This window comes from Oryza brachyantha, chromosome 2 (genome assembly GCF_000231095.2).
Source record: "Oryza brachyantha chromosome 2, ObraRS2, whole genome shotgun sequence".
Taxonomy (NCBI): Eukaryota; Viridiplantae; Streptophyta; class Magnoliopsida; order Poales; family Poaceae; genus Oryza; species Oryza brachyantha.
Window position 1 is genome coordinate 10,765,879 of NC_023164.2, and position 144,179 is coordinate 10,910,057.

Sequence of the window (144,179 nt, forward strand, 5' to 3'; positions counted from 1 at the left end):
GAATGCTCCTCCACCGACAGCTCAGCCTCCTCCAGCCAGGAAGGATACAGGTGCTAAACCTGGGGTGTGCTACAACTGTGGTGACCCAGGTCACTTCGCCGACAAGTGCCCGAAGCCGAAGCGCAGCGGGCAGAGGTTTGTGCAAGCTCGTGTGAACCACGCCACTGCAGAAGAAGCACAAGCAGCGCCAGAAGTGATACTGGGTATGTTTCCTGTCAACTACGTACCTGCTACAGTACTTTTTGATTCAGGAGCTACGCATTCTTTTATTTCCAGCAAGTTTGTGGGAATGCTTGGGTTAAGAAGGGAAGAGTTAAGAAACCCGATGCGGGTTAGTACTCCAGGGCATAGTACGATTTCAGACCTTTATAGCCCTAATGTGCCCATAAAAATCCAAGGGGCACCGTTTCTAGGCAATCTCATCCTTCTCGAATCCGAAGGCCTAGATGTCATTTTGGGAATGGACTGGCTTACCAAGCATCAAGGAGTGATTGATTGTGCCAAGCGTACCGTCATTTTGACCAGTGAAGGTGGTGAAGTTGTGACTTATCAGTCACCGGAGTCAGTGATAATTGGGACAAGTTTGAATTAGATGGAAGCAAAAGAGCAACCATCAGAAGCAGTCAGAGATCCGAAGAAGTTGGAAGACATACCAGTGATTTGTGAGTACCCGGAGGTGTTTCCTGATGATCTCATGACGATGCCGCCCGAAAGAGAGATTGAGTTCCGTATCGACTTGGTACCAGGAACTGCACAGATTTATAAGAGACCCTACAGAATGGCAGCCAATGAGATGGCAGAAGTTAAGAAGCAAGTGGATGAACAGCTTCAGAAAGGTTACATCTGACTGAGTACCTCACCTTGGGGTGCCCTGGTTATCTTTGTTGAGAAGAAGGATAAAACTAAGAGAATGTGCGTGGACTATCGTGCTTTGAATGATGTCACCATCAAGAATAAATATCCTCTGCCAAGGATTAATGATATGTTTGATCAGTTGAAGGGAGCCAAGGTTTTCTCCAAGATTGACCTATGATCAAGATATCACCAGTTGAGGATTCGGGAAGAAGATATCCCCAAGACAACATTCACTACTCGCTACGGCTTGTATGAATGTACAGTAATGTCATTTGGACTTACCAATGCCCTGGCATTTGTCACGCCCGGAGTTTTATCCCAAGCCTAAATCGTAAAAAGAAATTCATAAATAACAATTGGCTTAATTAACTCAGGAAAAATCCATCTAAAAGGAATTAATACAATTAAATCGAGGCTCGCAAATCAACTAACAGGATTTAAATTTAAATTGCAGAAGTATAAAATTTGGCCAAACAAAATAATTTAAAATTCGGCAAAAGTGGGGTTTTCCTTTTTCCCTCCTTTTTCCTTTCTTTTTCCCTTCCTTCTCAAATTGGGCCTAAGTCCAATTTTCCCCCCTTCCTTTTCTTTTTCCTTTTTCTTTTTCCTCTCCTCCTTCCCGGGCCGGCCCAGCCGAGCCGGCTCACCTTTCCCCGCCCGGCCGGCCCAGCCGAGCCGGCCTTCCGCTCCGTCCCCGCGCACGCGCGCGCCTCCTCCCGGCCGGGCCGCCTCGGCCTAGCTCACCCGCTCGCGCGTCCGCGCCCGCGCCGCGCCGCGCCAGCCGACTCCGCCTCCGCCCGACTCCTCCGGACGCCGCGCCGCCGCTGCAACCACCGCCGCAACCGCCGCCGCCGAGTTCGCCGCGTCGTCGACTCGGTCTCCACTGGCCACTCCGCCCTAGCCGGCGCCGCCACCCTATAAAATCCCCGCGCCTCCGCCCCGCCGCCACTTTCCCCTCTCCGCCTGAAGCTCCCCTCCGTCGCCGTCAGCCGTCGATTTCCTCGTCGGTCGTCAGACGTCGCCGCCCACCCACGTCATCACCTCCGCCTCGCCGTCGCCGGTGAGCCTCTCCGCTCCCCTCCTCCCCTCATTTTCCTCTCCGTAGGATGCAGCCGAGGCCGCCGCCGCCGCCGCCGTGCGCGCGCGTGCCTTGGGCGTTGCCATCGCCCCTCCGCTTGCCGCCCGTTCCCGCCATTCGCCGCACCGCCGCGCTCGTCGCGCCATCGTTGCCTCCCCGAGCTGCCCGGCGTCCCCGTCGTGCCGCTGCGACGCATCTGCTGCCGGCCGCCGGCCTCCGTCCCGCGCCGTTGCCGCCGTCGGCCATGTGCCTTCTCTCTTCCTCGGCCCCCGCCTAACCGCCGATCCTTAGCACCGCCCCTCGCCGCGCCGTCGGTCGTCGCCGCCGTCCGCTGCCGTCGCGCCGACGTCGCCGACCACCGTTCGCCCGGCCGCCTGCCGCCTAACCGCGCCACCTCCTCCCACACGCAAAGATCGCTCTGCTTTCCCGCCGTCGCGCCGTCGATCGCAACGGTCGCCGCCGATCCCGCCGCTCCGCTTGCGCTGGCCCAACAGCCGCCCGCTTGTCGCCGCCCGACGTCGTCGCCGACACCGTCGTTGCTGCGCCGTCGCCGCCTCCCCGGCTGAACGCCGCATCCCCTCCCCCTCTCCCTCGCGACGCCGTCGCTGAGCTCCTCCGCCCGCCGCGCTGCTGGCTGACTCACCGCCGCGCCGCCCCGATCCCTCTCCCTCTCGGCCGTGTCTCCACGCCACCGTTCCCCACTTCGTCGCAATCGTCATTTTTGCGTCGCCGTCGCACCTCCGCCCTTCGTCACTATCGTCGCACGGTCGCCAAGCCCCGTTGCCGGCATCCGTCACCGTCTTTCCCTCCCACCGCCCGTCGATCTCCGCCGCCACCGCCGATCTCCCGCTTCCGCCCGCGTCACCACCTCCGCCTCGGTCTCGCCGACCCGCCCACGCTCTCGCCGCCGCCGATGAGCACCCGCATCCTCCTCCCCTCTCTCTCCCCCCCCGGCCGACCGCTGCCGAGTCGCGCGCCGTCGCCGGACGAGTGCGAAGCTCGCCCCTCCCGCCGGCCGCCGTGGTCGTCGTCGCCCCCGCGTCGCCGACGTCTGGCCGCCGTCGCTTGCGCCCGCGCGTGCCGCGTCGCCCGCCGCTCCCGCCGGTCGCCGTCGCCGCTGTTCTGCCGGGTTGCGCCCGTGCGTCGCCGCCCCGGCCGTCGTCGCCGTCGCGCCGTTGCCGCTCGCCGGTCGTCGCCGTCGCACCGTCGCCGTCGCGCCGCCGTCGCCGTCGCGCCGCCGTCGCCGTGCGCCGCCGCCGCCGCGTCGCCCGCCGCTCCCGCCGGTCGCCGCCGTCCGCCCGAGCCCGCGCGCTCCCCTCCTCTCTGTTCCCCTCTCGCTGACGAGTGGGCCCCACCCGTCAGTCGTCCCCGCGCCCGCCTCCTCTCTCTCCTCCCCGGGCCCGCGTGTCAGCCGCCCACTTCCCCTCTCTCCCACTGACAGGTGGTCCCCACCTGTCAGCCGTCAGCTCCTCTCTCCTCGCTGACGTCAGCAGCCCCATTAATTGCGCAATAATTGATTTAGGACTTTTCTGTTTAGTTAAAAAACCCAGAAATCTTCTAAAATTCATAAGTAATTCATCTAGTCTCCGTTTAGGTCCATTCAAGTTTCATTAAATCCAGAAAAATACCAAGAATCCATTAAAAATGGTTTCTTTCTCTGTTTCAGTAGTTTTTTAGCCTGTTTTTCTTGTTTTGCCTTGTTTGTCGTAGGTTTTGACCCCGTCGCAGCGCCGTTCGTTCTCGAAGTCGTCGCCAAAGTTCCTCGTGGGTCTAAGCAAGGCAAGTGGCACCCTTCTTTGATCATATTGAACCTATGTTTATAAAATCCCCCGCTTTTACTTTCAAACATGCATTGTATCCAAATGTATTTACTTTATTTATCTATTGGGCATTTACCTTTATATCCGTTGATCCCCACTCATTATTATTGTCATCCCAGGGTTAATTTGACTAGAATTAGGGTTAGTCAATGCTTAGCCATGCTTAGTTCAACTAGCTCACCAATTATTATTTAATTACTGTTACACTTTGATAGACCTTTAATGGTTGAAATCATTATTCATTTCCCGAGGTGGATTAATACAACTAAAATATTGCTTATGGTGGGCTGTGGGTGCATGGTTTTGAGAGTCGTGCCCATGGCAATTAAGGACCGGTTCTCAGGAAACCCTGAAGGTCTTACACGTACTAACCACAAGCCAGAATGGGCAACGGTGAGACTCGTAATCTAGCTTGTCCCTATTCGACGTACGCAGGCAAGGGTAGGCGTGATGGAGTATGGACGGGCAATCGTGGTGTAACGAAAGCCTCTGCTGCTTCTGGATCTACCAAGGCACAAGAGGGGACTGCTCGACTTGGTGTAAAGGAGGGGGTGAAACCTGAAGTGTGGTGCGATTGTCTAGGGAGGGCTAGGTGAAAGGTCTTATCATGGTTTCCGTACTGAGGTATCGTGGTGATACGTTGGGGCATGGTAACATGCTTGGCAGCCATGTCTTGTGGGTAAAGTTGTACACCTCTGCAGAGTAAAACTATTCGAATAGCCGTGCCCGCGGTTATTGGGCGAACTGACAGATTCACTGGGATTAGTTGAACCCCTTTAATAATTTTATTAATCTTGGAACTGGTTTGACCCTGCGCAACGTGGTGTAACGTTGGCAGTTGTTTGGGTCTGTCGCAACGTGGTTTAACGTTGGGCAGAGGGTTGACCCTGTCGCTACGTGGTGTAACGTTCGACAGTGGTTTGGGCCTGTTGCAACGTGGTGTAACGTTGGACAGTGGATGATTATTTTAATTGTTACTTTACTTTTATTTCAGTCTATTTTATCCACTGTTTTGCTAAATTACTGCAGCTTTGTGCAATTTAACCTTAGCCTATCCTTGATACCCTATTGCATTCATTATTCTCCCTCTCTTGGGTGTTACTTGTTGAGTACGGTGGTTTGTACTCAGCCTTGCTTACTTTTTCCCCCACCAGAGCAAGTGCCAGAGCCTGTGTCAGAAGAAGGTTGTTCCGAAGGTTGAAGTAAGGTTCAGTCCACCATCGAGAGTGCCTGTGGTGTGGAGCCGTCATCGCTAACTGAAGCGGAAGATTAGTTGGTCTAGTCTTGTTTTCCTTTTCCGCTGCATTTCGATAGATAATTGTTTTTATTTGTTTTTAAGTCGTGGAATTGTGTATTAGTTTGTCATAGTGTGTACTCGGGCTGATGCCTGGACCGAGATTTAATACATGCTATTGTTCAAAAATTTGGTGTAAATTTCTGGGCGTGACAGCATTTTTCATGAATCTCATGAATAAGGTGTTCATGGAATACTTGGATAAGTTTGTGGTTGTCTTCATTGATGACATTCTCATCTACTCCAAGTCAGAAGAAGAGCACGAGCAACATTTGCGAATAGTGCTAGAGAAACTGAGAGAGCATCAGCTGTACGCCAAGCTCAGTAAGTGTGATTTCTGGCTTCGTGAAGTGAAGTTCTTAGGTCATGTGATCAATGCTCAAGGAGTAGAGTGGACCCCAGCAATGTGGAGTCAGTGCCAAAATGGACACCGCCTAAAACGGTCTCACAAATCAGAAGTTTCTTAGGACATGCGGGTTATTACTATTGGTTCATTAAGAATTTCTCGAAGATTGCTAAGCCAATGACACAGTTGTTGAAAAAGGAAGAGAAATTCAGATGGTCTATCGAGTGCGACAAGAGTTTTGAAGAGCTCAAGCGATGGTTGGTGTTAGCCCCAGTGTTGATTTTGCTAGATCAGGCGAAAGACTTCAAGGTTTACTGCGATGCATCTAGGTCTGGGCTTGGATGTGTGCTAATGCATGAAGGAAAGATGGTTACTTATGCCTCCCGTTAGTTGAGTCCGCATGAGGGTAACTACCCGACTCATGATTTGGAACTAGCAGCCGTAGTGCATGCCTTAAAAATCTAGCGACACTACCTAATTGGTAAAAAGTGTGAAGTGTATACGGATCACAAGAGTCTAAAGTACATCTTTACAAAGCTGGATTTGAACCTCCGCCAGCGAAGATGGTTGGAATTGATCAAGGATTATGATCTAAGTATTCATTATCATCCAGCCAGAGCAAATGTGGTTGCAGATGCTTTAAGCCGGAAGATTTACTGCAATGCCGCTGTATCAATGGAAGTTTGTGAGCAGTTGCGGCAGAAGTTTGAACAACTAAATTTGGGTTTAGTCGAAGAAGGTTTTGTGGTAGCCCTACAGGGGCAACCAACATTGGTGGACCAAGTTCGTCAGGCCAAAGAAAATGATCCAGAGATAGCAGAACTGAAGAAGAATATGCGAGTTGGTAAAACTCGAGACTTTTCAGAAGATGAACAGGGAACAATCTGGATGGGAAATAGGTTGTGTGTACCTGATAGCAAGGAGCTAAAGGAGTTGATACTTCAAGAAGCTCATCAAACTCAGTACTCTATTCATCCCGGGAGCACGAAAATGTATCAAGATCTGAAAGAAAAGTTTTGGTGGGTTAGTATGAAGAGGGAAATTACAGAATATGTCGCCTTGTGTGATGTCTGTCAATGAGTCAAAGCCGAACACCAAAGGCCAGCAGGACTGTTGTAGCCTCTTCAGATTCCAGAATGGAAATGGGAAGAAATCGGGATGGACTTCATCACTGGTTTGCAGAGGACCTCTGCCGGTCATGACTTGATTTGGGTAATCGTGGATCGATTGACGAAAGTCGCTCATTTCATACCAGTTCACACCACCTACTCAGGGAAGAAACTAGCTGAGGTTTACTTGGCTAGGATCATGTGTCTACATGGGGTGCCTAAAAAGATTGTCTCTAATCGAGGGAAGTTGTAGGAAGAATTGGGAACCCGTCAGAATTTTAGTACAACTTATCATCCGCAGATAGATGGTCAAACAGAAAGTGTAAATCAGATTCTTGAAGACATGCTCAGAGCGTGCGCTCCTGACTTTGGTGGAGCATGGGATAAGAATTTACTGTATGCGGAGTGCTCATACAACAACAATTATCAAGCCAGTTTGCAGATTGCACCGTTTGAAGCTTTGCATGGTCGTAAGTGTCGTACACCCCTCTTTTGGGATCAGATAGGAGAACGTCAAGTTTTTGGGACTGAAGTTTTGAGTCAGGCGGAAGAAAAAGTTAGAATCGTCTGCGAAAGGTTGAAAACAGCTCAAACCAGGCAGAAGAGCTATGCAGACAACCGTCGAAGAGATCTAGCCTTCGAAGCAGGAGACTATGTGTATCTTCGTGTCACACCTCCGCGAGGAGTGCACCGGCTTCAGACCAAAGGAAAGTTGGCACCACGGTTCCTGGGACCATACAGAATAATGGAACACAGGAGAGAAGTTGCATATCAGTTAGAACTCCCCGCTGACATGGCCAGAATCCATGATGTGTTCCATGTGTCACAGCTCAAAAAGTGTCTACGTGTGCCTGAAGAACAAACCAACTCTGAGCACATCGATCTACAAGAAGATCTGACCTATGTGGAGAAGCCAGCACGGATTCTGGAACCGAGTGAAAGAAAGACTCAGAACCGTGTGATTAGATTCTGCAGAGTTCAGTGGAGTCACCACTCAGAAGAAGAAGCGACATGGGAAAGAGAAGATGAGCTCAAGGCTGCCCATCCGCACCTCTTCGCCAGCACCCGGAGTTAGGTTTGTCACACCCGGAGTTTTATCCTAAGCCTAAATTCATAAAAGAAATTCATAAATATTAATTGGCTTAAATAACTCAGGAAAAATCCCTCTAAAGAAACTAATTTAAATAAATCGAGGTTTGCAAATTAATTAACTGGAAGTAAACTCAAATTACATAGTATAAAAGTTTGCCATAAATTTTAATTTAAAATTCGGCGAAAGTGTGGATTTCCTTTTTCATTCTTTTTCCCTTCCTACTCAAATTTGGCCGAAGTCCAATTTTTCTGCCTATTTTCTTTTTCCTTTTCCTTCCCTCCTTTTTCCTCTCCCTCCTCCTTCTGGGTCGGCCCAGTCGACCGGCCCATCTCCTCCGTCGTCGCTCAGCCTAGTGCCTCCCCTCTCCCCGTGCGCCCTCCGCTCTCCGCCTGGGTTGCCTCGGCCTAGCGTGTCTTGCCCGTCGAGCCAGCTGGCCCAGCGTCCGCGCCCGCACCCAAAGTCCACTCCCCCTCCCCGCGCCGGAACCGAGCCGGACACCGCCACCGCCGCAACCGCCGCGCCCACAACGGCCGCCGGGGCCGACTCGGTCCTTAACCGCCGTCCGCCTCCCTCCCCTATAAAACCCCCTCGCTCGAGCGACGCCGCCGCCCTTTTCCTCATGCCCGAGTCGCCGCGACGCCCAAGCCATGCCGCCGCAATCGATCTCGCCACTGGACGCCGGTCGTGCCGCCCGACCACATCACCACCTCCGCCTTGACCTCGCCGACCCTCCATCGCCTTTGCCGCCACCGGTGGGCATCCCCAGCGCCCTCGCCTCCTCTTCCGCCCCTTTGCCGCCGCGCGCCGTCGTCCACGCTCCGGACGTCGTCGCCACCCCTCTGCTCGCTGTCACCCATCCCGCCTCCTCGCCGACTCGCCGCCACCTCTGTCGCCGCCGGTGAGCTCTCCCCTCTCCTCTCCCTCTCTTTTTCCGCCGCCGCCACCGGGCCTCCTCCTACCCCGCCATCGCCGAGCGTTGTGGGCCACCAGCCGACGCACCCGTGCCACTGCCGGTCTTCGCCATCGTCACGCCGTCGTTGTGCCAACCCCGCCTTCCCGTGTGACCGCTTCCTCCCGTCGAACACCGTCGCCACACCGTTCACCGTCGCCACCGTGCGCCCCGGTCGGCCGCCACCCCTCGCGCCACTAACGCTCCCGCTCTGCCGGCCGTCGTCACCGTGCGCCGCCTCCCCGTCGCCGTCACCGTCGGGCGCCTATCGCCGCCGTCGCCGTCCATCTCGTCGTCGGCCGAACCATCCTCCCTCTCCTCTGTTCCGGGCCGCTGACGAGCAGGGCCCACTCATCAGCCGCCGACCGCCCTCTCTCCCCTCTCCTCCCCTCGGGCCCACCTGTCAGCTTGCCGACAGCCTACCCTCTCCTCTCTCCACCCCTCGGGCCCACTGGTCAGCCCCTCATTCTCCCCCATCTCCCACTGACAGGTGGCCCCCACCTATTGGCGCCACCTCACTGTCACGCCCAGAAATTCATCACACGAATTTCTGAACTTAATTGTGTATTAAAATCCCTGTCCAGGACCAGCCAGGGTACACAAAAAGACAATGTTGATTACATAACCATCGTTCTTAGAAACAACTGAAAATAACACTTATTCTAACAAAAATGCAGCGGAAAGGAAGGTAGACTAGCTCCAGCGGGTACGGCTCCAGTCCACAGGCAAAGCTTCGACGGCAGACCCGCTCACTCCTGAGAGTCACCTCCATCGGACTCAACTTCTAGCTCCGGTAGGGGAAATTGAGCAAGGCTGACTATAAACCACCGTACTCAACAAGTAACACAGAAAAGAGGATAATACATGATGCATAAGGATCATCAAGGACAGGCATATGGTTAGTTGCAGTAAAGCAGCACTTTAAATAAATAACAAAGAATAAACCGAATAAAGGTAATTAAATACATTAAAGGATAAGTAAATAACAGTTGTAAAATACCACAACACTGTCCAACGTTACACCATGTTGCAACAGGCCCAACCACTACTCAACGTTACACCACATTGCAGTAGTCCCAAGTGAAAACCAGTTTACCCAAGTTATTAAAGGTTGACTAATCACAGTGAAGCTGGGAGTTCGCCCTTAACAGTGGGCATGGCTATTCGAATAGGTTATACTCTAATCAGAGGTGTACTACTGTACCCTCAAGACACGACTCCACTACACTTGAACGTGCACCGACATACCACCACGGCATACCGGAAAGGAGACCGTGATAGGACCCGTCGCACAACCCTCCCTATTTAATCGCACTACACTTCAGGTTTCACCCCCTCCTTTACACCAAGTCGGGCAGTCCCCTCTTGTGCCTTGGTAGATCCGGAACCAGCAGAGGCTTTCGTTACACCACGATTGCCCGTCCATACTCCATCATGCCTACCTTGCCATGGTACGTCAAATAGTTCGAAGCCATGCTTCAAATCCCACCTTACCCATTTCGGCATGTGGTTAGCACTAAATTACTTCCAGGGTTTCCCGTGAACCGGTCCTTAATTGCCATGGGTGCGACTCTCAAAACCATGCACCCACAGCCCACCATTAGCAATATTTCAGTTGACATTAGCCCGAACCGGGTAATGAATCATTATTACAGCTATTCAGAACTGAGCATGATTAAATGCGATCCCATGAGCTACTTGTTCTAAGCATGGCTAAGCATTAACCTAGGCCTAACTCTAATCAAGTTACCCTTGGTCTAGCAAGAATAAAGTTGGATAATCAACGGCATAATAATAAGGATTACCCGAAAAATAAATACAGTAAATACTTTAATTAAAACAATGCATATTTGAATAAATAAAGTGGGGAATTTGCAATAATGGGTTAAATATGATCAAAGATGAGTGCCACTTGCCTTGCTCTGGCCCCTAGGGTACTTCGGAGACGATCTCGAAGTAAACCGGCTCTTCGGTGGGGTCCGAATCTAAGCGACAAAGCACAAAAATAAATAAAACAAGCACAAACTCTACTGAAACAGTAAAAGAAATTATTTTTAATGGATTCTTGACAATTTTATGAATTTAATGAAATTTGAATGGGCCTAAACGGAGACCAAATGAATTACTTATGAATTTTAGAAGTTTTCTGGGTTTTTAACTAAACAGGAAAGTCCTAAATCAATTATTGCGTAATTAATGGGGCTGCTGACGTCAGCGGAGGAGAGAGGGGCTGACAGCTGACAGGTGGGGTCCACCTATCGGCGGGTGAGGGAGGAGAAGGGGACTGACAGCTGGGCCCGAGGAGAGAGAGAGGAGAGGGGGAAAAACCGGGCTGACGTCTCGGACCCGCCTGTCGGCGGCCTTGGAACAGGGAGGACGGGGAGCGGAGTTCGGCCGGGAGAGGAGGGAAGCAGCGGCCGGCCGAGCGGGCGGCGGTGGGTGGCGACGGCGGGAACAAGCGGCGCCGGCGGAGAGCGGCGACGGCGACGACCCGATGAGCGGCGGTGCGACAGCCGGTGACGGAGACGCTGACTGCGCCGAGAGGAGGGCAGCTTGGGAAGGGCGATGTCGGCGGCGCGACAGGAGGGCGGCGGTGCTCCGACAACGATGGGGTTGCGTCGGCGACGGTGAGGCGGGGGCGACGGCAAGCGGAGGGGCGACGGCAACGTCCAAGGCGAGCACGTGCACGGCGGCAGCGGCGGCCTCGGCGGCATCCCGCGGAGAGGAAAAGAGGGAAGGAGGGGAGCGGAGAGGCTCACCAGCGATGGGAACGACGGCGACGGCTCGGCGAGGTGGCGGGACAGGTGGCAACGTCCGACGGCGCGGACGGCGACGACCGAGCGATGGGATCGGGGGTGGCGGTGGTGAGACCAGGTGCGGCGGCGAACGGGTGGCGAGAGGAAGCGAGGGCGCTGGGGATGCCTGTCACGCCCGGAGTTTCATCCCAAGCCTAAAATCGTAAAAAGAAATTCGTAAATAACCATTGGTTTATTTAATTAAATCGAGGCTCGCAAATCGATTAACTGGATATAAATTCAAATTGCAGAACAATAAAATTTGTCCAAACAAATTAATTTAAAACTCGGCAAAAATGGGGTTTTCCTTTTTTCCCTCCTTTTTCCTTTCTTTTTCCGTTCCTTCTCAAATTGGGCCGAAGTCCAATTTGCCTCCCTCTCTCTTTTTCTTTTTCTTTTTCCTCTCCTCCTTCCCGGGCCGGCCCAGCCGAGCCGGCCCACCACCACTTCCCCTCGGCCGGCCCAGCCGACCGGCTCCGGCCTCCGGCCTCCTCCCGCGCGCGCTCCGCCTGGGCTGTCGCCCAGCCCAGCTCGCCAGCTCGCGCGCCGCGCTCGCTCACAAGTCTGCGCCGCCTCCCTCCTCCCTCGCGCCACTGACAGGTGGGTCCCACCTGTCAGCGACCGAAACCCCGCCGCCGCGCCGCCGCTGCAACCACCGCCGTAACCGCCGCCGCCGAGTCCGCCGCGTCGTCGACTCGGTCTCCACCGGCCGCTCCGCCCTAGCCGGCGCTGCCATCTATAAAATCCCCGCGCCGCCGCCCCGCCGCCACTTTCCCCTCTCCGCCCGAAGCTCCCCTCCGTCGCCGTCAGCCGCCGATCCCCTCGTCGGCCGTCGGACGTCGCCGCCCACCCGCGTCGCCACCGCCGCCTCGTCCTCGCCGACCTTCCGCCGGCCTTCGTCGCCGTCGGTGGTCGCCGAGCTTCCTCGCCGCCTCCTCGTCCTCTTCGCCGTCGTGCCGACTTCGTCGTCCGCGCGTCGCCGTCCGCGCTCGCGACGTCGCCGCCCCGCTCCGTTCGCCATCGTCCGTTCCTCCTCCTCGCCGAGGTGTTGCCGTCACCACCGGTCCTCTCTCCTCGCCGACTTGCTGCCGCCGTCCTCGTCGCCGGTAAGCCGTTGCTGTCCTCTCTATCCCTCTCTTTTCCTCTCCACCCATGGCCGCCGGAGCTGACGCCGCCGCCGCATACTTGCACGCTTCGGCCGTCTCCGTCGCCCGTCCGCCAGCCGCCACCCTCGCCTTGCTGTCGCCGACGTGACCCTGCCACCGTCGAAGCACCACCGCGCTCGTCGCTCTCCTCGAGCTGCCACTGCCCTGTTGCCGAGCCATCGCCGGCCGTCGCTGCCCCCGCGCCGCGGTCGAGGCCGCCTCTCCTCTCCTCTGTCGCTGCCGCTTGGCCGCTCCGCTCGACTCCGCCGTCGCTCAGCTGCCCTCTCCCTCCTCCGCTCCGGCCGAAGCCGTCGCCGTGCCGCCGTGCCGTCGTCGTCGTGCGCCGCGCTTGGGCGCCGCTGCTCGCGCCGCCGACGTCCTCGCTTCCCGGTCGCCGTCGCCAATCGCCGCCGCCCGCCGGTTCGCGCCGCTCGTCGCCGGGCGCCGTCCTCCGCCGGCCGCCGTCCACCGCCGCCCGGGCGTTGCTGCAACTCTCCCTCTCCCGGCCGGACCCCGTTCCCCTCCTCTCTGTTCCACGGTCACCGACCGACGGGTCCCACCCGTCAGCCGCCGCCGCGCCCTCCCTCCTCTCTTTCCTCCCCGGGCCCGCGTGTCAGCCGCCTACTTCCCCCTCTCTCTCACCGACAGGTGGTCCCCACCTGTCAGCCGTCAGCCTCCTCTCCCCTCGCTGACGTCAGCAGCCCCATTAATTGCGCAATAATTGATTTAGGACTTTTCTGTTTAGCTAAAAAACCCAGAAAACTTCTAAAATTCATAAGTAATTCATCTAGTCTCCGTTTAGGTCCATTCAAGTTTCATTAAATTCATAAAATTGCCAAGAATCCATTAAAAATAGTTTCTTTCTCTGTTTCAGTACTTTTTAGCCTGTTTTTCTTGTTTTGCCTTGCTTGTCGTAGGTTTTGACCCCGTCGCAGCGCCGTTCGTTCTCGAAGTCGTCGCCGAAGTTCCCCGTGGGTCTAAGCAAGGCAAGTGGCACCCTTCTTTGATCATATTGAACCTATGATTATAAAATCCCACCGCTTTTACATTCAAACATGCATTGTTTTATGCAAATCTATTTACTTTATTTATCTATTGGGCAATTACCTCTATACCCGTTGATCCCCATTCACCATTATTGTCATCCCAGGGTTAATTTGACTAGAATTAGGGTTAGTCAATGCTTAGCCATGCTTAGTTCAACTAGCTCACCAATTCTTATTTGATTATTGATTAAACTTTGATAGACCTTTAATGGTTTTGATCATTATTAATCTCCCGATGTGGATTAATACAACTAAAATATTGCTTATGGTGGGCTGTGGGTGCATGGTTTTGAGAGTCGCACCCATGGAATTTACGGACCGGTTCTCAGGAAACCCTGAAAGTCTTACACGTACTAACCACAAGCCAAAATGGGCAACGGTGAGACTCGTAATCTAGCTTGTCCCTATTCGACGTACGCAGGCAAGGGTAGGCGTGATGGAGTATGGACGGGCAATCGTGGTGTAACGAAAGCTTCTCCTGCTTCCGGATCTACCAAGGCACAAGAGGGGACTGCCCGACTTGGTGTAAAGGAGGGGGTGAAACCTGAAGTGTGGTGCGATTGTCTAGGGAGGGTTAGGTGAAAGGTCTTATCATGGTTTCCGTACTGAGGTATCGTGGTGATATGTTGGGGCATGGTAACATGCTTGGGAGCCATGTCTTGTGGGTAAAGTTGTACACCTCTGCAGAGTAAAACTATTCGAATAGCCGTGCCCGCGGTTATTGGGCGAACTGACAGATTCACTGCAATTAGTTGAACCTCTTTAATAATTTTATTAATCTTGGAACTGGTTTGACCCTGCGCAATGTGGTGTAACGTTGGCAGTGGTTTGGGTCTGTCGCAACATGGTTTAACGTTGGACAGAGGGTTGACCCTGTCGCTACGTGGTGTAACGTTCGACAGCGGTCTGGGCCTGTTGCAACGTGGTGTAACGTTGGACAGTGGATGATTATTTTAAATGTTTACTTTACTTTTATTTCAGTCTATTTTATTTACTGTTTTGCTAAATTACTGCAGCTTTATGCAATTTAACCTTAGCCTATCCTTGATACCCCATTGCATTCATTATTCTCCCTCTCTTGGGTGTTACTTGTTGAGTACGGTGGTTTGTACTCAGCCTTGCTTAATTTTTCCCCCACCAGAGCAAGTGCCAAAGCCGGTGTCAGAAGAAGGTTGTTCCGAAGGTTGAAGTGAGGTTTAGTCCGCCGTCGAGAATGCCTGTGGTGTGGAGCCGTCTTCGCTAGCTGAAGCTGAAGATTAGATGGTTTAGTTTGTTTCCTTTTCCGCTGCATTTCGATAGATACTTGTTTTTATTTATTTTTAAGACGTGAAACTGTGTATTAATTTGTCATAGTGTGTACTCGGGCTGATGCCTGGACCGAGATTTAATACATGCTATTATTCAGAAATTTGGTGTAAATTTCTGGGCGTGACAATGCCCGCCGGCGACGATAGGGGCGGCAGCAAGTCGGCGACGGCGAGGCGGAGGTGGTGACGGCGCTCCGCGGTGGCCACCGGCGGCGACACGCGAGATTGGACGCGACGGCGACGGAGGGTGGGGGCGGCGGCGGAACGGGAACGAGTGCGGCGGCACGCGGCTAGGGCGGAGGCGGTGGTTGGAGACCGAGTCGGCCCCGGCAGCAGACTCGGCGGCGGCCGTTGCGGCGGCGGCGCGGCGTCCGGAGGTGTCGGGGCGGAGGCGGACTCAGCGGCGCCCGGGCTCAGTCGCTGACAGGCGGGGCCCGCCTGTCAGCGGCGCAAGGGAGGGGGGAGGTGGCGGCGGACTTCGCAGGTGGGCGCGGGCGCGCTGGGCCGGCCAGCTGGGCCGAGCGGCAGGCGGCCCAGGCGGAGGGGAGGGCGCGCGTAGGTGAGGCCGGCTCGGCTGGGCCGGCCTGCAGGGAGAGGTGGGCCGGCCCGATGAGGAAGAGGGGAAAAAGAAAAAATGGAAAAGGAAAAAGAGAGAGAAGGAAAATTGGACTTCGGCCCAATTTCATAAGGAAGGAAAAAGAAAGGAAAAAGGTGGGGAAAAAGGAAAGCCCCACTTTTTCCGAGTTTTAAATTAATTTGCTTGGCCAAATTTTATACTTCTTCAATTTGAGTTAAAATCCAGTTAATCGATTTGCGAACCTCGATTTAATTAAATTAATTTCTTTTAGAAGGATTTTTCCTGAGTTAATTAAGCCAATTATTATTTCAATTTCCTATTACGATTTTAGGCTTAGGATAAAACTCCGGGTGTGACACTCACCCATGCGCTGACGTCATCGCCCCATTAATTGCACAATAAATCAATTTAGGACTTTTCTGTTTAGCTAAAAAATAGAGAACTTCTAAAATTCATAACTAATTCGTTTGGTCTCCGTTTAAGTCCATTCAAATTTCATTAAATTCATAAAATTGTCAAGAATCCATTAAAAACACTTTCTTTTACTGTTTCAGTAGAGTTTGTGCCTGTTTTATTTATTTCAGTGCTTTGTCGCTTAGATTCGGATCCAGCTGAAGCGCCGGTTTATTTCGAGATCGTCGCCGAAGTACCCCATGGACTAGAGCAAGGCAAGTGGCACTCATCTTTGATCATATTGAACCTATTATTGCAAATTCTCTTCTTTATTTATTCAAATATGCATTGTTTTTATTAAAGTATTTATTGTATTTATGTTACGGGTGACCTACTATTATTATGCCGTTGTTTATCCAACTTTATTCATGCTAGACCAGGGGTAACTTGAGTAGAGTTAGGCCTAGGTTAATTCTTAGCCATCCTTAGAACAAGTAGCTCATGGGATCACTCATTAATCATGTTTACTTCTGAATAGCTGTTAATAATGATTCATTACCCGGTTCGGGTAAATGCCAACTAAAATATTGACAATGGTGGGCTGTGGGTGCATGGTTTTGAGAGTCGCACCCATGGCACTTATGGACCGGTTCACGGGAAACCCTGGAAGTAATTTAGTGCTAACCACATGTCGAAGTGGGTAAGGTGGGATTTGAAGCATGGCTTCGAACTATTTGACGTACCAAGGCAAGGGTAGACGTGATGGAGTATGGACGTGCAACCGTGGTGCAACGAAAGCCTCTGCTGCTTCCGGATCTTCCAAGGCACATGAGGGCATGTCACACCCGGAGTTTTGTCCTGAGCCTTAAATCGTAAAAAGGAATTCGTAAATAACAATTGGCTTAATTAAGTCAGGAAAAATCCCTCTAAAGAAATTAACTCAGTTAAATCGAGGCTCGCAAATCGACTAACTGGATTTAAATTCAAATTGCAGAAGTATAAAATTTGGCCAAATAATTAATTTAAAACTCGGCAAAAGTGGGGTTTTCCTTTTTCCCTCCTTTTTCCTTCCTTTTTCCCTTCCTTCTCAAATTGGGCCGAAGTCCAATTTTCCTCCCTCTCTCTTTTTCTTTTTCTTTTTCTTTTCCTTCCCGGGCAGGCCCAGCCGAGCCAGCCCACAGCCAGCCTCCTCCTCGGCCGGCCCAGCCGACCGGCCGCTCCCCCTTCGCGCGCGCCCCGCCTGGGCCGCGGCTTCGGCCCAGCTCCCGCGCTCGCCCGCTCGCCCGCGCCGCGAGTCCGCGCCGCCTCCCTCCTCTCTCTCGCGCCACTGACAGGTGGGGCCCACCTGTCAGTGACCGTTTCGCCAGCCCGCGCCCGCGCCGGCCGAGTCCGAGTCCGTCGCCGCGCCGCAACCGCCGTCGCCGCAACGGCCGCCGCCGAGACCGCGTTGTCCCCAACTCGGTCTCCAACCTCCGCCCGCCCTAGCCGGTGCCGCCACCCTATAAATCCCGAGCCGCCGCACGCCGTCGCCCACTTTCCGCCGTCACTCGTGTCGCCGCCGCGCTGCCGCCTCTCGCCGCCGCCGTGCAATCTTGCCGTCGGACGCCTCTCGCCAACGCTTTGTTGCGTCACCACCTCCGTCCCGCTGTCGCCGATCAGTTGCCACCCTCGTCGTCGCCGGTGAGCGTCCCCGCGCCGCGCATTCCTCCGTCGCGCCGTCGCCGTCGCGCCCGGTCGCCCCACCGCCGCCAATCGATCTCCGCCGCCACCGCCGATCTTCCGCTCTCACCCGCGTCACCACCACCGCCTCGATCTTGCCGACCCGCCCGCGCTCTCGCCGCCGCCTGTGAGCACCCGCATCCTCCTCCCCACTCTCTCCCCCCTTCCGGCCGACCGCCGCCGAGTCGCGCGCCGTTGCCGGACGAGTGCGAAGCTCGCCCCTCCCACCGGCCGCCGTGGTCGTCGTCGCCTCCGCGTCGCCGACGTCTGGCCGCCGTCGCTTGCGCCCGCGCGTGCCGCGCCGTCGCCGCTCGCCAGTCGCCGTCGCCGCTGTTCTGCCGGGTTGCGCCCGTGCGTCGCCGCCCCGACCGTCGTCGCCGTCGCGCCGTCGCCGCTCGCCGGTCGTCGCCGTCGCGCCGCCGCCGCCGTGTCGCCCGCCGCTCCCGCCGGTCGCCGCCGTCCGCCCGAGCCCGCGCGCTCCCCTCCTCTCTGTTCCCCTCTCGCTGACGAGTGGGCCCCACCCGTCAGTCGTCCCCGCGCCCGCCTCCTCTCTCTCTCCTCCCCGGGCCCGCGTGTCAGTCTCTCCCTCTCCCTCTCTCTCACCGACAGGTGGTTCCCACCTGTCAGCCGTCAGCTTCCTCTCTCCTCGCTGACGTCAGCAGCCCCATTAATTGTGCAATAATTGATTTAGGACTTTTCTGTTTAGCTAAAAAACCCAGAAAACTTCTAAAATTCATAAGTAATTCATCTAGTCTCCGTTTAGGTCCATTCAAATTTCATTAAATTCATAAAATTGTCAAGAATCCATTAAAAATATTTTCTTTTGCTGTTTTAGTAGAGTTTGTGCCTGATTTATTTATTTTTGTGCTTTGTCGCTTAGATTCGGACCCCGCCGAAGAGCCGGTTTACTTCGAGATCGTCGCCGAAGTTCCCCAAGGGTTAGAGCAAGGCAAGTGACACTCATCCTTGAACATATTGAACCCATTATTGCAAATTCCCTGCTTTATTATTTCAAATATGCATTGTTTTAATTAAAGTATTTACTTTATGTTAACTTTCGGGTAAACCTTATTATTATACCGTTGTTTATCCAACTTTATTCATTGCTGGACCAGGGGTAACTTGACTAGAGATAGGCCTAGGTTAATGCTTAGCCATGCTTAGAACAAATAGCTCATGGAATCACATTTAATCATGCTTAGTTCTGTTTAGCTAAGATACTGATTCACTACTCGGTTCGGGTTAATGTCAACTAAAATATTGATAATGGTGGGCTGTGGGTGCATGGTTTTGAGAGTCGCACCCATGGCAATTAAGGACCGGTTCACGGGAAACCCTAGAAGTAAATAAGTGCTAACCACATGCCGAAATGGGTAAGGTGGGATTTGAAGCATGACTTCGAACTATTTGACGTACCCAGGCAAGGGTAGGCGTGATGGAGTATGGACGGGCAATCGTGGTGTAACGAAAGCTTCTCCTGCTTCCGGATCTACCAAGGCACAAGAGGGGACTGCCCGACTTGGTGTAAAGGAGGGGGTGAAACCTGAAATGTGGTACGATTAAATAGGGAGGGTTGTGTAACGGGTCCTATCACGGTCTCCTTTCCGGTATGCCGTGGTGGTATGTCGGTGCACGTTCAAGTGTAGTGGAGTCGTGTCTTGTGGGTACAGTAGTACACCTCTGATCAGAGTATAAACTATTCGAATAGCCGTGCCCACGGTTAAGGGCGAGCTCCCAGCTTCACTGTGATTAGTGAACCTTAATAATTTGAGTAATTGGTTGTCACTCGGGACTACTGCAACGTGGTGTAACGTTGAGTAGTGGTTGGGCCTGTTGCAACGTGGTGTAACGTTGGACAGTGTTGTGGTATTTTACGACTGTTATTTACTTATGCTTTACTGTAGTTAATTACCTTTGTTCTTTTAATCTCTGTTATTTGTTTAAACTGCCGCTTTATTGCAACTAACCTTAGCCTGTCCTTGTTAATCCCTATGCATCATTTATTTCCCCCTTGTCCGTGTTACTTGTTGAGTACGGTGGTTTGTACTCAGCCTTGCTTAACTTTCCCACCCAGAGCTAGAAGTCGAGTCCGATGGAGGTGCCTCTCAGGAGTGAGCTGTTCCGCCGTCGAAGTGTTGCCTATGGACTAGAGCCGTACCCGCTGGAGCTAGTCTACCCCTTTGTTTTTCTTTCCGCTGCATTTCCGCTAGAATAAGTGTAATTTTCAGTTGTTTCTAAGGACGATGGTTATGTAATCAACATTGTCTTTTTGTGTACCCTGGCTGGTCCTGGACAGGGATTTAATACACAATTAAGTTCAGAAATTCGTGTGAGGAATTTCTGGGCGTGACAGGGCACTGCCCGACTTGGTGTAAAGGAGGGAGTGAAACCTGAAGTGCGGTGCGATTAAATAGGGAGGGTTATGTGACGGGTCCTATCACGGTCTCCTTTCCGGTATACCATGGTAGTATGTCGGTGCACGTTCAAGTGCAGTAGAGTCGTGTCTTGTGGGTATAGTAGTACACCTTTGATCAGAGTATAATCTATTCGAATAGTCATGCCCACAGCTACGGGCGGACTCCCAGCTTCACTGTGATTAGTTAAACCTTTAATGACCTGGGTAAACTGGCTTTCACTTGGGACTACTGCAACATGGTGTAAAGTTGAGTAGTGGTTGGGCCTGTCGCAACATGGTGTAACGTTGGATAGTGTTGTGGCACTTTGCAACTGTCATTTGTTTATTTACTCTTTATTTACTTAATTACTTTTATTCAATTTAATCTCTGTTATTTATTTAAATGTTGCTTTATTGCAACTAACCCTAGCTTGTCCTTGTTGATCCTTATGCATCATTTACTGCTCTCTTTTCCGTGCTGCTTGTTGAGTACGGTGGTTTGAACTCAGCCTTGCTCAATTTCCCCCTCCAGAGTTAGAAGTTGAATTCGATAGAGGTGAGTCTCAGGAGTGAGCGGTTCCGCCGTCAAAGCGGTGCCTGTGGACTGGAGTCGTACCCGCTGGAGCTAGTCTACCTACATTTCCGCTGCATTTTCGTTAGAATAAGTGTTATTTTCAGTTGTTTCTAAGAACGATGGTTATGTACTCAATATTGTCTTTTTGTGTACCCTGGCTGGTCCTGGACATGGATTTTAATACACAATTAAGTTCAGAATTTCGTGTGAGGAATTTCTGGGCGTGACAAACCCCGACCAAGTATTAAATCATCATCAACAGCTATTCATAACTAGCAATAATTATTGTGTGATCACATGCGCTACTTGTTCTAAGCAAAGCTAAGGATGGCCTAGGCCTAACTCTACTCAAATTACCCTTGATATAACGTAAATAAAGTTGGATAAACAATGACATAATAATAGGTTACCCGGAAAATAAATACAATAATAAATACATTGAATAACATAATGTAGGTTTGAATGAATAAAGCAGGAATATTATAATAATAGGAGCAATATGATCGATGATGAATGCCACTTGCCTTGTTCTGTCCCCTGAGGTACCTCTGCGACAAGCTCAAAATGAATCTAAGTGACAAAGCACAAAAAGAAATAAAATAGGTACAGACTCTATTGAAACAGCACATGATTATGTTTTTAATTGATTCTTGACATTTTTCTAAATTTAATGACATTTGAATGGACTAAAACAGAGACCGGATGGATCAGTTATGAATTTTAGAAGTTAATTGTTATTTTTAAACTAAATAGAAAACTTTAATGAGTTAATTGTGCAATTAATGAGGCCGTTGACATTAGCGAGGAGAGAAGAGGTGGCAGCAAGTGGGGTCCACCTTTCGGAGAGAGGGGAGAGAGGCGAGAGAATGCACTTCATCTTCAAATATTACCCATCGTGTAAGAATTATGGAACTGTTAAAGCTGTCTTTCCCGCGTGATAGGCTTGGCGCTTACTGCCTGATAGATAACCACCAGCACAGGCCCTTTTACATGCAAGACTGCCATGTGGCACGAATTTAACGGCAGGTACAATCCTGATAAGTTTGCAGCAGTTGAGTCATGCCTTTGTAAACAAACCTTTCCCACCTTTAACAAACCGATCCAAAAGATCTGTCGACCATCTATGACTGGGAAGGAAGTCCCTAACTTGAGAACCCATCTTTGCCGATAAAACTATGTAAAAGATCTGCTCCCTTGAAATAGAAATCCTTTACATACAAGTCTTCTGTAGCTGCCATGCTCTTGAATTCGCTCGCATTCTCTCGAAGATTGGAATGAAACAATCCGCTATTGGAATAGAAGCTCTCCGGGAAGAGTAGCGGGTGCCATCAAACCCTGCTTGTGACATAGACTTGCTTCTTTTCTGGTCAATCAAGATCTCCGCCACTCATACCCTGCTTGTGTAGCCTATATCAAAAGCTCGATCGACTTTTGGTGCGTGTGGCTTTATAGGTCTTGGCTTATACCTTTGCTTCTCTTCTCTAGGGATCTATACTTGAATATGCAACTTTATGTAGTCAGACAGTCACCCTCGTATTGGCTGGATATATATAGATCAGTGGTCGTAACTAGTTATGATTAAGGAACTGTAACAACAAAAAATGGTTCTTCGTTTTTCAACTAGAAAAATACTCTAATGCGAATTAAAAAAAATAAAGAAGAGTTCTGTCAGGCGTCGTATTAGCTTTGTTTGTTCAGAGCTATGTACCATGATCTTCCCTTCTCCTGGCCACACATTACATAGGGTCATACCTTGATTACGCTGCTACACAGCGAAAAGGGGCACAATCTCTGAAAAAATGTAAAAGCTTTCTACTTTTTCCGGCCCCATTCTACGACAGAATCCGACATCTTTCTTTTTTTCAATCTCTGTTTCTTATATCAGATATAGTGAAGTTTCTTTTACATCTCGTCGAAGTTGGAGGGCTCTACTCTCCTCTCCGAACCAAACGAGATATTAGGTATTCACAAATCAAAGCGAGCTAGCTCCATGCTGAAACGAAGTGATTCTGTACTGCTCTCTTCTTCACTTTCTCTATCCAACCTGAGCTCTATCGCCCATGGCTGAACTCTTCTCTGCAGCCTCATCGCCAACAAAAGGTCCACATCCTTCAATCGGCATGTACTATGGGATGGCTTTAATGTTTCTATATCCGGAAGTAGGGAATCTCGTGCTTGCATATCTAATTCTAAGTTTTGAGACAGACCTTTCATGGGTTCTAAGAAAAGAAGAGTATGAGTGGGTGATGTGATTGACTAATAGGAAAGTGATAGGAGTTGTGATTGGGTTTCTTTCTTTTTTGCCAAGGATATTCTTATTCACTGGTCAGAGAAAATGAAAAAAAAAACAAAAGCCAAGCAAGAACAGTCACTCAGCACTGATCAGGCTGGAAGCTGACAGTAAGCTAAGAATACTGGAAGAAGGTGGTTGCTCAGCCAATGCCCAGACCACAGAGCCCCTGCGAAGGCAACAATCTAGAACGGGGAATGAGTGGAGGCGAGCCCGGATCCAGAGATAGATGGATGAATGGTGTCGATTCAAGGGTTTTTTCTATTAATTGAGAATTGAAATGAAAGTAAGTAAATAGTCGAGTGCTTCCTTATTGGCATTGTTGAGTGGCGGTCTTCCCATTTTGAAATCAACTCATAGATTGTTTTATTGCTTTATTTCTTCCTTTTCTCGAATAGTAGTTGTTAGCCTGTCTCAATCATGTTGGTTTGCTTCTAGCATGTAGTAGAATAAGTTGCATTAGCAAGTTCATCATTTGAAAGTGCTTTTTGACTGACTATTAGACTGCTCCTTTATTATGATTTCCCATTGAAAGAATGTTTTGTTCCTGTTGTTTCTCTTGGATTCCTCTCGAAGAAGAATAATGGGCAGCTCTCCCTACAGATGAGAAGGCTTGTTCTTACGGTGTGTGCTCCCTTCTTTTCCAATGCATAACTTTCGAAGATTCCTCATTCTGGCTGGTTTTATAGGGCTCGTTCATCACTAGGTTGAAGGAAAGCGGAAGGGTAAAGATAGGCAGGAGCTGCAGACCATGGTGGTCAACCAAGAGGAGCAGCGCTTTTAGCTCCTAGTTAAGATTAACTAACTGACTGGAGTAAGGGGCTTTTTCATTGACTTACTTTGACTGATATTTTTTCTTTGAATGAATAGATGAGTTGCCTTTTCTTTTATTTGTGTTCATTTTAGCCTGACTGAATGAAAGAATTGTTTCGCATTTCAAAGTCGGTAGTTGAGTAGTGAGTGGACTCGCATTTCCGGGTGTAGCTCCTTCGCTTTGTGTGAGTACTCTATTTCAGTCTACTAATTAGAGATAGTAGATTTATGAGAGGAGGCACGAGCGACGTGACGTTCCGAGGAGAAGAAGGAATGGTTGTATGCATGCGCCGGACGCCAATAAAAAAGTAAAACAAACCATGATACTGAACCGAATCTATGGCATTCCCCAATATCTACCCAAATAAGTAGTCCTCGTGACCACCTTATACATTTCCCAGCAAGCCCAGCACAGGTTAAGAAGGAATAAGAAGAGTGCACAAGAGAAGGAAGACTGACTTAATTAAGTAATATTAGCTTCCAATCCTCTGGATCACAACTCAAAATAGGTGCTGTGCATCAAACCAACCCGGTGGACTCAACCTTAGCTGTAAATCCATTTTCTTTAAAAGCATAAATTGCATGTCCTCGCTAGCAAGCCAAATTGGTAGCAATATGAGGTTGACACTTATCTATAAAGCGCTTATAGGCCTGATACCAAGGAGCGCAAAAACCCTGATTCATTCTTCAAAATAACTCAGTTAGAGGGAAGATGTCATGACAAACCTAATAGTATAGTGAAGTTCGATGACTATGCTCATAAAACTCTTCAAGCCAAGCGTCCCTTTGGTAACCCTGTGAACCACGTTAGTGGCTACATCCGGGGGTCGAATGACCTGGATTATTCTGAGCACTTCACACTTCAGAAAATCGTATAAAAATGTGTGGTGGAGAATGCGCTAATGCGCAACGGCTTTCGTGCTAGTTGCTCAAAAAATCATATAAAAATAGAGCAATTAAAAGGTTCGGGCAGGGCAGTGGGCGTGGGACTGTAAACCTCTTTCGTTCACTGGGCCTGGGCCCTTTGCACACTAAATCCAAATGGGGTGAGTGGTTCGAACCCCACTCAAAGAATGGTTCGGATACAACTACTTCCCGTGAGTTAGGGGCAGGGAATTCCTCACCGTAAGCGCTGGGGTACCCGGCTAGCTCCTTGCTCTGGATCAAGCCAGCTCCGGAGAGGTCAGAGAGGTTCTGGTCTCAGATTATGGAGGGCTGCCATGCGTGCAGCGGCAGCGTCTTCCCTGAATCCGCTGGGGAAGCCATTTGGGGCTCTCTTCGGTAGGATTGAAGGGAAGCATGAGTGTGGTGAGCGGAGAAGAGGCTGGAGGTCTGGGTGTGGAGGCTAGGGTTTCGGTGAGCACGGGTCACTGGAGCAAATTGGGGCTACAGTAACCAGCGCGGCGAAGAAGAAGATGAATAGACAGGGTAACGGGAGGCTTAAATGGGCTGCCACTGGGCCTAACGGCTAGAAAATTCCGTTACTGGGCAAAAGTATTGTTATGTTCCCATGCAGGCAGGGCGGACCGAAATTTTCGGTGCTGGCATTACGGATACCATGCCATTTTTAAGGAACATTGCGAGTTTTGTCATGGTAATATGAAATTCGTAATTTCCTTCAAATCGGGAATCGACGGTACGCCTATGTTTTGGGCCTATGATCGCACTCGGGCAGGCGTCAGTCGATATCGCCCATGGCACTTAACTGCGCTTCTTAGCCTATGCCTAAACTTTGAGTAAAGCCGAATATACTCGGTACTAACTACTCGGCTCTAACGGTTATGCCAGCCGGCGCAACCTATCCCATGGGCAGAACATAGCTGAAGGCTGTATGTCTAGGGAAACACAACACAAAATCATTTCCAAATCACTCGGGCCCAGAAGCATTTGGAGCAGTGCGGCTCGAGTCAAAAAAAAACCTGCTAGGTAACAGTCCATAGATGACTCTATGTTTAATTGTTATGCATTTAAGCATAGAGTTGGGGGTACACCTATTCGATGCACCTAATGTCTTCTTCCATTCAGAGCCTTCCACAGCCTCTACAATCATCACAGAGTACTCGGGATCACTCGGGAAGCACTCGGGGAACGGCTGAAAAGCACTCGGATAGTGTCAAGCATATAGTGCCGGAAAACGCCTGAGGATCAATAATCCGCACGGATGACTATCGCTGCTATGACGACTTCGGGGGCTGCTGTGGGATACCTATACCGGGGGTATTCGGAGACTATACCAATACGTACAGACAATGGGGTACCGAATAGGAAGGAGATTATATCTGTATGGTGTCCGCTAAGAGTCTGGGATGTACCGGATTGCATGCCGTGTACTTCGGACTCAGGGCGCAACCGAGTTGGGATAGATCTTACTCTTAGTAGATTAGGACTCTATCATATCTGTAACCCTTCCCTCACTATATAAGGGGTACGGGGTGCCCCCCTTGAGGGCAACGGAGATCCATTTGTGCATTACAATCGCCAAGCAGGAGTAAGGTATTATCTTGCCACGTCGAGAGCTTGAACCTGGGTAAATCGTCTCCCTCTTCATCTTAACCATCGAATTATGAGCTCGGTAGCCACCCTGTAAGTTTATTGTCGACATCAATCGTCGAGACATGCATATGTTGTCAGTGAAGATTTTGTGTGAGGCCTTGGAGACGGCGTACCTGGGGCTGGGGTGAGCTGAGGGGGGACAGAGTAAGTGAGCGAATGTGTGTAAGCCTAGTCAAAGATTCCTATTCTAGGCGGGGTGGGCCATCAACCTTCCAATGGTGTTGGTCCTACGGACCGTGAACGGATTCGCCTCTAGCCTCTGGGCATGTCGGAACCACATGAGTTCACATTCTTGTTAACCGATGTAATCAGTCCAAAGGGGCAATTTCACGCTAGCAAGTATGAGGGATAACTGAATGTCTTAAATTTTGTTCAAATTTTTCAATGTACCTATTTAATTGTCATTTATTGTGATGGAAGAGTTGATTGATTGTATATATTTGTTGTTACATCGTACATTAATGTTTGTGTGTTGCTAATTGCTTGCTTACCGTAATATTTGGCATGATGTTTTAAATTTGAATCATACTGATTTGTTGCACATATTACTGGATTATTGCTTGTTTACAGAGGGCATGGTTGGCATTACCAGAGGCCAGTCGAATTTATATTTTATTTTTTTTTAATAAATAGATATCCGTAACAGGTATAAACAATTAGCCGTGACAGATGGGAGAGTATCGGTCACGGTTCTAGATGTACAGACCGTTGCAGGTACTCTCCTATTGGTAACGGTCCGTAATCTACAACAGTAACAGATAGGAGAGTATCTGTCATAGTTCTAGATGTACAGACCGTGACAGATACTCTCCTATCGGTCACGGTTCTAAATTTTGGGCCGTTACAGCTAACTATCGGTCACGGGTATTTTTCGCATACCATGGTGTCCTATATCATTATTGGTCACGGTTCAAATTGACGAACCATTACGGGAATTATTTATCCGTAACGGTCCGTTGACCCGTGAGTGAAACATTTGGGTTTCAGTAACCTTTTGTCCGTCACGGCCCACATACCCATGAGTGAAACCTGTTGCTGCCCGTTACGGATAGAGGGTTCCGTAGTAGTGGGAAGTGGTTCATATTATGGTTGTTTGGGCACTTCTGTAAGCCTTGCACCTCTATTGAGTACTGCCTGAGTCGCAGCATCAAGGTCTGACCCAAATTGAGTGAAGGCGGCCACTTCGTGACATTGTGCCAATTCCAATTTTGAACTACTGCAGACTTGTTTCATAGCTTTCAACTGAGCAGCAGACCTGACGCGATTGACGGATAAGCCAACGTTAATAGCAGGTCTAATTCCGCGATAAAAGAGCTCTATTTCCAAACAGATTTGTCCATCTGTAATGGACATCACATTGGTGGGGACATAGGCCGATACATCTCCAGCTTGTGTTTCAATCATGGGTAACGCAGTCAAGCTACCTGCACCTGTCTGGTCCGATCGTTTAGCGGCTCTTTCTAAAAGGCGTGAATGTAAATTGAAAACATCCCCTGGGAAAGCCTCACGACCTGGTGGTCGGCGTAACAATAATGACATTTGTCGATATGCCACCGCCTGTTTACTTCGATCATCATATATAATTAATGCGTGCATTCCGTTATCGCAGAAATATTCCCCCATGGCACACCCTGAAAATGGGGCCAGAAATTGCAGAGGAGCAGGATCCGAAGCAGTGGCTGCTACAAGAATGGAATATTCCAAAGCATTCGCTTCTGAAAGAATTAGAACTAATTGTGCCACAGTCGAGCGTTTTTGTCCAATCGCAACATAGACACAATACAATGTCTCACTCTCATTTTTGCCCCTTGAGTTCATTTGCTTTTGGTTTAATATAGTATCGATAGCTATTGCAGTTTTTCCAGTTTGTCTATCCCCAATTATAAGTTCTCGTTGACCACGGCCTATAGGAACCAGGCTATCCACTGCTTTTAAGCCTGTTTGCATGGGTTCATGCACAGATTTACGTTCAATAATCCCTGGGGCTTTCACTTCGACACGTCTTCGTTCGTGATCGCTTAGAGCCCCTTTTCCATCAATAGGTACTCCCAAGGCGTCGACCACACGGCCTAACATGGCCTTTCCCGCAGGAACATCCACAATAGATTGCGCTTGACAAGATCTCCTTCTTTAATAGCGGTATCACTATCAAAGACAATAATACCTACATTCTCATTCTCAAGATTCAAGGCTATTCCTTTCACACCGCTGGCAAATTCCACCATTTCTCCAGCTTGAATCTCGTTCAATCCATAAACACATGCAATCCCATCTCCAACTGAGACCACTCGACCGATCTCATCCACTTTCAAATTCGTGTAAAAGTTGGTCATTCTACTTTCTAATAGAGTTATGAGTTCTGCAGCTCTGGGTGAGAATTCCATACTTTAACAAAGACGATGGATGAGAGAAGGGGGAATTCCGCTTTTTAAAAAGAAAAACTACCTTAGACTGAACACCACAATCACTCACTCCACTAGATCATAAATGCCATTATCGAATGGGGCAGACACTCCCATGAGCTATTTCAACCACTTACTAACACAGGGTTTTCCTATAGAAAGAAAAGAATCTCATACAGCTCTGATTATGCCCACCATCTAATCATCTTTCATGAGAAACTCACCAGTGATAACGCTTCTATTTTATCGCGTGGTAACGCTTCTATTTTAAATATTGCTCCCAAGTATTTGGAAACTCTTCCAACCTCTTTTGCAAAAGGGTTTTATAATAACAACTTTCTATGCCCTTCCTAACTAAGCTTTTGCTTATTAGTTCAAGATAACTCCGTTTATACTCGGCCCTTGAAAGGGTGGTGAGAATATCATCAGCACCAGTCGTATTGAAAAGGAGGGGGCCATTTTCCTCCCCTGCTAAAAGAGCCAGTTCATTCATGTCACACCCGGAGTTTCGTCCTAAGCCTAAATCGTAAAAAGAAATCCGTAAACAACAATTGGCTTAATTAACTCAGGAAGAATCCCTCTAAAAAAACCTAATTCAACTAAATCGAGGCTCGCAAATCGACTAACTGGATTTAAATTCAAATTGCAGAAGTATAAAATTTGGCCAAACAAATTAATTTAAAACTCGGCAAAAGTGGGGTTTTCCTTTTTCCCTCCTTTTTCCTTCCTTTTTCCCTTCCTTCTCAAATTGGGCCGAAGTCCAATTTTCCTCCCTCTTTCTTTTTCCTTTTCCTTTTCTTTTTCTTTTCCTTCCCGGGCCGGCCCAGCCGAGCCAGCCCGCAGCCTCCTCCTCGGCCGGCCCAGCCGAGCCGGCCTCCCTCCGCCCGCCAGAGCCCGCCCCGCCTGGGCCGCCGCTCGGCCCAGCTCCCGCGTCGTCCGCTCGCCCGCGCCGTGAGTCCGCGCTGCCTCCCTCCTCTCTCTCGCGCCACTGACAGGTGGGGCCCACCTGTCAGCGACCGAGCTCCGCCAGCCCGCGCCGCGCCCGCGCCGGCCGAGTCCAAGTCCGCCGCCGCCGCAACGGTCGCCGTCGAGACCGCGTCGTCGCCGACTCGGTCTCCAACCTCCGCCCGCCCTAGCCGGTGCCGCCACCCTATAAATCCCCACCGCCGCCGCCCCGTCGCCCACTTTCCGCCGTCGCTCGTGTCGCCGCCGCGCTGCTGCCTCTCGCCGCCGCCGTGCAATTTTCACCGTCGGACGCCTTCGCCGCTGTCCAGCCACGTCATCGCCTCCGTGCCGCTGTCGCCGACCGGTCGCCACCCTCGTCGTCGCCGGTGAGCGTCCCCCGCGCCGCGCATTCCTCCGTCGCGTCGTCGCCGTCGCGCCCGGTCGCCTCACCGCCGCCAATCGATCTCCGCCGCCACCGCCGATCTCCCGCACCCGCCCGCGTCGCCACCTCCGCCTCGGTCTCGCCGACCCGCCCGCGCCCTCGCCGCTGCCGGTGAGCACCCGCACCCTCCTCCCCTCTTTCTCCCCCTTTCCGGCCGACCGCCGCCGAGTCACGTGCCGTCGCCGGACGAGACCGAAGCTCGCCGCTCCCGCCGGCCGCCGTGGTCGTCGTCGCCTCCGCGTCGCCGACGTCTGGCCGCCGTTGCTTGCGCCCGCGCGTGCCACGCCATCGCCGCTCGCCAGTCGCCGTCGCCGCTGTTTTGCCGGGTTGCGCCCGTGCGTCGCCACCCCGGCCGTCGTCGCCGTCGCCGTCGCCGTCGCCGTGCGCCGCCGCCGCCGCGTCGCCCGCCGTCCGCCCGACCGCGCGTTCTGTCACCTCCTCTCTGTTCCTCTCTCGTGCTGACGAGTGGGTCCCACCCGTCAGTCGTCCCCGCGCCCGCCTCCTCTCTCTCTCCTCCCTGGGCCCGCGTGTCAGTCTCTCCCTCTCCCCTTCTCTCACCGACAAGTGGTCCCCACCTGTCAGCCGTCAGTTTCCTCTCTCCTCGCTGACGTCAGCAGACCCATTAATTGCGCAATAATTGATTTAGGACTTTTCTGTTTAGCTAAAAACCCAGAAAACTTCTAAAATTCATAAGTAATTCATCTAGTCTCCGTTTAGGTCCATTCAAATTTCATTAAATTCATAAAATTATCAAGAATCCATTAAAAATAGTTTCTTTTGCTGTTTCAGTAGAGTTTGTGCCTGTTTTATTTATTTTTGTGCTTTGTCGCTTAGATTCGGACCCCGCCGAAGAGCCGGTTTAATTCGAGATCATCGCCGAAGTTCCCCAAGGGCCAGAGCAAGGCAAGTGACACTCATCCTTGAACATATTGAAGCCATTATTGCAAATTCCTCGCTTATTTATTTCAAATATGCATTGTTTTAATTAAATTACTTACTTTATGCTATTTTCGGGTAAACCTTATTATTATGCCGTCGTTTATCCAACTTTATTCATTGCTGGACCAGGGGTAACTTGATTAGAGTCAGGCCTAGGTTAATGCTTAGCCATGCTTAGAACAAATAGCTCATGGGATCACATTTAATTATGCTTAGTTCTGAATAGCTGAGATAGTGATTCACTACCCGGTTCGGGTTAATGTCAACTAAAATATTGATAATGGTGGGCTGTGGGTGCATGGTTTTGAGAGTCGCACCCATGGCGATTAAGGACCGGTTCACGGGAAACCCTGGAAGTAAATAAGTGCTAACCACATGCCGAAATGGGTAAGCTGGGATTTGGAGCATGACTTCGAACTATTTGACGTACCCAGGCAAGGGTAGGCGTGATGGAGTATGGACGGGCAATCGTGGTGTAACGAAAGCTTCTCCTGCTTCTGGATCTACCAAGGCACAAGAGGGGACTGCCCGACTTGGTGTAAAGGAGGGGGTGAAACCTGAAATGTGGTGCGATTAAATAGGGAGGGTTGTGTAACGGGTCCTATCACGGTCTCCTTTCCGGTATGCCATGGTGGTATGTCGGCGCACGTTCAAGTGTAGTGGAGTCGTGTCTTGTGGGTACAGTAGTACACCTCTGATCAGAGTATAAATTATTCGAATAGCCGTGCCCACGGTTAAGGGCGAACTCCCAGCTTCACTGTGATTAGTGAACCTTAATAACTTGACTAAATTTGTTATCACTCAGGACTACTGCAACGTGGTGTAACGTTGAGTAGTGGTTGGGCCTGTTGCAACGTGGTGTAACGTTGGACAGTGTTCTGGTACTTTACAACTGCTTATTTTATTTATGCTTTACTATACTTAATTACCTTTATTCTTTAAGCTCTGTTATTTATTTAAACTGCTGCTTTATTGCAACTAACCCTAGCCTGTCCTTGTAAATCCCGTTGCATCATTTATTTTCCCCTTGTCCGTGTTACTTGTTGAGTACGGTGGTTTGTACTCAGCCTTGCTTATCTTTCCCACCCTAGAGCTAGAAGTCGAGTCCGACGGAGGTGCCTCTCAGGAGTGAGCTGTTCCGCCGTTGAAGTGTTGCCTGTGGACTGGAGCCGTACCCGCTGGAGCTAGTCTACCCCCTTTGTTTTTCTTTCCGCTGCATTTCCGCTAGAATAAGTGTAATTTTCAGTTGTTTCTAAGAACGATGGTTATGTAATCAACATTGTCTTTTTGTGTACCCTGGCTGGTCCTAGACAGGGATTTAATACACAATTAAGTTCAGAAATTCGTGTGAGGAATTTCTGGGCGTGACAGTACTCAGCCTTGCTTAACTTTCCCACCCAGAGCTAGAAGTCGAGTCCGATGGAGGTGCCTTTCAGGAGTGAGCTGTTCCGCCGTCGAAGTGTTGCCTGTGGACTGGAGCCGTACCCGCTGGAGCTAGTCTACCCCTTTGTTTTTCTTTCCGCTGCATTTCCGCTAGAATAAGTGTAATTTTCAGTTGTTTCTAAGAACGATGGTTATGTAATCAACATTGTCTTTTTGTGTACCCTGGCTGGTCCTAGACAGGGATTTAATACACAATTAAGTTCAGAAATTCGTGTGAGGATTTTCTGGGCGTGACAATTCAGGATTTTCCTTTTCAATTGAAAAGTTTGAGAAGCAAGTAAAACGATTTCCTTTTCGTTGAGCTTACCCACATAAGAATTTTTAAAATTTGTGGTTATTTTATTTACATCCATTTCCAGGAAAGGTAATGCTTCTACGGTTGGATTGAAGAGTTTAGATGAACTACTTGGGCAAGCCTCCCCTTGTAGCTGGGGCAGACCGGTAGTGGTTTCCGCCACTGAGTGAACGTCACGGCCTACCATTTCTGCTATCTGCGGGAGGCAGTCCACTATTTGATCTGTTATTTGTGGCAGGTATGGGGCCACAGCGAGAAGCAACTCGCTTGTTGTTTCTGTGTGCACCCACCTTCGTTGGGTGAAAAGTTTTTTAAATGCAGACATCGGACTCGGAGTGTTAAAATAGAATCTCAGTCCTCCTTATTAGGAGAGACTTGTTTGACGTCGGTGTTGGTTTTACCAACGAAATGTTGAAGTTTTTTTCTTTTTTTGAGAATGAGCACAGTGTGAACTATCCTTTTTGAAGCGGATAGTTGATCAAACTGAAACCAAGACACTGTACACTAAAAAAACTATTCGACGCTTCAGCTTACCACCCCCCCCCCCCCTCGAACTGAGCTATTCCGATGATAAATCACCAGGATGACATAAGACAGACACAAAACCTACGTACCCATTACTTAGAGGATCCGCCAAGCCCAAGCCTGAAAGCAAGGGTATGATGACCACTCTCTGAAAGCTTAAAACTGGCCCCGATGAGCACGAAGACTAGTTGAGGTCCGAACGTGCACTCTTCCTTCGTTTCTTAATACTTTATTTGTAGGGAATCCGGCCGACCCCTCCAATTGCAAGACAGACACGTCTGCAACATGAGATCGGCAACTAACTGAACATGAGAGTAGGTTAGCTTCCAAGAGAATAAACACCTGGCGACTCGAAACATGATGCGCTAGGTTTCGATCAGTAATAGGCAGTACTTTCATTCGATTTTGTTACCACGTGCTTTTCTCATCATGTTCATGGCTGATTTATCCCTCAGCAATGAATTTCTTCCCTTTTTTTATGGAACTGCATAAATCGATGGATAGATTTTATCGATTGTTGGCCTCTCACCCTCGAGAACCAAAGGGATGGGTGCTAGAGCTGCTAGCTCTGCTGACTTTGTATGAGCTACACAAAATGTTGGTGATAGAATAAGATGACCACCTTAAGGGGCCCGCTTAGAGCTAGATGGCCGATCACCAGTAGCATCTCCAGCTTAACCCACATTTTACCTCATTCGTACCGTGACAGAGCAAAGATATCCCCGAACAAAGATAGCCTATGATACCCAATTCGACGGATTGGTCAAAACTGTTACAGATTCCGCGTTTGATTTCATGATGAAAAACAAAAGCCAAGCAAGAACAATCACTCAGCACCGATCAGGCAGGAAGCTGACAGTAAGCTAAGAATACTGGAAGAAGGTGGTTGCTCAGCCAATGCCTAGACCCCGGAGCCCCTGCGAAGGCAACAGTCCAGAACAAGGAATGAGTGGAGGCGAGCCTGGATCCAGAGATAGATGGATGAGTGGTGTCGATTCAAGGGTTTTTTCTATTAATTGAGAACTGAAACGAAAGTAAGTAAATAGTCAAGTGCTTCCTCGTTGGCATTGTTGAGTGGCGGTCTTCCCATTTTGAAATTAACTAATAGATTGTTTTATTTCTTTATTTCTTCCTTTTCTCGAATAGTAGTTGTTAGCTCTGTCTCTAGCATGTTGGTTTGCTTCTAGTATTTAGTAGAATAAGTTGCATTAGCAAGTTCATCATTTGAAAGTGCTTTTTGACAGACTATTAGACTGCTCCTTTATTATGATTTCCCATTGAAAGAATGTTTTGTTCCTGTTGTTTCTCTTGGATTCCTCTCGAAGAAGAATAATGGGCAGCTCTCCCTACAAACGAGAAGGCTTGTTCTTACGGTATGTGCTCCCTTCTTTTCCAATGCATAAATTTCAAAGATTCCTCATTCTGGCTGGTTTTATCGGGCTCATTCATCACTAGGTTGAAGGAAAGTGGAAGGGTAAAGAAAGGCAGGAGCTGCAGACCATGGCGGTCAACCAAGAGGAGCAGGGCTTTTAGCTCCTTACTTGCATTTCCTAGTTAAGATTAACTAACTGACTGGAGTAAGGGGCTTTTTCATTGACTTACTTTGACTGACATTTTTTCGTGGAATGAATAGATGAGTTGCCTTTTCTTTTAATTGTGTTCATTTTAGCCTGACTGAATGAAAGAATTGTTTCACATTTCAAAGTCGGTAGTCGAGTAGTGAGTGGACTCGCATTTCTGGGTGTAGCTCTTTCACTTTGTTTGAGTACTCTATTTCACTCTACCAATTAGAGATAGTAGATTTATGAGAGGAGGCATGACCGACCTGACGTTCCGAGGAGAAGAAGGAATGGTTGTATGCATGCGCCGGACGCCAATAAAAAAGTAAAAGAAACCATGACACTGAACAGAATCTATGGCATTCCCCAATATCTACCCAAATAAAGTCCTTGGGACCACCTTATACATTTCCCAGCAAGCCCAGCACAGGTTGAGAAAGAATAAGAAGAGTGCACAAGAGAAGGAAGACCGACTTAATTAAGTAATATTAGCTTCCAATCCTCTGGATCGAGACTCAAAATAGGTGCTTTGCATCAAACCAACCCGATGGACTCAACCTTAGCTGTAAATCCATTTTCTTTAAAAGCATAAATTCCAAGTCCTCGCTAGCAAGCCAAATTGGTAGCAATATGAGGTTGACACTTATCTATAAAGCGCTTATAGGCCTGATACGAAGGAGCACAAAAACCCTGATTCATTCTTCGAAATAACTCAGTTAGAGGGAAGATGTCATGACAAACCTAATATTATAGTGAAGTTCGATGACTATGCTCATAAAACTCTTCAAGCCAAGCGTCCCTTTGGTAACCCGGTGAACCACGTTAGTGGCTACATCCGGGGGTTGAACGACCTGGATTATTCTGAGCACTTCGCACGTCAGAAAATCATATAAAAATGTGTGGTGGAGAATGCGCTAACGCGCAACGGCTTTCGCGCTAGTTGCTCAAAAAATCATATAAAAATAAAGCAATCAAAAGGATCAGGCAGGGCAGTGGGCGTGGTACTGTAAATCCTCTTTCGTTCGCTAGGCCTGGGTCCTTTGGACTCTAAATCCAAACGGGGTGAGTGGTTCGATTCCACTTTAGAACGAGAGCGAGACTGAACGAAAGAAAATGCAAGTGAAACGAGATGAGAATCAAAGATTTTTCAGTGCACTTATGCCGCAAAAACCAGATCTGGAAAAGTGTTCAGTGCATCCTAATCTTCATCTGCGAAACCTTTCTATTTGCTAAGTCGAGGGCAGACACAACAGGTCATGAAGAGCTAGAGGCTAAGAAAGAAGGTAATAATGCTTTGGCATATATATACAAAATACTTATGAACTCACTTCACTCTATGGTAGATTCGGAATCAATCCTCAATGTACTCTTACTGAGATCTGCAATGATGATCGATTATTTCATCTCAAAAGATTACCTGGTTCTATTTTCTTGATGTCTCTCTTTGCAAATAGAGATATCGAGGCCCCCCAACCTGGTGGGGGAAAGAAGAGTGGGAACGTGGGCTTCTTTCACAGTGCGTACCTCTCTTTCTCTTCTTTCTCGCTCTGTTCTGGAAACGAACTACTTCTCCGGAAGCAACGTCAACAACTTATGCAAGACTCCTTTTGTAACTACTTTCGGTAGAAATACGGACTTCTTCCTATCAAACTGCTTTTGCCCAGCAATAATAGGCAAGAGGTCAATACAATACTCTTCTTCGAACTTGTAAGCTTGGGACACAAGCGTAAACTTTTTAAAAAGTAAGACCAGGTACACTGCTAAACATAAGTATAAAGAGGTGGAAGGCCGGCTGTGCTTGTGCTCACCTAAGGGTCTGTCCTAGCATACAGTATAGAAAAAGACTGTCTCTTATTTGTGATTTGTCTGAATCAGCGTATATTAACTAATACTACTTTATCCAGTCAATAATTAATTGAAAGGTCGTCTTTAATTAAAAAGTGCATAAGCAAGCAAGGAACGGAAGGCATGCTAACTACACTACTAGAGTCAATACACTACAAACCAAACTACTTGAGTAAGAATCTATTCTTTTTGCTTATTCGGAAGCGCATGAAGAAACTTATTTCACTCTAGCAATGAGCATAAATAGTTGACAACATAGTTGTTTTAATTCTTTTTTTTCCTCTTCCTACTACATACACGGCTGTAATCGTTATATATTCTCTTCTTTTATTTAGACTCTTCTTTCTGCATCTCTTTTCTTTCCATTGTGAATATAAGGGGACAGCAGTGGGTCAAGTATGTTGATTGGTGTCATACTGTGGTAGTAGATCCTGGTGTCTTTCTCTCAGCTTTCAGAAGCACTTTTCGTGCTCTCCTAGCTGTAAGGAAGGCAATGAGAAGATCCGCATATTGTCTTTATGGGTCCTCTTTATGATGAGGTTGCTAATAAGGGTGGGTAAAGTAGTCCCAATGCTTTTTCCCTCGGTAAGGAAGACTTATGGCATCTAAGGTAGGCAATTTCTTGTGTTCGCGTTTAGCTCCTTGAACAACTTTGTATCATTCGATACCACTAAGCAGTGGTTAATCGAGCATTCCAGAGAGTTCCTTCGGGAAAGAAGAAGCCTAGCCTAACATTGAAATAAAAGTGCCGTAGAGAGAGACCATTTAGTGATTTGATCGTCTAAGATGAAATCACATAGTATACGGCCTATAATCTTGCTTCTTTTGCATTCAACAAGAAAGGGAATTGGTAGTCCACCATCAAACGCGGAGTCTGTAACAGTTATTATTGGTAAGATCTACTAGCCGGAGCGAGGTTCTACCCGAGCGTAGCGGAGCGAGGTGCCACCCGAGCAGTCTCGCCTTTAAGAAATAGGAAGAGTCCGGTATGTTAAATGTTGTTCAAATAAATAGAGGAGGACTTTCACCTCGGGGGTGAAAGGACTACTCGAATAAAAGAGTGGTAATATGTTATAGCTGTTTTATTTGTTATAGCTGTTTTTAATCCGAGGCAGAGTAATACTTCCCTCTCAGGGAAGGGAGTGTTACTCGGATAAGCAATGAGAAAATATGTTTATTATGTTTTCACAAGCAGCAGACAAGTACTACCTTGGGGGAGGTAGTACTTGTCGGAGTAGCAGGCAACGAGGGAAAGGGCCTACCCCTTGCCCAAGTGGTGGTTCATGTACGGGCTATGTGGCACAAGAAAAAAGGGCCATAAGGCCATTTTTCGAGGTCTGGCAGCACTTTGATGCACTTTTCGTATACTCAGTTTGGAGAGCTTATTGAAAGCCAGAAGCAAACAGATGCTGTTGCTCCCTGGATATGGTGTTCCTGGATGAGCTCCAGTTGAAGGAAATGCTGCTGAAAGTTCACCTGTTCTAGTTGGTGTACATGCCCGAAGGGAAGGACCAGACATATCAGATATGTAAATCTACCAGTTGCCCCAACATGTTCGGGGATAAACCCGAAAAAAGAGAAAGAGCTTACAAACTTCTCTGAACCCGGTAGCCAGCGGAGCCTTTATTCATGGGTTAGGAACTAGCATTGAACAAAGTTGTAGAAAGTCGGGATAAAAAGTTAAACACTAGGAAAAAAGAATCTATTTTTTAATACTTTATAAGCATGGAAGACCCTAGCAACGTTAGGTATTACTAAAGATGAAGATCGAAGTCCATCCAAGTCTAGAAGTAAGCCCGAGACAAGTGAACAAAGGCTGGCATAAGCACAAGGGCGAGCTGAAAAAAGCTTTTGAAGAAATTGGTTTTGACGTCGAAGATAGGCTAGCTAGGACTGCAGCTTTGAAGCAGGTTGGGACTGCTTTTCCATTGCTTTTATTTCTTGTGTAGGCTATCGATTCCTAAACCAAGCCGGTGAGTGTTGCTTTTACACTTCAATTCTGAAATTACCTTGTCATATAAACATAATAAGTGTTTTGGCAAAGCAAAGCAGACAAGGAAGCAATTCAACCATTGGGAACGGCACGCCCCCTTCCCTAGGGTTAGAGGTGTATTTAAACCCTTGCATTGAACCTTTTAACCTCTAGCATTGAACCTAACGCTAGAGCGACTACCACGATGCGAGTTCCTTTTACGAGCGATACCTTTGTCTTTGGTGATTGAGTTGTCCTCCCAGGGGTGTGCTCCTCGGTTTCGGCCTGGGCATGGAGCTGCATCGTATTGTGATGCTGGTTTCATCCCTGGGTTCGGTTTTCGAGGGTTCGCTTGTCATTTATTCGTAGTAATTTCGTATTGCCTATGCAGCTAAATCGATATAGGAATAGGATTCTCAAAGGAAAGGGCGGGTGGACATATGTTGCGTGTCATGCCCAGAAATTCCTCACACGAATTTCTGAACTTAATTGTGTATTAAAATCTCTATCCAGGACCAGCCAAGGTACACAAAAAGACAATGTTGATTACATAACCATCGTTCTTAGAAACAACTGAAAATAACACTTATTCTAGCGGAAATGCAGCGGAAAGAAAAGGTAGACTAGCTCCAGTGGGTACGGCTCCAGTCCACAGGCAAAGCTTCGACGACAGATCAGCTCACTCCTGAGAGGCACCTCCATCGGACTCGACTTCCAGCTCTGGTGGGGAAAGTTAAGCAAGGCTGAGCACAAACCACCGTACTCAACAAGTAACACGGATAAGGGGGAGTGAATGATGCATAGGGATTATCAAGGGCAGGCTAGGGTTAGTTGCATTAAAGCAGCGGTTAAACAAATAACAGAGATTAAAATGAATAAAGGTAATTGAATACAGTAAAGGATAAGTAAATAACAATTGTAAAGTACCACAACACTATCCAACGTTACACCACGTTGCAACAGGCCCAACCACTACTCAACGTTACACCATGTTGTAGTAGTCCCGAGTGAAAACCAGTTTACTCAAGTTATTAAAAGTTCACTAATCACAGTGAAGCTAGGAGTTCGCCCGTAACCGTGGGCACGGCTATTCGAATAGTTTATACTCTGATCAGAGGTGCACTACTGTACCCACAAGACACGACTCCACTACACTTGAACGTGCACCGACATACCACCATGGTATACCGGAAAGGAGACCGTGATAGGACCCGTCACATAACCCTTCCTATTTAATCGCACCACACTTCAGGTTTCACCCCCTCCTTTACACCAAGTCGGGCAGTCCCCTCTTGTGCCTTGGTAGATCCGGAAGCAGCAGAGGCTTTCGTTACACCACAATTGCCCGTCCATACTCCATCACGCCTACCCTTGCCTCGGTACGTCAAATAGTTCGCAGTCATGCTTCAAATCCCACCTTACCCATTTCGGCATGTGGTTAGCACATAATTACTTCCAGGGTTTCCCGTGAACCGGTCCTTAATTGCCATGGGTGCGACTCTCAAAACCATGCATCCACAGCCCACCATTATCAATATTTTAGTTGACATTAACCCGAACTGGGTAATGAATCAATATTATAGCTATTCAGGACTAAGCATGATTAAAGGTGATCCCATGAGCTACTTGTTCTAAGCACGGCTAAGCATTAACCTAGGCCTAACTCTAATCAAGTTACCCCTGGTCCATCAATGAATAAAGTTGGATAAACAACGACATAATCATAAGGTTTACCCGAAAAAATAAATACCGTAAATACTTTAATTAAAACAATGCTTATTTGAATAAAGAAAGCAGGGAATTTGCAATAATGGGTTCAATATGATCAAAGATGAGTGCCACTTGCCTTGCTCTGGCCCCTAGGGAACTTCGGCGACGATCTCGAAGTAAACCGGCTCTTCGGCGGGGTCTGAATCTAAGCGACAAAGCACAAAAATAAATAAAACAGGCACAAACTCTACTGAAACAGGAAAAGAAAGTATTTTTAATGGATTCTTGACAATTTTATGAATTAATGAAATTTGAATGGACCTAAACGGAGACTAGATGAATTACTTATGAATTTTAGAAGATAATCTGTGTTTTTTATCTAAACAGAAAAGTCCTAAATCAATTATTGCGCAATTAATGGGGCTGCTGACGTCAGCGAGGAGAGAGGAGGCGCTGACGGGTGGGGGCCACCTGTCGGTGGAAGAGAGGGGAGAGGAGAGGCTGACAGGTGGGACCCGGGGAGGAGAGAGGGAGGAGGGGTGCGGCAGCGGCTGACGGGTGGGACCCGTCGGTCAGAAGGAGAGAGAGCAGGGGAGCGGGGAGAGTGGTTCGGCCAGCGGCGCGCGGCGACGGTGCGCGGCATGGCGGCGACGGCGCGACGGCGACAACCGACATCGGGCGACGGCGCGCGGCGCACGACCGAGGCGGCGGCGCACGCGGCGCTGCCGGGCAAAGCGGCGGCGACGGACTGGCGTGGCGACGACGACCGGGCGACGACCGCGAGCGTGGACGGGCGCGGGTGGCGGCGGCTTGACGACGGCGTCGCGAAGGCGACGTCGACAGCAGCGGGCGGCGGCGACGACGAGCTCCGCACACGTCCGGCGACGGCGTGCGGCTCGATGGCGGTCAGCCGGGAAGGAAAAGAGAGAGGGGAGGAGGAAGGAGACACTCACCGGCGGCGGCGACCGTGCGGGTGAGTCGGCGAGATCGAGGCAGAGGTGGTGACTGTCACGCCCGGAGTTTGTCCTAAGCCTAAAATTGTAAAAGAAATTCGTAAATAACAATTGGCTTAATTAACTCTGGAAAAATCCCTCTAAAAGAACCTAATTTAATTAAATTGAGGCTCGCAAATCAACTAATTGGATTTAAATTCAAATTGCAGAAGTATAAAATTTGGCCAAACAAATTAATTTAAAATTCGGCAAAAGTGGGGCTTTCCTTTTTTTCCCTCCTTTTTCCTTTCTTTTTCCCTTCCTTCTCAAATTGGGCCGAAGTCCAATTTTCCTCCTCTCTCTTTTCTTTTTCCTTTTTCTTTTTCCCCTCCTCCTTCCCGGGCCGGCCTAGCCGAGCCAGCCCACCTCTCCCTCTAGGCCGGCCCAGCCGAGCCGGCCTCTCCCGCGCGCGCTGCCTCCGTCCCGGGCCGCCGCTCGGCCCAGCTGCCCCGAGCCGCCAGCCCAGCTTCGCCAGTCCGCGCCTATGCCGTGGCGAAGTCCGCCTCGCCTCCTTCCTCCCTTGCGCCACTGACGGGCGGGCCCCGCCTGTCAGCGACCGAACCCAGGCGTCGGTCGAGTCCGCCTCCGCCCCGACTCCTCCGGACGCCGCTCCGTCGCCGCAACGGCCGCCGCCGAGCCCGCCGCGTCGCCAACTTGGTCTCCACCGGCCATCCCGCCCTAGGCGACGCCGCCACCCAATAAAATCCCCGTGCCTCTGCCCCGCCGCCACTTCCCCCTCTCTCCCCGAAGCTTCCCTCCGTCGCCGTCAGCCGTTGATCTCCTCGTCGGCCGTTGGACGTCGCCGCCTACCCGCGTCACCACCTCCGCCTCGGCTTCACCGACCTTCCGCCGGCCTTCGTCGCCACCGGTGGTCGCCGAGCTTCCTCGCCGCCTCCTCGCCCTTTTCGCCGTCGTGCCCGACTTCACCGTCCGCGCTCGCGACGTCGCCGCCCCGCTCCGCTCGCCATCGCCCGTTCCTCCTCCTCGCCGACGTGCTGCCGCCTTCCATCGCCACTGGTCAGCTCTCCTCTCCTCTCTCCCTCTTTCTTTCCTCTTCGCCACCGCTGCCGACCTCCCCGAGCCATCGGCAAGCGCCAGGAGCCACGCACCGCCGCCGCCGGGTCGCCGCCCGACGTCGTCGCCGTCACGCCGTCGTTTTGCCGCCCCCGCTTACCCGCACCGCCGCCCCGCTGCATCCCCTTCTCCCTCGCGCCGCCGATGCCGCTCCGCCGCGCCGCCGCGCCACCGTCGCCCGGTGCCGATCGATCTCGTCGCATCGGCCGTCGTCGCCGCGCCACCCCGGTGAGCCCGCTCTCCTCCCTTCCTCTGTTTCTTCGTGCCACCGCGAGTGCGCCCCGCCGCTCGCCGTCGGCCGACGTCCTCCGCCGCCACCCGATCCCGCGCGCCATCACTGGGTGTCATGCGCTGCCGGCGCTCGCCGTCGCATCTCCGCCTGTTGTCACCGTCGCCGCACGGTCGCCAAGCCTCCGCTGCCAGCGTCCGTCATCGTCTCTCCCTCCCACCGCTCCGAGCCGCGCAACCCCGTCGCCATCTCCGCCTCATCCACGCCAACTCGTTGTCGCCGTTCTCGTCGCAGTCCCTTCGCCCATCACCACCTTCTCCTTCGCCGCCGGCCGTCACCACTTCTCCTTGGCCCTCGCCGGACCCAACCGCCGTCGCTGGTTGCCGACCGCCGCCGCTCAGCCGCCCTCTCCCTCCTCCGCTCCAGCCGAAGCCGAGTACGCCGTCTCCGCCGTGCCATCGCGCCGCTCGCCGCCAGCCGCGCTCCCCTCCCCCTCTCTGTTTCCCTCTCACTGGCCAACGGGTCCCACCAGCCAGCACCTCCCTCTCGATCAGGCCCGCATGTCAGCCGCCCACTTCCCCTCTCTCCCACCGACAGGTGGCCCCCACCTGTCAGCCGTCAGCTCCTCTCTCCTCACTGACGTCAGCAGCCCCATTAATTGCGCAATAATTCAATTAAGGTTTTATGTTTAGTTTAAAAACACAGATAATCTTCTAAAATTCATAAGTAATTCATCTAGTCTCCGTTTAGGTCCATTCAAGTTTCACTAAATCCAGAAAAATGCCAAGAATCCATTAAAAATAGTTTCTTTCTCTGTTTCAGTAGTTTTATAGCATGTTTTGTTTTTTTTGCCTTGTTTGTCGTAGGTTTTGACCCCGCCGCAGCGGCGTTCGTTCTCGAAGTCGTCGCCGAAGTTCCTCGTGGGTCTAAGCAAGGCAAGTGGCACCCTTCTTTGATCATATTGAACCTATGATTATAAAATCCCCGCTTTTACATTCAAACACGACGGCGGCAAAGGCTTGGCGGCGGGGTGTGCCGGCGTGGCGGCAAGGCGGAGGGGCGGGCAGAGGTGGAAGCGAGCATGACGCGATGGCACAGTGGAGACGCAGCGCACGCGCGGGTGCAGTGCGAGGCACGGCCGGCGCGGCAGAGCGGCGGCTCGAGCGACGAGATGGGAAGGGGGAGACGGTGCGAGGAGAGGTAGCTCGCGGCCGACAACGGCGGCACGAGGGAGGCAACGATGCAAGCGGATGCGGCGATGACGCGTGGACCGCGGGCACGAGCAGAGGCGACTTCACGGCGGCGAAGCAGCTCGGCACCGAGACGTAGGCGGAGACACGGCAAGGGGTGCGGCCGACGGCGTGACGCGGAGCGCGGCGACGGGCGTGACGACGCAGGCGGAATGATGGCCGCGGTGCACGAGCCTGAGGTAGCGCGGCGCAGAGGCACGGCAGCGGCGAGCTCGGGGTGGCGCGGTGACGTGCAGGCACGCACAGGCGTGAGGGCGCGACGCGGCTAGCAGCACGCGACGCGGTGGCGACTGCCATGGCGAGGCGGCACAGCGAGATGGAGGCGGGGAGGATGCGAAGGGCAGCGGCCAAGGTGCGCACGGCCACGGCGGTGGCGAGGCCGACGGCGCGACATGGCGAGGCGGACGCACACTGCCGGAGGAAGGGGATGACCCCGATAGGTGGGCCCCACCTGTCGGCGGCCGAGGGAGAGGGGAGAGGTGAGCCGGACCTCGGGCACGGGTCTTGGGCCGCAGCCTGGTTCGGCCAGATGGAAAAGGGAGAGAGAGAAAAGAGGGGGAGAGCGAGCGGGCTAAAATGGGTCGCCCACGAGGGAGAGGAGGAGGCTGAAGAGAGAGAGAGGAGGGAGGAAGGAGTGGGCCGGGGGTGTTGTGCCGGCGGAGAGAAAAGGGGAATAGGGGAGATGGGCCGAAGGGAGGTGATGGGCACTTCGAGCGTGGTTGGGCTGCGGCTCAGGAAGGTTCGAAAAGAACGCGGCTTCCCACAGAACCGAAACGTGCATGAATCAAAGATTCGTACGATGAATCAAATCCCAAACGCGAAGCCGTGAACTGTTAGCGGAACAGTGACAGGAACTAACGACCCGCTAAATTGAGATTTAATGATTCACTAAACTGGAAACTAAACTCTTTAACGTAAAACCAATCCACGTGCAAAATTAAAGTCCACACTGTAGATTGATCTCATGCTAGATAATTTGATTAGAAAATCTAAGCAATTACACGGTAGATCAAAAATAGATTGATTCGCATGAGTAAAACTTATGCGAACCTAAGATTTGGTGGAGAGATCAGCGATGGATTGCGGTTGTTCCTCGCTGTTCGGCTAGGAAACCTAAACAATTAAACGGTAGATGAGTTTAGATTGATTCACAAGAGTAAAATATATGCGAACCTGAGGATCGGCGACAGATTAGATCGGCTTTCGCTGCTGCGAACAGGGATGTAGCAGGGCTGCTAGCGGCGTGCTGCGCAATTGCTGGATAGGGGCGGCACAGCTGTAGCGGAGGCGCAAGAGATGACTGGAGGTGCACGGGAGAGGGAGACGAGGGAAAGAGGCCAAGCTGTGGGGGGTATTTATAGGGGGGAGCTAGAGATAAATCTAGTTATCCATCCCCTATTAAAAAGGAAATAGATAAGGTTTCAAAGGGATAAAAATTGGAGTCCTAATTAATTAGGAATTAGTTTTACCGTGATAAGGAGGGAGGTGGGATCGTGCACGGCTTGGAGGGAGAGGTGGGAGAGGAGAGTACGACAGGGGGAAGGGGGAGATAGGGTCGGCCAAGGGGGAAGGCAGAGGGGAGTTCGGCCAGAGAGGAAAAGAAAAATAAAAAGAAAAAGAGAAAAGGAAAAAAAGGGGAAAAAGGGAGAAAGGAAAAAGGGAAAAAGAAAGGAAAAAGGAAGGAGAAAAAAAAAGAAATTGCCTCCAATTTTCCGATTTTTATTAAGTTTTTAGAGCAAATTTTATTCTCCAAAATTTAGATATAAATCCTGTTAATAATTTAAAATACATTTGGGACATTTTAGAATATCCGAAAAGCTTCCAATTAAATTAAATTAATTTACACTGAATTTTCTCTTGAACTTTAATTAACAAATTATTTTTAATGTATTATTTTATTGAGTTTTAGCTAGGGAAAAACTCAGGGCATGACATTTGGCAAGCCCTATTAAAGAAGCTAAGTAACTTTCGTCACTCCAGTAGTGAGTTTGAGAGTGACCGTTAGTGCGACCACTTGTACTTATAGGCCTTGGCGACCTATAGTCTTGTTACGCAACACAGCTTCACTCGATTTAGTAAATCAACAGTTCAAACCAGCCCACTAATAGCTTAGATAGTGGCCCTTCCACTTTGGTATAGTTGACCCTACCTATTGACTCAAGGTAAGACCTCTGACTCAAGGTTCATAGGAAGGGGAACCCAGACGTAGTGGGATGTAGGCTTCAGTTGTTTTGGTACTTTTTATTATTTTTTTTGTAACCGGCTTTTCACCGGCAGGTCAGTAGGCCTTTTAGAAGGCGAACAAACGAAAGTTCTTAGCGAGCGCTAGTGCTATCTTGTTCGCTTTTGTCAACTGAAGTCGCGCGTAGTGCCAACTAACTAAAAGCTGATAGAGCACGGAGCCCCGAGTCTATGTGAGCAGAGCCATTTCTTTCTACTGTCGTCGAAAGAAATAAAAGTACTAAAGGCGAAGGGCATTCTGTTGTACAGCTTCTTTGGTATAGTTACAAAGGTAACCGGTCGGTGACTGTTGAATCGACAGTAGTTACGAAAGGGGGAAATAGCTCAGTTGGTTAGAGTGCTGGTCTATCACGCCAGAAGTCAGGGGTTCGAACCCCGTTTTCCCCGCCCGATCTTCCTCTTCCTGCCCGACTCATTTTGTCTTCACTGGAAGCAGCTGATCCCAGCGTAGCATTCAAGACAATTGTTCCTTCTTCGGTCTCCCTCCACCCCCTTCGTTTGTTGTGGGTCGCGTCTCACCACAGGCACTTAATGAATGAGTGAAGATCTTCCTTCCCCCCTTGTGTCTTGCCAAGGACTGAGTCCCCACTTGTGGCGAAAAAAAAGTCTACCATCCCACCCGGCCTCCCCCGGGGGGGTGAAGCTTCCTCTCGGAGACTGCCAGTCTACAAGAAGCTGGCATAGCTTTAGCCATTGGACCAGATGCATCCATCCTCCTACCTAAACAGTGACGCCTTTTCTTGTTCGTTCTTCGAATTACGCTAGTGGAGACTAATTCCATCCGGCTAATGAAGATACTACCCCAGTCTTCCCATTCATTCCCAGTGGATCCTTCTTATCCCTTTTCATTGAACGAACCAAACAAGCAACGGGTTGAGCACACTAGCGCGAAAGGGTTAGCACGCACATCCATTTTCTTGCTCCTATACGAGAGTGAGGAATAGAAATCCTACAATCAACTTCCCACTTTTGATGTCCCGTTTGACGATTCTACCGTGTCTTTAGAAAAAAAAAGGAGAAGGACAGGGGTCGCTAGCCAGAAAAGCTATAACTATCAATTCGAATTCTGAATGAATGAAATCTTCCCAAGTAGGATTCGAACCTACGACCAGTCAGTTAACAGCTGACCGCTCTACCACTGAGCTACTGAGGAAGAACGGACTTAAGGAAGCTGACTCTCGTTCTTTGGACCAACCGCAGACCGAAAAGGAAAAAAGTTCATCACTTTTTCTCGTTCACATACACTGGGAGAAAGGGTGACGATAGCAATCCCCTTTGCCTCCCTGGCCGAGGAGCCCCCAGGACAGGACAAGGGGGGCGGCGGTCAACCATCAACTCTCGATATGCATATTGATCAATCGATCTCCGCGTCCTGCCAGTTCGCTAAGTAGACTCACTCTACCGAGGGGCAACTAAGGTTGGTTCCTGCTAATTCCCTTGCTGATCAGCAAGGGAATTGGCAAGTATGAGAGAGGACTCTCTCTGTCTCTCCGAGTTTCAACTACTAAGTGAAGTTAAGTAGCACTTCAGCTAATCTAAATGTGAATAGATTCCGTTTCGATCAAGCAAGCAGGAGAAGGTGGTCCTTTCATCTCTCTGTCTGCTCTATGCTCTATAGCCTAAGGATCACAAGCAGGTTTAATGCTAGAAAAAAGGAGATCTACCTAATCATTTCGATAGATGAAGTAGTGGGAGGTCACGGAGGAAGTAAGGGGGCGTGTTAAGTTGAGAATTTCGAACATTGTAGCACCCTTTTGACAGTTGGGCTTTGAGTTGATAACTTTTAAGAACTCTTAATATTAAAATACACATCATAAAATGACGCATCGAGCAAGACCATTCTGTTTCATTGTGAATGAAAGACGTTTTCGACTAACAACATCTACTCATATCCAGCTTAGTGTCATTTTTCTTTCATTAGAGTAGGATAGTCCACGTTGCTAGGATGTGTGGGTCTAGACAGGTCGTGACCCTCGATCAAACCATCCTAGCAATGCCCTCTTCTCAAAACAGGCATTCGATCTACGGATCATCGCCGCTTGGGGGTTGAATTTTAAATTTGAATTGGAAGGTTTGATAGCCAAGGAGTGGCAAATAAGTAAATCTCTTCGACATAGCTGAAGAGAAAAAGGAATAACAATCTCTTTCTTCAAAAAAAATTGAAAACAAATGAAAAATCCATTAGAAAGGTTCCTAATAAGACTTTTTGGTAAAGGTTTGATCCAGGATGGAAGAAGAGATTCTGTTACTCAGGCTAATAAGGGCTTCCCCCGACAATATACAATACATCAATCATTTGGCTTCCTACACAGTTTCTGACCTCCCATTAACTACTTCAGTAGAGTGGAGTACTCTCTTTGTGGAATATCATCTTCTTTGCTTGAGTGAGGCTGAACACTGTTCTAGCTATAAATAGGTGATAAAGACGGGATTTGAAGCTTGAGACATTCTATCCATGAGCAGGCAAGAGACAACCTAGCAAACTGAAACATCTTAGTAGCCAGAGGAAAAGAAAGTCTCATGTTGCTTCTCGAAAAACGCGTATAGTAGTCTCATTGGCCTTCGTCGATGGGACAAACGTGGAAGTGTATGCAATACAAGGCAACTGGCATTTTTTATTAGAAGCAAGAAAACGGATGTGCGTGCTAACGCTTTCGCGCTAGCGCGCTCAATCTGTTGCTTGTTTTGTTCGAGATCGAAAGAGTGCCCTCGGGAGACTAGACTGATAGTAACAGTAGTGCGCTTTCAGTTGAGGAGAGCTGTTCACAAGCAGTGGTTATGAGCTCTTTCTTGTGGAGGTTCAGAATAGGTAATTCCTTCACTTCAGTTGCACTAGTGGATTGAATAACCTTTTAGCATTTTTCCACTTATCCAATTCTTTGCAAGAGTATTAGAGAGAGCTATTCTTAGGTCAGTTCCTGAAGTCTACTTTTTTTTTAGTTAGAAGTTCACTTTAGCTAAGTAAGTAGTCCTTCATCAAACTTGCATATCTGGCACATTAGGGGGTCAATCTTTCATGTTCCAACCACTGCTGGATGTGATCCAAGAGCCAAACCAGAATGAATACCACACAGAAGAATCAAGACCGGGCTCCCTAATAGAATGTCTAACCGATCCATTCCGGATCGATCGAATTGGTACAGAAGTTGTAGCATGGGAAAAGCACAGAAAACATGACTTATTTGAATAACCCCGTGACCTACCAATTGTAGAAGTAGGATTTTTGGTAAGCAATAAGCACTTAAATAATAGGGAAACAACAGAGGGATCCGAATCGAACCTAAATGGGAATGACATGAAAAATCTTTTTCAAAACCTATCATTAAGGGCGTGACGACGATATACGAGAGGAACAAAAAAACTCGTGATTGGTGTGGGGGGGAAGATCTGCTTATGAAATTGTTCAAGAAAGAGTCGTCTCATTTCCTTACTTCTTCATTCTTTCGAATTCATTCACTTCAACGGCTGGCGCTACGCTAGCTTTGCATGATTAGCTCCGGTAGAACAGGTACTGCATTTCCTTAGTTGGATACGCTCTTTCTCTCTCGTGTAGTTGCTTCCGGCTATTTATTCAGTCGTCAATCAGCATTGATCCGGGTAGTTAGTTAGTCTCTCTTTCTTCCCGTCCTTCTCTATCTATGAAATTCCTAATTAAGGGAGTTTGCTTTCCAATATCTAAATGTTCATGAAAAGCAACAAACGAAATGCAAGAACTGTCACGCAGAAGTCACACAGTATGCTGATCGTTCTAAAATGAGAAAAAGTATGGGATTGAATAAGAGACTCATACATAGATATCTAAACTCATGGAAGGGCCCAGCCAGCAAACGAGATCTCTTACATCCAAACAAGCAACAGATTGAGCGCACTAGCGCGAAAGCGTTAGCACGCGCATCCGTTTTCTTGCTCCTTAGCTTATTATTTCTCATGTCTCTATATAGGTATTCTTGTGTCTATGCTCTGTTGAGCCTTGTTGCCATTTATTATTGCTATGTGCCCACCCGCTCCTATCGACCAGTGATGTCTGACCTTCTTCCCTCGAAAGGGAAAGATAATAAGATTGGGGAGAATACCTTGGTATGGCCTTTTCCTTGGATACGAGCTGCTACTCAATGGATTTACCACTGGCATTTTATTGACCAGCTTTCCAATCAATTAAATAAGAGGCAGGTTATTATGTAAGATAAGAATAGTGGAGTGGAGACAGTGAACTGAACATCGCACTAGAATAGCGAACTTAACTTAATTAAGCACAGTACTATATGTCAATTGGTCGTTGCATTTATCCTATATTGACTAAGCGGTATCATTAACAACCTACCTTTCACTAAGAAGCGGTACCAACCCTGGACTTCCCGGAGCCTAGTATTTAGATAGAGATCCGCCTACTTCTGACGCTTCTAAAGAGCGAGGAAATAGTTCGATTTAGCTTTGAGGGTTGTTTTCACCTTGTTCCGCCTGAGCATAAGATTGATTACCTCCTCGTAGTGAGTGGATTTGTGTAGATGGATTTTCCACACTCATTGTCATTCCTTTCTTTGTTTAGCTTTTTGTTGTCTAGAATATCCTAATTTCGTGTACTTCATTTACTAGCTTTTTGTTCCCGCGGACAAGAGAATCTCATAGAAATTCAGTACACGAAAGCTGTCAGCCCCAGACATGGAAGTCTCCCTTGCGTCCTTAACTGAAAAGGAGCCCGAGTAGTGAGTTGAACTCTGACCAGCCCAGACTTCTACATAAATTCCTAGCTTTTTAGCTAGTTGATTTGTTTGACATAATATCATATGTGATTTGAGTGTGGTACCTTTTCACGAATTCCACTTTAGAGATTTGCACCGCCCGACCGAGCGAACGAGTCCATCTATTCGGGCTAGTCAAGAAATTCCAATGCTGCAAACTATTGGTTTACTGAATGAGGGTGGGTAGACCTAAACGCTGAAGTGTTGTTATTTACTTCCTTCGATAACATAGATTGTCCACTCTTATGCCCCATGCATAAAAATGGCTTGTGCTTTAGCACGTTTCGAATAAAAGAATATAAAAAAGTAGGTGGATCGGGATCACTATTACGAGTATTCGAGTTCTTGTTTTCCATTCCTTGGAAAGGGAATTATTTCACGAGAAGTGCACTGGTAGAAATGTGACTAAATATGATCTTGATCTATGGCTCGGACACCTGGGACCATACTATTACCATGATGATGGAACCTATGCGATGGGACCTAGAGATCAGCATAATGGAAGAATTTACTCCTGAGATGAGAGTATCATATCGATCTAGCATCTACTTTTTCACGGGGACCTTGATCTTTCCATCGATCCTTAGGCGAATTCATTTACTTGAGTACTGTACTATCTTTCTTTATACTACTATTCTTGTCTTTTCTTGATACCGCTTTTCCTTTGCATCTGGGATCCGCTTGACCACCTTCTATACGCCTTGTTCTTGGAAAGGCAAAACCATCAAAGCGTTGATTAAAGAAAATTAACTCCCATCCTATAAGACCTCGGATCTACCCTTCGTCTACCAGTGCCTGGTCAATCATGGCAATAGCTAGCTCCTGAATAAGCTACTGAATAACCGACTTCACTGTTGCTATTAAATAGCTCTGCAGCGAAGGTAAACATGAAAAAAGCATTAATTAAAAAGAACGGATATGACAAAAAGTAGGATGACCAACCTATCGCTAAAAGTACTAGACTTATTTTCAATATACTCTTCATTTCTGTTACACATCCAAGCAAGCCTTTCAGCCAGTAATGAATTGAGACTAGGAAGGTAGGCAATCTGCCTATCCCACAGTGAGAGATGGAGTTCATGTCACGACCAGAATTTTACCCTAGACAATAAATAAGTAAATAATGTATTAAAAATAATTTGTCTAATTAAAGTTCAGGAGAAAACCCAGTGTAATTTAATTTAATTTAATTGGAAGCTTTTTGGATGTTCTAAAATGTCCCGAAATCATTTTAAATCATTAACAAGATTTATATTTGAATTGTAGTCAATAAAATTTTTTCAAATAAATAAAATAAAAATCGGCAAAATTGGAGGCAATTTCTTTTTTTCTTTCCCTCCTTCCTTTTTCCTTTCTTTTTCCCTTCCTTCTTTTTCTCTTTTCCCTTTTCTTTTTCTCTCTTTTCCTCTTTTTCCACCCTACCCTATAGGCCGAGAACGATCTCCCTTCCCCTCGTGGTGCGTGCATCCCACTCCCCCTCGTGCGATCTCTCCACCTCCTCCTCCTGGTCGCACTGCCCTCCACCTCTCCCCCTGTCCCGTGCGCCCTCACCCCCCCTGCCGCACATCCTCCCCCAAGCCGTGACCTGCCACCTCTCCACTTCCTCTCTCACATAAAAACTAATCCCAATCAATTAGGACTCTAATTTTTATCCCTTTAAAACTCTATTTATTCACTTTTTATAGGAGATGGATAACTAGATTTATCTCTAGCTCTCCCCTATAAATAGACCCCCAAGCCCCCACTTTTCTCCGCCTTTGTTTTCAGCCGCGCTGCGCCCATGCCGCCGCTCTGCTCCGCCGGCACCGCCTCCTGCCAGCAGCTGCGCAGCAAGCCGCTAGCAGCCCTGCTGCATCCTGGTTCGCAGCAGCCAAAGCCGATCTGATCTCTCCACCAAATCTCAGGTTCACATATGTTGTATTCTTGCGAATCAATCTAAATTCATCTACCATTTAATTGTTTAGGTTTCCTAGCCGAATAGCGAGGAACAGCCGCAATCCGTCGCTGACCACTCCACCAAATCCGAGGTTCGCATACGTTTTGCTCATGTGAATCAATCTATCTTTGATCTACTGTTTAATTGCATATATTTTCTAATCTAATTACCTAGCGTGAGATTGATCTACAGTATGAAGTTTAATTTTGTACACGTAGATTGGTTTAACGTTAAAGTCATTTAGTTTCCAGTTTAGCGAGTCGATAAATCTCAATTTAACGGATTGTTAACTCCTGCCGTTGTTCCACTAATAGTTCACGGTTTCACGTTTCGGATCAGATTCATTGTGCGAATCTCTCATTCGTGCACGATTTAGTTCTGTTTTGCGAATACGCATTCTGTTCTCAATCTCCCGACTCGTGGCCCAACCTGCGCTCGAAGTCTCCATTGCCTCCCTCGGCCCACTCCTCCTTTTCCCTCTCCTCCCGGCCAGCTGGCCGCCGGCCCAGCCAGCCAGCCTAGTCTCTCCGCCCCTCTTGGCCGCGCGTGTGCCACGTATTCCCATCGTCCTCCTCCTGCCGCGTCGCGCGCCTACCCACCGCGTCACGCCTCTGTTGGCCACGCCGTCATCTCGCCGCCGGCATCGCCTTGTCGTGCCGCCGGCGTTGTCGCGTTGTCGCACCGGTGCCGCGCACGCACGCACGCGTAGCCACCGCGGTTTGCCTCCGCCGCCGCCTAGTGTCACCAGTCGCTGCCGTCCACCGCCGTCGCCTTGCACCGCCGTTGCCGCCTCCCACTCGCGCCACTCGGCCGAGCCATCTCCTCCCCCTCCTCTGTTCTCTCTCACTGCCTCACCGGGCCCACCTGTCACTCTCTCCCTCTCTCACCCGAGCTGTGGGCCCACTCTGTTATCCTCTCTCTCATTTTCTCTCGTGGATCCCGCACGTCAGTCTCCCCTCTCACTCCCGTTCTCTCTCTTCCCACGGGCACCATGTGTCAGCCGCTATCCCGTCTCTCCCCCGGCTGTGCCACTGCCAAGTGGGTCCCAGGCGTCAGCACTCCCTTCTCTCTCCCGTTGACATCATACACTCAATTATTGCGCAATAAATGATTTAGGGCTTTTCTGTTTAGTTTAAAAACACAGTTAATCTTCTAAAATTCATAACTAATTCATCTAGTCTCCGTTTAGGTCCATTCAAGTTTCATTAAATCCAGAAAAATGCCAAGAATCCATTAAAAATAGTTTCTTTCTCTATTTCAGTAGTTTTATAGCTTGTTTTTGCTTGTTTTGCCTTGTTTGTCGTAGGTTTTGACCCCGTTGCAGCGCCGTTCATTCTCGAAGTCATCGTCGAAGTTCCTCGTGGGTCTGAACAAGGCAAGTGGCACCCTTCTTTGATCATGTTGGTCCCATGTTTATAAAATTCCCCGCTTTACATTCAAACATGCATCGGTTTTAAATGTATTTATTTTATTTATCTATTGGGCAATTACCTTTATATATCCGTTGATTCTCGCTCATTATAATTGTTATCCCAGGGTTAATTTGACTAGAAATAGGCTTAGGTAATGCTTAGCCATGCTTAGTACAACTAGCTCACCAATTATCATTTAATTATTGATTAGACTATGATAGACCTTTAGTGGTTATGATCATGATTAATCTCCCGATGTGGATTAATACAACTAAAATGTTGCTTACGGTGGGCTGTGGGTGCATGGTTTTGAGAGTCGTGCCCATGGCAATTAATGACCGATTCTCGGGAAACCCTGGAAGTCTTACACGTACTAACCACAAGCCAGAATGGGCAACGGTGAGACTCGTAATCTAGATTGTCCCTATTCGACGTACCAAGGCAAGGGTGAGCGTGATGGAGTATGGACGGGCAATCGTGGTGTAACGAAAGCCTCTGTTGCTTCCGGATTCACCAAGGCACAAGAGGGGACTGCCTGACTTGGTGTAAAGGAGGGGGTGAAACCTGAAGTGTGGTACGGTTGTCTAGGGAGGGTTAGATGAAAGGTCTTATCATGGTTTCCGTACTGAGGTATCGTGGTGATACGTTGGGGCATGGTGACATGCTTGGGAGCCATGTCTTGTGGGTAAAGTTGTACACCTCTGCAGAGTAAAACTATTCGAATAGCCGTGCCCGTGGTTATTGGGCGAACTAACAGATTCACTGGGATTAGTGAACCTTGTGATAACTTGATGAACATCAAACTGGTTTGACCCTACGCAATGTGGTGTAACGTTGGGCAGCGGTCTAGGTCTGTCGCAACGTGGTGTAACGTTGGATAGAGGGTTGACCCTGTCGCTACGTGGTGTAACGTTGGATAGCGGTCTAGGTCTGTTGCAAAGTGGTGTAACGTTGGACAGTGGATGGTTATTTTAACTCTTTACTTTACTTTTAATCAGTCTACTTTATTTACTGTTTTGCTAAATAAATATTGTTTTGTGCAATTTAACCAGAGCCTATCCTTGATACCCTATTGCATTCATTATTCTCCTCTCTTGGGTGTTACTTGTTGAGTATGGTGGTTTGTACTCAGCCTTGCTTAATTTTTCCCCCAGCAGAGCAAATGCCAGAGCCTGAGTCAGAAGGTTGTTCCCAAGGTTGAAGTGAGGTTCAGTCCGCCGTCAAGAATACCTGTGGTGTGGAGCCATCATCGCCAGCTGAAGCTGAGGATTAGTTGAGTTTTAGTTTGTTTTCCTTTTCCGCTGCATTTCGATAGATAATTTTTTTATTTGTTTTTAAGTCATGGAACTGTGTATTAATTTGTCATAGTGTGTACTTGGGCTGATTTCTGGACCAAGATTCAATACATGCTATTGGTCAGAAATTGGTGTAAATATCTGGGCGTGACAGTTCAGACCAACAGCCAGCCTGTCTTCAGCTTACTACCTTGGCTAGCTCTTACTGATGAAGTAGTTAGCAGTGTAAGACCCCTCATTCTAGACTGATTAACCCTCGATGTAATAGGCATAGCATAACATTCGAAGTATGGGGTTGTTGTCCATCGACAGACTAGCTCTGTAGAGCTTGAAATGGATAGTTAATCAGCAGGAACTCCTCCTGGTATGAGAACATATTTCAACAAAGTGATGGATCAGCACCTTGCTTAACTAGGGAATTCTAGACCTTCTTTTCCTCTCTTATTGAGAGATTAAACCTTACTACACTACCTTAGCTTATCAAAGCAATACTAGAAATCCTACCTATTATGCAAAGACGCCTACGCCACACTGACTTCACTAGAAGATTAGTACATCCCTTTGCATCCTTCTATCACTAGTGATGGAAAGCTAGTAGGGGACAACACCAGAAAGAGTTCTAGTGAGTCCAGACTCAAAAGTGTCGTTTTCGTGGTTATTGGGTCGGTGTCAAGTCTATCTCTCATGTCATCGCTACCAGAATTCTTTCCTTGGCAAACCCAAGGCAAAGAAGAAGAGTCTCCTTTCTTCTAAAAAGATTACGTGCTCATCTTATCCAAGCAATTCAAGACGACTTCATACTTCATTTTTTGGCTTCTCACAACTTTTAAAAGAACCGGGCTAAATACAGTATAAACCGGAACATCAATCCAGCAAGATCAATTCTTTTGTTCGCGGTTTGATAGCTAGGAAAGCATAAGATAAGTGAGAGATTATTTTCTTTCCTTTGAATAGAACTGATTTAGGCTTTTGGCTTTTCAGTTATATTATATCCTACCATTCACTTTAGTTTGGCAATTATCCTCCTTCGATCCTTATCTCCGATTATCTCGTCTTCGATTGATCTATCCGCTCCAATCGTTTCTTGCGATTCGACCCCTCCATTCAATCTCTCTCGCCTCTCTCCATCTCTTTTGTTCCATCTTCCTCCCTAGTCTCTGTCCAACTCTTTCACTTGCCCCTGCACCTAAAGGAATGGTTCGTTTCATCAATTCCCCGACACCAGGCTAAGATGAGTTCATTCCACTCAAATACCTTTGAATAAAGCGAAAATGGAAAGAATAGAGTGAGTAATGATGAGCTATTAAGCTAGATTGATGAGCTATTAGGCTAACCATACCTAAGGATAACCGGCAAAATATCGTAGATAGAAGGAAAGGAGAGATAGCCTCTGTCAACCTATTAACTTACTTCTGTTATCCTACTAGCGTTTTTTCATTTTCTCTTAGAGAGTCCTTCTGAACTCATCATGAATTGGTTTCGAACCAATGCTTCTACAGATTCAACAATGACAGTATCCCTTCTTCTTCCCTCGACTCAATCATTTCCTAGATAATCAACAGGGCTGCTTCATGGCAATGGAGTGACTGATATCCTTAATGGGTATCAGGAATGGAGAATAGGATAAATGGCAATGAACCGCATTGAGATAGATAACCGAAGAAGAGGAATCCGGTCTTAGTTAGAGTAGGCGAAGAAAGGACAACCTGCTAGTAAGAAGGTTTCTTTCTGAGTTATGGAAACCCTTAGCACTTTCTTGGATACGTTTTCGCTGCGCGCCTCTACGATAAATGAAATGGTAGATGAACAAAGCATATAGTTGGTATGACGAGATATTCTTGTTTCTCGACGGAACAACCTTTCAGTTCGTACTACTACTACCTCCTAGGTCATCCTTTCCATTGCTTCATTGTCCTCAGCTCCTCGAATTCTGAACATAGATAAAAGAATTGAAGGGAAGATCCTCCAAATCTTTCTTCAACCAAGTCGCTTGCATCATGGCTTTCTTGTTATTTTCCTGCCTATTACTGACATGCCTAGCCTTATCTGCTTGCTGGTACTTTGCTATCCGCACTACAATTGCTAACTCTGAAGATAGGGTAAAGCAGGAACGGGTCTTCTCTTCCGTCAATCAATGCAAGGAAAGCTATGGTACGGTTCGCCTTTCCCTGACCCGTCACTAGTCAACATAGGGTTTAGAAAGATGGAAGCAATCAATAGAAGTAGTCTTTTCATTCGGTTGTCAATCCGTAAACTAGTAATGAGCTTCCTTGCTTTCGAGGAACAGTTGACTCCCTCCGATTCATGACTAGGAAAGGGAGTTGTTTGGCAAACCCTAGAGCCTAGTCCGATGCATAGATCATGATACGATTTACCGGAAAGCGAACAAAGCAATCAACGAATTCAATGGCAAAATGCAATAAACGAAATGGCGGCACATGGCCTGATCAGTAAGGTCAAGCAGAAGAGGACGATGCAGGTTTTGGACCTGGATGACGGAAGGTTCGGGACGAATCATTGAACCATAGTTCGGGACTTAGGTGCTCGAGGGACTAAACCCTTCTGTTCAAGTAGTAGCCAACCCTTCTAATCAAGTAGTACCCAAGTTGTACCGATGGTGTACCGATGGAGTATCTCCTAGTTAAGTAGTGAGGATGGGAGGATAAACCAAGTGATTGAAGAAGAGCTAAACAACGCACCTGAAAATGGTCCTTACGAAAGATAAGAGGATGCTCCAATGGCTCTAATTCAACCGGATCCAGAGGCAGAAAATTCTTTAGTGGCTGCAAACTGTAGGATCGTAAAGGGCCTTTCCCACCTCAAAAGCTAGCCATTGAGGTGAGGGGCTCTCCCATGTATATCCTGGGTCCTTTGCCCCTCCACAACCAATGTGGGACTATTCAACAATCTCCCCCTTCACACATTGGTGTCCCTCAGCCCTTCACCGCCCCTTCACCATATCCGGGCTACCACCAGCCCACGGTCCATCAGGTATACAGGCCCCACATCTCCGCAGGCACCCTACGGTCCATCAGGCGTTCACACACTGTGTCCATCGGGCTAGAGTTGTTAAACTAGCCAGGCTCTGATACCAATTGTAGGATCGTAAAGGGCCTTTCCCACCTCAAAAGCTAGCCAATGAGGTGAGGGGCTCCCCCACGTATATCCTGGGTCCTTTGCCCCTCCACAACCAATGTGGGACTATTCAACACAAACTTGAGAAGTGGAACCGCTACCAATTCTAGTTTCTGAACACAGCATAAAACTGTGAACAGGTTGGATGTGCCATCTAGCCGATTGCCTATTGCATTCCATCAAGGAACTAATTGAAATTGAAGGCAAGAGCACCAGCTCCAGTTGGGCAAGGGGGGTTCATACAATCTACGGGACAAGCCCTGTTTATTTATACAAATCTTGCCTATTTTTAACTTTTGATACCTGTTAACGTAGATGACATTCAGACAAGGCTTTATCGACCTTAAAAAGCGGATTCTATAAAGACTTCAGGCATCTATGGCCTTGATATCAAGCGACTTCTTCACACCAGTATGTGACCAAGGGACCGATGTACGGACCATTCCAAGGGCGTAGGGAATAGAATGACCACCCCCCATCCATCCCAGAATAAGAGGAAAGGAGAGAATGCACTTTAGTGGTTACGAAACCAAGCTTACTTTGATACAATTTAGAATGAACTTTCCAGTGAACTAGTGAAGTAGTGGCCGGCTAGCCGAAGTAGTACTAATTAAACCACACAGCAATGAACCTTTTCTAAGGTTTCGATCACGTCTATCCGAAGTAAATTCTCCTACGGATGCTGGCACGTCTTTCTCAGATGACAATAACTCGGACGATATTAAAGTGATCCACTTGAGAACGTAAGCCAGACATAATTGGAGTCCCTTTAGCCTTAAGCCTGCATGAATGCTTCCTTCTTCTGTACCCAAGGCAGGCAATTTGCTTTCTATGTGAGAAAGCTAAACTAACAGAGTAACATGACTGAGTAACACAACCGGATGAGTCACCAGATTGGAATCTAAGACCATGCCATGGATTGGAGTATAGAATTCTTTAACGAATACGCACCAGAGCTATCGAACTCCTAGCCTATGAAGTGGAAAACTAGTCACTAGATGTGGAGGATATGAATGAATTATGGTTAAAGGGATATTAAAAAACGGCTTTTTCCCTCGGCCGTCAATTAGTGAGAGAATGCACTAATACTTGAATAAGTTTCTAATCAAATTCGGTAACTTGAATTCAACTGTTACCTAACGTTCGTAGTGACGTTAGGTTTCTTCATCATCAGATTGTTCCCCCCTCCCCTGGTCAATGGTGGTGAGTTGATTGACCAAGGCCTTCCCTTCCGACGATGAAATTTCTTCCATCGGCAAGAGTACCTTTGTTTGTCTCCTTCAACTTTAATAAAAAGCCTAGTCTCTCGATACTAACTAGTTAGTTAGGAGAGGTGTTTACTTTTTTAGTTAAGGATTCATACCCCATCCCATTCCTTTTTCTTTTCAAAGAAAACCTTACCATTTTTGGGCCGCTGTTACCATTTCCATTTCCGGAACCTAAGTAATACTTAGTTGTTTCCATTTCCTCATCTAGTGACAGATCCTCATCTTCTTATGGCTCAAATCCCTTTTTCATATTCAGGGCAGGATTTAGGTACGCTTTAGTTTTAAATCATTAAAGATATTCTTGACCTCGTTTATGCCCATTGTACTAACGTACGTACCTTCTACTATCAACCAGATGAGATAGGGCTTTGAAAGGTCAGAGTCAGTCTCCTTTTTCTTTTAGGTCGTTTAGCAGTTCCCCAACCTGCTTTCTCCTGGAGAAAGCCTTCCCGAGATTAGAAGAAAAAGGTTTTAAGGTTGATCTCTGGGATCAGTGATAGTTCGGAACCAACAAAGGGAGGCTGAAAAGCCATAGTGCTAACGCACGCCCTGTAGTTTTTAAGCAGGCTTCGACAGCAGCGAGCTCCGTGTCGAAAAGCAAAGCGAGCCACGCTAGCGTGCTACTCTTCCTTTATGAGCGAGACTCTATCCACATCTACTAATCTAAGAAGTCCTCGAGCGAACTGAGCGAGCCGTGAGGCGCCTATCGGCAAGGCTTGGAAAGGCCTTAAGTTTAGGCTCCCTTCCTTCACTGAACTGATTCACCCGGGTCCAAACCTGCTGCGCTAGCTAATTTTTCCTTTACAAGATCTCGGCTATTCGGAGTGATTGGAGAGAGCCCCGCCTCCTCTTGGTTGGTGCATGCTAGGCCCGAAAGTGATGGGACTACCTGAAAGAGCCTTTCATTCGGGCCGACAGGGGGGCCCTGATCTATCAATTGAGGGAGCAAAAAACAGCCTTTGCTCCGCTTTTTTAAATAAAGAAAGAAAGAAGGGTCGAAGTTTAGACCGCTCACAGTAGTTCCACCCAAAGAAAAGATCATGAAAGAGGCAATTAGAATGGTACCCGAATCCATTTACGATCCCGAGTTTCCAGACACATCGCACTTCTGCTCGGGTCGAGGCTGCCACTCGGCCCTCAAACCGATCAAAGAAGAGTGGGGAACCTCCTGCTGGTTTTTGGAATTTGACATCACCAAGTGTTTTCACACCATCGACCGACATCGATTCATCTCAATCTTGAAGGAAGAGATCAACGATTCCAAGTTCTTTTACCCCACTTAGAAACAGTTTTCCGCCGGACGACTCGCAGGAGGTGAGAAGGGCGCTGACTCCGTTGCAAACAGTGTACTACTATCGGCCCTACTAGGCAATATCTACCTACACAAGCTCGATCAGGAGATAGAGAGGATCTGGCAAAAGCACGAAATTCCTCTTGTAGTGAAAATCCGATCGGTTCTATTAAGAATACGTCGTCGTATTGATGACCAAGAAAAGTATGGAAAAGAAGCAGGCTTCAACGCTCCCGAAGACAACATAGCCCTCATAGTGGGGAGGGTAAAGAGCATCCAACGCAAAGTGACCTTTCATTCCCTTGTTTCGTCGTGGCACCCCCCCCCCACAAGCACCCCCAGGCGAAGGGGAGACCAGAAAACGCCTTTCGTTTTCCCCCCCTTCAGCGGCCCTAGCCGCCTACCTAAACAAGCCCTCGAGCCTCCTTTGCACCGCCTTCCTCATAGAAGCCACTGGGTTGACCCCGAAGGCCGAATTCAACGGTAGAGAAGGCTTTAATTAGAATTTGGCCATGAGAGACCTTCTTAAGTATTGCAAAAGAAGGGGCCTGCTGATAGAGCTGGGCGGGTAGGCGATACTAGTTATCAGGTCAGAGAGAGGCCTGGCCCATAAGCTGGCCCCCTTTAAAAGCCATTCCTTATTAATAAGGATTTGTTACGCGCGATATGCCGATGACTTACTATTGGGAATCGTGGGTGCCGTATTTCTTAACATAGAAATACAAAAACGTATCACCCACTTCCAACAATCCGGCCTGAACCTTTGGGTGGGCTCCGCAGGATCAACAACCATAGCTGCACTGAGTACAGTAGAATTCCTCGGTACGGTCATTTGGGAAGTCCCCCCGAGGACGACTCCCATACAATTCTTGCGAGAGCTGGAGAAGCGTCTACGGGTAAAGCACCGTATCCATATAACTGCCTGCCACCTACGCTCCGCCATCCATTCCATGTTTAGGGACCTAGGTTATAGTATCCCTATCAAAGAGCTGACGAAGGGGATGAGCGGAAGAGGTCGTCTACTGGACGCGGTTCAACTAGCAGAGACTCTTGGAAAAGATGGACTAAAAAGTCCCCAAGTTAGCGTATTATGGGGGACCGTCAAGCACATCCGGCAAAGATCAAGGGGGATCCCGCTGTTGCATAGCTCAGGTCAGAGCAAGGTGCCATCAGGCATTCAACAAGCAGTCTCACGATCAGGCATGAGTTTTCTAAAGACAAAATTGTATACTCCCTTGGTCGAAAGGCGGCAGGGGAAGGAAGGGGGCACTGGGCGGGATCTTTCAGCAGCGAATTCCCCATACAGATAGAGGCGCCTATCAAAAAGATACTCCGAAGGCTTTGGGATCGAGGTCTCATTAGCCGAAGAAGACCTAGGCCAATCCACGTGGCCTCTTTGACCAACATCAGCGACAGACATAGTAAATTGGTCCACGGGCATCGCGATAAGTCCTCTGTCCTACTACAGGTGCTGCCACAACCTTTCCCAAGTCCGAACGATTGTCAACTACCAGATCCGCTAGTCCGCTATATTCACCCTAGCCCACAAGCACAAATCTTCGGCGTGGAATATAATCCCAAAGTACCCCAAAGACTCAAATATAGTAAATCAAGAAGGTGGTAAGACACTTGTGGAGTTCCCAAACAGCATAGAGCTTGGGAAGCTCGGGCTTGGTCAAGATCCTAACAACAACGGAGCACTCAACTACATGTTTAATAAGTAGTTGTCCTTTTCTATTTGGATTTTTGCGAACAGGCGTTTACAAGTTGAGTAGGCTTGCCTTAGTTGTCTGCTATAAGATAGCTAGTTGTGGGGCTTTCGAAAAAAAGGCTGAAGGCTCCGCTATCGCTCATGGCTTGTATTGTAGTCGTAGTCTTGTAGTCGGCCCTCCATGCCTCTTTAGTCTTTCTAATCCTGAGGCCTTTTTCCTTCATTCATTTTGCGGTAGCTTACATGTCAGAAAAAGGCCTCCTTTCCAGCCCGGAAGATCGCTTCGCTTCAGGTGACTAGCTTCTACCCACAATGGCTAAAGCTACCTTGAATCAATCAATGAATGAATGATTCGTAACCCCCATGGGTTCGAGGACCCGTTGGTCAAAGGAAAGGGGGGTCCAGATTCCAGGACGGAGCTGTATGAGGCGAGAATCTCACGTACGGTTCCTTTGAGAAGGGTGTGATACCACCACCTATCAAGCCCGACGAGCGGTCCACGGAGCTGCATCCCTACTCACCCGGTCTATGCACATTGCTCTTTCCAGGAGGTTGGCCGCCTATGCTAGATCTTCCCATTTCCAAGAAGATCCCTTGTTCTATCTGGTTTAGTATCAAGGTTCTTCCTTTTCTGTTTCTATATATATGGGTCCGTGCAGCATTTCCACGATATCGTTAATATCAATTAATGGGACTTGGCCAGAAAGTGTTCTTGCCTCTATCATTAGCTCGGGTAGTCCCCGTTTCAGGTGTTTCAGTCACCGTTCGATGGCTCCCTTAATGTATGTGCCAGGAAGTTTCATCTGAAGGGGGCTACTCCCCGAAAATGCCCCACCCCTTGTTTGTTTGTCGTTGGGGATTCATTGCTCGTTCTGCGGTTATAAGTAACGTAGCCAGCCAAATTTCTAGAATAGGGCTGCGGGCAGGAGGGCTTTGTTTGTGCAATCTTGCTTGCAACACCCTCTCCTCCGGCGAACCTACAATCGCCGTCTCTAACTGAATGCTCAACTGAGGTCATGTACAACAACCTTAACCGCACAAGCCTGGGCTGGGCCTACCCCCATCCCTAGAGGAGCCGTATGAGGCGGAAGCTCCACGTACGGTTTTGAAGCCGAGCCTTTCCAGCAATGGGGCCTAGAGACTGATATGATGATTGGTTTAGGTAGGGCGGCCGGCCTACTATGGGCACCTGTAGAGATTAGTGCATGAGACTGCGATCCACAAACTGACGCATGGGACTCACCCTTGACTTGAGAACGGAAGAAGGGAAACATAGCATGTCGCAAGAGTGAGGCGAGGGGGCTCCACCCTATAGCGATAGGGACGCCTCGTGAGCCGAGCTTTGGAGATGAGGCCTTTTGGCGAAGCCAAGTCAATTTCGGGCCACCAAACCCTGCAACTGAGGAAAAGGCCCTACGGAGTAAAGGGAAGCGTGTACGTTGTCACACTCCCTGCCCCCCAAAGGTGCCTAGAGGACGGGCCAGACGGAGCAGAGCGACGCCCCAGGAGCGGATTCCCCACGAGCAGGGGGACAGGAGACGGCCATCTCGAGGCACATCACGACCTACAGGCAACACCGGCGAGACCCGGGAAGGTAACCCGATTGGGAGTCAGAGGATCCATAGTACCCGCAGCCTCCCGGACTTCATATTCATCATTTTCTAAAGAAAGGGTAAGGGGTCTCTTTTCTACAATGGAAAAAAATCAGCGGAGCTGATTTGACTCAGCACAACCTAACGATACATCCAATACCAATGATCTGTGCCTACCGATACGACACTGAAAAAATAAATTACTATATAAAGAACTAGTGTCAATAAAAGGCTAATGACAGAGAAGAGTCAATCTCCTTTACTCCTCCCGACACCTCAAGATGAGAAAATCCCTTCATCTAGGCGGGCGCCCATGCCTACTCAGGGAGCTACTTCTACCACGGCTGACACATTATCTCCACGAAGACCAATGACCCATCCCGAAGAGAAGTTGACTGACAGGGATGTCTCGAGAAGAAATTCCAGAATTGGTAGCCTCCCAAATCAAACATACATTGACAGGGGTTGTCAACAAAAAGAGAGGAAAGAGACCCTAGTGAATTTGATATGGTACCGTACCTCAAGGAAGGGTATACTATACTGTGCCAAAATGCAAAATATTGAATGGGGTAGGGAACCCTGAACAACACCTCGCCCTTTTCAAAGCAAAGCTACATGAGGGAATACTAGGGGCAATGAAGCCCTTCTTCCCCTATTCTATACTAAATAAACAACCTAATTCTAGGAAGAGTTTCGAATACTTTAACTTAAAGGAAGGGGAACAAAGCAAGGGCTTTCAATGCGCTCAATCCGTTGCTTGTTCCTTTTCTTTGGATTTATTATCATAGGTAGTATTCGAGATCGCCTCTGTGCGGTGAACGCTCGAATGTAGCTAACATCAGTTTTGTCCTCGCGTGGTTGAAGGAGATGCTGCTGCTGGATGGAATGCTTCCGTTCCAGGGTGCCATGATCCTTCTATCAGGAATAATTGAGGGCACTGACTAACTGCATCAATCATCACTCAGTGAGCTATGAATTGCCGCCAATAGTGCTTCGCTTGCATGCAAGACGGCTAATAAAAGTGCCAGGTAGATGCGCGGAGATGCATTTTGGGTACTGGTGGTACTGGACAAGCTCTAGGGGAATAATCTCTTTCTTATTTCTTTCTCATGACGACTAGGAACGGGCAAATCAAAAATTTCACTTTGAATTCCGGACCTCAACATCCTGCTGCTCATGGTGCTTCACAATCAGTATTGGAAATGAACAGATAAGTGGTGGAACGTGCGGAACCACATATTGGATCACTCCAGTGTGGCACGAAGCCACTGACACTGAGTAGGCTCCTATGCCGCTAGCACGGTGGAGGTTCCGTAGCGCGTCATGAGCACCGGGCAAAGGGACAGTTGAGCGACTCAAGCGAACCGCCCTACCTGACTTTGGATAAAGATAGAAGGGAGAAGGTTGTGAAGGTGGCCTCGTTATCCACACATCTGGTCGGAGGACCAACCTGGGTTTTCACGAGCGTAGGCGGGTCCTGGAGTGCCCGTCAAGGGCACTAGCGCATACCCCGGGGTGATCATCACCACCTGCACCTCACATCTCGGCATAGTGGAATGTGTAACCCGCCTGCTGTCCAAGTCAACCACTTAATTTCCTGTAATTCGTAGTGCCTAACAGAACATAGCAGCAAGGGACAACCCACCCATACAAACGCCTGCAGGGAGGATGGCACTACTGGCAAAGACCGTCTAGCGAAAATGCCGCAGGCGCGAAGCATGGTAGGCCTGCGCCGGGGTCATTTGACAGAAATGGAAGGTCCAAGCGGCTCATTCATTCTTGGAAAAAGAGGAGGGGTGAGCCAATGTATCAATGAATAGATACAGTCAACGATAGACAGACAGCGCTACCTACACGCGAATTAGCTTCCGAGATCGAGCAGTCTCAATTTCACTACAGGATTTGCGAATGAATGCTGGGCTGGGCCACCTCAAATGGCGTGAGCCGCATGCAGGGAGACCCGCACGTACGGTTTTCAGGGGGATCCGGGCGGCTAGCGCCCACCCGACTAGAGGTAAGTAGTGAAATGATTAGGTAAAGTAGACGTGAAGGTAAGAGTGCAAATTGTCTTTAACAATTCCTTAATGCTTACATCTCCAAATATTTATAAAAAGTAGACGCCATTCATATCCTCTTCAGCCATCAATTTGCATTCCATGAATTAAGTGGGCCCTCGAAAGAGAGAGAGGAGAGAGGGAGAGTGTCGGCTGACATGCGAGCCCAAGGGGAAGGGAGAGAGAGGGGTTGGTGGGGCTAACATGCGGGCCTAGCCAGGAAGGGGAGGTTGGCTGGATGGCTAGTGGGCCCCGCCAACCTAGGAGAGAGAATGGGGGAGGGGAGTGGGTCGAGTCGGCTCTAAGTCAGGAGGGCAGCGGCGAGCAGCGGCGGCAGGCGACAGCGACGGAAGGGTTGGTGACCGATGGGCGACAACTTCCGGCGAGTGGCGAGGACGACGACGACCGGTGGGGAGCGGCGGCGTCCAGAAGACGGTGACGACACGCGGCGGGTGGGGGAAGCATGTGCACCGGTAGTGGCGCTTCGACGGAATGGAGGGGGAACAGATGGTGTTGGTGGCCGGCAGTGACGTTCGATGGTGGCGCATGAGATTGGATAGGCACGGTAGTGCACGGAGTGAGGAAGAGGGCAGCGGATTCAACGGCTGTGCAGGTCGAGTCTGAGAGGGGGGAATGTGGTTGACAAGCGGGCCACGCCTGTCAGTGGCACGCGGCGGGAGGAAGGCTGACCGGACTTGGGGCGTGTGTGAGGTGAGCTGGGCCGAAGCTGTGACATCCGAGCCCAAGGCTTAACAGGATTTGATAGAATACTCATACCAACAAGTTGCAACTTCTTTTCCGGAAGCTTATCTCAAGAGAACTCTAAGGTTAAGCGTGCTTGGCCTGGAGCAATATTGGGATGGGTGACCGACCCGGAAGTTATTCCCGGGTGCGCATGAGTGAGGATAAAGTGCGTAGAAAAGATGTGTGTTGGTTGTGTGTGGGAAGTCTTGATACAGAGGTGGCCCAGTGGAGACGAGGGGAGCGCGGGTGCGCAGGAGAGAGGGATGCCGAGCAAGGACGGGGTGGCTGGCTGGCCTGCTAGGAAGAGGAGGGAGGGAAGCCCAGGGGGAGATTTGGGTTGCGGCCCAAACCAGAAAAAAGGAAAACCTCACTTTTACCAATTTTTAAATTAATTATTGGGGAAAATTTTATACCGTGCAATTCAAATTTAAATCTTGCTAATACTTTCCTTGTTCCCGAGATATTTTAGAATATTTCGGTGAACTTAAATTGAATTAAATTAATTCTTTTTGAGAGATTTTTCCTGAGTTAATTAAGCCAATTATTATTAAACGATTTATTGAGTGATTTAGGCTTAGGATAGAAACTTAGGGTGTGACAGTGACATGTGATCAGTCAACTTTTGACAACATAATTTTGGCACGGCCAGTGGGACTCGTGCTAATTTGACTCATAAGTGATCGTCTAATTGCCAGAGATGTCTTCCGAAGAAGTTAGTGCCCAGAATTTGATTATAATGGGGGATTTGATTGAAGAACAGAGGCAACTGGTGGAACAATCTGATCCTGAGTTTCAAAAGTCTTGTCTTCGATATTTCGTCATGACACTAGAGGGACCAATTCAGAAACTTCAATTCCCCAAGCCAATGGTGAAAACACTTCAAGATATAGTTGATGAATCAATTCATCGTGCCTTGTTCGGTCAATTTGGAGTTTTGATCAATACGTTGCAAGATTTGATCAATACAATGATTGATGAATACATTGTTCAACGAATTCAACTCGAGTGGCAATTTTGACCGGAAGAACCTCATCAGTATAGGCATGGTGAATACAATGCAAGAGGCAATGAGTGGGTTGATAGAGTTGTTGAGATAATGAGCGTGTAATTTGGGATCAGACCAAAAAAAATAGATATATATGTATCGGTGCCCATATCCTCAGTGGTTTGATAGGGTTCCATTGCCTCACTGATATAGGATCCTAGAATTCTCCTTATTTTCAGGGCAAGATGATGTTTCTACAATTGAACATGTTAGCCGATTTCCTAGCACAATACAGAGAGGAATCGGCTCATGATACTCTGAAGGTTAGGTTATTCCTGTTGTCACTTTCCAGGTTAGCTTTCACATTGTTTTCATCACCACCCTCTTCACCGAGGTTTATCACCGGTGGAACTTGGCACCTGACGCGAGGCTGCATTGTCTCGATCTCCTGCGGAGGGGTAAGTCCTATGTTCCACCGGCCATACGACAATTGTATCGACTAGATCAGAACTATCTCTGGTTGTATGATTGCTTGTTATCATCTCAGTCTCAGCTTAGCTTACATTCGTATCTTGAGTTGATCTGGTCGACCACTTTGGGTGATCTACGTTGGTTTGATATTTGTTATTTGACATATTCAATTTGATAGTGTCTTGGTTCGGTCCAATCTACTAATTGTGTTTATCAAATAGTTTATATCAGATCGATGTATCTTGCTCACTGTTTTATTGGAGTTCAAGCCGATAAGTTATCAGTCATCAGCTCATCGGCTTGATAACAATCTAGATCTATTTAGTATCTATTTAGTCATCGGCTCAAACTATCTTGGTTTGGTCTGATTTTCTAAGATTATTCCTAGTAAATTAGGCTAGATATTCTATAGATCTTATTCGATTATCAGTTGGTTATGGCCGATGATCTTTCCCAACCTGCATGCTTATTATATTTATATCAACATAGTAGTTGATTGTTTTATTTCACTACTTATACACCAATCGATTTGATTTATTTAGATTACTAGTTGCTTTGAGCCAATCGTGGCAAATGATTCACTATTTATGTAACCATTTGAGTCTATTTCTATTGGGTTTTTAGCTGATCCAAACTTTTAATAGCCGATTGCTTAGCCTATCGGCTAAATGCTGCTACATCAACATCTGATTGACTATTTTCTTAGTTACCTATCGGCTTGATAGCCGATTGGATTGTTTTACTGTTTATCTTGTCAATTACATGATCAATCAAACTAACTAGCACATCCGCTCATTCTAAGAATTCAGGTCCTGCACTAGACCGATCTAAGAAGAGACTCCCAGGCCTACGTGTGTAACACGTCAACATCAATTTTTGATGTCAACACATTTTTGGCTTGCCCAGTGGGACTCATGATAAGAAGACCCCATAACAACTGCAAGCTTTGAAGATGGCAGCTAAGGAAGTAGGCTCTGACAACATCTTGTCGGTCGGATTGGATAGTCTGACTGAGGAACAAAGGGCCCCAGTCCAACAACACTTGGAGTGTTACCAAAAGGTGAGCCTCGAATCCTTCAATATGACGAGGAACGGGCCAATTCAAAAATCCCTGCTGCCTGATACTCACAGTCGAGTTTTCCACCTCCTGATACTCAACCCACACTGCAGTAGATGGTGGACTCGGCTGTGCACCATGCTCTAACTAATCAATTGGGCATCCTGGTCAACACTCTATTTGGATTGGCAGTAATATATTTGGTGGCAAGCAAGGCATAAAGATCGATGGTTAGGACGAAGACACGGGGTTAACTAGGTTCAGGCTCTTTGTATGCGAGATAAAACCCAACTCGTGCTTGGTGATTGTATTCGATTGTGTACAGATCAACTAGAGAATAGCCAACTAGAGAATATGACATGCCCCCATGAGAGGTGCCCCTATCCCCATTATATAGTGGAGGATAGGGCTTACAAATATAGTAGAGTCCTAATCTAATAAAACTAGAATCTGGGAATCTCCACGAACCAGTAGTTGCCTGATCCCAAGGGATACAACCAATCGACACCCATAGGGTAGTGATTTGTACTCGGCAATGTTGTGTGATGACGAGAAGTAGATTTGAAGTACGTATTTGAACTTCTCACTGCTCGGCAATAAGAGTACCACTCCAGCCCTAGCCGCCGACATGTGCATGGATCCGTTGAAGTACATTGTCTAATGGGGAAATTCTTCTGATGAAGTTTCTACCTGGACGTCGGCCCACTTGGACAGGAAATAAGCTAATGCCTATGACTTGATTCTGGTGCATGGTTTCAAGGTAATGTCATATGACATCATCACCAGTGCCCACTTTGCAATGCGGCCCTGAACCTCCTTATTATGTAGGATATCGCCGAGTGGATACGATGTAATGATTGAGCCTGGAAGTAATGGACCAACTTCCGTATCGTAATTAGCACACCGTACAACGGTATTTGGACTTGAGGGTACTTTAGGTTTGTCTCTCCAAGTAATTCGCAGATGAAGTAGATGGGTCGATGTACTACTTGAATGTATGTATCCTTCCTCCTTGGCTCTCACACTCGACTATCTAGACTGTTGTTGACACTGAAAATAATTAACAACATGTCACACATGATGGCCTGGAAATCACTTCTCACAACGTTCCAATGTAGGACCTAAATTCTTAGAAAACCGGGTGTGTCAGTTAGTTTGATCCTGTAACTGACAAGATATAAACATAGGAAAGAAGTTAAACCCAAACCACTATCAGCCGGACAGCCAATACCGCTTTAGGACCCTAGCCGATGAGCCAGACAATTGGCTTCACAGGAATTTCATGATAATGTATGAAAATACGCCCTATCGGCTGAATTGCGAGTAGGATAATGACCAAATAGCTTAATCAACTAATTGATATTAAAAGATCGGACTTAACCGAGATAGTTTTAAGATTAATCAGCCGATCAGACTGATCAGGTGCTTATCTCACATACAGTCAGCAGCTGATAGGAGACTAAACATGGAATTCGAAGCAAACTAGATTGCTATGCTAATTACTAACACAAAACAAAAACGACTAAACATATACGTACTCATGCTATACCTAGAAGATCGGACCAAACACAGAGAGTTCAGATCTAAACATAACCATGCATGAGATAAGTGTAATATTGCAATATACAAGTAATTAAATACCAAAGTAGCATAATCTATCAATCTATCTACTAATCTTAGCCAATCGGACACACTCCTACAGCCGGATCGGACCAAACTTACATAGGTTGGACCAAACCGAGATAGTATGTAGTCGGGCTCGATATACCTATAGAAAACGTGAAGATCGATAAGCTTAACAAATAAACCAACGAATTACTGGAGGTAATGCTGGCTAGAACTTCAGTGATAAGCCTCACAAGTGCTTAATCCATTCTAACAATATAAATCTAGCCAACCAAATTGATCGGAATAAACCGAGACAAAATCAAGTTGAATAAAATCATATCGACAGATCCAATAAAGAATTCATGAGGATTTGATCAAGAACCTATCACTACTTAAAACCAAGAATGGAATAAAGCAACAACAAGCCTCATATAGGCCATCGACCAGCTAGGCAGGGGATCGAACTAAATCGAGACAATCCTCTTGAAGTCATCGAAGGCCTGTTGCGCTTCAGTGGTCCATGTGAAGTGGTCAGTCTTCTTCACCAATTTGAAGAAGGGCATACCGTGCATGCTCAGTCATGAAACAAATTGGCAGATGGCAGCCATGCATCCGACTAGCTTCCAGACATGCCTGAGTTCACTCGGTGGCTTCATGTTGAGTATTGCCTAGACCTTCTCAAGGTTGGCCTCGATGCCCCTGTTGGACACGACGAAACCAAGTACATCCTAGAGACGACACCAAACACGCTTTTTTTCAGGATTTAGTTTCATCCTGTAACGTCGAAGGTTGTTAAAGCTTTCCTATAGAGCGTTTATGAGATCATCCTTCCCTTTCGACTTAATCACCATGTCATCAACAAAGGCTTCCATGTTGCACCCGATCTGATCATGGAGGCAACCTTGAATGGTTCGTTGATAGGTTGCTCCAGCGTTTTTTTAGAAGGAATGACATGGTGATTAATTCAAAGAATGGTGTGATGACGGCAGTCTTCATTTGATCCAACTTCCTTAGGCTAATCTGATGATAGCCTGAGTAGCAATCCAGGAAGCTAAGCAAGTTGTAGCCAGCTGTTGAATCTACAACTTGGTTGATGCGTAGAAGACCAAATGGATCGGCTATCAGATGTAGATAGGTAAAAACAATATAGCCAATCAGATGTTGATGTAGCGGCACTTAGCTGATAGACTAAGCAATCGACTGTTAAAAGGTTGGATCAGTTGGAAATCCGATACGAATATTAATGAATAATTAAATAAACAATAAGCACTTTGCTGCGATCGGCTAAAACCAACTTGCATGTAATACTCATAAGCCGACGCAACACAAAATAATTACCGATTTGAATGAATCAAGCCGATTGGTATAAAAATAATGCAGTAAGGTATAATACTCTATTGATGTAAATATGATAAGCATGTAGATCGGAAAAGATCATTGGCTATAAATGACTGATAAACGACCAAGATCTATAAAATATCTATTCCCAGATTACTAAGAATACTCATAGAAGATCGGACCAAACCGAGACAGTTCAAGAATATGCCTAGCAATGTTAGGATAGATACTAAATAGATGTAGATTGCTATCAAGCCGATGAGCTGATGACTGATAACTTATCATTGGTACTCTGATTAAACAATGAGCAAATTACATTGCTCTCATATAAACCATCTGATAAACGCAATCTACTGGATCAGACTGAACCGAGACAGTTCTAATCTAGCTGATACGATTACCTTGGCCGACAGGATGTAGGACTTACCCCTCCACCGAAGATCGAGACGGTGCAGCCGCGTCAGGTGCCAAATTCGGTCGGTGTTGAAACCTCGATGAAGAGGTTGGCGATGCACCAAAATTAGTTGATTTATATTATGATGTGATGATTTACAATGACCCCGGGCATACATATTTATACCCACGGGTGGACAGTAGTCTATGTCAGACATGATACACGACTCATAATTGATAAAAAGAAATAACAAACTCTATTTAGACTCTATCTCTAATTCCTATTTAATACGACATGGTTTTCTAATAGATAAAAAGAAAACAAACAAGTCCCGATAGGACTCTAACTCTCTTAAAGATAAAGCAAAAAATCATAAACTAACTCTAATCAGTAGATAAAATTATGCCGCATATCTTGGTCTTCACGATTCTCTGTTAGATTCGAACTCCTCTGGATAAAATTTCCATCTGTGAATGCACCTTTCCTTATCCGAATCCAATAAGAATATTTACTAAATTTTGGTGTTAACACATTTTATGCACCAAATTTTCACTATAAATAATACTCTACCCCATATATTTTTATTTCTAAATATTTTTTTTAATTTGCCTCGAATTTAAACGTCCCTACCACTGGTTAATGGAAAGTCGGTGGAGCTTCCCCTTCTCCGCAGGCTTGAACAGGACATTTAGTGCAAATCCAACAGTAAGGATCGATCGAACATAGATTTTGTTTTCCCTTTTCGGTTTTCAACAAATAGGCCTTGTTCGATTTTTCATTTTCAGGCGTGACGCGACACAACACGACACCACACGGGAATGCATTCACTTGTCAATAAAAATGGAAAGACAAGCGGAGACCGAGGGGAACCAGCCACATGCAGAGCAGCCACGAATTCATGGCGCGGCGTGCGCAGGAGCACAGGAGACGACGCCCTCATTCTTCTCCTAGAAATAGCAGCCTTCGCGGTCTTTAAATAGCCAGCCATGCACCTTGATCGCCATTGCAGAACTCGCCACCGCACCGCCGGTTACTTAGCCGTTTAATTAGCACCAAAATGGCTGCCCACATCCTGCTCCCGCTCCTCCTCCTCACGGCTGCCTCGCCGGCGGCGTTCGCTGCCTTTGACGTGACCCAGATGCTCGCCGACAAATCCCAGTACGGCGCCTTCTCGAAACTTCTGACGCAGACGAAGGTCGGCGAGGAGGCGAACAGGCTCAAGTCGGCGTCACTGCTGGTCCTCCCAGACAAGGCCGTGAAGCCGATCGCGTCGCTGCCCGCCGACAAGCAGCGGCTGGCCCTCGCCAACCACGTCCTCCTCAAGTACTTCGACCCCATCCAGCTCGGTGAGATAAAGGGCCACACCGCCATGCTCCCCACCCTGCTGTCCAACTCTGACAAGCGCCTCGGCTTCGTCAACTACACCAAGGCTGAGGACGGGCAGATGTACTTTGGCGCGACCGGCGCGTCCAGCGTCTCCAAGCTCGTCAAGGTCGTCGCCGCGCGCCCCTACGCGATCTCCATCATGGAGGTCAGCGAGGCCATCCTGCCGCCAGAGATCTGGGGCTCCGGCGGCCTTGGCGGCACGGTTGGCGGACGCCGCCCAAAGGGAGGTAAGGGAAAGTTGAAGCCCAAGTCGGTCGATGAAGCGACGGCCAAGTCCGCACCGACGCCATCAACCGCCGTCCCTAAGTAACGTGGTGGCGTACCGGCCACGACTCTCTCGTCGTCGAAGCCGCCACATCTTAATTTGGATAGCACAAGAACCACGCACAACTAGCTGGAATGCCACGGCGCATTACCTCTTTTAACAATTAATTATCCGTTTTAATTTGTACCCCAGTGTAATTGGAGTTCGGTTTTTTCAGATCAACAGAGTTTTGTATTAGTATTACTACTGATTTATATCCATACTTATCGGACACTTTCTATAAACTCCCACGTAAAAAAAAGCTACATGTTCGATTAAAAAAAATCATAAGTATCAACATAGATTATAAAATCTAATTAGTTAATCTTAATTTAACTTTGTGAGCTACCATTAAACCAATCTTCTCTACAACACTTCACAAAAAAGGATACGAGACAGAGATGTGAGAGATTTCAGTTACAATTGGGTGCTGGATCCAAGGATAAAACTAGGAACTGATCATGTATAGGGCTGAGTTAGCATGTGCTTTGCAATTTTTAGAATTTACATAGTAAATTGATAATGTATTAGTGGGATTATAGAGCTAAGCCTAGGGCTTAAGAAATAGTAGCCCGACCATTCATTCCTCCCCTGGCTCCATCGAAACACGGCGAACACGACTATATCTATTTTCACTACTCTCAAATAGTTTTCATATGCGGTCAAAACAATTTTTTATAGACGGATATGACAGCCGACGATAATGGAATGGGTAGCCACATGCGAAAGGACATCTTTACAGACGACACAACCTATCCACTGCTTGTGAGGATGTATTTTCACAGGCTGCGTATTAACCTCTACTACTGGTATTAGCTATTTTGCAAGGTAGTGGTTGTATGCACTACTTGCGAAATACGTAGGTTGCATAATTAATTATGTTTTTATATTAGGGTTTAGCAAGGGTTTAGGGTTTAGGGCTATATAATCCATCATAGTGTCAATTATGTAGGTTAGCAATAATATATGGGGTGGCTAGCGAGGTGTTAAGAATGATGGTTAGTACGAAGACAAGGTTTACGTAGGTTCGGGCTCTCAATTGGCGAGATAATATGTTGATCCTGCTTGGCATTGTATTTGGTGGTATGTAGATGTGTCCCCTGGGAGGTGCCTAGTACCCCTTGTATAGTAGGGGTAGAGCTTACAGATAGAGTTCTAATCTAATATGATTAAGATCTACCCGGCCCACATACGGTAGGGTTCGGTATTTGTAACATGTAATCCATATATTACCAAACTCCTTAATTAATCTGGTACAGATAAGATTGCCTTTCTATTTGTTACCCTCTAACCTATACTTACCTGTACAAATTATGGATACTCCTAGTATAGGTATCCCACAGTAGCCCACGGAATCTTATATAGCCACGCAAATCATCTGTGTCGATTGTTCACCATCAGGTTTATCTTCACATAATATGCTTGGCGTTGTCCCAGTGTTTTTCGAGTGCTCCCCGAGTACTCTAAGATAATTGTAGAGGCTATGGAGGGTTCCGAAGAAAAGGAAAAAGATACATACATCCAAAAAGATATGTAGAGGCTATGGAGGCTATTAGGTATAGCCCCTGACTCCTTGCTTAAATAGGAAATTTAAACATAGAGTCTAACAAAGACAGTATAAACATTTAGGTGCATCGAATGGTTGTAGCTCCCGACTCTATGCTTAAATGCGCAATAATTAAACATAGAGTCTAAGAAGGACGTTAACCTAAAGACACACCAAAAATATCGAGTATCTGGCTCGAGTAACACTCTTCAGAGTGCTTCCGGACCTGAGTGGTGCCAGGTTGCTCTCTTCTAATTGATTTTGCTCAGGTTGCCATGTTTTCCTTAAACAGGTAGTTGAAAAAATATTTTGCCCAAGGAGGTGATAATGCCTTTTGACCATAATCATTACAGTCGAGTAGTTAACACCTAGTGAATCAGGCTTACTTAAATTTTAGGCATAGGCTTAATAGCGCATTAAGTGCCCTAGGTGTAATCAGATAGCGCCGGTATAAAAATCAGCCATTGGCATATATTGTGGACACACCGTTGATACCCTAAATTATAGGGAATTACGAAATTTATGTTACCATTTGGGCTAACCATAGAATCGTAATATTCCTCTCTAACATTGTGTTGACTGTGCCAACACCGGGCTCAAAGCGCTAGCCAGCTAGGCCCAGGGGGACACGGTAACACTTAGCCATTTTTGGAAGAACTATTAGGCGTTATTGGGCCACAACTTCTCCGGACCGTTTAGTTGTGAATGTGCGCATACAAGTTTTATTTTAATTCATTTTTTTCTTTTTTACGACTATTATTTTATATTGTGTGATATATAATATGTTAATCTATCTTATCAATTTAATATATTTTTAATTATTATTTATGTGACATGCAAGAACCAAGTAATGTTCACGCATAGGCTAAAAATCCATCACTGCCCTTCTCATAATTCACCCACTGCTTTCTCCGGCTTTGTTTGCTCTACTGCCAGCGCTCTGTTGCCGCTGCACTATCGAAGCACAGAGACTAAAGGATCGTTAGTTTTATGCACGTCCGATGCTTGTTGAATGGCTAGATCAGCTGCTACTGCCAAAGTTGTAGTAATAATAGCAAGTTCACCTAATCCGAATCCCTTTTAAACTTTCATTCCCTTTTAACAATTCCAACCAACCAAACACACCCTAATAAGAGATTGGAAGCACCTTCGGTATGTGATGAAGTTTTGGGAGCTCATGCACCAAGGTTTGAATCCATCCTGATGGAACTTGGGAGGACTTGCGCCTCTGACTATAAATCAAACGAAAATCTGATCCATCCAAATTCATTATGACTCTAGTTTGTTTTGCCAGAAAAGAGACCGGCCATAATAATCAAACTACTAATCCACCACCAACTTTATACTCTTTTTTCTCGAGCGCACAAAAGAATTGCATGTCAATATATTAGAAGGAAAAGATAGTTGAAACACAACGCATATGGCCAGAACGGCGTCTAGAAGAGACCCCAAGAGGAACAACCCGAGGGGGGAGAGTCCAGGCGCTAAGAGCTAATCTCCCAACAGAAAAACCAAAAAAGAGAGGGAAACACACATGCTAGCACGCTACCTAATCTCCCAGCATGGCGCCAAGGGGTGCTATCCCAGCGGAGGACCACATCAGGCCCTCCGATCGTATGGCTTTGAGCACATCCTGGAGGGAAGAAAGCTCATGATCGAAAACCCGCCGATTGCGTTCCAACCAGATCTGCCAGGAGACGAGGAGGACAAGGGAGTCAAAACTGGCCTTCAAATGCTCCGGAAGGAGGGCTCTCGATGAATGCCACCAGTCCTGAAGATAGACGCCCCTAGGGGGAGATATGGAAGCCCATCCTGCGACTGTCAGGACCCGAAACCAGAGCTGTTTAGCAAACACACAGTCTAGAAGGATGTGGTTCTCTGTCTCAGAATCCTGGGCGCAGAAGGGGCAGGCGGAGTGGGAATCAATGCCACGCCTAAGGAGGAGGTCCGCTGTCCAACAACAGCACTGAAAGGCGAACCAAAGGAAGAATTTGCATTTTGTTGGGCCTTTAGCAGCCCAAAGAAGATCAGCGCAAGGGAGCAGCTGCTGACCGAAGAAGAAAGCCTGGTAGGCCGAGCGCGCTGAATAGCGATGGTCGCTAGTCCACCTCCAGCAGGGGCGGTCGTGAGACCCTGGCGACAGCTGGATCTGATGCACTGCATCCGAGAGAAGGAGAAATTGACCAATGACCAGAACGGTGAGCGCCCCGCGGAGGTCAGAGATCCAAGAGTTGTTCGCGAGGCCTGCGGCAACTGAACGCAGGGTCCGGATCCGACGGGGGACTACGGGAAGCAAGAGCGGGGCCAGAGAGGCGACCGAACGGCCACCGATCCACCGGTCTGACCAGAAGAGAGTAATCTCCCAATCGCCAAGCGAGAAAAAGGTGGAAGCAGCGAACATGTCAGAGACACAACGCACGGGGGGGCTTTGAGGCCAGCCCAGTAGGGGTGCCCCGAGCACTGTAACCAGAGCCAGCGCAGGCAAAGAGCAAAACCAGCTATACGCAGGTTAGGAATGCCCAATCCCCCAAACAACTTTGGGCGACAGACATTCGTCCAAGCCACTCTACACTGACCACCATGGACCGAGTCCGAGCCTGTCCAAAGGAAGGCGCGTCGCTTTCTGTCAATGGCTTTCACCACCTAACCAGGCAAGCCGACTGCCATCGCCACATGGACTGGGATAGAGGAGAGTACCGATTGGACAAGAACAGTCCGACCGACAAGGGAGAGGAGGCGGCCTTTCCAGGGTGGAAGACGGCTGCAACGCTGACTTTGGCAACTTGCAGACCGAGAGAGGGATGCCAAGGTAGGTGCAAGGAAACTCGGAGATCCTGCAGGGGAAAGAGGAACGGGTCAGCTCAAGCTCACTAGGCGAGCAACGGATTGGAGTGATCGAGCACTTGGAGAAGTTGGTGCGGTGGCCCGAAGCAGAACCAAAGACAGAGAGAATGCCTCAAACGAACTCCAGGTCCTGGCAAATGGGGGAAAGAAACATGACTATGTCATCTACATAGAGGGATGCCCGATGCCGAATTGCTCGATCATTGAGTGGGAGAAGACCGCCTGTCTCCGCAGCTTTGCGGAGCAACGCATTGAGCATCTCCATTACCAAGATAAAGAACATGGGGGAAAGGGGGTCCCCCTGGCGGAGGCCCCGCTGGTGAGGGAAACGAGCCCCGGGCACCCCATTGATCAACACACGGGAAGAGGAGGCGCCAAGGATGACAGAGATACAGTCACGCCAACGCTGACTGAACCCTAGGTGGGTGAGCACCTCCAAAAGGAAGGGCCAGCTAACCGTGTCAAAGGCCTTTGTGATGTCAACCTTAAGGAGAAGCCTAAAAGTGCGCTTGGCGTAGAGGGCTCTGGCCGCGAGCTGCACGTAGCGAAAGTTGTCGTGGATAGAGCGGCCTTTGATGAAAGCGCTCTAGTTCACCTCGACTAGGGCATCGAGGTGGGGGGACAACCGGGTGGCAAGGATCTTTGAGAATAGCTTCCCAAAGCTGTCAATGAGGCTGATCGGCTGGAAGTCTCCTACATCGATCGCCTCCTCCTTCTTGGGCAGAAGGGCAATAAGAGCATCATTGAGACGATCAAACCCTTGACCATTGGCCAAGGCTAGGGAGTTGAGCACCACAATGATCTCTGCCTTGATCACAGGCCAGCAAGACTTGTAGAAACGACTCGTGAAACCATCCAGGCTTTGTCTGATGGCAAGGATTTAACCACCGTCCACACCTCCTCTTCGGTGAAGGGGTCGTCCAGCCCGTCCAACGGCACGGACCGCAGACCAAGAAACTGCAAGTCCAGCACCAGCTCGTGGTTGACACTCAAACCCATGATGTCGCAGAAGTGAGAGGAGGCTAGCTCCTACAGCTCCTCATGAGAGGCGGCGCAACAAGCACCTTTGTGGAGACGCGAGATAAAATTATTCCTCCTCCTAGCTCTGGCGTGCTGGTGGAAGAGCTTGGTGTTGGCATCCCCTTCTTTGAGCCAGATCAGACGCGAACGCTGGCGACCCAAGGTACGATCAAGAGAGGCAAGACCGAGGCATTTAAGCTTCAGATCTCTCCTGAGCCAGGCTTCTAGAGGGGAGAGGATGCGGCTCTCCTCCGCCACATCGAAGATGGACACTACCAACGTGGCGATCGCTCCAGCTCTACAGACTCTTAGCCGTGCTAGAGAGGCACCAGGCTAGTGCGGTGAGAGGAGGAAGGTGGACAGGCGGGTGCCAAGCATCCTGCACCACTTGAAGGAAGCCATCGAGGGAGGGCCAGAAGGCCTCGAAGCAGAAGCGATGGGCTTTTGGGGAGAGGAGACAAGAATGAAGCAGAAGGGCGCAGTGATCCGAGGCGACTGAGGAGGCGCTTGGAGCAAGCAGGAGGGGAAGAGCTCATCCCACTTTGGAGAGAAGAAGAAGTGATCCAGCTTGACAAGAGTGGGCATGGCACGCTCATTGCTCCAGGTGAAGCGACGACCCCGCAAGGGAAGTTCGCAGAGGTCGAGTTCATCAGTCAACCGACGGAAACGCCCCATCATGTGCCTGTTGAGGTTAGGGTTGCTCTTGTCCCTCACCTCAAGAATGAGGTTGAAATCGCCTGCAACTGCCCACGGCCCCGTGAGAGAGGAGCGCAAGGTATGCAACTCGTCGAGGAAGCGAAGCTTGTTAGGCCCCTCCTGGGGACCGTAGACCACAGAGAGCCACCAAGGAACAGCATCCGCACAGTGCCGAACCTTCGTGATAAGAGAGAGATCTGCAAGCCGAGCATCAGTGACAACCCACACTGACGGGCGCCAAGCCAAGAACACGCCCCCACTCCGACCAACCGCAGGCAGGAAGTAAAAGTCGAAATCAGGCCCTAGCATTTCCAAAACAAAGAGAGAGGGAACCACACCCAACTTAGTTTCAACAATACAAAGGGAAACACACTCGTCATGCACAACATCCCACGCACAACATCCCACACAGAAAGGCGACGGGCACGTGAGTTGAGCCCACGCACATTCCTGATCAGGATGTTCTCGTTGCAAGATCCCATGGAGAGGGAACCCTACAAACTGAAGCCGGGGACTCCGTCACTCACAGACTGGCAGCTGTTGCCAAACAGGCTGTCTGTTATAAGCTAGTGCTCCTGTGTCATATCGATCGAGCTAAATTTGGCTCAATGCAGGTAACCAGCTAGCGGTGGGGATTGCACGACGGAGCTGGCTTTCGTTGAGTCGTCCATGCATAGACACATCTGTCCTGACTCCCAACCGCTGCAGTTTGCATTGCTTTGCTCTGCCTTTAGGAGATGGCGATCATTGCGCGCCTATTTTCTGAGGGTCTCCGTCCCCTTCCCTCTTCCATCGCCAAAGGAGACCCTCATCCCCGGCCGTCTTATTCCCTCCTCCGACCACCGCAGCTAGCTAGCTGCACCGTCGGGCTCAATGTCGGCGGCGCCAGCCAGCTGCATGCACCGTACACGGTCTCACATATATTACGTCGGCCGCCAATTCATCAGAGGAGGATAGGTACAGTACATATATGTATGTACGCATTAATTTAGAGTAGAGACCATCACAAGGATCGGTCACATCAAGATGGACAGCGACGAGCATCGTGCCATGAGCAAGCTGCGCGTCGACATCGATTCGTCGTTGGACAGCAACGACGACAGGGATCGAGATGACCTGCGGCAGGAGGTGTCATGGAGCAGCCACCACCACCCGGCAGTGGCCGCCGGAAACATCAAGCAGCGACGGCTGCTGTCGAAGCAGCTGTCCATGAAGGAGACCACCAGGGAGGCCAAGTGGGAGAAACGCCGGCGGCAAATACTCCGGCGCAGCAGCATGGTGGCCGTGAACGAAGCTGGAGGTTTGGGGAGGAGTCCCGTCGACGAGCGTGCCCAGCGATGCCTGACCGATGAGGACCTCGACGAGTTGAGGGGCTCCTTTGAGCTCGGGTTCGGGTTCGACGAGGAGAAAGGCGGCACCGACCTCTGCGACACCCTCCCGGCACTCGACCTCTACTTCGCCGTCAACCGGCAGCTCTCCGACCCCAAGCTGCGAAGTGCTAGTACTTCGGCGGCCGTGAGCCCCACGGCGGCGCTGTCGTCGTCGTCCACGCTGGTCTCTGACACATCTATCCCCCGCAGCCCCGACGGGTCATCTTCCCCAGCCCCCGCCGACGCATGGACGATCTTTTCTCCCGGTGACAACCCTCAGCTGATGAAGACACGGTTGAGGCACTGGGCTCAGGTGGTGGCTTGCTCCGTCAAGCATGGCTGCTGATGAGTCCCCTAGTAATCGATCAATACATCTTACATAATTACCTTTCTCAACCTGTGTGCATTATGATCTGATCGAGAGAGACGTCACTGGCCGTGTTCTCGTTGTCTGTCTGAATATTTCTCGTGTACAGATCAAGTCTTAGTGCGTGGTATTATGGATTTGATTGTACACCGAAGCCTTCATCTGCTGACCTCCGCCATCTCCCTTGACATGATTTGTGGCTTTCTGCTTGCAATTTCCTCTTCCTGCCAATTCCACGGCAGCCCATGGGAGATATAAGCGTGCAGGCCATATATCGGTCAAGAATAAACAGACGGACACCCTCCTATTGCATCAAGAGCATGTCCAATAGAGTTGTTTTTCTTAGAGAATCTCTAAGATAATACTAATACTTTACTCCAAAATATTGTAGGTCTATCAAAAAATATTGAACATAAAAATTACACGCTCCTCCAAAAGAAGCCCCATGACAAATAATTATTGGGAATACAAGATAGCTGATTTTAAGCATGTGTAAATATTTGGGAACCTATTAGAGACATGTTTTCTAGATTGAATCCCAATATTTAGTTTTAGGAATCAATTTTAGACCCCTCTTGGAGATGCTCTTAGCTCTCTAAATGACAATTTGTCCACCTTGCCAAAAAAAAAATGGAGCCAAATTTGTTTTTCATTCCAACAACTTCTCTACTACACTTTCCAATTTAATATGTGGGTCCTATGTGTCAGTCTCACCGAACTTCTACATCCCCCTGCTGTAGCATCTCTCCTCACCCATTTTACCGTCACCGACGACATCAGACAGCGATAGGGAGCGACAAGCGAGGCTCAACGACGACATGCGAGGAAGGCGTGGCATGTACGTGGAGCATGGCAAGCAGAGGTGGTGCCACTCCAAAAGTACAGATCTAGGCTGCTACCCGCAACAAGCAAGGAGGGCATAGTGGCAACTGGACCAAGACAACGGGCAGTGACAGCCCGACAGCCCGTAGGTGGAGGTGGCGGCACTCTCAATAGTTGGAGGAACAATTGAGTGATTAGAGGCAACATTGATCTGGGTGGCAGAGTACAAGTGGCAAGAGCTGGTTGGCGAAGGCGACCGTGACCTCTTCCCCCACTGCCCACCCCCCCCTCCTTCCAGCGCTAGGCTTGGCCCCGAAACATCCGTGGGCAGCGCGCGCGGGCTGGGCGAGCAAGCGGCAGTGCCGACCTGGGCGCGGGGTGGCAGGCAGCGGTGAGAAGGCATCGGCGCTAGCCTACCGTGGTGGCCCATAGGGTGATGGCAAGCAGCGGCGTGCATGGGCAGCGAGGCGATGCGCGCAGATGGCAAGCGGCGTGCGGGGCCAGCAAGGAAGCGGCGGTGCAAGCATAGGCATGTGTGCGTGATTCAATGAGTAAGAGAGACTTGAGTGTGCGTCAGTGAGAGAGATGAGAGGAGGTGAGAGGATAGGGTTTAATGTTTAAATGGGCCAAGGCCCAATAAACTTAAATCAACGATTCAGTGGGAAATAGACCAATTTTGTATTTTTTGTAATTTTGGAGCCCCACGGGTGAAGTTCATTCCCTAACAGAATAATTCGGGGCCCCAACCCCGAATCCCCATGGGGAGGAATTTCTCCCCTGGCACGGTTGGGCAGGTCCCCGCCCAAGCGGAGATTTGCCAAGCCTATCAACTGCCTCTAAATCCACACAGCTGCTCTTCTTGGAATTCGGAGTCAATGGCTAGTAAGAGCCACAGAAGCTCATCGAAAGCGAGGGGAGGCGGTGTCTAAAAAATGTTGGTGCAGAGATGAGTCATCAGCCTTGGGGATAAAAACGGTCAAAAAATTCTCTCTTATTTCCATTTTCATTTTTTTGTTTGCAAATGAAAATGGAATGGTAGAGACCGAAACGGAAACGATATCAGCATTGTCGGAATTCCGAAAACGGTACCATCGGAACGGAAATCTATCGTTATCGGTCGGTAAGCCTGCTCGTCCAAATAACAATATATATCATTAAAAAAAGGATAAGTGCATGATAATTTAACATTACCAATTTATACTCACATCATATCATTTAATACCATACTAAGCATAGACAATCAACAGAAACACAACAATATAACAAATTGACAATAAATTTGGCAATCAATATAATAGATGTACAGCTCAAGGAGGCTCTCGTGTTGGCCGTCGTGCTGCTCCTATAGTCGCACACGCTCGTCAGGGCGGCTAGCCTAGAGCCCCGGCGGTTGCCCTAGATTAGCGAGTTGCAATAGTTCGTGGGGCTGCAGTTGCTCCTCCGGACAATCTACAGTCAATGTCGACCTAGCGGACTCAACGGCCATGGCAAGGCGCGATGGTGCAGACCAGTGCGGTGTGAAGGCCTCACGGAGAGAAGTCAAGAGGAGGAGCTACTGACTACAGTGCGTGTGTGGCCTGCACCTATGCTGTGCAATAATGGACTGATGGTGATGTGGACTAGGGTTCCCGATCTTCCGAAAGGTTATGATAATTTCTCGATTTGGTGGAGTCATGACACAACTTGATCTAGCTTCTGAACGAACTCGTCCTTGAGCCCCACAATTGCAGCACCACATCTCCTCTAGTTATCAACCATGTCAAAAACGCAGTTGACCTTGCTGAGAAGGCTAATCTCTGCTTGTGAATCAAAGAACACAAAACGAACGCAACCAAATTGCAGATGAATGATAAAACTCACGAGTTGGGGTCTCACAAACTGAATGAATGACGAAACTATTCAAAATAGATTAATCTAAGCACAACCCAAACCTTAACTATGGTGGCGGCTACTAATGTATAGAGTTCAGGGTCATGCAACACCCCTTGATGCAACCGTAATGGACTCCGACACGATACTGTTGACGTCAAAATGTGAACGTTGACGTGTCACACACGAAGGCCTGGGAGTCAATCTTAGACAGCTCCAGTGCAGGACCTAAATTCTTGGAATGATGCACAGGCGTGCCAGTCAGTTTGATCCTGCAACTAACAAGATAAGCAGTAAAACAAGCCGATAGACTGTTGAGCCGATAGGTAACTAATAATCCAGCCGATCAGATATTGATGCTGCAACAGTTAGCCGATAGGATAAACGATCGGCTATAAAAAGCTTGGATCGGCTAGAAACTTAATATAAATAAACTTGAATTAAATATTAGACCAATGTAATCCGCCAAGTTACTTATCAATCTTAGTCGATCGGACGAGCCCCTATAACCAGATCGAACTAGACGTACAGAGATTGGACTTAACCAAGACAGTATGTAGTCGAGCATGATATGATTATAGGAAACATAAAAATCGATAAGGCTAATAAATAAACTGACGAATTACTTGGAATAAACAATAAATCATATGTTACGATCGGCTAAACCCAATTTGCATATAATTCACATAAGCTGATGCAACATAAATAACTGCCGATCTAACTAAAGCAAGCCGATTGGTATAGAAATAATGCAGTAAAGCAATCAACTACTCTATTGATGTAAATATGATAAGCATGTAAATCGGCAAAAATCATCGGCTATAGACGGCGGACAAACAACCAAGATCTATAAAATACCTAGCCCAGATTACTAAGAATAATCATAGAAGATCGGACCCAACCGAGACAGTTAAAGATTAAACCTAGCAATGTCAGGATAGATACTAAATAGATCTAGATTGCTATCAAGCCAGTGAGCCGATGACTGGTAACTTATCGGCTGGTAGTCCGATAAAACAATGAGTAAAATACATTGATCTGATATAAACCATCTGACAAACGCAATCTACTAGATCGGATCTAACCGAGATAGTACTAGATTGAATATGTCAAACAGCAAATATCAAACCCATGTAGATCGCCCAAAGTGGTCGACCAGATCAACTCAAAACACGAAAGTGATCCAAGTTGAAACTGATACGATAACTAGCAATCGCACAACTAGATTAGAAGATCAGACCAAACCAAGATAGTTCTAATCTAGTCGATGCGATTACCGTGGCCCAGCGGAACGATGGAGTTACCCCTCCGTTGGAGATCGAAGCAATGCAACCCCGCGTCAGGTGCCAACTTCCGCCGGAGTTGAAACCTTGGAAGAGGGTGGCGATGAGCCGAAAGAAGTTGATCTAATTGATGTGTAGATGAAAAACAATGACCCCGGGCATACATATTTATGCCCTCAGGTTGAGCCTAAACCGTGTTGGACACGACATACAACTCCTAATAGATAAAAAGAAATAACAAACTCCTAGATAGAATTTATCTCTAACACACAAGTCCCGATCGGACTCTAACAACCTTAGAGATTAAAGGAAAATCTAAACTAACTCTAATTAACAGATAAAATTAAATTACATGGACTCTGATTTATCTCGAATCTATCTGTAACATTCTAGGCCCAATCGGACTCTATTTCTTATCCGATCCGGACTCCATCGCCTGAATCCAAGTCATATTCCACTTGGTCTTCCATCCGATTGCCCTGTTTCCTATTCGATTCGGTCTTTAATCACATATTAATCTATAGTGGCGATTTGCTAAAATCTGGCGTTAACAGATACACAGCACAAAGGACCAATATTCGGTGACGCAGCACAAGGACAGATTATGAATGTCAACTTGTTTGGATGATTCCCATTGACTCGTAATGAATTTGGACATGGGACCAAAACCATTGGAAAGGTTATCTTCCTAGATTTCCATCCATATAAAGAATGTCCCAATCTAAGTTTGTATGCGACCTGAGCACCCGTTTTAGTGCAGACTGGTCTTGGACTCTGAATCCTACTCGAAGTCAACTTAGTTTGGGCCTCCATCTTGATTTGGACATCCTCGCTAGTCCTCCACGCCTCTAAGTCCCTGCCTAATTGTCTCCTTGTCCTCTCCATTGTTTCTAATCACTATATAATCATTAGGTAACAATCTATTCTCAAAATCACACAAACTAGAACTTAGGAACGAACTCGCTTATAAATTCAATTGTCGTGCGCGAGCTCTTGTAATTGGACCTTGAATGGTCAATGGAGGGTTGTTGTGTTTACCTGAAAGAGTGATGTCCTCATCAGATGGAGTTAGGTTAGGGCGTTAATGGGTCGACGGGTTGAGAGTTTATTGGGCTTTCCAAATTTTTGTTGTCATTTTCGGAATTTTTCTTATCAATTTGGGTTGGCTAGTAGTTTCTGTAATTTCCGACCCAATACATAATTCTAACAAAACAATTAGAAAAAATGCATTACCATTTCCCTTTCCAAGAATTACCGTTACCAGCTAAAACGGTCAAAAAAAAGAAAAATGGAGTGGTACAGTCAGGATTTAGTGTATCATTTTCAACCATAATTAGCCTCACCGCTGGGGCAGTGTTGGGTAGAGACCTCACCGGACAGCTGGGTTTGGGGATTGGCAGATTGAAAGGAAGGGTGAGAAAGTGGTGGAACGCACCTTTGGTAAGTGAAAGAGGCTGGCTACATTTGGCCATCCAAATAACAAATCTAATGAAGCTTGTCTTCTCATGAATAGCCAAATTTTGACTTGCAGAGCCAACTGGCAAGATGCTTTAGAGCATCTCCAACAATCTCTCCAAATATCTATATGGCCAGTTTACCAAAAAATTGGAGAGTCAGAATTGCCTTACACATCAACATCATCTCTACTTCACTCAATCTAAGAAATGGGTACCACATGTCAGTCTTAGAATGAGTCTTCTTCCTCCATCGTACAATTGGGTACCATATTTTTCCCTCCCCCATTGTACACTCCAACCACCCCATCCATCACCTCACCGTAGTAGTGGAGGCCGAAGCAGTCAGCCTAGCTACGAAGGGTGACGGTGATGGCTTCATGATGACATCACGGCAAAGTAAGGTGACCGACGGTGGCGGCGACAACGCTCAGAGGCCAATGAAGATGGTTCGATCCAACCACTGCTCTGCTCCCCCTCCTACTCCTGCTCCAGTGCCACCACCACTTCCTCTTCTCCACAGCCTCTTCCTCGTACCATGGCGCCCTCCTCTCCACTAAGCCTTCCTGCTCCTGTTATGGCACCGCCGTTGCTTCCTCACTACGGCCGCCCTCTTTGTGGATGGGAGTGATGGTCATCCTCGCCGCACCGATGGGAACTAGGATCCCCCTCATGGCATGGATGAGAGAGGTGATGGTCGTGGTAGACGCAGCAACGGTGGCGTTCTTCCTCCATGGGCAAGACCAATAGGCGGAGGCATCGGCATGTCGATGGTGTTGTCGTCATTAGTGGAGCTGTCATGGAGAAAGGGATAGATGCGCAGATGAGGCCCTTCATTTGGCAACCCATGCAGACTAACCAAATTTAGTCGGTGAGAAGAACAATTTAGATATGCAAATAGCTTGGCTATTCTGTTGGAGAGGTTGTTGGAGGGCGTTTCTTGCATGTTATTGCCAAAGTTTACCATGAAGAGTGGATTGAATAGGCTGCTAGAGATGCTCAACTATTCACATCGAGTGCTTCCTCTGTTCCTCACACTGAACAATGCATGTCCAATCACCCTATAGGCATCATTGTAGATATATCTGGTGACAAACAAGATGACATGAGGTGATGAGGACATCACTCCTTCGGAGGAGGGGAGCGGCGCGGCAGCGAGAGGGCGTGACCGGAGGAGGAGATGGGCACGACAGGTGGGACCCACCTGGCGGCGTCCCGAGAGAGGGAGGCGAAGGGGAGTTTGAGCGCGGGTTGGGCCGTGGCTCGGCCCACGCCGGAGAGAGGGGAGGCCGAAGGGAGAGATAGAGAGGAGGGAGTGGGTCGGGGCTGTTGGGCCGGCGGGGAGAGGAGAGGAGAGGGGAGGACGGGAGATGGGCTGCTAGCCCAGCCGACTGGGAAAAGAGGAAAAGAGGGAAAAAGATAGAAAGGAGGAGGGAAAAAGAGAGAAAGAGCAAGGTAAAAGAGAAAAGAAAAAGGGGAAAGAAGGTAAGGGAAAAGTGAAAAAAGAAAAAGAAAGGAGGAAAAAAAGATGTTGCCTCCAATTTTTTAAGATTTTTATTAAATTTAATTAAGCAAATTTTATTCGCTGAAATTCAAACTTAAATCCTATTAATTATTTAAAATTCTCTTGGGACATTTTAGAATATCCAAAAAGCTCTCAATTAATTTAATTAAATTACACATTGTTTTTCTCCTAAACTTAATTAAATAATTTATTTTTAATGCATTATTTTAATTCATTTTCGCTAGGGAAAACCTCAGGGCGTGACATTTACATAACCCACTGCCATCATATTCCATCACCTGATTAGATTATACCTCTTCTTGAAAACCTAGTCAGAAGCCACAACTTCAAACAACCATATTTTCTCATACGGACTCGGAATCAGGCAAAATTTAGCTTTCCGGACAAAAGAAAAAAAATACATCTATTCCTCTCTGTAAGGGATGGAATTGGCGCAATCAGATTTATGAAATTTGGCCTACAAAATTGTTTGACCAAGCTCCTAGGTTTCAGCACGTTGTTTCAAGTTTCTTCAGAAAATTGCATAGGCCACATATCAACTTCGTTTGAGCTGCAACTTTGTGGTGTGTCTAGTCTTGTCGTACTGGTGAAGAGAAAAATACAAAAAAAATAAAAGAAGAAAAGAAGAAAATTGATTTCCACTAGTGCCTTGACTTCACGACGTGCTCCGTTGAGCCTGTGTGGTTTTCTATTTTTGCTAAAACTCGCCGAACCTTGCCTTGTCCATCCTTTCTTGTTGTTCACCAGTGTCATCCTCAATCCCACCATCCTTGTACTGGTAACCACGACCATCTAGTACACGAGTAGACCAGCAACTAAGAGCAACTAACTTTGAATTTTTTATTTAACATTACTATCTGTTATTAAATTGTGTGCCACTACTGAAATTTTGGCCTTCTTAGGTCCACATATTACTTCTGAATAGCACAGGTACTTGATCCTTGCAATCGCTAGCTACGCCTTCCTGGTATCCTTTGCTTTGCTAGTAAGAACTTTATAAGAGCTTGCTAAGGCACACCATCTTGCTAAGTTGATTGAGAGGCATCACTACACCTAAGTAGTAGATTATTAGGGATAACATTCACTGTTTTCTTGTATCCTTTTGTGTTTACTGTCGTAGGTTATGAAGGTGATAAGACTCCTCAAGATTTTAAGGACCGTGTCAGTCAAGAGCAACTACAAACCATTGTGGAGACTTTTCATAAAGAGATGAACCAGGCAGTCACCAAGGCGGGTCACTAATGCCCTCGTTGAACTCAACCTCGGAAGCACCTTGGAGAGGTTGGACAAATGGATGTCCACACTTACTGGTCGAGTGGTTGCGTTGGAGACACGTCAGCCAACCAACGAAGATATGGAGAGAAGCAACATCGGTGGTCAGCCACAACACACAGTATATGATTCCAACGACAATGTAGATGAGGAAGCTACACGGCAAGCATAGCTACGACGTCGACTTTGCACCAACATGATAGGTATGGGTGGCGCTCACAATCAACAACACCACCGCCAACAAGGTAATAATAATCATGTGCCCGATGGTCCTTATGCTAAGTTAAAGTTTAAAATACCATCTTTTTTGGGTCATTATGATGCTGAGAAATACCTTGATTGGGAGATAATGGTAAAGCAGAAGTTTAGTGCCCACCTTGTGCCTAAGCAACATAGAGTTGGGCAAGCTTCTAGTGATTTAAAGACTTTTCTATCATTTGATGGACTGGGTTAGCTATAAATAGAGCTTTACCTACTACTTGGAACGAACTTAAGGTAGCGATGCGCGATTGATTTGTCCCACTATCTTTTCATAGAGACTTACGCAACCGACTGATGTGTTTAGAGTAAGGGGACAAACTGGTGCAGCATTACTATGGTGAGCTACAAAAGGGGTTGATGTGATGTGGCATAGTGGAGGGAACCGCGTATTCAATTTGTCGTTTTTACTCGAGATTGAGGCACGAAATTCAGGACATAGTTGATTATAAAGAATTTAAGACTATCAACCAGTTGTTTCAATTTGCTATGCTTGTAGAGATAGAATTGCATGGGCATGATCAGCAGGTCAAGAACAAGGCAAGCACATACACGTCTTCACTAGCGAGCAAGCGACCAGCTGCGTCTAGAGTTCCTGCCACGCCAAAACCACTTCCACGACCTGCAGATTTGGGTAGAAGTTCTTCGTTGGTACCGGCCAAGAGTGCCTCATCCGTCGCTTCGATGGGATGCACGACTCCTAGCATTCAGTGCCACTGATGCCATGGATTTGGCCATGTGCAGAAACAATGCCCTAGTGTTGACATCAAAATGTGAACGTTGTCGTGTCACACACGAAGGCCTAGGAGTCAATCTTAGACAGCTCCAGTGCAGGACCTAAATTCTTCGAATGATGCGTGGGTGTGCCAGTCAGTTTGATCCTGCAACTGACAAGATAAGCAGTAAAACAAGCCTATCGACTGTTGAGCCGATAGGTAACTAATAATCTAGTCGATCAGATATTGATGCTGCAACAGTTAGCCAATAGGATAAACGATCGGCTGTAAAAAGCTTGGATCGGCTAGAAACTTGATATAAATAAACTTGAATTAAATATTAGACCAATGTAATCCGCCAAGTTACTTATCAATCTTAGTCGATCAGACGAGCCCCTATAACCAGATCGAACTAGACGTACAGAGATTGGACTTAACCAAGACAGTATGCAGTCGAGCACGATATGATTATACGAAACATAAAGATCTATAAGGCTAATAAATAAACTGATGAATTACTTGGAATAAACAATAAATCATATGTTACGATTGGCTAAACCCAATTTGCATGTAATTCTCATAAGCTGATGCAACATAAATAACTGCCGATCTAACTAAAGCAAGCCGATTGGTATAAAAATAATGCAGTCAAGCAATCAGCTACTCTATTGATGTAAATATGATAAGCATGTAAATCGGCAAAATTCATCAGCTATAGACGGCGGACAAACAACCAAGATCTATAAAATACCTAGCCCAGATTACTAAGAATAATCATAGAAGATCGGACCCAACCAAGACAGTTCAAGATTAAACCTAGCAATATCAGGATAGATACTAAACAGATCTGGATTGCTATCAAGCCAATGAGCTGATGACTGGTAATTTATCGGTTGGTACTCCGATAAAACAATGAGTAAAATACATTGATCTGATATAAACCATCTGACAAACGCAATCTACTACATCGGACCTAACCGAGACAGTACTAGATTGAATATGTCACACAGCAAATATGAAACCCACGTAGATCGTCCAAAGTGGTCGACCAGATCGAAGCGATGCAGCCCCGCGTTAGGTGCCAAGTTCTGCGGGAGTTGAAACCTCGGAAGAGGGTGGCGATGCGCCGAAGAAGTTGATCTAATTGATGTGTAGATGAAAAACAATGACCCCGGGCATACATATTTATACCCTCGGGTTGAGCCTAGACCGTGTTGGACACGACATACAACTCCTAATAGATAAAAAGAAATAACAAACTCCTAGATAGATTTTATCTCTAACACACAAGTACCAATCGGACTCTAACAACCTTAGAGTTAAAAGGAAAATCTAAACTAACTCTAATTAACAGATAAAATTAAATTACACTGACTGATTATTCCCGAATCTATCTATAACATTCTAGGCCCAATCGGACTCTGTTTCTTATCCGATCCGGACTCCATTGGTTGAATCCGAGTTGTATTCCACCTGGTCTTCCATTCGATTGCCCTGTTTCCTATTCGATTCGGTCTTTTATCACAGATTAATCTATAGCGGTGATTTGCTAAAATCTAGCGTTAACACCTAGTCAATGGGCATGCATTGCTACAGACGATGGCTACATCAACACCTTCGACGTTTAAGATGAAAATGAAGAAGTTGAAGCTAAGGATGGAGACGGGGAAATCCTCGGTGGTAAGGATACAATGGCATACTAGAACATCATTGCATAGCAGGTGCTCAGTACACAGGTAAAGCAACCTGAAAGGTTGCAACACAATAATTTGTTCCAAAGTTTCTTTGTCATCCACAACCATCGCGCACACGTAATAATTTGGTGAATTTTGAATTGGTCAAGAAGCTTGGCTTGACCACACGCCAAACACCCACATCCTTACCATATTCAGTGGTTAAATGACTCGGGACGAGCAAAGGTAACACAAGTTTGTAGGGTTTTGTTTTCCATTGGATCGTATGCTGATTATGTTCATTGTGATGTGATTCCTATGCAAGCTTGTTCACTTTTATTGGAACATCCTTGGAAACATGATAATGATGCTACACACTATGGTAGAAGTAATAAATATACTTTTGTACATAAAGAAAAGAAAATTACTTTGGTTTCTTTGAACTCTGCTGAAATTGTACAAACCGATAAAGATTGAGCCGATAATTTGAAAGATCTTCAATCTAAAAATCAGCAGGTTGTTAATTCTGTTTTTCACCTAAAAGTGATAAGCATTCACCTAGTTCTAAGATGGAGGGAATTAAATTGAAGGGTGGTGTTATGCTTATGACCAAATGTGATCCTGATGAAATTTTTGCTGATGATATTTGTTATTCTTTGATATGCAAATATGCTCAATTTTCTCTTGATAATACAGCTAGCTCGATACCTCCTGATGCCACTAACATTTTGTAGGAGTATGTTGATAATATTCCAGATTTGAGAAAATCTAAGTTGGTGTCTAAAGCTGATGGTCCTTCAACATTATTGAGAACATTCATGATGATGCATACAAACTTGTATTGCCTCTCGAGTTTGGGGTTAGCCCGACTTTTAACATTTTAGATTTAAAGACAGACATGGAAGAAGAATATGCACTTGAGTCGAGGACGACATTAATTCAAGAGGGGGGATGATAAGGACAACACTCCTTCGGATACACACAACACTCCTCTGTTGATCATTCAATATCCACGACAACTGAATTTACAAGTGAGCTTGTTCCTAAGTTCTTCTCTATATGATTTTGAGAATAGATTGCTACCTAATGATTATATTATGATTAGGAATAATGGAGAGGGCAAGGAGACACTTAGGGAGGGACTTAGAGGCATGGAGGACCAGCGAGAAGCGTCCAAATCAAGATGGAGACCTAAACCAAGTCGACTTCGAGTACGATTTGGAGTCCAGGACAAGTCTGCACTAAAACGGGTAGCTAGGTCACATATGAACTTGGATTGAGACGTTCTTTATATGGATGGACTTTATATGGATGGAAAGCTAAGAAGATAACCTATGCAATGATTCTGGTCCCACGTCCAAATTCATTATGAGTCAACAGGAATCGTCTGAACAAGTTGATGTTGAAAATCTTTCCCGGTGCTGCGTCACCAAATTTTGGGCCTTTCGACCATGTATCATGTCGGAGTCCATTAGGGTTAGGTCAAGGGGGCCTGCATGACCCTGAACTCTATATATTAGTAGGCGCCACCATAGTTAGGGTTTGATTTTTTCTTAGATTAATCTGTTTAGAACAAATTCGTCGTTCGGTTTATGAGACCCCAACTCATGAGTTTAATCATTCATCTGCAATTTGGTTGCGTTCTTTCTTGTTCTCATTTATGTTCTCCAATTCACAACCAGGGATTAGCCTTCTTGATGAGGTCAACGTTCTCAACGCGGTTGACAACCAAAGGAGACGTGGTGCTACGATTCCACCAAATCAAGTTGTGATATAACTCCACTAAATCGAGAGATTATCAGAACCTATCGAAAGATCCAGAACACTAGTTCACAACACGAGGCACCTAACAAAAAAGTTGGAGCTTAAGGAATTTCTTTAATTGTTTGAGACCAGTTCTTCCAAAACAAGGTACAAACATTGAAATGAACCAGTAGAGGATTCGTGTACTCATAAGCGAAAGCACATTCGGCTTCGGTGAAAACCGGAATATAAAAGATATTCTACGACATTAGTTTTTCCGATGAAGTGAGTTAGCTCCAAAAGTACTCAACGATGTAGGATTTCTCGAGGAATTTTTTGGGGATTGAACTAATTATAATAAAATATAAAATTCCTGTTATGAGGCTACAACAACACCCTAGTCCGGACTTAGGACTAGAGTAACCGGTGGCATGGAAATGAGATTTATGTCTAGTGTCTCATGCATAAATTACTGTAAATGGTACTAACATAATTTGCTGGTACGTGGAAAACTAATAAATTACTGTAAATAGTACTAACATAATTTGCTGGTACGTGGAAAAACTAATAATGGTTCCTATTTCAGGCTCTATTTGTTTCCACTTATAATTATTATAATTACTATAAACTAGATTACTATGCCATATGCCATATTACTATAAGCTAGACTATTATAAGCTGAAGTAGGTAATGGATGACAAGTCGATAATTACTATTAAACTACTCAATAGCGGTGGATATGGAGAAAAAAAACCTTGGAAAAGCTTATCATATTACAATAATTTGAGTTCTAAATTATAATAATCTATCGTAATAATCTAATCGTTTGTTTCATATTATTTCTATAATGCAGAGACATTTGCCTATGCATTCTTGAATAAGTTGCTTGTACAATGATTAAGAGAAATAAAGACAAAATAAGAAGAGGAGAAATTCCCAACTTTAATGATTCTCAGCAAATAATACTTTCATGATTTTCGTACCATGCACCTAGTACGTGAAACAGACTAGCGGACTGAGCAAATATTCTACAACAAATACTCTTATTCGGTACAAAGGACAATAAGCTTTTATATAGTAAAATCAAGGGAAACAAACACAAAGGATGTGTTTGGTTACCTAGATCAAGTCTGGCTCACATTTGTACATGCAGTCGACGTGTTTGGTACCCTGCACGCCCTCCATGGCCTGGCTCCGTGCATGCAAAATCGCCTCCCCAGCCAAGCCCGAGGACCAAGGGAAACGCTCGGGTCGAGCTTCGCTCCTCGTCCGGGCTGAGTGCATGCAGGCGCGGAGTCGCGTGGATGCGTAAATGCAAGGAGTGAGAAGGGGTGGCAGACCCCTCACCTTTCTCGCCCCCATTTGCTCCTCTCGGCTCGTCGTCGTCTCCATCGCTTGGCTCACCGGATGATCGTTATCGTCGCCTCCATTCCTTCGTAGCCTCCGTCGTCGCCGCTTTCCTGACCAGATCCGACAGCCCCCACGAGCCACCTCCACCCACATGCCGCACCGTTGCCAGGCCGCCTCCGCTACCGCCAGATCTGGTGAGAGGAGCGTGAGCAGCGAAGAAGAGCCTGACCACCGAAGGAGAAGGGAGCAGGTGAGCGCTGAAGGAGAGGAAGCAACGGCGCTGCGTCCAAGCGAGAAAAGGGAGCGGTGGTGGACCTGGTGGTGGTCGCCGCCTCGCCGAACGATGAGATCCAGGCTACCGCCTTCAGCGACTGCTAATTTTGTTTTCCTTTTTCTTTTTTTTACCGAGTGATTAGGGAATATACACGTACTATACTCTAATTACTGTTTGACAGTGTAAATTTGTTTTTTTTCCTTTGTTTTATTTTTTTATCTCACCGGTTGAATTTGAATACTCTGTGTGTTTCATATTATGTGAAAAATTGAATTTAGATGAACTTTAACAGTGAACATAGCAGGATGGTAGGAAATTTTGTCTATAGGCTCTAGGGGTAATCTCACTCATACATATGGTTCATGCAACCAACCAAATAACATCTCCTAGAAACAATATCTCTTGTGCAAATAACCAAACAAAATCTTATATAGCCAGGCTAAACCAATTCAAATAACCAAACATTTACATATGTATCCTCTTAATCAGGCTAAACTCAGTCTACAGTCTAGATAGAAGAGACGGGCCAGTTTATATAGATAAGAGCAACAAAACACGTCCAAAAGATAGGTAGCTGATACCTATATGTAGCATAAACACACCCAAGTTGGTTTATATGCTTGTGCTGCAGAAGTGGTCAAATTAACCAAAGCCCGTATGAGGCAAACGAATACTGAACCATCATTCAATAACTCAGGGAAATTGTCATAATGGTGCAGTCTTGTCAATGCTACAATGTAATGATGAGAACAAAGACTCAAGAGACATTTTGCAGCGGTTGGATTGAAAGTACTACAGGTACCTTCACAAAGAGACATTTTATGTAGCTTGAAATAAGAACAAGAATTTGTTCAAAGTGGACGTACACCTAGTAAACTTTCAAGCACTGCATTAAAATGTTGAGCACAAACGGCAAAAAAAAGGACAGCTATCTGCATCCACATATAGAGAAGATTGAGACCCTGTTTGCTCCTCTGACGTTTTTTAAGTATCTGTCACGTTGATTGTTTGAATACTAATTAGAAGTATTAAAACTCACCTTATACTCTAGACTATTTCACGAGACGAATCTATTAAACCTAATTAGTCCATAATTAGCAAATGTGATGCTATAGTAAACATTTGCTAATCGTAGATTAATTAGACTTAAAATATTGTCTAATGAAATAGTCTTTCTTTATGCAATTAGTTTTGTTATCAGTCTATATTTAATACTCTTAATTAATGTCTAAACATCTGATATGACAAGGGACTATAAAAAAGTCGCTGGATCCAAACAGCCACCGGAAAACCATCAAAGCAACAGAATTAATTAACGTACTGATTATGTATACTTTCAAAACATTTGAACTTGTCATGGAAGATCTAGCTAGATCTTAGGAAATAGGAATTTAATCAAATCCAAATAATAACCGGAATAAATATGCTTGAAACAACTACATGCAGATAACAGATTTCCCCTCATAATATAGTTGTCTAACAACTCCAATATGCTGCCAGACAATTTTTTCCAGAAAAAGTAATATCGTGGCGAACAGCATTTTTTAACAAGTACAAATATCCTGCCTAACAGTTTAAATACCTTTCTGACATTTCACCCAACAGGATAACTTCAAATTGCTACAGGGAATCACAAGAAAGCTGTACAAGTGCTTGCCTATTTCTGAAATGTTACCAGTTGTACAATAAAAATGCCTAGTTAATCCGGAGTTCACATCTAGCCTAATACAGATAAATGTTAATACAATAAATTGAAGGGTCAAATTTTATTCTTCTGCTTTATTAATGTTTCAGCATACAGTAGCTGTATCTTCTTCTGCTTTATTAATGTTTCAGCAGACATACAAAGCATACAAGGAACAGCAAATTTTATTACTCTACATCAGAGGAAATATTTGTTGTATTTGCAACAACATTAAAGGCACTGCTACATTTTTATCGTAGGCACTAGGGCAACGCATGGGTGGTCAAATGCTCAAATGCTAGAATACAGAAACCATTAAAAGGAAAGATAACTTCAACCAACTGACACCAGATCTCAGCAGTAAAAATTATGATACATCTAACTGTAGTTTGAGTGAGAAAACAAAACTCTCAACAGTTTCCTAGAAAATCTGTCATTAGCTATGCATAACAGCCTAAACAGTTAAGATCCAAGCAACATTTATGTAACAATTAATCACAACAGTCTCACACTTTTTTCAGTAGAAAAGAACATCAGACGATTAAAAAGATGAACATATGGATATAGACGATATGAAGAAGAAAACTATATTCACTAACCTATAATTTGTATGCTCAGCGACAACTGAAGAATGCAGTATTGGCAGTATCTGCAGAGTTCATTGAGGAAACTTGATTTGTTAGTGGTTGTAGAAGAACTGGTGGCATCTTATCTGGTACCGATATCAACGGTGCAGTACCATCAAGCATACTGACTACCCTTCGCATAGCAGGCCTCTTCCGGCAGTCTGGATGTACACAGCATAGACCCACAAGCAGTACCCGTCGCATCTCATCTGCAACAAATCGTCCCTGGAGACGCCGGTCTGCTGCATCAACCAATCTTCGACGACCCCACAGAGTCCACACCCAATTGACAACAGAGATTCCCCTCTCTGCGGGCCTTCGACCAGTGGCCACTTCCAGAGCAAGCACCCCAAAGCTGTATACATCAGACCGCTCTGTTGCCACCCCTGTATGAACATATTCTGGTGCAAGGTACCCCAGCGTTCCTGCTGGTTGTGTTGTAAGTGGCAACCCACCATGGCTTACAGTGCGGGCAAGGCCAAAATCACCTAGTCGGGCATTGAACTCTGCATCAAGCATCACATTTGATGACTTGACATCACGATGCAGAATCCGGTGCTCACACTCATCATGCAGATATGCTAGTGCTGATGCAACACCATATACAGCCCTGAACCGTGCCTCCCAGGGAAGTGTTGCTCCACCCAGTGTGTGCAGTGCGGAGTCAAGATTACCATTGGGCATGAACTCATAAACAAGCACAAGCTCATCCTTACTCCTGCACCACCCAGCAAGTGGCACTAGATTGGGGTGATGAGGACAGTTAAGCATGGCCTTAAGCTCACTTTCAAATGCCTTTGTGCACGGTCCAATAGCCTGAAACCGTTTGATCGCAACCTTCGACCCAGAGGGGAGCACTCCCTCATACACAGTGGCACCAGAGCCACCAACGCCGATCACATTGCCACTGTCAAAGCCCTTTGTTGCTGCTCGCGCCACCTCCATAGACAGTGTTGCTTCCGGCATGTCCTCGTCATGCCCTGCAGGTTCTTGCTGCTTGCGGCGCACTGACCGGGCAAGCCAGACAACAGAACTAACGACGACAAGGCCCAGCAATACCATACCGCCGAGGACTCCGCCAAGCACCTTGTAGAATAGACGGCGGCGGCGGTGGTGACGGGGAGGGGGAGGCTGATTGGGCGAAGTTGGGCCTATGTTCTTGGTCGGCGGCGGGGCGTGTGAAGAATTGGGGAAGCCGAAGGTGCGGAAGGTCCAGCGCTCGATGACGTGAAGAGCAGCGCCGTTGCCATTGGACGCCGAGAACCCCGCGTACATGTAGGTGCGCAGGAGGCCGGAGAGGTCGACATCGGCCGAGAGGGCGGGCTTCTCGGGGCGACGGGTCGGTGAGTACGAGAGCCATACCTTGAGGCGGCGGTGCGGCGCGCGATACTCAACCCAGGCGGTGATGGGCACGCCGGCCTTGAGGTCTACGCCTGGGTGTGCAGACGCCACGGAGAAGATGGATCCCGCGTCGAGCGCGACGTGGTTCCCGTCCGGGTCATGCAGCGCCGCGTCGAGATGGGTGTCGATCTCGACGGCGACAGTGGACACGTCGCGGAGTTCGCTCTCATCGGAGGCGGATGAGGAGGGGAACAGGCCAAAGAACCCGTTGGAGGCGCCGAGGAAACTGCGGGAGGAGGTGAGGAGGAAGGCAAGGCCGTCGCCGTAGGAGGGCGAGGGCGTGATGCGGAAGGTGAAGCGGGTGGAGAAGGAGGCCGGGGTGGCGGGTCCCGAGGACGAGGCGGAGGCCGCGTCGTAGGGCAGGAGGAGGCGCACAGGCTCCGAGAAGAGCGCGCGGCCGGCGCCGACGCCGTCGCGGGACGGGGTGGTGAGCGCGACGCCGGCTGCGTCCGGGAGGCGCGAGGCGGATCCGAGCAGCGTGAGGTTGCTCGCCCATGAGATACGGCGATAAGAGGAGGCGGGGGCCGCAGCGACATTCGACGCGGCGGCGGCGGACAGTGGGCAGACGGCAAGGAGTAGTAGAAAGAGGAGGGCAAGGCAGGTACGGCGTGAAGGCATGGCGATGGCGCCTCTAGGTGATCACATTATGTGCGGGAGAAGCCCATGGATGGCATGGCCACGCAGGGAGGTGGAGCTCGAGAAACCGTGGAGCTGGCGGTGGGGAAGGAGGAGGCTGGATTTGGCCTTTGGGGGAGGTAGAGGAGGGGTTTTGGGGTATGTCCCTATGACATGGGGTCCCCCCACAGGTCACGCAGGATCATGGAGGTGCATAGAACGAAGCGCGACGCAGAATCTGACACGTTGAGTGGAAATTGTGCGGTCCGGGATTTGATTTGCTGACCAGGTCTAGCTGACCATCTTTTACTGGCTTTGTCCAAGATTATATGGATTGTTACTATTTACTTCTAATTTTAACTATTTGTCTTATTTAAAAGTTTAATGTAAATATAAAAATTTATAATTAATACTTAAACTACTGATAATAATAAACAAAATAAGTAATATTTTCAAATCTTTTCGAATAAGACGACAGGTCAAACATTATAAATAGAAAGTCAAAATCTCATATAATATATGACGGAGGGAGTAGCTTTTGTGTTCATAGCTTAAATTTAAATTTTTAACCTTAAATTTAGAGTTGATTTTAGAGTTTTCATCGAATTTTATTTTCTAGCATTTATTTTAGATCACTAAGAATACATATAAAAATTTTAATTATAAATTATTTTTCATTAATAAATATATCCTATGTAAATTCCCGATATTATTTTGCACTTGCAGGGTAACATAGGAAGGATTCAGATCCTATGTCTTCGGTACACTCACGTCACGGGTGTACGAGTCTAGTAGCACGACGAATCCATTCGTCGGTAAGTAGTTCTAAGTGCTTACCTAATATCTTATTAGGATATTTCATTTCAATAAAAAAATAGCAAAATGACCGTGCTTTATAACAGGTTTTAACCAAACATGATAAATTATAAAAATACTCGATTGACTAATGCTTGTTTTAGTATTATAGTTGGCTGGAAGGTCCTTTTATGATTTTTTTTGTTAAGCTTAAATTTTCCCAACACGGAAAATGGGCAGTGTGGTCCTAAAGGGTCTCTAAATATAGGGACGAAAAATAGACAAAAAAATGTATTTTATTCTATTTTATTTTCTAGAATGGTACGAAAATTTTCATCTCAATAAATTCAACTATTTAGTTTTAACTTCAATACAATGCTGAATTATTTTTAGATAAAAACTAAATTTTTGAAATTTCATCCATATCGAAGTATGTGCAATAAATGTTGAAAATATAAATATTGATTTAATGGTAATTTTAAAAAGTGAACACTACTTTTTTTTTATTTGGGAAGTTGTTTTTATTTGATTGGTTGAGTATTGTATGTACTCATAATATACTTTTGCATGAGCTTCTGGATACCATGATCAGATATGTTGCGTTGAAAAAATATATGTGGGATATTTATACTAGAGATATCCGTAGACTACTGCTAACGCTAAATTTTGGCAAATTACCATTATGGATTGAAACGTGGTTAAAGACCGAATCGAACAGGAAAGGGCGAATCGGCTGAGGAATGAAGATTGAAGGCGATACGGATGCAGCCGATAGAGTTGGAATCAGACAAGGATTAGAGTCCGATTGGGCCCGAAAGTTAAAAGATAGATTTGGTGTTAGTCACAAGTCCGTGTAAATTAGTTAGTTATTATCTTAGAGTTTGTTTGAGATTTTAGATTTAATTAAAGTCCGAACATGAATCCTTATCTGGTTAGGTTAGTTAGATTTGAGGGTTTAAATATGCATGCTCGGAGTCATCGTAAATCATCAATCAGATCAAACACACACTTTCAGCGTATCGCCAACTTTCTCGACTTGCTTGGGCTTTCAGGCGAGGTTTGTCAGCTTCGTAATGTAAGTTCAAGTTTGTCAAACCCGTCGATCAGCTAGAACAGGATTGTCTTGGTTCGGTCCGATCTCCTGCCTAGTTGATCGACGGGTTGAGTTCTACTGATGCTTTAATCTATTTGTAGTTTAGAGTAGCGGTAGTTCTCGATCAAGTCCTCATGAGTGCCTCTATTCAATCTGCTAGAACAAATCTAGTCAACTTGATTTTGTCTCGATTTGGTCCAATCAATGTAGTTGGTCGGGTTTATGTTGTCAGATTGCATCAAGTACTCGTGAGGGCTTATCACTGGAGTTCTAACCAGTATTATCCTAAGTAATCTATTGGTTTATTCATTGAGTTCGTCGATCTTCGTATTCCTATAGTTGTATCGTGCTAGATCACATACTGTCTTTGTTAGGTTCGATCTATGCAGATTTAGTTCGATCTGCTTATAGGAATCCGTCCGATCGGCTGAGATTAATGAATAAGTTGATAGATTGTGCCAGTCTGATATCCTGTTACTCGTATGTTGTAGTGCTTTACCGATTTCATACATGGTTACGCTTAGATCTATACTATCTTGGTTGAGTTCGATCAACTAGGTCTAGCGTGAGCATGTGTGCGATTGATTATTATTGTTTTATGGTAGTAATTGGTAAAGCAATCCGATTTATCTTAAATTCCATGTTTAGTCTACTATCGACTGCTGATTTTACGTACGATAAGTACCAGATCAGTCCGATCGGCTGATTAATCTTAAATCTATCTTAGTTAAGTCTGATCTTTTAAGATTAGTTGATTGGTTTATTTGGTGGTTATCCTACCTCTGATTCGGCCGACTGAGCATATTTACACTCATCAACGTGAAATTCCTGTAAAGCCGATTGTTTAGTTCATCGGATAGGGTCCTAGGACGATATCGGCTATCCAACCGATAGCGATTTCGGGTTTAACTGTTTTCCATGTTATATCTTATAGTTACAGAATCAAACTGACTAGCATGTCCAGCATTGTAAGAATTAGGTCCTGCACTAGAGTGGTCTTAGAGTAACTCCCAGGCCTACGTGTGTGACACGTTGTTGTTATTTTTAGCGTAAACATATTTTTGGCACGCGCAGTGGGACCAGTGCTAAGAAGACCCAGTTCAACCACACAACCAGTCACCACTCAAGCAGTCAAGATAGAGGAGATGGCCACCAAGGAAGTTAGCTCCGACAACATCCTTCCTGTCACTCTCGCAAGCTCACTGACAAACAAAGGGCTTTGGTGCAGCAACACATGGATAGTTACTAGAAACTGTGCCTTGAATCATTCAATATGACCAAGGGCAGCCCGATGCGGAAATCCTGGCTCCCAACGCCGACCTTGGAGCTGGGACAGGGCAGCAACCCACTGAAGGAGTATATCAAGGGCTAGAGCTGGGTGAATAGGCGATTTAAAAATAAACCTAAAAAGCGGAAACTAAAACTTTTGGAAGTTCTGATCAGGGCTTCGAAACTTCCGGCCTTCAGAAGTTTCATTGATCTTCGGAACTTCTGACGGCACCAGATCTAGAATAGAAAATGAGTAGATCTTGCCAACCAAAACTTAAATAAGCAAACCACCTTCAAACTTTGCACAATCAGCAACTAGAGTGCGCGCGGCAACCAAAAACAAAGCTCAAATCGCAAGTTAGAGAGATTTTACCACAAGTAGAGACGAAGACTTTTCACCGAAGTTCCAATCCTTGAGGGGATTGTACTCTCCGTTGGGGAGCTCAAACTTAAGCCGGGTTCCATAACCGTTTCCATGGGGTTGCACTCGTGCACTCCCCATCACTCAAGGTGTCTCTTCCCTTTCGGAGGTGAGACCCAGCCTTCACAAACCTTTTCCCGACGCACCACAAGAACTTCTGTGGCTCAAGAAATGACGCCTAGCTGTCTAGGTGTCCTAAACCACCAAGAGTAACAAGTTTGCAATGAGTTCTTGGGGATGAATCTAGTGCTTAAGAAATTTCTCACAAAGTCAACACTAAGCATCCAAACCAACTCAAAACAACCAACTCTCACGCACACAGAATCCAAATCACTTAGATCCGTGGAGAGGAGTGAGAAAGCAAGGCTCAAAGTGAATCTCAATAAATCAAGCCAAGGGCTAAATAAGTAAGCAATGTGAGCAGCAACCCTAGCTTGGGGGTGGGAGGGGGGTATTTATACCCCCACTCATTTTCTGCCCGTTGGGGGCAAAAGATGCTCTCATCGGAACTTCCAAAGGTGATTTCCGGTCAGTTCAAAATAGCTACCCCAACACTTACAAAAATCAAAGTCAACTGTGAAAAGTCAAGTCTTTGGAAGTTCCAGTCATAACCTTCGGAACTTCCGTGAATCTTACAGAACCAAAATTGATTTCTTCGGAACTTTCGAAGTTCCTCTTCGGAACTTCCGTGAATCTTATAGAGCCGAATTCTGCTATCTTCGGAACTTCCTAAGCTCTCTTCAGAACTTCCGTAAATCTTACAGAATCAAATCTGACCTCTTCGGAAGTTCCGTAGACACCTTTGGAACTTCCGTAAATTCCAGCACAAGTTCAAAAAGATAGCAAAAGATGCACTTCAAATATATTTTCGAGCACCGGATTCTTTTCTAGAATTCATTTACGCACCCCTCTTTATAGTACGACATTTCTAGTTGACTCAAACTCAAAAATAAATACACACGCCAACACGAATATACCGATCTTTCTTCTCTTTTCACGTGGGCGGCGCAACAACAAATTTTTCATGAGGACTATCTATACCTTCACATTCTCACACATATCATTAGTCCTTATCATTTGATTATCATTAATCACCAAAATAAATTAGGGGCCTAGATGCACTTTCACCCACCCCCAGAGAACCAGCCGAATTTGCAAAACATGGTCGATTTGGTGGTCCACCATGTACTGATCAACCAGTCGGGGGTACTGGTAAACACGCTGTTACGGCTAATTCGGCAGGTAGCCGTTGGTGCCTCTGACCAGGATTCACAGCAAAGGGGACCAACCTACTTCCAGGGAGGGGAGAGGCCCAGGTATCGGCTCCACAGGGACATGAGAGATCCCCCAAGGGACAAAGAGCCGATAGTGCAACCTCCCCGGTTCGAGCTCGAATGATAAGGAGGTCTCAAATGATAATTTCAGTGATATTTTTTATTTTCTAGTTACAGCTTTGCAATAACAATACGATTAGGATATCTCTATCGAGGATACCATGATTCCAAATCCACAAATTGAACTAGCCATACATGGACTAATCGCATGTGTTCATGCTCGCCAACTTAATTATAAGGTAAATGTGTTGTTGGGATTGCATAAGCATGTTTTACTGGTTGGATACTACCAAGTGTCTATGATGATATTATTATGCTCAAGAACAAAGGACAAGATGAAGAAAGATTGCCTCTAACTCGATATCCTGCACAGCGGCACATTCAAAGAAGCATAGTCATTGATCCAGAAGTTCGTTTAGACATACAAGTACTTGATAGAAAGGTTTAAAAGTTTGTTTTCAAACGGATGTGGCTTCATCCCAAATTCCTCTCCAATCAGCTACACTTGCCAAATAATACTAGGATGTGAAGACTAATCGTTGTTGCGCCACTAGTTTTGGACTGTAGCAACATGAATCAAGTTAAGCGCAGTTAGGAACATGTCTTAGGATTAGCGGACGACCCTAACTTGTCCTCATCTATATATTTTCCTTATCTGCCATAGATCAACTAGGAAAGTTTAGCTTCTCTACTTTGCCGTGTAATCCTGTGATTGTTAGATCATTGGTTTTCTCATTTCAGAATCCCACGTTTTGACAATCCTGTTGATTTAATCATATATCTTTATTTTGCAGCTTGAGTTGTTTGTTCATCTTATTCTTGGTAGATCTCGATTGCTTGTAGAAATAAACACTCTCGTGATTGTTGTCCATGCATCGATTGAGATCACGACAGCCTATGGAGTTGGTGTAACGATTGCTAAGGCGCAATTTCACTAGATACTTATGGTCAAAATACCAATGTCGCTCCACTCAACCGACTTATCCTCTCATCAAAAGATTGAGACACCCTAGGTCACATCACAATACAAACCATTGGCAATTTTACAATTGCCCTTCAAAGAAAATAGCTTTAATGTGATGAACCATATTGACTAGTATGCACACGCACGGCGAGGGTCCTAACATTTCTACAAACTAATCATCATTAGTGCTTAAATAATTTCTTATTAAAAATAGTTGAAAGTTTTAAATTATGCCGAGGGTTTTCAGTTTTGATTTAGACATTTTAAAGATAGATTCAAATTTTGTGTTCTAAGTTTTATAAATTTGTGAAATTTGACTTGAATGTTTCAAAATTTAGGTAGAGTTTTTTTTAAAAAAATCTTAGTATAAAGTTTTGGATTTGAGTTAGAATATTCAAATATTAGTGGAAAATAGACTAAATAATTGTTTAAAACCAAACTAAGAATTGGCACATGTTTATGAGGAAATCATTGGTTCGGATAGGACCATACCTGTGATAAATATTAAAGAAATCAAAGGCGCATTATTCATATATGATTTACATAACAAATGTTGTTGCACCATGAGTTTTTTTGTTTTATCATTTCTAGAAAATTCACTAAATTATTGTTTAAAGCCAAACTAAGAATTGGCGCATGTTTATTTGGAAAATCATTGGTTCCGATATGACCATACCTATGATAAATATTACAGAAATCGAAGGCGCATTATTTATATATGATTTACTTAACAAATGTTGTTGCACCATGAGTTCTTTTGTTTTATCATTTCTAGAAATATTAGTACAGTGAGTCGAATGAAAACCGGTGTATGGAATACATTGATGGTCAATGAAGTTGATTGCAGATAAAACCATGGCCTTCCCCAATTCTTGTTCCATGACACCACATCAGTATTGGGCAGTAGAAGGCAAGAGATAATTGTAACATCCCTAGTTTCCGTAAACCAAGAAACCGAGTTTCTAAATTGAATTAAAAGAACATTTGTTTTAGTTTACAAACTTGAGATTTGGATGAGAAAGTTTTACGTTTTGAGATAAAAGTTTGAGCTTGCTAGTGGAAACATTCTTATATATATGGAGATAAATATTTAAAACTGTTGGTAGAAATTTTGGGCAATCAAAGATGGAAGGTTTTTTGGTTTCAAAGTTCAGGGATTTTGGTATAAAAGTTTTTGACTTTTCAATTAAAAGTAACAAATTCTGAATTAAAAAAAAGTCCAATTCTAGTGGGGGTTTGAGGTGAAGGATATAAAGTTATAACCACGTTTATTCAAAAAGCAATTTTACAGTACTTGAGTAGATACTAAATTTTAGTGTAAAATTTTATAGTCTTTGAGAAGGTACCAAAAGACACCAAAATTTTATAGTCCTTGAAAAGGTACACTAAAATTTTGATACCTTCTCAAGGACTATAAAATTGCTCTTATTTAAATTGGTGCTTGATATGAAAAGCCAGAGAAAAACACCTTGGGCTCGTTCACAACCTCATTTTTCGCTTCCTCTTATACTTATAAGTCAAAATTTGAATTTTTATTTACAATTGATTTTAAGGTTTTTTTTACTAAAGTTTATTTTTAGCCTTGGCTTTTAGATGACCAAGAATACATGTTTAAATTAATTTTTGCTTACAAATATATCGTTTTATATTTTTCATGAAAATATTCAAATGCCCTCGTATAAAAAACGAAGGTAGTATAATTTGTATACTCTTGAAAAGTGATTTCTGCTGTCCACCAAAGTCTCAAACACTTCTAGCTGCAACATTAGCACACACATAGTTTATTAGGTCATCTCAATTGAAATTTCATGGGCAATAAATAAGGTATCATATAGATATTTTTGATGATGTGACAAAGTATTAATAAAGAGAAAGATAAAATGAGTTTCATGCAGATGAAACATTGTATGCACTGGTGGTACCTAGACAGTTTATATCTTGCATGTAACCTAGAAAAAAATAATAGATTAAACCATACATTAAGAAAAGAGTGTTTTATCCTAGTTTTAAACTTTTAGATGACATGTCACTCTTAGTAATCGTGTACATAAAACTTGTATTGAGAATGACCTTAGCCACCATTTTAACACATAAGATTTGGAATTCGAAAAATTACTCTCGCAGTCATTTATCTCCAACTTAATCCCTCGTTTGTCCTTGTCCCCGTCTGAATGGCCGTTTGAAGTGGTAAGCACCAGGAATATGCTATGCTATTCATGCATACGCGTGGCAGCTGACGTGGCGGGGGAACTGTGGGTCGGGCTTTCCCCGTTCCGTTCCGTAGTGAACGGGAGAGGAGGTCGGTCCCCTGGGGCTGGGGCCTCCGCGTTTACTCCCGAGAACTAGCCGTTGTGCTGCTGCCGACCGTTAGTTGCCATTGCGGCGCTCGCACGCTTTTCAAACCATCTCCGCTCGCCGCGAGCTCCCGTTTTGACCACCGCATCGCTCCAGTCCTCCTCCACGGCGCCACCTCCGCACGTCTGCCATGGTCGCGAGGAGCCCGGACGCCAGGCAGTGCAGGCAGACGGCCGCCGCGGCCGCTGCTGCCGCGGCGCTCAATCCCGCCCTCGTCCGGGAGACCCTCAAGAAGGTGAGCGGACGGATCGATGGGGAGGGGAAAACTCGTGGCGCAGGAGGGCCGAGCTGATGTTGGTTTTTGCTGGCAGGTGGACCGGTGCATGGCGCGGCTGCAGGAGCTGCAGTACACGGTGGCCGGCGGCGCCAAGGTGGTCTCCGGCGTCAGCCTCAGCCCGCGCAGCATGCGCGGGTACCTCCGCACCAGCCTCCGCTGCAAGCAGGAGACCGTCAGGCAAGTGCTCGACACCGATCCTGTTCAATTCCTAGACTCTCCAGCTCGAATTCGTCTGATTTTTGGCTGATTCTTTGGCTCTCGGATGCCGTGCGCGTGGGCAGGATGAGGACCACGCCGGCGCATAAGAGATCCCCGAACAGCAAGTTCGGCGGCGGTGATGGCGGCGCCGCCCAGTGGCGCCGGATGTCACTTCCGGCGATGCTCCTCGGCGAGACCGTACTGGAGATCGTCCAGGCGAGCAAGTTCGCAGGCGATATTGTCGCTGTGGTGGATGCTGGCGCCAATAAGAGCAGAGACGCCCCCAAGACCCCGAAACCAGTAACCAGGACAAGGAAAGTGGCCATCGAGGCGACCCCGCTCCGCGCTCGCCGCGCCAGGGAGAAGCATAGTCAGCGGGGCACCGCGCATGCCGAGGTCAGCACGCCGCCGTCACGCGGCCGCGTGCGCTCCCGGATACAGTTCAAGGCCACCTCGCCGCTTGGGAGGCCGTCGGTTTCCGCGAACCGGGTATCCCCCCGGAACAGGCCATGGGCCAAGAAGACGGTGATGTTCCCCAACCCGACGTTCATCGCCTCCACCTCCTCCGCCGCGTACGACTCGCCGTCGCCGTCCAAGAAACAGAAGCGGTTCTACAAGACGCGGTCCCCGGTCACCGCCAGGCAGACTCCGCACAAATTCCTGGTCAAGTCGCCGCCAAGCTCGCTTGGGTCCAAGCTCAAAAGCCATGGCAAATTGCACCCTTCAAGGCCAGTCACCGTGTCGCCACCTGAAAAGGTCCAGGCGGCGGCGGCGGCGGCGGCGGCGGCGGCATCAGCGTCCAAGACCCGGCGCTGCACATTCTCGCCGTCACGTTTGGCATCACGTCTCGTGTCGTCCCCTGCAAAAGCGCAGGCTGCGGCGTCAAACAACAAGGGCCGGCGGTGCTCGTTCTCCCCGTCACGGTTGGCGACAAGGCTCGTGTCGCCGATCAAGGCGAGGTTATCGCTGACCAGGAGCCGGGACGGTGGTGTCCAGGGCGGCGGAGGCATGGTGAGCGGGCTAAAGCAGCGACCGGGCGTCAGCATGACGGTGCGAACGGTGTCAAGCAGGATACCGTCATATTGATTGTGAGGAATTTGCTCTTGGATCTTCACTCTTCGGCGTCTTGCGAAGGCGATGAGATGGCCCTGAAATTGCAGAAAAGGGAGATGATTTGAGCTCATTTCCTCCTTAATAAGATGTTTGGCTGAGGTAATAATCCTCTCTTGGTTGCTTTGTACTTGTACATCATCAAAAATACAATGGTAATCCTGTCTTGGTTGCTTGTACATCTCATCATAATACAATACAGATTGGTCTGCTCGACCGTACAATACAAAGCGCAATCAGTGTCAAAGGAAGTCACAATATTTCTTGAGTTCTTTAGGATTGATCCTTCTCTGTCTAGAGATTTCATATTCACCTTCCATATTTTCATGCTGAAACACTTGCACAAAAGGACGTTTTGAACTAAATGGGGTGTAAAATGGATGAACCGAGGAATTATAAATGTGGCGGAAGGACTTCCTATTTTACATAACTAGTATGGTGACTCGTGCAGATTTCGTGGCTAGAATCTTTATAAAATTTTCTCACTTAATAATATCTACTCTTTCAATTTTTTATAAAAAAATATTAAAAATAGTAATATAGTTGTTAAACTCTGGCTTAACTTGACCAAATTTATATGTTTGATCTTTTGATTAACATAGTAATTCATATGTATATAAAGCACAAAAGTGATGGATCCTTTACTATTCTCTTATTTAAAATAAATTAATGATATCTCTATGATTTATTTTTTATCTTTGTTTTTTCATCTTTATCTTTAGAATATTAGTGATGTGTTCTTAATATCTCTAATGACATACTTCTATCTACTAAAGAAAACAAATTATAGCATATATTTGAATAAGAAATATGTGCATCTTACCAATAATTATTTATTACTGGTTTTCTTATATTTAATTTGTCATTGTTGCTCATGATTTGGACCATAGGAACTCCTCTAGTACGTTGGTATAGATGCGAGCATTAAATCTTATTTGTTAGTTGTAATTTTTTATATGGACACAATGATAAAGCAATTTTCTTTTTCTTCGATTAACATGTGAAATAATTTTCAATTAACTTAAAAATTGTATTTCTACATGGAATTGTTTTTTAATATTCTGAATTTATTAGTCTGAACTACAATTTTCACTTTTATTTTTCTCTTAAATATATTATGACAAGAGTCCATGTAGAAATATTTCTCCGAATTGTTATTATTTTTAGTTTTGAATCCAAACTTTAGATTTTTTTTTCTAAAGCATACTTCTACGCAGACTCTTATCTCTAATTTAGTTTTGATTTTTATTGTCTTTTAATTGTATTACTTTTTTATTTCTAATTTCATATATTTTAAATTATGTTAGAAAGTCTAATGAAAGATATATAAAATTAATTGAGAGAAAATACAGTGATGTCTCTTACTCTCTAATAACAGGAGTTCAATCACGTGAATATCTTTAGACCGTGGGTTTGCAGATTTCTTCATCTTCATCCTTCTTAAAGCATTAAATCTTTAATAATATAATTTTAATATTAAAATAAAATATTTTTCTAGGCTTACTTAATAAACTTTTTATCTTCATTTACACGATCAACCAATATTTTTCTTTAGCAAGTTCAGGCTTTGTTTCTTTTTCCTTTTTTACATTAATTTGATGATTTGTATGATGTCAGAGTAAACGTGGTGGATTCTTTTTCTATTGATATATAATTATTTGATTAAACTAATTTCGGCAGGAGTATCTGGGATGCGACAGCTGTGATTGCCTTTATGTGATTGTGTTTTGTTTCATCGCCACGTCATTGTATTTTATTGACATGGATATAGTTAGTATAATTAGCAAACAAATACATGTTTCTTAATTAGATCACTTTCATAAAGCTAGATAAATATGGTTAGGTATTCGATCACGCAGTCCCACGCAGTCTGATTAAAAAATATCTTTCTAGCTTTCCTTTTTTTTCCCTTGTTGTCCAACTCACTTTTTTTATATAGTTAGTATAATTAGCAAACAAATACATGTTTCTTAATTAGATCACTTTCATAAAGCTAGATAAATATGGTTAGGTATTCGATCACGATTAAAAAAATATCTTTCTAGCTTTCCTTTTTTTCCCTCGTTGTCCGATTCATTTTTTTTGCCGTTCTTTTCTCCTAAAAAATATCTTTTCTTTTTTCTCCTATTTTTCTCCAATTAATCTCAGAATTTATAGCCCGTGAGAGATAACGTGGAGGCTTCTATTCGATCACGCAGTCCGATTAAAAAATATCTTTCTAGCTTTCCATTTTTTCCCTCGACTCAATTTTTTGGATATAGTTAGTATAATTAGCAAACAAATACATGTTTCTTAATTAGATCACTTTCATAAAGCTAGATAAATATAGTTAGGTATTTGATCACGATTAAAAAAATATATCTTTCTAGCTTTCCTTTTTATCCCTGGTTGTCCGTTTATCATGGAGGGTACCAAACCGCTCCTCCACGGTAGCACGATTATCCACGACAATCACGCAAAATCGTATAAATTTGAAATTGAAATTTTTGAACAAAATTATCAAGGTTTTGAAGGGAATATCGTGTGGTAGGACGTGATAATCACGCAGTTTGTAGCCATTATGGTAAAATTGATAATCACGGTAGTTTTCCAATATCTATAATCGAGGTTTTGTGCTAAAACCATATGATATGTCATTATTTTCGTGATATACGTCACAATTATCGTGATATATCTCCATGATTTTTTTTGGAATTTTCTTCTAATTCTTTCCAAAACTTTTAAATTCTCGAATATTTACCAAATCAAACTACGGTTTACTGTAATCGTGCCCTAACGATGACCGATTATCATGATAATCATGACGATTATCGCGATATTGCAAACCCTGGCATTGCATTCAAAATTCACATACGGTAGGTACGTTCACCATATGCCCGTATATAGCAAAAGAATCATGTTTATTGTGTTCTCTGCACCCCTATTTTCAAGTTAAAATCTCTTATTTTCTAGCTAACACTTATAATATACAAAAATACAATGTTGAGTTAGCTAAATGATAGTTATGTATCCTTTTCCCACTTTGCTTGAGCTGTTGTCTTATTTATAATTAAATGCATAATTCACGATATATAATACCCATATTTTGCAATGTAAAAGTCATAACATCTCACTTGGACATCTCCTAAACATAGCAACTAAATAACAATGAAGCATTAGAGTTGGACATATATTTTATCATCTTGAATCCTTCAATAAATATGCATAGCTAAATTAGGTCGTCTGTGTCCAAACAAAAAAAAATCTACCATGAATAAATTTTCCGATAAATGGAATGATATTAGCGTCAGCGTAAAAAATCAATATGTATCAGATCTTCAAATGGAGGAAGTAATTTGCAAACAATTGCGCATTCCTACGGCTTTCAAAGTTGAGTTTTTTTATTCTAATTTTGAACTATTGCATGCTTTTTTTGACAATGTATTTAGTGGTAAACAGTTAGTGTTATTAACTTCTCTTCTCTTATCTTCAAACTAGTATGGTGGGCCGCATATTGCGCTACTATTATTGTTAATTTTTTTCGTAGAATAGGAGATATATTTTTTATATTTTAGTGTGAACAAAAATTTAAAATAGTAATGTAACTTTCGACTCTGATCTAACTTCTCAAACTTATATGTTTGATATTCTATTTAATATCGTAATTCATATGTCCATAAGAAACATGATGGATGTGTTAGTATTCTCTTAATAATATAATAAATAAAAGATATGGTATTTTATTGGTTGCATTCTCACTATATCTAATGATATTATTCCAGCTACTTAAGTATTGTATTGTTTATTCCTAATATTTATAACTTGATCAAATAAGACATTGTCCATACTTATCAAAGCTTCTTTGTTGACATGTGAATTTTATGACTTTTTAATTAATATGAGAATTTCTAGCTGTGTTTTCCCTATAGGATTAATAAGGGTTCATAGAAGAGCCTTCGGTTAATATTGAAAAAATATTGACTCTTCAACCAATACTACCTATTTTTGTTAGTTTTAAAATATTTCTATGTTTTCTCAGTGATTATTATTTCAACATGAACTTTTCTAGATAAACTCCTCACTCTGTATTAACTATTTTATTTTAATCCAAATTTCAGATTTTTTAAAAGCATATTTATACATGGATTTTTTCTTACTTTTTTATTTTTAATTCTAAATTGTATTTCTAATCAAATTCTATTTTTTATTTTTTATTAATGTGTGAATTTCTCATTATATGAGTTATTTATTTATTTCATGTTGATGTTTCCGGTTATTTATTTGAGACGTTGTCTAAGTATATGAGTTAGATATAACATCATATATAGGTATATAGTTTATGTAGAATGCATCTTTGAAATAATTTTTTAAAAGGTGCATGATTTTTCTATAATTGATCAAATTATTCATCTAGAATTAAACATGAGGTGCCACGTTTGTGTTGTACGTTGCTTTCTACAGCTAGCCAGCAAGCTATTTAGATAGGTGCTTTATAGCATTAAATTACAGAAAGAAATAAATTCGAACCAAAGTCCCAACTTTTATCCAAGACTTATTAGGAGAGCCAATAAAATTATACCATGTGTAATCAAGGTAGTAGAATTCCACTCATATTTCTTTTATTTAATTGGTACTACACCGAGGACCTAAAACATGTCAAGATGTTTCTTTATACTGTTGCAATATGTCTCTACCTATTTTTTTTTCTTATTCTGATTTTGATTTCAAAACTGACATCATGATGTCGTGTGGTAGATTTTAAATTATAGATTGTGTTCGATTCAATACCAATACCAAGTTAAACGCCTTTATATACACTCTAATTAAATCTAGGTCGTTATAATTTAGATCCAATGTGATAATCCTACGATTTCTTTGGTTATCAGCGTTTTGTTTTGGTTGATGAGAGAATCTATTTTGCCATAGAAATGTATAAACAAATATCAATACGGAAGCTATGGCCATACATGACTTTCTTATCGCTGTGTTCTCACACGTTTTCAAAAAAAAAAACTTACCTGTTTGGGTTAAAAAATATGCATCTGTTTAGAAAGAAAATGGCTCGATAAAATATCCCCTCCACTTGGCTCGGTACCTAACTTCAGCTCGATTTATTGCGCCAGGTTAGGCCAAAATGGCACAAATGAATGTTCGCTTGTGTCAGGTCATACTAGACAGACTATCTTTGCCATGGATTCCCATTAGCCAGCATAGATGGTATCTTATTTGTGTAAGATGTGCTTTCTTTTATGTGCCACTCGGTTCACGGGAGATTATCAATGTCGGGTTTCGAGTACCCGATACAAATGACCGGGTGGTTTTTTTTTCTGTGACAATGCTTGTATGTGCAGGTAGATGAGGATAAAATACCGAAGGAGAAAAAGAAGAAAAGCACTACAACAAATCTGGACTTCTATGATGATTACCTAATGACAGAACACATGTCTGTCATAAACAGAGGCTATTTATGACGATTGTTTATAGAATGAAATCTGTTTATGACCAAACTGTATCTCTGTCATAATTAACGTCACGGTATACTCTGCATGGGCTCTATGACGATAGCACGATAGTGGATTGTCATAAAATATAGAACTATTAATTTTTTTTAAACAAAAAAAACTTGTTACACTACATTCACTACAAGAAACTATTTAATCTGTTATAGCAATTTCGTCATGGTTTACAAATATAATATTTAGAACATAAAATATGATGTTTATACTAAAGGTTAAAAGTATTAACAAGTGAAGTAAATACGAAAAATATATATTTCAAAAGTCAATTATGGTTGGATTTATTTTTTTGTAAATAACCAGAAATTTATAAAATGATAATATCATATAATATTTATAAAATTTATATGTCAAGACCTAGAAAATATCAATTAACAATTTATTTGTTTAATATTTTCTTTAGAATAAGTTTAAAATTCAAAAGCAAGGATAGGTTAAAATTTATGGGAAATTTTCAACATGAAAATAGTCAAGATAAAATTTTATTAAATACCTTGTGTGCTCATCTATTTTCTAAATTTTTCTGGGAATTATTTGAGTATGTGAAGTATTCTTAATAAATAAAACATCATTCCAGTGTTTAAATTAAATCTAAAATGTTTTAAAACTCTTCCATTGCTTTGGGCCATTTTCGGCCCAGCAACTCTCTCTCCCTCTCCCCTCTTCCGGCCTGGTCACTAGAGCCCAACTCCCCTTCCTTCTCCTTGGTTTCAGCCCAAAGGAAGTTCAATAGTCTTCCCTCTCTTGTTTTTTTAGTTCTTGCATCATTATATGAATAACACATAAAATAATTATCTTATATATATTATTTTATTTTTCATACGTAATAGTATTACGTATAAGTTCAAGATTTTGGAGTTGATTTACTATTTTCTATATGTTAAATGAATTTCTACATGATTACGGAAATTAATTCAAAATTGAACTACAAGTGCATCTAATAAAATACCAAAAATTACAGAAAAATAATATTTAGGCTCATATGTTACATTATAGCCATGCCCTTGAGAGAGATGAAAAATTAAATTGTCTTGTAAGTACAATTCAATTTTCTATCCGCAAATAAACACATAATAATTATAACAATATGTATATTTGGTCAGAAAATTATGAAAAATAACATGACGCCATATTTTTGGTTCGTAAGCTTGCCATAAAAAAATTAAATGATTTTAATAACATGAGACCATACATTGTTCACAAATTGATACATTTGTCTTCAGTTATAAGAAACTACATGAGAGATATATAAATTTATGAACAATGTATGATCTTATTTCAATAAAACCATTTAAGTTTTTTATGGCAAACTTGTGGACCAAAAATATGGTGTCATGTTATTTTGCATAATTTTCTGACCAAATATAGATATTACTGTAATTACTATATGGTAATTTAGGGACAGAAAATTGAATTGTCCTTATAAGACATTTTAATTTTTCATCTATCTCTAGGATGTAGGCTAGAATGGAACACATAAGCCTAAATATATTTTTTGCAATTTCTTTTATCTTATAAGATGCACACGTAGTTCAATTTTAAATTAATTTGGATAACCGTGTAGAAATTCATTTAATGTATAGAAATACATATGATGTATAGAAAATTTCAAAAAAAATAATATTTATGATCATATGTTCCATTATAGCCCATTTCCTGGAGAAATATGGAAAATAAAATTATATTCTATGGACAATTCAATTTTTTATTCCCAAATTACCACATAATAATTACAATAATACATAAATTTGGTCTGAAAATTCTACAAACTGACATGACAACAAATTTTTGGTCCATAAGCTTTCCATAAAAAAACTTAGTTGGTTTTAATAACATGGACCATACATTCTTCACAAATTGATACATCTTTACTATAGTTTCTTATAACTCAAACCAAATGTATCTATTTGTGAACAATATATGTCCCACTTGATTAAAACAATATAATTTTTTATGGCAAGATTATTGACCAAAAATATGGTATCATCTGACTTTGTATAATTTTCTGACCAAATTTAGATATTATTGTAATTATTATGTGTTAATTTAGAGATAGGAGTTTGAATTGTCACTACAAGGCAATTTAATTTAACATCTATATCGAGGAAATGATTTATAATTGAACATACAAGTCTAAATATAAAGTTTCCATATTTTCTGATATCTTATTAGACGCACACTTAGTTCAATTTAGAATTAAATTTGATAATCATGTAGAAATTTATTTAACATATAGAAAATAGTAAATTAACTCCAAAATTTTTGAAACGACTAGGAGACAACTTATATATAGTACATTACATATAAAAATGTATTGGCATATATAAGATGATTATTATTGTGTGTTACTTTGGTGCAATAAAATAGGATAAAGAAAATATTAATCAGAGATGGCCTCTTTAGGCCCAAATGGCCCAAATATTTCTGGCCGTCCATCGTCGATCCAATGGCTCGGATAGCAACCCTAACCCTAGCCTGGTATAAAAACCTTTTCCCCTCCCCTCTATGTGCTCCTCCCTTTTCCCCGCCAGCCCAAAAAAACCCTAGATCAGCCCCCATCTCCTCCACCTCCGCTGGCTACCGCCGCCACCATCTCCTCCGCCTCCCTCGACCGCCCCCATCTCCTCCTCCACCTCCGCCGGCCGCCGTCGCCACCATCTCCTCCACCTCCGCCCACTGCACCCCCATCTCCTCCACCGCCAACCAGCACCACCCCTAGGTCGAGGCTCCGAGCGGCCGAGCCGGTGAGCGGCAAAGGTCCAAGGAGGCGAGGAGTTGGCGGCGGAGGAAGCTGAGGAGGGAGGCCAGCGGTCGGTTCACGGCTGCGGCGCGACGGCGAGAAGCCGAGGACTGAGGCGGCGAGGTGCCGGGCGGAGGCGCGGGCGCAGGCGCGCGGCACTATGGCAGGGCGGTGGGTCAGCGTCAGCAGCGACTACGAGCTTCAGCCGGTGCCCAGCCAGGCGGTGGGCGAGGCGGCTGCGTGTGGCCTATGGACAGGGCAAGCTGGGAATGCATCGGGCATCGGGACTCGGGCAGGGCCAGCGGCCTGCCACCGACGAGGCAGCGACGGCGAGGCGAGCAGGCGGCCATGCGCAGTGCCGCTATCCCGGTGTCCCCGCTCGCCACTTCCCCAGCCGCAGCCAGCAAACATCAGCGAGGTAGCGAGGATTTGATTTTAAGCATGGATTTGATTTGCAGCAAACTTATGTTGGCTTGCTTGTTTGTTTCCTTGCTAATTGATGCAATTTGGCATAGCTAGTTCTATTATGTATGACAGCATCTAGCTTCCTACCCAGCTGCACACAGAGGCTGCATGTGGCCTATGGACAGGGCAGGCTGGGCATGCATCGGGCAGCGGGACTCAGACAGGGCCGGCGGCCGGCCACCAACGAGGCAGCGACGGCGAGGCGAGCAGGCGGCCAGGCGCAGTGCCGCTATCCCGGTGTCCCCGCTCACCACATCCCCAGCCGCAGCCAGCCAACGTCAGCGAGGTAGCGAGGATTTGATTTGCAGCAAACTTATGTTGGCTTGCTTGTTTGTTTCCTTGCTAATTGATGCAATTTGGCATAGCTAGTTCTATTATGTATGACAGCATCTTGCTTCCTGCTCAGCTGCACACAGAGGCTGCGGAGGGTCGGGGTTTGAGGCTGGGAGCACCAGAGCTAGCAAGGCTGGCGAGCTGCGCGTGCAGTTTGTCAAATGGTTCGGCTAATAACCTTTTTGCTGTTACATGACAAAATTGATAGACAAAATTTTCAGTGATAGATAAATATGAGGACGTGCTACTTGACCAAATTCTGCAGTGACATTTGTTATTTGACAAGTTATATTAGTAATAGTTTAGATGCTCAACATCATATACTGTAAAAATGTGTAAATATAATCTATATACGGCATTAAGCATATGTATAGCTGAGTGTACATATACTGTAAAGAGTGTGGACAAAATACCTTTTTTTTTTCTTTAGGGAGCCACTGACGGCCGGGAATTAAGCATATGTATAATTACTCTCTAAACACTATTTGTTCAATTGCTTGCCTCCAAGCCCAAACAAAATGGGCTTTTTATTCACCATCAACTGAAAATATGCACTTTTTGATGGCAGGAATGAGGTGGCTGAGCTTGGAATTTGATGACTGGTATTTGTGTAGTTGAACATAAAGGTTGTGATCGCTTTTGGTGCTATGGAACTTGGTGGTGTATGTGGCTGCTCGAACTTGGTGCAAGCTACTGGTTACTTGCAGGTTGACACTTTTGGTGGCTGGAATTTTTTTGCGTTGGTTGCTCAAACCCAGGATTTTTGTAGTCGGCTGGGACTTGTGTAGTTGGATGGTGGATGGATCATTTTTATTCATGCTGTGTTTTTTATATGAACATATTGGATACTGTATTCTGAAACATGCTTTTGTATGTGCCGAAAAATTAATTATGGCTCGAATGTGATTATAATATAATTATGCAAATGGTTTTGGTTTATATTCTATGATTTCTTTTTAATTGGCCTGGCCCATAATATGGGCTAGAATTGTACTATTGGGCTATAATAAAAAAAATGTAAAAGCAAATTTGTAGCTGGGTCAAAAAAAAATATTTGGGCCATTTGGCCTGATTCTAATTGTAAATAAAAAAGCCCATGCTATATGAGCAATGTGAATTGCTACGTCATTTGTCACATTACTCGTCTTGTCATCTAGTTATCATACATGTGGCGTTATTTGGTTCATTTTGTTATGATGAATTTGTCTCGTCATTTATCAATGATAGGAGAACTATCGTCATTTTATTAATGACGATGTCCTCTGGTGGTCACAAAAGATGGTTAGGTCACAAAAGATGGTTAGTGACCCACCTTCACTTTATCAATGACGATGTCCTCTGGTGGTCACAAAAGATGGTTAGTGATGACGATGTCCTCTGGTGGTCACACAAGATGGTTAGTGATGACGATGTCCTCTTGTGGTTACAAAAGATGGTTACCTAAAGTTCCTGTAGTGAAGGAACATGCACCTCCATAGGTGAAGTAGAAAAGAAAAGAAAACAAAATACATTTACTGATTTACCCATTCCAGAATCGTACGGGTGCGTGGGATGGCACCCATCACTTGCGTATGTGGATAGAGCGTCCGACCACGATCATCTATTACTAGTGGTGTGGTGACCGTGAACCACCAATTATCTGTTTTTTATTTATATTCTATTTTTAAAAGAAAAAATAATGGTGGATAAGATATATTAACCATTCCTACTGACTCTACTTATTATAATACTTATAATAATAAGAAGAAAAAAACCATGAGATTAATATATATATGTTACGGTATTTCTTAAGTTAAATCCCATGGCAACTCAAGGGTAATGTAATCGTAAAGAAAAGAAACGGAGGGAGTACCAGTTAGGAACAACTTGCGTATTCCTCCCGGTGGATGGAATGCCGCGAGACGCGCTTACTCTCTAAACTCTGACTAAAAGTGCGGCTGACGTGTATTCCCGTGGAGATCGAAGGTCAATCCGTCCGCCCACCCACCGGCGCAGCAGTCTTTGCGTTCGCGGGCTCCGACCACCGGATCGATCGGATGATCACGTGCTACGATCACATGGCCGTCGTTAAAAATCCTTAATTACCATTTGCTGGTGGGGTGGTTACTTACTTGCTCATGCACCTTGGGGTGATCCTAGCTAGGAAATAACAGATTAGTTGGAATGAAAGTAAATAGCCCATTAGCTGGCAATTAATCTCTTTAGAATCCATATGACTCATAGTTTGTTGCCCAGCGAAAGATGCGATGCATACGTATTGGCATCACATGATTCACCAGGTCGCTAAAAGAAACGAAAACGAAAGAAAGTACAAAGATCAAATTAACAAGCTACATGCCACTGTAACTTGTACTTAATTACTATCTCTGTTTAAAATATAAATATTTTTATAGGTGTTTTACAAAATACAAAGATTAGGTTAAAAGATACACCATTTTGTATATTTCAATAGTCAAAATTTGAATTTCAAATGGTATAGATTCCTTTTTGAATTTCAATTTGGTTTGTGAATAATTGATGAGGTGATAATTAGATGAAAATAACGGGAGTCCACGCATGAATGTTTATATTGTGTTACGGAATTTCTGTTGGGCTAATTCCCTCCATATGGACCACTTTAACTCAGCTTATTGCAGCCCACTGGTCCAATAAATATGAACCATTGACTCATGTGTGAAATGGATGGTTGAGATTGCCTCATCTCTTAAGAAGGGAAGAAAACCTTAGCCTTCTTTGAAAGAGCAAGTGTGCAGCCATTTGAGAGTGAAGAACACAACCAAGCAAGAACATAAGAGAGAAGAGTGGAGAAGAAAGGTATGCAGATTTCAGCTTTGTGGCTCTAACTCAGTCTTCATCAAATCAGCGATTGGAGGGTCAAACGTGCTTGGATCGACACCGAACTTGGTGAGTTCGTTCCCCACTTGCTGAACTTCAATCTGGACAGGTTTGGTGAGATTTGGTTGAGTAGAGCACCATATTTGAGTAGTGGTTTGTCAGCTGGAGTGACTGTAGTTTCCGCATGCACAGTCTGGGAAAGAATGTCAGTTTGAGGAATGAAACGGTGTCTGATTGAGCTGATTTTTGGTCAGTTTGTGGGGGACTTATAGAACAATGTTTCTGCCAATTTTCGTGCAAATTGCATCTGTGGTTTGGGAGATCTCAGCTGAGCACCGAAGATGACAGAATCTGATATTTCTCTCCTTGTTATAGTTATATCTCTTGTTAGAGCAACTCCAACAACTCCCCATCCTAACTTGTCATATTCGTTTTTTTGATAAATTATAAAAAAACTGTCTCCAACAGTTTGCCATTCGGGTTCCCAAATTTTAGCAAGTTGTCATATCCTCTCGTTTGCGTGCATATATAGAAGTCCAGATTTCACTTGGCATCTAGAAAGTACGACGTTGGGTTCCTCTCGCGCCTTTGTTCGGAAAATTCACGTGCTTCATTCTTCTTCTTTCCTGTGTGTCGTCCCGTCGCCGTCTGGCGGCCGAGGTGCCGCCTATCGGCGTTCCGCCGTCGCCGGGCCCTATCGGCGTTCCGCCGTCGCCGCCCGACGTCCTGCAGCCGCCGGGTTCCATTTCCAGCACCGCCGGCCACTGCGCTCCGCGGCGGTTCGCCCGCTGCCCCCGCGGCTCCTGCTGCGCCCCCGGCCACGCGTCCTCGGTGGGGATGATGCACAACGCCCGCCTCGTCGGCGGCGCCAGCTACCCGCTCATGGACCGGGTCCTAGTCCCCTACACGCACCAGAACCTGACGTGGACGCAGCACGTCTTCAACGAGAAGGTGGACGAGCTCCGGCTCGTCGCCGTGGACGTGTTCGCGCGTCTCAAGGCGTGGTGGGCGTGCCTCCAGAAGCACATGAAGGTGAAGCTCTAGGACCTCCCTGTCATGTTGGGCGCCTGCTGCGTCCTGCACAACATCTGCAAGACGCGCGGCGAGGTGCTCGACGCGGAGCTCCGGTACAAGCTCGTCGACGATGAGACCTTGCCAGAGATATCCGTCCGCTCCGAGACCGCCAAGCGCTCCAGGGACAACATCGCCCACAACCTCTTCCACCGTGGTCTCGCCGGCACCACCAAGACAAGATATATACAGTTCAATTTACAACAAGGACACAAAAAGACAGACATGATTGAATTCAAGAAATACTTGCAACATCTGCATTGTTATCGTGTTATGTGAGAATGTCTGTAGCTCTATGCTTTATGAAAATGTCTGCAACTCTTCAGTTCTTCATACGGTGTTACGGAGTACTACTGTACTAGCAGTATGTTTGTTTGATTGCCATAAGGCTGGCCAATTGTAGTTTGCAGCTTCGTTCGGTCGAAGTACAGGTACATACAACTAAGTTGCTGTTGATCGTACGCCTTTATTTGCGAACGAATTTGGGCTACATGCTATCTCCAAGGGAGTACTAAGCGCGAGTTCTTTTGGGCTGAAAATGTCTTAAACAAATTTGCTAATGTAAACTAAGCTAATGGCACGGGATGGCGCGGCGCAAGGGCGCGGGGGCGCGGGGGTGCGGGGGCGCGGCGCTGGAGGGCAGCACAGCGCGCCTGCTTCAGCTTGGGGCGACGAGAGCAACAACAGAGATGGCAATCTGCGATCTCCTCATGTCAACTACCAACCGTTTTGATGACTAAATCTATTTTTGGCAAGTGAAATTTGGGTAACTGTTGGAGATAAAATACTTTTTTCTTTGCCATATTATTTACAAAGTTGCTAAACCAGTAGATTTGAGAAACAGAATTTGGGTACTGTTGGAGTTGCTCTTAGTTGCTATGGGTGATGTTGTGGATGCCAAGTGAATAAGGCTGCGTTTGGCTTCCCCTCTAAGTTAACTTATCTCCCTCGTTTTCCGCACATACGCTTCTCGAACTGCAAAACGGTGTACTTTTTGCAAAAATTTCCTATAGGAAATGTGGGATACTTATACCGGGGGTATCCGGAGACTATACAAATACGTACAGTCAACGGGGTACCGAATAGGAAGGAGAATATATCTGTATGGTGTCGGCTAGGAGTCTGGTACGTACCGGATTATATCCCGTGTACTTCGGATCTAAGCCATCATCGAATTGAGATAGATCTTAGTCTTACTAGATTAGGACTCTATCATATTTGTAACTCTTCCCCCACTATATAAGGGGTACGGGGTGCCCCCTAGGGCAACTAAGATTTATCTGCGGAATACAATCGCCAAACAGGATTAAGGTATTATCTCGCCACGTCAAGAGCCTGAACCTAAGTAAACTTTCTCCCTCTTCATCATTAACCATCGAATTCCGAGCTTGGTAGCCACCCTATAAGTTTATTGCCGACACCAATCGTCAACAGGAAAGTTGTTTTAAAAAATCATATTAATCTATTATATATTTTTTAATAATTTATAATTAATTAATCATGTACTAATCTATTGCTATGTTTTCCGCACTGAGGTAAGTTAACTTACCGGCCTTCAAACAAACGCAACCTAACTCGATGATATTGCGGCTGTTGTGATGTACCTCTAGATGTTCTATAGAGGACTCCATTTATACCCATTGTTGATTATAGTGGAAGTTTAGAGTATACCGGTTGGTCCCGTGGTTCTTTACTCCTCGCATCGAGGAGGATTTTCCACCTTAAATGTCATTTGTGCATGTGATTATTATTGCGCTGCTGTTTGCTAGTTAAAATTATCCTCAAAGTTCGTGGCAAGACGAGGGATTGATGGTGTGAATTATACTTGCTTGTTGGTGAATTGTAGTTTACACGTTGGAAGTGTTTGGTTCAGCACCAACAATTTTAAAACTGAAAATTCTTTTTTCTTAAAAAAAACGAGAGGATTTGGTTGATGTGCCAACGAATGGTTACTTTGTATCATCTATTTTTTTTAAGAAAGACACGTGTACACATACATGACATACACTTTTATTCGCACGTTCACTCACCCCTAAAATACGTTAAAGAGTCAGAGATAAGTAACATGGCCCTGACCAATACTTTTTTTTTGAAAGTACATTCATCTGTACATAATATTTACAGGCACGTGAATTATTTAAACCCTCACTGCTTATGGCCACACCTTCGCTGCTTTGCTAGTTCACCCTAATCGTTACCGTTTAATTTCCAGTTGATTCTTTTGCCGTACTGGAACTTTACTGTATACGGTGGCAAACCTTCCTAGACTAGCATAGGTTGAATTCACGGAATTTTATCATATGATAAACATGACCAATACTTATATCTTGGACGGAGGATCGTACCCATGTGCAGCCGTGGTATGTAGCAAATGTGCACAGTACATAAACATATACATAACGGCAATTTTACAATACTTAGTAAATACCGAGAGATATTAAAATTTTAATGTAAAATTTAGTATCTCCTATCTAACATAAAATTACTCTATACATAGTATGGGTTGGATGGTAGAGTGAGAAACAAAATACGTGGGTGCAAATTTTTTTTCCAAAAACATTACATTAAATCTTTGGACACCTAAATAAAGCATTAAGCATAGATAAAAAACTAATTGCACAGTTACGAAAGAAATCTTGAGACAAATCTTTTGAGCCTAATTAGAAAGTGATTAGCCATAAGTGCTACAGTAACCAAGATGTGCTAATGACGGATTAATTAGGCTTAAAAAATTCGTCTCACAGTTTATAACCAGAATCTGAAATTTGTTTTATAATTAGACTAACGTTTAATACTTTAAATATATATCCGAAAATTTGATGTGACTATTTTTTAAAACTAAACACCACATAAAGAGGAGGGAGTTGAGACGCCAGCGGTCCAAGATGCGCTCGTCAATCCCGAGGCGGCTGGTGTGTTCATTCGTCACCACCAGCCACCTCGACAGTTCGATCGGCCGGCCTCCTCCTCCTCCTTCGTCCGGCCATGTGTTACCATCACGTGCTCGCGTGACCCTCCCTCCGGATTGATTGCTGCGTTAATCAACCAAGTGGCAATTTAACAGTATACTCCACTAATCAAACACACATCAGTTCGCCGTTTTGGTTTCGTGAGGTACAGACTTGCATAAACCTGGATCGCTGCCTGCATATGTAGGTGCGTGTGTGTATAGGCAATATGTATGCCCGGTCTTAAGCTTGGTCAAAGATGATCCACATGCGTGATCCCATTATTCCTCCCTTACCGACAAAGAAAAAACACACCCCCACCACTCTACATGTTCATGGCAACAAGAAGGAAACTATGAGCGGAGGTGTGCATTGAAACTCGGAATCAACTCTACTTCTACTCATAGGGAAAGTATAATGCGCTCTTGCTGTCAAATAATAAGACTCTGAGGGATCTTTAACAACCAGCATAACACCGTCTTTCAAGTAGCCCACAAAATAAAATTAGAGATAGATTTAAGACATGCGGTTTTTCGACCTCCCTGAGAGCTTTCCCCTCTTCTAACGGCTTTCTCCTGATATAATCTATTTTCTTTTTTTAATAACTTTTATTCCTTCTAATATATTCCGGCAGGCTTTCTGTCGTTGTTTTTTTATTAAAAAAAAGGATGGCAGTTAGATCGTTTCTTATGGAGAACTAGTATAAAAAAACAAAGCAAAGAAGCAGCAGAGGGTGCGATCGACATGCGTACATCAGCAGATGGAATTTCAGACAGTTCGATCTGAATGTTCTCTGAAAGTCAGTATTTCAGACAGTTAACAAGAACTTTCTTTTTACTCTTCGTTCAGATTCCAGACTGATCTACTCCAGTTAGCTATAGCTAGGTACGGCGGTTGCACATGGTGCCAGTTTAACCACATGTGACCTTGCATATGACCGTCTGCTCATACATATACTATGTTTTTCATCCAGTTGACACTAGAAATAACCAACCTAAGGACAATTAGGCCCTCAGATCACCATCTGCCACTTTAAAGATAAAACTCTGATCCAAATCTCATCGACACATAGTGCACCTCCCCGCTCTAACCACCACCAGGAGAAGCAGAGACTTCACCTGCTACCATTTCTCACGGAGCAGCAACAATACGCCTCTCACTGATCCCCAGTATAGCTTAGCTAGTCCACCAGGAGCCACACGATGGCCGGCTTGCGATCGTTGCAGTGCGCGGCCGTCCTGCTAGCCGTCACGCTTCTTCTGAGCTCCTCCTCGGCGGCGACAGCGACGACGGAGAGGTACAACTACCCCAGGAAGCTATTGGTGGCGCCAGTGAGGACATCACCTGAGACGGCGTGGACGAGAGGGCAGCAGCAGGGGATGGACGTCAGCGGGTGGCGCACGGCGGCCCCGTTCCGGCGGCCGGGAGCCAGCCTCGGCCGCCGCCTTCCGGGGTCCTTCGCCAACCCGTCTCACAACTAGCGATCGATCAACTTAGCTGATGGAAGCGACAGGCAAGAGTATACATTGCTGTAAGTGGTGCGGCTTGCACGTTTTTTTTTCCCTACCTGCAAAAACCGCCGGAATGCCGTGCGGTTTTCGGCTGCTCTGTGTCTGCCCAGCTGTTCTTCTCATCATGGGATGGCGGTTTCTGACCTCCGCCGGTAAGAAGGCGGCGGCGGCGGCGGCGAGGACGGTGAGATCCAGCCGGCAGCGCGGGCGTGGGTGTAGGTGGCAGAGTTGTAGAAAGTTGTTTGTAGCCATAGCTAGTTTGGACCCCGGCTGTGCATCCAATCCAAGTCCTGTACGTACCTTGACTAGTCTGTGTAGAATTCTGCTCAGTTTGACACAATTTTGAGTAGCAGAGCAGAAGAATTTGGAGTTCAGCATCAGGGCTTTTCAGTTTTCTGTTTTTCTGTGTAGCTTTGAGATTTGAGAATATTTTGTTGCCAATGCCAGTAATCTTACCTCCGGAGAACTGATTTGAGAAGTAGGTCTGATATTGTACGGCAGAGCAGAGCACGCGTGTTCCGCTCAAAATGTTGTGGCCCTGCTCACCACAGCAACTAGATCACCGGATGCTTCTTGCAAATAATTCTGCCTTGTGGACATGCAAATGGAAACCGCTTAGTGTTAGAGTGAGTTACAAGAAAACTAACAGTTTCCTTTTCACCCTTTTTTAGAGAACACAATTAACAGGTTGATATAACTGTAATTGAATTATACTTTTGATTCCTTTTTTATAATGTTTTTCCAGGGAGCCCATGCCTGTGGCAGTACGGTAGTTAATCACTTTACCAGTGCCGGACCACATCAGCTCCATCGATAAATGTCATAGCAATGCTACTGGGTTTTCCAAAATAGAAAATACCAATCCAATATATGTTCCTAGTCCTAGTTAACCAGCTCGTACCCCTCAAACTAAAATAAATTACATGTAAGTAGCAGTAGATCGATAGACGCGCGTGGGTCGATCTGGATCATCATATCCATCCATCCATCCATCATATCAGAGGAAGTCGGCAAAGGTGGTGTTGAAGAGGTATTCGGCGATGATCCGGTTGGCCCGCTCGGTGGGGTGCACGGCGTCCCAGAACACGTACCTGCTCGCGTCCCTGCACGTCCGCACGTCCCACGCGCTGCACGTGTACCCCATCTCGTACGTCCCCGTCCCGCAGCACCCCACCTCCGCCTTCACGAACCCTGCACGTCCACGCACACGCTAATTAAACCTCACCGATGCGATCACTCCAGCTGCACGCATGAGCAAGAAAAGAAAGCTAGCGTAGCCTTGCCGTATCGTGTCGGGTCGCCGAGGATGTCGGCGAAGAAGTCGTAGACGTCGGCGAAGCGGAGCTGGGCACCGGGGAGGTCGTCGGAGAGCTCGGCGACCATGCCGCAGAGCGCCGCGTTGAAGGCCCTGGCCGCGGCGTTGTACTCCTCGGCGCAGAGCATCATGCGGCGGGCGCGCTCCAGCGGCAGGCACCCGGCCGCGGCGAGCCCCGTGAAGGCGACCTTGCGGGCGCCGAGGCCGTACAGCTCCACCAGGAGGCTCCGGGCGAGGCCCACCAGGAAGTCGGTGTACTCGCCCACGCTGAACTGCGTGAACCGCCGCGTCGTGCCGGCGAAGTAGTTCTCGATGAAGTCGTTGGTGCCCACGCTGATGGCGTAAACCGCGTCCGACACCACCGCCGCCGCCTCCGCCGCGCCGAGGTGCGCCGCCAGCCGCCGCTTGTACTCCCGGAAGTAGTCCACTTGCTTCCACAGCGGGATCACGGACTGCCGACCATCACACACGTCAATAAGTGGATTTGCTAGACTTCCCCATCACCAAAAATTTGGACGTGACTAAGCCTAAATTTTACAATGTTTTGGGATGTACTATTTTAGTTTCTTTAACTTCAATTTCGTTGCTACATGCGTGGTTTTATTTTACTTTGACCCAAATTTGATTTTTTTTGTATATAACATTATTTTTTACCAGTTATATGTTTATTCTTATAATTTACTGTTCCATCATTACTAGAGATAAATAATAAGTAATAAACGAAGAAATATAAATTATTGAGTTACCATCCAGGAATATAAAATAACTAAAACTTCGAAAACAATTGGCGTTTGAGCGTTTGAAATCTAGGCATTTCCGATGAGTTTATGAGACAATATCATGGCTAGCGAAAATAGTTTTACATCAAATGTCATACTCTAGCTACAGTACATTTAGATTAACTCTTATGCGGCACGAGAATAAAAAAAAAGTATTGTGCAGTGGTTTTGGAAACTGGTTTCATTGTCCTATACTTATTCAAAGAGCTATGCGAACTTCACGGCAGTAGTTCTATTATACTTTCTCCCTTTCATATAACTTAACGTATCTGAAAATATTACTACCTCCCATCATAGTAAATATTTAACATTTTACGGCATCATTCATTCAAATTTTAGGATTTCAATTAGAATAAGCTTATAAAATCTAATATGTCCATTACTACCTACCATCGATCATAATAAATTTTGTACTTTTGGTTTTTAATGCGTTTTAGAAACGACTGATGGTAAAAATTGACGGTTTGATCGAATACGGGAGAGAGTATAATAGAACTACCTTTAAAACCGTACAAAAAGTCACATAAATTAATTCTTAGTAGTTAGAATAATTTCAGCTTCCATAAATACTCACTCTGTTCTAAAGTAACTACTTTGTTCTAAAATAAGTAACTATATTGAATGGAATTTGTTTGTCTCAAAATAAGTGACTATTTTTAAATTTATGAAGAAAGAACCAAGATAAATTTGACGTAGACTTTACTTTATGTAAATACTAATCTATCTAAAGTTGATCAAATTACTCATTTTATTTTGGCACCATGGGAGTAGTGTATTAAATTCTCGAAGAGGATACTAGCTCATTGCTTTAAATAATGGTGTCCGCTGTAGGACAAAAGGGGTTAGGCCCTGTTTAGTTCCAAAAACCTTTTCTACAAAAATCATATCGAATCTTTTGACAGCTAAATAAAACATTAAATATACATAAATATTAAAACTAATTACACAATTATAAAGGAAATCATGAGACAAATCTTTTGAGTTTAATTAGAACGTGATTAGTCATAAGTGCTACAGTAACCAACATGTGCTAATGACGGATTAATTAGACTTAGAAGATTCGTCTCGCGGTTTTTAAGTGAGATCTGAAATTTGTTTTTTATTTGTGTTCAAAAATCCTTTCAACATCCGACGAAGGTTTGACGTTACTCTTTTGCCAACAATTTTTAACAAGTAAACAAGGCCTTAGTCACAACTCACATCCTCGACACGAGCTGCACGCCTTTGTGTAAGGAAGTAGGAATCATGCTTAAAAGGGAAGCGAGAGGACCAGATATATTTACTTTTTGTTGGTGCAGTAATTAATTAAATTCTCATGTATGGACCGTATTAAAGTCACAGGTCACAACTCACAAGTGCGTGTAGCGCGTACATTCCCTATACGTACTAAATGCATCTGGTTTTGCCTTAATATTTCAACTTTTTTAATAATGAGAAACACATCATTTTAAAATGCTACTCTCTAGCTAAAGCACAAAGAAAAAAGCTAAAAAATATAAGTGTTTGAAAAGTAAAAAATTGTTTCAAAATAAAAGCACATATAACACTATTTTTATTTATTTATCATATTATCCTCACCTACTCTTTACCCTAACAATTTTCTATTTTATAAGGGCTGCCAAAGTATATTATTCACAATCTTAATGTTTAAACAATTATAGTTTAGAATGGTGGGAATACATGGATAAGTCCTTTCTAGAGGATGGAAAATAGCACATTGCCCTCAAGAATATATAATATAGAAAAATTATTGTGGGCACATCTAACAAAATCTAATAGTGAGGCTTCTCCGCATCCTCCTTACATATGACCAAATGTGAACGAAGACGTTGCTACTTTGCCTAAGGCATATGCGGTCGATAAGAAAAAGAGGGGAGACTGTGGTCAAGGAGGATGATAAGTGTCGATGTTTTTATCACCAATAATATTCAGGTGGTGTTGACGTTAAAATGTGATCTGATATGTCACATAAGAATACCTGGGAGTCGTTTCTCATAATGCTCCAGTGCAGGACATAAGTCTTTGAAACCAGGGCATGACAGTCAGTTTGATCATGTAACCGACAAGACATGAAAAGACAGAAAAAATTCTTAAACCTAAAGCCGCTATCGGCCGGATAGCCGATATCGCTTCAGGACTCTAGCCGATACGTTAAATAATCGACTTTACAGGAATTTCATGATATCATGTGTAAGTATGCCTTATCGGCTGAATTATGAGTAGGATAGCCACTAAACAGTTCAACCGACTAACTTATCTTTAAAGATCGGACTTAACCGATACAGTTTTAAGACTAATCCGCCGATTGGATCGATTTAACGCTTATCACACATGCATTTAGCGACCGATATGACGTTAAACATGTAAACTAAAGTAACAACTGGATTGCGCGATAGACTAACTACTAGCATAAAGCAATAATAAATGATTGCCTGCATACTCATGTTAAACCTAGTAGATCGGACTAAACCAAAACAGTTCAGATTTAAACATAACCATGCATGAAATCAATATAGTATCATGATGTGCAGGGAATTAACTATCAAACCAGCGTAATCCATAGGAAGATTGGACGAGCTTCTATAGGAAGACCGGACCAAACTTACATAGATCGGACCAAACTTACATAGATCGGACCAAAGCGAGATAGTATGCAGTCGGTTTCGATATAACCATAGAAAATATGAAAATATGTGAACTTAACAGGCAAACCCATGAACTACTCAAGATTATGTTGGCTAGAACTTCAGCAATATGCTCTTATGTGGACTTGATTCAATCTGTTAATACAAATATAGCCAACTAGATTGATCGGACTAAACCAAGGCTGAATTAAGTTGACCAAATTCATATTAACAAACCGAACAAAGAACTTGCAAGATCTTGATCGAGAACCTATTACTATTTTTTGGATCAAAAATAGATTAAAAGCAATAACAAGCCTCAGGTAAATCATCGAACAACTACGCAGGAGATCGAACTAAATCGAGACAGTCCCATCTAGCTGGTGGATGAGTTGACAATTGCAAACTACATTGCGAAGCTAACAAACCTCGCGCTGAGAATTTGCTCATGTCGAAAAGATTGGCGATGCGCCGAATATGTATGTATTGATTTGCTAATGTCCTTTACAAAGCTACAAGGTGCTATATTTATACCCCGAGAGATAACTATTCTAACTGGATATGGATCTATATCTAATAACTAGTCTATGACGCATGGACTCTAATTAGAGATAAAATCCTAAACAAACTCTAATATGATATAATACTAAGCTACACAGACTCTAATTACTCCCGAATCCATCTGCACAATTCTCAGGCCCAATCGAACTCTCACTCCCGTCCGAGTCAAACTCCATCGACTGCATCCGAGTCATACTCCAATTAATATTTGTCTAATTGCTCTGTTTCCTGTTGGATTCGGTCTTTAATCACGGTTTAATCTCTAACGACAATTATCCAAATTCTGGTGTTAACAGGTGGCACATGAGAGCGAAGTACGATGGTATGCAGAAGACAAGGATGAGATAATAACCTAATTTTGCTTGATTGTAGATTGACCAAATGCCACTAAATATCTAGCATATTTAAACCAACCGTGGCCAACTGGTTACGGAAACCTAGACATAGAAAACTAATTCTTGCCTTATACCTAGTAGAATTCTACACAGTTGTTATCTTTACATCTTTCTTTACTTCTTAGAACCCATTCTCTATATGAAATCGTACAGTACACGGGTATACCCCTAATCCGGTATCCCACAACGAGGATGGCGGCGATGTGGAGAGCTACGGTGATGACAAAGATGAGGAAGGAGGGGGAACTTGTGATGGGGATGACATTAACGATGGGTTGTGGATGCCAAACTTTACAACATTCTCCTCTCATGAGACTACCACCATAGCCCAAGGCATTTATTCTACAGCTGAACAAGGGTGCAGGTGTTGACGGGGAAGCTAATATCGACATAGTTCATGAAGTATCCAGCTATTACCAATAGATACCATATCTGGTATTGATGGGAATTAGTTGGTACCAAATTCGATACCTATTAGGTATTGTACTTTTAAGAATATGATCTCGTACAATACCAAACACCTAAAAAATTCACATTGGTTTCCAGGCTTCCCACTATAATTTCGTCTAATGTGTTTGCCTTGATGCAATTCTCTAACTTGTAACTTGAGCTCGACCTCATCTTCGCTACCATCATACGAGGTCTATTGCTAATGGCTATGACTCTCTCTTACATCCATATAATAGATCGGTGTTGTTAGGGCTCTCTAAGTACTCTATTCATCTAAAATGTTAGTACTCTATCCGTCTGAAAATACATCCATATAATAGATCGATGTTGTTAGGATATTTTCTATTTAACTACCATATTGTCCTTGCATTAAAACTAGATTTTATTAAAAAATATCAATAATATGCTATTAATATTATTTTTGTATGTACCATCTTTTAATTGTTGCATATATTTGATACAGACATATGGGCCTATTTGTTATATTCTTTTTTCTTCCAAAAAAATAGAAAGCTAGTATTAGAGCATCCCCAACAGTTCATCTGTCTCATCCTCTATTATGAAAAATAGAGGATGAGAGATAAAATATAAGCTCCAACAGAATATTTATTTCATCTTCTATTTTTAGATGTCATCCATATTAGGAGAGATAAACACTATATTTGGATGGTCTCTCTCCATCCTATAAAGAAATATGGAGCATGTTATATATGAATGATCTGCTGGAGTACAAAGAGATATGAATGATAAAACTGTTTTAGATGATAATCTAAATGAAGATATAGATGACTAAATTTAGATAAGCTGTTGGGGATGCTCTTAGTGTTGGAAATAGTCCCACATTGGAAGTTTAGATGAGCTGTTACGGATGACTAAATTTCAATGGCTAGTGGACAGCCAATTTTTTTTTATAATAAAACATCGAGTTAGTATTGTGGGTGTTAGATTCATCCGGTATCACCACTGCCTCTTTCTATAGGAATATAGGTTCCCCAACTTTGTTACTGCATATGCCCAACTTAAAGAATGCTTATATTTTTGGACGAGCAAATAGCCCTAGGCATAGTATCCAGGTTAAAAAAGCCATTGAAGCTAACTTCACCCTAGCGTTCAAAGAGCCCATTCTCTGTGCTCTCGTAGAAGCTACACTCCAGCCTGAGCATTTGGCACAGCAGCAGGGACAGGGAGCTCAAGCAGTTTCTCTGGTGGGGGCAGGGACAAAACACAGTTTAATAGCTTGCGAGGATGGTGATTGCTTGCCGCGCACTGACATTAGCTCCGTGCACACACATGGCATAGCGCCATTTCACCTGACTTTGCAGTAAATACCACCGGAACCATGACTAGTAGCTGTGTGCGAATGCTAAGACCGACCTAGCAATGGTTGACCGATTTTGTGCTCGCCATGTATAAACGTGGGACGATATTTATTCGTTGTTGTACACTTGTGAATTTTGAACTTGAGCTTCCAAAGTTTACTCACAAAAGAACATACGTCCCAGATATGCACGCATGCATGCAAGATCAACGGTGAAATTTAGTCTACTTGTTGTCTCATAATCCTTTAAAAGGAATAAGTAGTGAATGGAATTTTCGAGGAAACCAAAACAGTTTCGAAGGCAATAGCATAAAGAGCTGCTACTTAGAGCCCTGCAAGAGTTTTTTTTTTTCAAAACAAACCGGTAGAAGAACCACTAATTATATTCCAATAAGTTAGAATAAAAACCAAGATGAGTAAGAACAAAACAAAAAACTAGGGCCGCGTTCGGCTAGAGGGGAGGAGTGAGTTAGTTATCCGACGCAGAAAACATAATAATAGATTAGTACATGATTAATTAATTATTAATTATTAAAAAATATAAAATAGGTTAATATGATTTTTTAAAACAACTTTCCTATAGAAAATTTTCGTAAAAAATACACCGTTTAGCAGTTCAGGAAGCGTGCGCACGAAAAATGAGAAGGTTAAGATAACTTACTGGCTCTGCCAAACGCGGCATAGGATGAGAGAGTCTCACTAGACTCCTTAGCTATGAACACCAACACAACTAGAAAGACAAGCATGTAGCACACACAAGCCAACAACGCAACTACAACACCAATCTACTCATCACAAGCCCTTAGAGCCCAAAGCCAAAGACACTAGCCAAAGCCTCCCTAAAGCCTCTTATTAGACACGATGAGCAACACTACACTTAAAAATAGGCCATCATATCTTTGTCAGGCTTGGTTACACCTCCTTAACGAAATAAATCCGACTCAACCTAGAATGATCAAACAAAGAGTTTTGATTGCTTGCTGTAGAGCAAAAAGAAAAAGGTGAAGGCCTTGTCGAATATCCTTAGCCCATAGAGTCTTAGTGTAGAAGTAGTTGCCCCCAATCGGTGATTAATGCCTTCAACGTCTATTGATGCAAGGATAAGTTCTACAAATTGACACTCCGATGAGGGATACAACATCAATCACCTCTGCTCATCGTTCAAAAACCGGCCCGTTGCTTTTTGCCTTAAGATGAGTGGTGAAAGGAGGAAGAAGACACAATAACGACACCACTAAGGAGGGGAAACCATGCCTAAGGGTGTCACTGTTGTTAAATCAGGCAAATAACAAGACTTTCCCAACAGATCTTTGTCTAATTAAATACACACTGAACCCACAAAGTCGACCATCACTTAAATACCATATCACTACTGTCGTGCCTACCTTTGCCAACCTAGCTAGCATCCCCAAGCTCTACACAAGAGGAGGCCAAGGAAGGGGGAGAGCATGAGGGAATTAACATGGAGCCAGGGCCAGTATGGCAGCGTTAAGACCAATCCACCACCCACTTACTAATATGACACGCAGACCACTAGGCCAATCGTTCTCTCTGAGGTGCTGCTTCCTGCTGCCACAGAGCTAGCCTACGAGGTGGGAGCCAACTGCTGCGACCTCCTTCCCGGTGATTAGATCTGCGCGACCTCTCCCTCGATCACCAGATGCCCATTGTTGTTGCCATCTTCGGATGGCATTCTCCTCGTCACCCCCTCACATGAGAGTGGAGCAGTCAACGGTGTGGGTTCCTCAATTTAATTGATCCACGTTGACAACATCTTCTATGACCTTCTTTAGATCAACTATCATTATGATAATATCATTATAGACACTGATATATGGACCCTAGAAGATTAAGATCAACTTGTCAATTGTAATAGTGTTACTATCTTGTCCGTGTGCTGGACGAGGACTGTTCGCTGCCGGGACATGGCCCCTCTGCCGCCTTCCAAGCTCTCCACATGGTTGACCGTCGGCTTGCTGCAGTGGCTGCGAGAGTGAGGATATGAGGTAGTGGGATGGCGATAGTGGGTTTTTTTTTTCGATCGAACCTCCCAAAAGACGACGGGGTATGGCTCCTATTTAAGTACCATACTGGGACTGGGGTACATGGATATGAATTGTCCTCGGTACGTTCAAATGGATAGACAAGTCTCAGGAATCTCGTATGACAAAAAGGAGCATTGCATGCACCGTTGTATGGTACTCCCTCCGTCCCATAAAAAACCAATTTTTCGGTTTTTGTATAGAGCATTTGACCATCCGTCTTATTTAAATTTTTTTAAAAAATTAAAAAAAAATAGTCACACATAAAGTACTGTTCATATTTTATGATCTAACAAAAATAAAATTATTAATCGTGGAATAAGATGAAGAGTTAACATTGTATAAAAACTGAAAAATTGATATATTTTAAGACGGAGGGAGCATCTGACAGGTGACAGCAGACAGCCTGGGTTTAACTGTATAATCAGGCACATCCTGTTTGCCGCACAAAAAGATAAAGAGAAAAAACACCAGTTCCTACAGTACCGCAATAAGTTGTATGTTGGTACGAGCTAAACGCACGAGTAATCTTCTTCTTCCAAGCTAATTTTAGACGCGGTTCTTGCGTAAACAAATATACTACCCGTACTAACTAATCGGTTCGGATTAATCAGCACAAAGGAAGTAGTTGAAAGAAGTGAAACAACTCACAAAGACGCCGGCGGTAGCGACGTCGAGGCCGGAGCCAGCGGAGGCGAAGCAGACGCCCGAGGCGAAGTCCCGGATGCCGTAGTCCGGGTCGAGGTAGGCCGGGACGAAGGGGCGGAGGCCGTACGCCTCGGAGTAGAAGTCGGTGGCGAGGCGGCCGTTGCAGAACCGCCCCGTGGCGCGGCGGCCCGGGAAGTCGCGGCCGTAAGGCGGGAAGTTGCTCCTCACCACCGTCGGCACCGCGTTGTTGTTGCCGGTGTCCACCGTCGAGTCGCCGAACACGATCAGCGCCGTCACCCGCGCCCTCACCGCGGCGGGCCACAGCAACATTTGCACCAGAAGCAGGAGGCCGAGCAGCTCCGCCGCCAGCATGCTTGGCCGGTGCCCTGCCCGGTGGACGGTGGTGTAACTGTATTGCTCTGCGGTGATGTGATAGCTGAGACCGTGTGTACGAGGGTGGCGCGCAGCAGCGGCGGTGCGAGAGAGAGATGGGATGTTTAATTGGAGGACGACGTGAAAAGCGGCAGCGTACAGTGGGAGGAGTAAAGCCGGAGGCGCGGTTAATTTGATGCGACTCGACTCGACTTCAGTTGGGCGGTTCGGTGCAGGGAAATGCAACCAGCTAGCTCCGTAATTTTGACAGATTGATCCTCTGGGAGAAATTATTTCAAGGATAAACCACGTCAAAAACCTATTAAAAAATAGGCCGTTGGCTCGGCGCTGAGGTATAACCCTTTAGCACCGTACATATTGGCGCTAATATTTCATGTGGCAAAAATTTGCGTCACAAGGGAGCTATTTAATTACCATCTAAAATTGTTTTCTGGATCAAATTAGACTGCCTTCGGTAAAGGGACGATAAGTTAACTTATCCGACAGAAAACGTAGCAATACATTAATACATGATTGATTAATTATTAATTATTAGAAAATATGAAACAAATTAATATGATATTTTAAAGAGTATTTTTTTCTATCCTTGAGCAGGTATCATGAGGATCACTGTTTTCTATATAAAATTTGGTATGTTCTAAAGGTACCAAATTTATATAAATAGTGGTCCTCTTCAAGGACGGTAAAATTGCTCTTTTTAAAACAACTTTTCTATAAAAATTTAACAAAAAATACAGCGCTTGCGCGTGTAAAACAAGAGGGTTAACAACTTATGTACCCGGCGAACACAACTTAGTAATGCGTGCTCGCTTGGTGTTGTGGCTACAAGCTTACTCTCTCGCCTCAAGGACCACGTTTCGAGTTTTAAGTTTTGCAATCTTCGACTATTTTTTTACTGCCAATATTACGTATTACAAAATATTAAGTATAATTAACTTATATATATATAATATTTGAAATTATTATATTTTAATAAAAACGAAATACAAATATCTAATATGTAGTTAATCTTTAATTACAATACTAAGTATACTATTTATTAGTTTCTAATTCGTAAAATATTATATTGTCTTACAAATTAGGAACAACGAAATGTCAGAACATATATTGTATACCACTAAAACTTATATTCATCAAAGGGAAAGATCTTGATAAAATTTTGGAAGTATACGGCATTTAGCATTTCACATGTTTTATGTTTAGGACAATAATATATCATTTCCATCATGGTTCAATCATGACCCGTTACGGATATATCATTTTCGTCATGGGGGGTTATCCGTTACCGATGATTTTTTATATTGGTAACCCTTTGTCCGTAACAAAACCAATACCCATTACTGATATGGGTGGGTATTGACCCGTTACGAATAAGGTGTTCTCCACTAGTGAACATTAGACATAATAATTTTAAAATAAACATCAGGAGATAAATATCAACCTAAATTATATAGTACATATTTCCATACTTGGGAGTAAAAAAATCATGTAAAAATACGAGAGCACGTCGTATATAGCATTTAATACTCAAAATATATAAAAAGAGTTCTAGGAAAATGTGCAGTTTGAAAAGTGTAGAACTTGGTGAAAGAAAAAACATGAAAAAAGTGCAAGCGAGAGACTCGAATCGTGGTTGGTGCAATGAGAGCAATAGCATCTAACCACCCCACCAGACTATACATGCAATAGAAAATTCTGTAGATACTTTTCATTACCAACAATTCAGCGCCTTATATTAATTGGCAGTAAATTTTTGCCACCTTCGATAAATATCAGCTTCAATATGTATGTCGTTAAAGCGCTATAACTCAGCGCCCATCTCTATAGCGCTGAGCCGACGACCTATTTTTTAATAAGTTTTTGGCAGCTTTCCTAAAGAGTCAATTTGTCAAAATTACAGCAGCTAGCAGCTTGTGTGCAGTTCTGCTCTAGTTAAGGAGCGGAAAGCTGGCAAAGTGGTGGTTCACGGCATAGAGAATGCAACGATCTCTATGGAGTGTTTCTATAAAAAAAGAAAATGTCATGTGGGATGAAAGCCATACGCTCCAAGTGCAGACTATATTTAGGTGGGCCCCATAATTTATTTTTTAAGTTTTCTTTTTCTCTCCCACCGCCAGCCAGTCCATCCCCTCTCTCTCCCCCTCTCTTCTCTCCAGGCAGCCCAATCGGGCAGGGGGCGGAGCTCGGTAGAGCTCGCTGGCACTCACCGGCGCATCGGGGCGCGGCGGCGCCACAGAGCGTCAAGGCGCGGTGGCGCTTCGGGCAGGGGCGGTGGAGCTTGGGCGGTCGAGGCGCGGCGGTTCCCGGCAGCGGCTGCGCCCCGCGGCGGATCTGGTCGGTGGCGGCGCGTTGGGGGCGGGCAGATCTGGGGGCGGTGGTCAACGGCGACCCGGTCGGGAGCAGGGGCGGTGGCCGGCGTCGATGGCGACCTGGGTTAGGAGCGGCGGCGGTGGCCGGCCTCGGCATCGACGGCGATGGATCTGTGCGGCAGACAACGAATCAGTTCGACAACCGGGGGCGATGGGTCTGGGTGGCTGTAACATCCTAGCCCAAGGCTTAATAGGATTTGATACATAGTCATACCAACAAGTTGCAACTTCTTTTTCGGAAGTTTATCTCGAGAGAACTTCAAAGTTAAGTGTGCTTGGCCTGGAGCAATCTTGGGATGGGTGGAAAGTTATTTCTCGGGTGCGCATGAGTCGCGCATGAGTCTTGATGTGTTGGTTGTGTGAGGGAAGTCTTGATGTCCTAGAGCACAGGCCCGACCTAGGGGGGTTCCTAGGGTTTGGGCGTGACAGAATGGTATCAGAGCCGACCCTCGCGGTTTCACGGGCGCGCGTGGGCCCTGTGGGGACACAGCATGGCACATGGGCCGGACCTGGACACACGGACGTGGCCAAGAGGGGAACGTTCCTGGTTGGTTGCCTAAGTGTGGGTAGGTTGGACCGACGGGGACGTCGGGTCCTTGAGGGTGGGTGTATGTAACATCCCAGCCCAAGGCACTTCTTTTCCGGAAGCTTATCTCGAGAGAACTCCAAGGTTAAGTGTGCTTGGCCTGGAGCTGAGGACAAAGTGCAGAGAAAAGACATGTGTGTTGGTTGTGTGAGGGAAGTCTTGATGTCCTAGAGCATAGGCCCGACCTAGGGGGGTTCCTAGGGTTTGGGCATGACAGCGGCCGTGTCTTGGCCAAACTCGGGTCGGCGGTGATGAATCTCGGGTACTAGTAGTACTTTTCCCTGCCACTTTCCCTGCCAAAGGTGCTAATCCTGACAAGGACATCGTCCCCTCTGCAGGACGTGAGCACCCCGGCGAGGGTGAGGTTCATGGCTAGCTGGCTCTTGGTGGGCCGACGTGGCGGGCTGGAGCTCCTCACCACGTCGGCGCACTGTGCATTCCTTCATGGGCTACATTTTGCGCTTGTTTTGTCTCATAGGTTGGCTCGCGCGTGAGGTCATCTTTTTTAAGGACCGTGAATGAATTCAAGAACTGTACGACTGCAGGGGCAATTTCTCTTCTCCAGGAGTGGGAACAATCTGCGAACATGATGGGGCTAGCCGGCCACATGTTGGTCGAGCTCCTATGTGCTTAGAGCGAGACTAATAATATAACCAGCAAGTTGGCTTTAAGACTCTTTATAGTCATCTCTTAGCTTACGCATATAGTAGTTAGTTACTCATCATTAATGCAGGACTCACTTGTCTTTTTTATATAATTTTTTAGTTCTTATGCCTGAACTGGCTATAAGCTTATAGTCCACTTCTTTTCTACTCTTCTCTCTTCTCCACCTTAGCATTTAGCCAGCTTATAACATGTTATTGTACTTGCTCTTAGAGCAAGGCTAATAATATAGCTAATAAGCTGACTATAAGACTCTTTGCAGTCTTCTCTTTGCCTACTCATATAGTAGTTAGCTCTTTATCATTAATTTAGGATCCACGTGTCTGTCTCACACATTTTCTTGGTTTTGTGTCCAAGCTAGTTATAAGATTACAACCCATTTCTCCTCTTTCTCCTCCCTCCCTCCTCCACATAAGGATTTAGCTAGCTTATAGCCTGCTATTATACTTGCTCTTAGCGGATTTGAAATCTTTTCCATGGCACGTGTCACCCCAGAAATTTACACCAATTTCTGAACAATAGCATGCATTAATCTCGGTCCAGGAATCAGCCCGAGTACACACTATGACAAATTAATACACAGTTCCACGACTTAAAAACAAATAAAAACAATTATCTATCGAAATGCAGTGGAAAAGAAAACAAACTAAACCATCTAATCTTCAGCTTCAGCTAGCGATGACGGCTCCACACCACAGGCATTCTCGACGGCGGACTGAACCTCACTTCAACCTTGGAAACAACCTTTTGACTTCTGACTCAGGCTCTGGTACTTGCTCTTTCTCTGGTGGGGAAAAATTAAGCAAGGCTGAGTACAAACCTCCATACTCAACAAGTAACATCCAAGAGAGGGAGAATAACGAATGCAATAGGACATCAAGGATAGGCTAAGGTTAAATTGCACAAAGCTACAGTAATTTAGTAAAACAGTAAATAAAATAGACTGAATCAAAACTAAAGTAAACATTTAAAATAATCATCCACTGTCCAACGTTACACCACATTGCAATAGGCCCAAAACTGTCCAGCGTTACACCACACTGCAACAGGGTCAACCCTCTGCCCAACGTTACACCACGTTGCGACAGACCCGAACCACTGCCAATGTTACACCATATTGCGCAGGGTCAAACCAGTTCCAAATTAATCATATTATTAAGGGTTCCACTAATCCCAGCGAATCTGTCAATTCGCCCAATAACCGCAGGCACAGCTATTCGAATAGTTTTACTCTGCAGAGGTGTACAACTTTACCCATAAGACATGGCTCCCAAGCATGTTACCATGCCACAACGTATCACCACGATAGCTCAGTACGGAAACCATGATAAGGCCTTTCACCTAACCCTCCCTAGACAATTGCACCACACTTCATGTTTCGCCCCCTCCTTTACACCAAGTCGGGTAGCCTCCTCCTGTGCCTAGGTGAATCCGGAAATAGCGTAGGACCATCGTTACACCATGATTCCCATTCATACTCCACCATGCCCACCCTTGCCTGGGTACGTCGAATAGGGACAAGCTAGGCTACAAGTCTCACCGTTGCCTACTCTGGCTTATGGTTAGTACGTGTAAGACTTCCAGGGTTTCCCGAGAACCGGTCCTTAACTGCCATGGGTGCGATCGACTCTCAAAACCATGCACCCACAGCCCACCATAAGCAATATTTTAGTTGTCATT

The 144,179-nt window shown here is 45.5% G+C and overlaps 7 protein-coding genes, 2 non-coding genes and 1 pseudogene across 10 annotated transcripts; 6 read left to right on the forward strand and 4 right to left on the reverse strand.

The window, feature by feature from the left end:
• Positions 1 to 27,226: 27,226 nt before the first annotated feature.
• LOC121053535 (ATP synthase subunit alpha, mitochondrial-like) lies at positions 27,227 to 28,786 on the reverse strand. Its single transcript, XM_040520725.1, is given in 2 exon segments — positions 27,227 to 28,256; positions 28,259 to 28,786. Coding segments are annotated over 2 exon segments (1,299 nt in total). The 5' UTR covers positions 28,536 to 28,786; the 3' UTR covers positions 27,227 to 27,234.
• A 17,541-nt stretch (positions 28,787 to 46,327) lies between these two features.
• Positions 46,328 to 46,401, forward strand: TRNAD-AUC. Its single transcript has one exon. It is a non-coding gene; the product is annotated as a tRNA-Asp (tRNA).
• Positions 46,402 to 47,095: 694 nt separating this feature from the next.
• Positions 47,096 to 47,167, reverse strand: TRNAN-GUU. The gene has a single exon. It is a non-coding gene; the product is annotated as a tRNA-Asn (tRNA).
• A 13,513-nt stretch (positions 47,168 to 60,680) lies between these two features.
• On the forward strand, positions 60,681 to 66,048 carry LOC121053581 (annotated as a pseudogene). Its single transcript, XR_005811154.1, has one exon. The product of XR_005811154.1 is annotated as an uncharacterized LOC121053581 (transcript).
• Positions 66,049 to 74,044: 7,996 nt separating this feature from the next.
• Positions 74,045 to 74,973, forward strand: LOC102700773 (fasciclin-like arabinogalactan protein 3). The gene has a single exon (XM_006647255.3). It carries the CDS (start codon positions 74,102 to 74,104, stop codon positions 74,738 to 74,740), a length of 639 nt encoding a protein of 212 aa, XP_006647318.1. The 5' UTR covers positions 74,045 to 74,101; the 3' UTR covers positions 74,741 to 74,973.
• Positions 74,974 to 81,581: 6,608 nt separating this feature from the next.
• LOC102700688 lies at positions 81,582 to 83,013 on the forward strand. The gene has a single exon (XM_006648554.3). The coding sequence runs from the start codon at positions 81,867 to 81,869 to the stop codon at positions 82,554 to 82,556; it is 690 nt and encodes a 229-aa protein (XP_006648617.1). The 5' UTR covers positions 81,582 to 81,866; the 3' UTR covers positions 82,557 to 83,013.
• A 15,897-nt stretch (positions 83,014 to 98,910) lies between these two features.
• On the reverse strand, positions 98,911 to 101,145 carry LOC102700409 (L-type lectin-domain containing receptor kinase S.7). The gene has a single exon (XM_015833690.2). It carries the CDS (start codon positions 101,143 to 101,145, stop codon positions 99,115 to 99,117), a length of 2,031 nt encoding a protein of 676 aa, XP_015689176.2. The 3' UTR covers positions 98,911 to 99,114.
• An 8,358-nt stretch (positions 101,146 to 109,503) lies between these two features.
• Positions 109,504 to 111,204, forward strand: LOC102700124 (microtubule-binding protein TANGLED1). Its single transcript, XM_040521286.1, has 3 exons — positions 109,504 to 109,608; positions 109,685 to 109,827; positions 109,932 to 111,204. Exons 1-3 carry the CDS (start codon positions 109,504 to 109,506, stop codon positions 110,932 to 110,934), a joined length of 1,251 nt encoding a protein of 416 aa, XP_040377220.1. The 3' UTR covers positions 110,935 to 111,204.
• An 8,050-nt stretch (positions 111,205 to 119,254) lies between these two features.
• LOC107303600 lies at positions 119,255 to 120,980 on the forward strand. Its single transcript, XM_040520972.1, has 4 exons — positions 119,255 to 119,611; positions 119,709 to 119,944; positions 120,028 to 120,155; positions 120,560 to 120,980. Exons 1-4 carry the CDS (start codon positions 119,354 to 119,356, stop codon positions 120,607 to 120,609), a joined length of 672 nt encoding a protein of 223 aa, XP_040376906.1. The 5' UTR covers positions 119,255 to 119,353; the 3' UTR covers positions 120,610 to 120,980.
• An 8,141-nt stretch (positions 120,981 to 129,121) lies between these two features.
• LOC102699846 (GDSL esterase/lipase At2g42990-like) lies at positions 129,122 to 138,860 on the reverse strand. Its single transcript, XM_006648551.2, has 3 exons — positions 138,492 to 138,860; positions 129,640 to 130,123; positions 129,122 to 129,547 (listed from the first exon to the last, which is right to left on the reverse strand). Exons 1-3 carry the CDS (start codon positions 138,858 to 138,860, stop codon positions 129,354 to 129,356), a joined length of 1,047 nt encoding a protein of 348 aa, XP_006648614.2. The 3' UTR covers positions 129,122 to 129,353.
• Positions 138,861 to 144,179: the final 5,319 nt, after the last annotated feature.

Bases quoted from the DNA above. Each gene is read 5' to 3' on its own strand.
- LOC102700688 (XM_006648554.3), top strand. From the start codon at position 81,867: ATGGACAGCGACGAGCATCGTGCCATGAGCAAGCTGCGCGTCGACATC.
- LOC102700409 (XM_015833690.2), bottom strand. From the start codon at position 101,145: ATGCCTTCACGCCGTACCTGCCTTGCCCTCCTCTTTCTACTACTCCTT.
- LOC102699846 (XM_006648551.2), bottom strand. From the start codon at position 138,860: ATGCTGGCGGCGGAGCTGCTCGGCCTCCTGCTTCTGGTGCAAATGTTG. The intron at 130,124-138,491 runs GTGAGTTGTTTC...GATGGTCGGCAG, and splicing joins TCGCTACCGCCGGCGTCTTT to TCCGTGATCCCGCTGTGGAA. The intron at 129,548-129,639 runs GCAAGGCTACGC...GTGGACGTGCAG, and splicing joins CGGCGACCCGACACGATACG to GGTTCGTGAAGGCGGAGGTG.
- LOC107303600 (XM_040520972.1), top strand. From the start codon at position 119,354: ATGGCAGGGCGGTGGGTCAGCGTCAGCAGCGACTACGAGCTTCAGCCG. The intron at 119,945-120,027 runs GTAGCGAGGATT...TGGCATAGCTAG, and splicing joins AGCCAGCCAACGTCAGCGAG to TTCTATTATGTATGACAGCA. The intron at 120,156-120,559 runs GTTCGGCTAATA...TTTTGATGGCAG, and splicing joins CGCGTGCAGTTTGTCAAATG to GAATGAGGTGGCTGAGCTTG.
- LOC102700773 (XM_006647255.3), top strand. From the start codon at position 74,102: ATGGCTGCCCACATCCTGCTCCCGCTCCTCCTCCTCACGGCTGCCTCG.
- LOC102700124 (XM_040521286.1), top strand. From the start codon at position 109,504: ATGGTCGCGAGGAGCCCGGACGCCAGGCAGTGCAGGCAGACGGCCGCC. The intron at 109,609-109,684 runs GTGAGCGGACGG...TTTTGCTGGCAG, and splicing joins TCCGGGAGACCCTCAAGAAG to GTGGACCGGTGCATGGCGCG. The intron at 109,828-109,931 runs GCAAGTGCTCGA...GCGCGTGGGCAG, and splicing joins TGCAAGCAGGAGACCGTCAG to GATGAGGACCACGCCGGCGC.